Raw genomic sequence first — 144,179 nt, forward strand, 5'->3', positions numbered from 1 at the left:
TACTGCTGACTCAAAATCATTACTTAAGTTAACTTATTATAATAGTGTTCACTTTACTAAAGAAATATTAGGAAGTGATTAAACTGCCATTATGGTGATCAGTGTTTGCTTTAGTTGGGCTCTTGACTCTTGCCTTCTCTTGAATTAACTTCTCTGTCTGTGCTTGTGCCGTGCTTCAGAAATAACACTTGCGCATTGACTAAAAAGTGATCTTTAAAAGATCAGTTTGGAGTAGATTTTTATAATAGGTGTCAATTATTAATAAAGTACAAAAGCTGTTCTAAATAGGAATGAGTGTGATCCTTTTCTTACTGATGAAAATGTTTAAGTTTATAAACGCACAAGGATTGTGTCAAAATAAAGAACGTTTTACTGACACACTTAGACATCAACACTCATCACACAAACCTCAACAATGGTGACAATCATCAAACAAATTCAGATAAACAGATCAACTGCAATGCATGCTGGGAGTCATGAATGAGTTTTGTACTATGATGTTTCCCAGCATGCATTGTAACATGAAGTTTTATTTGTTGATTGTCACCATTGTTGAGTTTCATACACTGATTATTCATGTCTAATTTATATAGTTAAAAGGTTTGTTCGCATTATAATTTGTCTCTGAGGATATGACAGTCATAACACTAATCTTACTGTAAGATCAAAACACTTCACAAAGTAAAAACAAACACTGCTCCTAATCGGTGATTCACAATGATTCAATCACCAATTGAAAACAGCTACCAGATTTATTTTCTTTTTACCCCTAACAAATGGGTTTCATCACATTGTTTTAATGGTTGAAGCGATTCAAAGCAAATGTTCTAGTAGTGAAACACAAGAGTCAAGAGCCTAACTAAAGCAAACACTGATCACAATAATGGTAGTCTGGGAAAATTTGAACCTGTTTTTAAAATTAATTCAATGATTGCTTGCTATCTGGGACACTTTAAAGTTTTAAGTTAACGCAACTATTTCAATTTTGAGTACGGTTAACTCATTTTTAATGAGTAGGAATACAGTAGGAATACACTATTCGGGAATACAGTGTGCTCAAAAGAACATCTTGAACATTTTGAGTAATTTTACTTAGTTTTTGTTAGTTATATTAACTAAACATTTTAACATTTTAACAACAATTAACAACGTCTAGTAAAATCAACATTTTGGCCAAATTTAAGTAAACATACTAGCACTTTTCAAGTAAGGTATACTATTTGATTTTACAGTGGTTTCTCTCTCTCTCTCTCTCTCTCTGTGTGTGTGTGTGTGTGTGTGTGTGTGTGTGTGTATAATGTGCGTGTGTGTGTGTGTGTGTGAGAGAGAGACAGAGTGTTTGAGAGTGTGTGTGAGTTTTCTGTTTCTACCCCTGCCGTTACCGCAAATAATCGTGGAGCACTTCAATTCATAAATGTGATCTAACAAAAGTACAGGGCAAATATTAACCATATATGCTGTTTAGATTGCTTGTAATTGGGATGAAGTAAACATCTCTTTTTTTTTACTTATTTATTTTAACTGCAGTGGGTCCACTAGACCCACCAACACTGGCTGAGTAACAGAACAAATATATGAACACCACACAAGGGTTAAATCATACAGTAATCTAGATGTCTGTGTTTAAAAGCGATCATCTGGGGAATGCATGTAAACATCTTAATTTATTAAGTTCTGACGCTGGTTACATCTGGGGAATCATCTGTTGTTAACTTTCACTTTACTTAAATAAAGTAGTAAAACGTATATAAATCTTTTATTGTCACACAAATAACAAGGCAGTACATTCTTGCCCAACCTTTAGGCTATTGAAATTCTGTCTCTTTTTCTCTGTTATGCAGTATAACTGTCAGTAAGACAACAACCTGCAATAAACACAGATGTCCAAGTTTAAAAAAAGCTCTTAATAAAATGCAATAAAAAAGAATTCTGCAAAACATCAATCTTGGGTCATAAATTCAAAGCTCTCTTTAATTCCAGGAACAGTTATTTTGGTAACCTGTAACCATAATAGTTATTAGTGTTTGGTAACATTGTTAACCTTTGGTAACAGTTACTGTATGTTGTTAAAGTGTAACACCAGTTTTACAGTTCTAGACATGCATTTTCTTTTGATGGAAGCTCTGTCAGTAATAATCAGTTAGCTTTCAGTAAACATTTACATGAAAACACAAACAGAACATTTTAAGAAACCATTCCAGTTTTGCCTTTAATCTGCATTTATTAGAATATTATGGCAAGTCCAGTGTCTGTTTAATTTCAACATATATAATTCTTTTTTTTTATAAAGTCACCTAATAGCAATGTGAAACATGAAGAATACCAAGATGCATGAAACTTGAATCTGTGTTTATCCATCACAAACTTTTTTAATAGATCCTGACACACATAAAGCACTAGTATTGTGTTGTTTAAGCATAAATAGCGACTTTTTTTGCTGTATTCAAGATCTGAAAACATTGCATCTTTTTTTGTTAATTTGGTTCACAAACACACATATAAATAGTAAATACAGACAATTAAAAATGTTTTTTGAGTTGTCTTAATTTTTTTTAATTTTCCACGACTGCATATGTTCAGAGCATGGTTTGCTTTAATCCAGTATGTGTAAAACTAATAAATCTAGTATGGATATTATGTAAGGGGTGTCTGGTTATTATTTTTTGCAGGTTAAGCCATAAGTTTGCCATGAGGTCTATTCAGTACATTTTGTTTCTTTAAAAGACCATAATGTGACAAAGAAATATACATATGCTGCAGTACAAAGTTTGACTATACTTGCATTGCTATTAAACATTTTTAGTTTATGGTTTCCATGTGCTCACATAAATACCATATATATAATATATAATATGTTATCTTAGATCCTTGTATTGTGGTAAATGAATGACCAGAACCAACTGACACATATCTATATCAAGATGATCCTAAGAGAAGTGGGAGGCTACAAGACATCATTTATGTCATCTTTTCGCAGAAATCCCTCCTCCTAGATGCTGAAAAATTGCTCCAGTGTCTGTTTATGGGAGGAGATGAGGTCTAACGTGTAGTATAAATTAATCAACCATATGATATTGCAAGGAAAAACCAAGAAGACTAAGGAGATCTCATTTTTAATTGAGGAAGTTCCAAAGGACGAGGAGACTATCTACCATACATTCCAGTGCATAAGTTAAGTAAGAAGTATTTTTTTGTCTAAACATTGAATGAGAAATGTTATGATACAGTGGTGATCAAAAGTCTAACACAATTCATAAAAATATTATTTTACTTTTTTAAAAATTAAAAATGATATTGGATTAAAATTGAACTATAGTAATTACATGAACTATTCCTAGTGTATGTAATATTTTACCTTGCGTTTGCCCTCAAGCTGGTATATACGTAATGTTTAAAAGTTGTTAAAAATGTAAAAACAAAAAAATACTATATGTTATAGGTTTACATACTATCAATCATTTTCGTTTCATGCTGTGAACTAATAACATTCTGTCAAATTACCAATAAAAATGTTTTTGTTAACACTTTTAGTATAGGGACCAAATCTAACTATTAACTGAAAAGTTCAACGAAGCTAAAAATGGCTCTTTAGGTGCAGAGTTTCACACCTCTGTTAAAGCATTATCCTTCTTCACAGGGAAAGTGTTTTTCGGAACTTACTGACGTGCAAATGGGTCACCGCATCTCTAAACACAGACAGGGAGGCACAGGCATCTTTACATCAAGTAACTTTACAATGAGTGAAGACACGCTACCCCAGTATTCTACCTACAACACAAGACCTGAGTCAGGTATTACCATGGAAATGCCAGGTGATAGGATGCGAAGAACATCAGATGTCCAGGACTCAAGGCAGGACAGTAGACGACCTTCCATATACAGCACGCAGGATGCTATGCCTCATCTTGAGTTTTATGCCAATGCCACTGCCACAGGCCGCATCAGACGCAGCAGGCCATCACTGGAGACTCTTCGTAAGGCTTTTGATGTAAGATGATGTATTTTTTAGACATACCTTTGGATGACTTAGAACTGTATGTACCTACATCTTGTTAATACATTTGTATCAATTATCATTTGATTTAGAATAGAGAATGTGGCAGTAACATATGGGACTCAGGTGCAGACAGTCTTTCAGTGATGAACGAAATGGGAAATGGGTCAGATGAATGTGGATCTGAAGGAAAGAAATACCAACCAGTGCGCTTCGGCTGGGTCACTGGGGTTATGGTGAGACACATGAGCAAATAAGCATACCACGCAACCTGCATGCAGAAAGATGCAAACGTGAAGACATATGCTGCTTCTATGTTTTAGATTCGCTGTATGTTGAATATATGGGGAGTCATTTTGTTCCTACGATTGTCCTGGATTACATCTCAAGCAGGAATCAGTGAGTAGAAACATAAAAATGATAATGGTAACACTTTACAATAAGGTGCTATTTGTTAACAATTATTTAATGCATTAGCTAACATGAACTAACAACGAACAATACTTCTACAGAATTTATTCATATTACTACATGTTAATTTCAGCATTTATAAATACATTATTAAAATCAAACGTTGTCCTGTTAACATTAGTTAATGCACCATGAACTAACATTAACAAGGATTATAAATGCTGAAAAACGAAATTGTTCATTGTTAGCTAATGTTAGCTAATGCATTTACTAATGTTAACTTATAGCACCTTATTGTAAAGTGTTACCATGATAATGATATTTTTTTACTAATATACATTTAAAAATAAAAATTTAAACATTTTAATATTTTTTTCCCCACATGCTCATGTTAGTGGAAAATGTTGTCTTTGTCATGCAATAAACCACAGACTATAAGGTTTACATGTTAATGTTACTCAATTAATGATTATGTCAATTTTTTTACATTGACATTGATACATCTTTGAGGATTCTTTACATATAATGTCAATATGTTCTATTCTCTTTTCATTCCTTTTAGTTCTTACATGGGTAATAATTTTCATGTCGGTCCTTGTGACCTCAGTAACCGCATTGTCTGTGTCTGCCATTTCTACCAATGGGAGAGTATCCTCTGGTGAGTTACTTGGCAAAAGAATGTCATCAAGCTAATCAATTTGTCTTGCTTAAGATATTTAATCATTGTCACTATAAGGCCTGATTCTGACAATTTCTCTACAATGTGAAGGAGAACTTTTCAAAAGTCAAAAGAGTCCAAATCCTGTACATTCTGACCAGTAGGCCACTCAGAGAAACACAACAGCAAGTGCACAGCAATATTAATGAAAAATTCTCTCTTACATTGCACAGTTATACTTACATGTCGTGTTGCACTTGCACTTTCATATGCAGTATTCTATTTTTGTGTACTTTATACTGTGTTTTTATATTTATATTGTGTACTTTCTGTAATTACCTCTTAGTACATAATGTATTTGAATGTGAGACTTTGGCTGCTTGAATATGCACAGAATAAGAATTTCATTGTAGTGCAACCGAGTGTTCCCTGTACATGTGAAAATAAACTCTGGAATCTTGAATATATACCACTACAAAACAGTGTATCGCAATAAGCTGCTCGCACAAATGACCTATGGGGTTGTATTTTGGAGGAGGACAGGCTCTTTAAAACCCTAGCATGCTTGAATGGGCAAGCATGACTCCGATTTTTTTCTCAGAAAATATAAAAATCGATTGTATTTCCTTTACCGTTTTTATTATCTCTCTACCCATTAGGGGGAGCATATTTCATGATCTCTCGCACCCTGGGTCCCGAGTTGGGAGGTCCTATTGGTGTTGTGTTTTCTTTCGCCAATGCACTTGCTTGTGCACTCAACACAGTGGGATTTGCAGAGACTGTCAGAGATCTTCTAATTGTAAGGACGATTAAAATGAACAGTGGTTTGCTTGTTTTGTTGTGGAATTGCATGACATTTTTTTGTCTTTGTAATATGATGCAACAGGAAAATAATGCACAAATTGTGGATCCAGTCAATGATGTCCGAATCATAGGGTCCATTACAGCCACAGTACTTCTTCTCATCTCATTGGCTGGAATGGAATGGGAATCAAAGGTATATTTAGGAAAAAATCATGCATTTTACATCACTGTGACATTTACAAAATGTTTCTTATGCAACATAAACATGGATTTGGAAAGTTTTAGGATTTTTCTTTCTGACATTTAATGTCTTGTTTGTGACTTCTGTCTGACAGGCTCAAATCCTATTTTTCTTGGTGCTTATGGTATCCTTCACCAACTATGTTGTTGGCACTGTTATTCCAGCGACTCCCAAGAAACAGTCAATGGGTTTCTTTAGCTATCGCAGTGAGTGTAAACCATTTAAGTGTGCTTTGTAGCTTTCAGCATGTGTAACATTTCATTTGTATTTCTTAAAAGGTTTTGTAATGGTGTGAAACAAACTTATAATGAAACCAATCATTTTAAATTAGATATGTGTCTAGATGTTTAATTGTTTTTTAGAAATGCTTAACTTCTTTTAAATAATGTTAAACTAAACAATAGGATATGTTTTAAAACATACAATATCATTTAGTTTATGATATGATATGATAGATAAAATACAAATTTCTTTAAAGCTTTAACATGGAGGAGTTTTCTTTTCAGACGCAAACGTTATGGGAGGAGAGTACTTAAAGGAATCATGCAAGGCAATTTACTAACGTTTTTCAAGATGTTTTTCGATGTTCATACTCAAGCGATTTTCACTGGCGATGAGCTGAGTGAACATGCAAATTCACTCCCTAAAGATGGCGCTTGATGAAAAAAAGAAAAACCCGGGTACACAAGGTGGTGCTCCGCAGCTTTATGCTTCTGACACTCGCTTGTCACACAGAAGAACAATTCTGCTGTGTCTGAAACCGCTCCCTCCATCACTCCTTCACTATTCCCTATTTAGCGAATGACATTTGAGTCCACTATATGGGGAAGAAGTGAGTGAAAATGAGTTCGGACACTGGCGTAATATAACCTGCGTCTGACAGTGTACTGTCGCGGACATTCGACATAATGGTTATATTACATCTGTGTGGCTTCATAGATAGCTTAATAAAATGGTAAAGTTATTTTTCACGTTTTTGTATTAGTTTTTAATAAAGAGATCAAAACAACTGTTTGCCACTTTTATTTACTTTAACGTTTTTTTACGTTTAATAAAATAATTTAATATATTTAAAATAAAGCACCATTGTCTATAACATTAATTTAATCTGTTTATTCTCAAAAACATGAAAATAACTGTCAACAACAAGAACAAACACAAGGGGCCCTATTTTCACGATCTAAGCGCATGGTTTAAAGCGCACGGCGCAGGTGCACTCAGGGCGTGTCCGAATCCACTTTTGCTAATTTAATGACGGGAAAACGGTCGGTGTGCCTTTTGTGGGCCAAACATGCAGTAAACCAATCAGAGTCTCAATTCCCATTCCTTTTAAGAGCCAGTTGCGCTTGCGCTATGGCGGATTCGCTATTTACACGGCGGAATTCGGATGAGCAGACACTTTTCCAGAAAGGAAACGCGTCTACTCTTGCGAGAAGCGCGCAAGCAGACCGCATACAGGACAAGCCGGATTTTTATCTTTATGTCCACAATAATATTTTACATTGTAATCCATTTATTTGTAATATTTGGCATTATCGTGTGCTGCTGCGCGTCCCTCTGTGTGTAATAAGCAGAATGTAGGAGTGCTGCACCCGCCTATAGGCGCATATTCCTAATGCGCTCTTTACATTTACGCATTTGGCAGACGCTTTTATCCAAAGCGACTTACATTGCATTGTATTATACATTTGTTTCTGACTATATGCAATCCCCTCACTTTATTCCCGAATAGTACAATCTACTCATTAAAAATGAGTTAACAGTACTCAAAATTCAAATAGTTCTGTTAACTTGTCCCAGATAGCAAGCAACCATTGAATTAAGTTTTTAATCAGTAAGAAAAGAATCAAATTAATTCTTAATTACAACAGCTTTTGTGCTTTATTAATAATTGATACCTATAATGATATCTACGCTAAACCGACCTTTTAAAGATCTCTTTTTAATCAATGCGCAAGAGTTATTTCTGAAACATATACAAGCACTGACAGAGAAGTTAACTTAACAGAAGCCAAGAGTCAAGAGCCCAACTAAAGAAAACACTGATCACCATAATGGTAGTTTAATCACTTCCTAATATTTTTTTAGTAAACACTATTATAATAAGTTAACATAAGTAATGATTTTGAGTCAGCAGTACTTAATTATATTTGATCAGTAAGTTCAAAAAACAATTATTATTAAAATTAAAACACTACTTTACTTAAAACTATTGATGTAACCGGTTTCCTCATTTTTTTAAAGTAAAGTAAACTTATTACATTTCACAGTTCGACAGAGCAGTTGATGTTACTAATTATTTTAAGTTTAGTCTACTTAGAATTTAGTGCAATGCCCTTTTATATGTTGGATGAGCTGAACATTTTAAGTTCTCTTTACTCAAATATCAAATACACGTTACTTAACTTTTTTGAGGTAATCATTATCTCAGAATGTTTAAGTACTCTCAACTTGTCCAGGTTTACAGTGCTGGGATCGAACCCATGACCTTGGCATGGCTAGTGCCATGCTCTAACCACTGAGCCACAGGAAAGCTGTAAATAACTAAAAAACATATCACGCAGTCTATTTTCAGTTCCTCAAAATAGCAACGTGCCAACAATGCGCCTGAGCACACCTCTTTTTTAGATCAACACGCCCATGGGCGCACAAATGAGCGCAAATGCATTTGCTATTTAAACAACGCTGCGCAGGACGGGAAAATGAGAACTGCGTCGGGCGGAAACTAGCAAAAACGCGTTGCGCCGGGTGTACAATAGGGCCCAAGGTGTATAAACGCGCATTCGTGGCATTAACGGTCACTCTCCTCCAGCTGATTCTAATCAAGCGGTGGCCGCGTGTTGTATCATGGGAAATAGAGAGTCAGCGAACGTACATCGAATGTACACTCAAAATCAGAGTATATTGTGGGTAAAAAAGTGTGAATGAAAGTAAGGAATGAAGTAGTTCACTCAGGTTTTGAACACAAAATGGCGGACACTCAATATAGTGCACTATATAGGAGATAGGGAGCGGTTTCAGACACAGCCTTCATCTTGCCTCGATGCATCTTTCTTCTACTTACTTCCTTTTGTTTTACTGTAACTTCAGCAGCTCCAGGCACGTGAACAAAAGCGCCAATCTCATTGGTCGGTCAGTTTTTAATGCGGCGCATCAAACCAAAAAGACGAGCCCGAGGCGTTTAAAAAAAAAAGCTTTTCTGCCTGGCGTTTTGCGCTGTGGTGTGCACACTCACATTGGCGCCCTTTGTTTAGTCATGAGGTCTGAATCGTCGCAATAAGCGCACACGATTATCGTCCCGGTGTGGACAAGCCTTTATACTGGCGCTGCTCATAGTAGATTGTGTTGGTCATTATGAGAATGAGATGTTGCATCTGTGTCTTTTAATGTGTGCCTTGCTAGTAAATTTCCACTCCCATCTGCACTTCTTTGAAATTGCGCTCGCGTGCTATTTTGCCCTGTTTAGTAAATCTGGCCCAGTATCTTGTTTCACAAATAATCTTTTTTTATTCTAGGTGAGATTTTCTTGGAGAACCTGTTTCCAGACTGGAGAGGTCCAGATGGTAGCTTCTTTAGAATATTTGCTATCTTCTTTCCATCTGCCATTGGAATTCTTGCTGGAGCCAACATTTCAGGAGATCTGAAAGTAAAAATAACATAATATGTTTGTCAACTTCACTAATTTATATGTATACAAAAAATTTGGCATGCAAAATGAGTAGAAAGTCTAAACCAGTAGGTGATAAATACCTGCATGGTCTATTTGCATCAAACGGTTACTACCTCATGAAACCGCCTTAGCTAAGGGGCTGCCAAATCTAAAAAGTTATATAAATATATCGAAATTATTTAGTCCTTGTTGCATGTGATTCTCCCACCAAATAACAAATTTTACAAATAAAAATATGTTGTTAAACCCATAACAAACAACAATGTATTAATAAAATGCTGTATTTTTAGGAGCCAGAGGTTGCGATCCCAAAAGGAACATTAATGGCCATATTCTGCACCACTATAAGTTATTTAGCCATATCATCATCTGTGGGTGCGTATTTAATTCAAGCATTCAACATAATCTGATGGTTTTACCCAGAGCAGTTGAAAAATGTCACAAAGTAACGACACTTGCATAGACGTCCATTGGAAGAATGGAAGTAACTCGTATTATAGTTCCAAACTATGGATATAGTTCCAAACACTGAATTCCCCATTGAAACCCATTCATTTTCGTGTCTCCCAAAACGCATTTGCTGTACATTTGGTGAAATAACGACATGTTTATACATTTTACAGTTAACGGACATATCTTATATTCATAGATCTTATTACTCCCCAGACAAAATTCTGCTATAAATGTAGTCAATGTAGTATTCAGTGTACACAATGTGCTAATATACTGTATTTAGCTAAATTTATGCAAACATAGATGCTGTTATCAGTCCCGCTAAAATCCATTCATATAGGTGGACAGCACAGATTTGTTATAACTATTGAGCGCGCCATGGCAAGATCTAGTGTTGTAACTCTTTTTTTCAACGGCACTGGTTTTACCTATTTTCAATCATTTACATAAGCAGAAAACTTGTCAGTTTGTTATCATTTTTAGACATTAAGAGAAATAAAAAAAAAGTAAAAATAGTAAAAACTCTACCCTTTATACATGTAGTAAAATCACTGTAATTTGCCTAACAGCAGGCTGTTTTGCTTAAAAAGTAAAGTATGGCAACCTAGCAATATTGTGGAGCTACAGGTAACAAAGGCTTTGAATACTGCTCATCCAATCAGATTCCAGACCCAGAACAATATTATTCTTTTTTTTACTTACTACCTTTACATAACACATTTGGACCTTTTTCATTTTTCATTTGCCTTTCACCCTCTCCCTCATCACATGATATGTAATATTTAGTATCCATGATAAGTAAGATTCAGTTACATGCACATTCCACCTACTTTTTATTCCACAGGAGCATGCGTGGTGCGCGATGCATCTGGCAACATGAATGACAGCTTGCCGTTGAACTTTACTGAAGACTGTTATGGTCTGGGCTGCAGCCTTGGCTGGAACTTTACAAAATGTGAGCAAAGCCGTGACTGCTCCTATGGCCTGGCCAACAACTTCCAGGTAGGGCTCTTCAGTTTTAATAGATCTATTTCATTAGCTTTTTCACGAGTGGTGTTCTTTTATGTTTTATTTAATTATTAACCTTTGTTTCAGATGTTTCTCAAAGGTTTCTAAGGGTCTAAGAATTCTCACGTAAACACAAAGATAATTATTCACATTGAGTAAAAGTTTAAAGCAATTAAAATAAATGTGGATGGCATCAAATAAACAGCATTTTATTACAGCTTTGATGAAGCGTTGCACAACCAGAATTCATTTAAATTTTCATGTGATGTGCAGTAAATTTACTGCTAAAAGGAAAATAATGAATATAATCTCTCTAAATATAATAAAACATTTAGATTTATGTAGTTGTTGTGCTGTCATTCTATATATAGTTAATGCACTAATATAATGATGTGTAGCTGATGTAAAAACAGTTTAGTACTACTAATGTTAACATTGTAACTACTGTACTGTACTAGTTTCATTTTATTGTGGTTTTCTGCCAGGTGTTGATCCAAGTCTCTGGGTTTGGACCATTGATCTATGCTGGCATATTTGCAGCCACTTTGTCATCTGCCCTTGCATTCCTTGTCTCCGCTCCCAAAATTTTCCAGGTAAAATGCTACACCCACAGCAGATACTTGGTAATGTGTAACTTACTAAGTAAGATCAACAAATTTAAACTCATCCAATAACATACAAAGATAAAAACAGTTTCTCATCCATTCTTGGTGCAGTGTCTCTGTAAGGACAATATCTACCCGTTCATTGGCTTCTTTGCAAAGGGTTATGGAAAAAACAGTGAGCCCTTGCGTGCCTATGTATTATGTTACGTCATTGCCCTGTGCTTCATTTTGATTGGTAAGTCAAAGAAATTGAAACTGCCTTACTCAACCTTACCTATTATATCTGGTTACTTCTCAAAGTAAATATTAAATGTCACTTTTTGTATAAGCACATAGCCTAACATCTAAGCTGGCACAGTTGGTCTTTTCTGACAACATGCCCTACACTGTAAAAAATGAACAGTTGAACTTAAAAGTTTACTTCAATTGGTAAAACTTAAAAAAAAATGTCCCAGCTAACAAGTCACAATCATGGTGATCAGTGTTTCCTTGAGTCGGGCTCTTGACATTTAAATGTTACTGTAGATTATTTGCCGTGCTGTAACTGTGTGCTTTTACAGTACATCAGGGCCGGCCCAGCCTGTGTTGGTGCCCTAGGCAAGATTTTAGATTGTGCCCCTACTATACAAAATAAATAAATAAAAATATCTGAAAATTAACTTTTTTAAAAAGCAAAATTCATATTTATTTTAATATAACATGAATTGTGATCAACATAAATAGAAAGTAAATAAATAACAATTAAAAAATATTTGTAATAAAAATGTTTCTAATTACGTACTCATTGTTTGAAAATAACTCTGAAAATAAAATAAAACTTTTTCAATAATACTGTAGTTGAAAAATAGAGCTCATAAAACGAATATTTGATTATTATTATAATTTACATAAAGGTCAATGAGAAAGTTTTTTTTACATTTTGTAATGCTATGTGCAAATGCTGTAGGGATACAAATAAAAGGTTATTGTATTGTTTTGGATTTTCTTAAATAAATGGCATGGCCTAGTCACTGTGCCACACTTTTTGCAGCTGACTTAGTTGAAAGCAGTCAAAAACAGCACGCACTGTCAGTGTTACCAGTAAAATGGTTCTAAATAAGCAAGCTGCTCCGAGTGGGATTCGAACTTACAACAGTCATCGGGTTTCCATCACTCTGGTTTTATTCGCATTTTGAAGTTTCGCATCATAAACGAGTGATGGAAACGCCAAATTTCGAATTGAAAACCCTTAATTCGCAAAAAGTTTTTACGCTCCCTTGAGGTGGTTTTTCATTTTTGCGATAAAGGGTTAATGCGAATAATGGGAGATGGAAACGCATTTGCCGAATAAATTCCCCCAAAAAGCCACGTAACTGCACTATGAGACGCCGTAACCTGACTAACCAGAGTACTGATCTTGTTACACAGCATCAGAAATGTTGTTACGGTCATTCTTAAATGCCTGAGCAAAGTTGTCAAAGTATTCTGTAATTGCCTCTTAGAACTGTCACGACTGTTTCCCAAACAGCAGACATCCACAAAAGCACCGCATTTATTGTGTTTCGTAATCATCTGCTTGCGCAAGTATTATTCTATATGAAAATCATTATATTCAGTGGCTTCTCTTACTTTTCTTACTGATATTTAGTGGCAGTTTATTAGGAGGTGACGGTTGACTATTTGGATGGAAACGGTGCTTATTCGAAAATGTTTTATGCGATATTCCAGTTTTGCGCATAAGATAAATTCGCAACTTTGAATGGAAACCCGGCTAATGAGTCCAAAATGGGTAGCAGCCGCTTTAACCACTATGCCACAGTCCAACACCTGTTCCTGGGTTGCGTTTTTGCGCTCTCGTCTGGTGCCTATGTCGCCTATGCCACGGGCCGGCCCTGAGTACATTTGTTATGGCAATGAAATGAGAAATAAATCAAATGGTGTTGATTCTTGGTCATTGAAATCACCATCATCTTTTGTTTATGAACATTATATGAACATAACATTATATTTGATTGTATTAATCAATTGCTTTAAAAGTGTATAAAGTTTGTGCAGTTCTAATGTGGATAAGTAAAGTAAAAAAAAAAAAATAATAATAATAAGTAAACTGTTCCAGAGTTTAGGTGTGGATACTGCAAAATCCCCTGGATTTTAGTATTGACTTTGGAATAGTTAAAGACACCATGAAATCAATGAGGAAAATTCCAAAGTTTTACAAAGTGTTGCAGTGATTTTTATAAACGATTAATCCGTGCACACCATTATTTTTTTTATTAATTTGCACTTGTAATCTTTAATCAAATACACATTAGGCTCCGTTTCCCCATCTCAAACACAACTCTTCACCACATGACGTAAGCAACAAAAAAAAGGTAGGACTATTATTGCCTGTCCATTGGCCAGGCATTTTTAGCCCTCCCCTCCAGGCCCAACTTACAACAAACCAATCAAAAAGGGAAGGGCAAAATAAAGCCCCGCCCTACATTTTTTTCTCATTTCAGAAGCCGTTTCAATCGGATATACGTCACGTTACGGAAAAGAAGTCAATCGCAACTTCTGTTTCATGGTGACTTTAACAGTCTCTGATTTGCAGATCTAAGACTTCCCAAATGATGTTCACACAGCAGATCAGAAAGACAAGGGGGAGCAAGACCATTTAAACATTTAAAAACAAGCAAAATTCAGTGAATCAAACTACAGGATTATGGCCATTTCAATAGCCAACGCCACTTGTTTCGATTCGCATTTGCATTACCATAACAAATGTACTTTAAAAGTAAATTTTTTAAGTTGATCCAACTGATCATTTTTTACAGTCTTGTCAGCTGGGAAATTTAAGTTGGACCAACTTAACTTTTTTAGGTGTTACCATTTGGACTCATTTTTTTTAAGTTGATCCAACTGTTCAATTTTTACAGTGTGGTGGCCAACAGAACTGTATTTAACAAGTAAAAAGTCATAAAACATACAGTAGAATAAAACACTATCCTAACATGATTATACTATAATACTACTTACATTTTTTATTCTATTGAATTTCAATGTTGTATCTCTTCTCGGCAGCTGAACTGAACACCATTGCTCCTCTTATCTCCAACTTTTTCCTCTGTGCTTATGCTCTTATCAACTTTAGCTGCTTTCACGCTTCTATCACCAACTCCCCCGGTGAGTTATAAAATAATTCATGTGATAATCTGTTTAGTTACAACCCAACACAGTTTATCATTCATTGTACATTGCTGCGTAACATGCTTTTGTGTAAATAATTGTTATTTCCTACATTCTTTTATTTTTCAATATTACAGTCATTACAATATTACATTATATAATTACATAAACAATATTACATTATTTACTATTACCTCAACTTGACACATTTTTGGATGTTTAAAATGATTTTTTTGCCAAATAACTTTTATTTGAAAGACTAAGATTAAGGATGTATTGCAAGCGTACATAATTTGACTCAAAAATAAGTTTTACATGTAAGATTTTACATACATACCTATTGCATCAACATGTTTTGAATTGTCATATTTTACTTTTGGTTAAATATGTCTCGTCATGTATAATGTCTCGTTATATATTATGTTAAATACAAATTATGTTGCTCACTTTAGGATGGAGGCCATTATTTCGGTATTACAGTCTCTGGGTTGCTCTGTTTGGGGCTGTTATTTCGGTCATACTGATGTTCTTGCTCACCTGGTGGGCAGCTCTCATCACATTTGGTATAATCATCTTTTTGTTTGGCTATGTGGCTTACAAGAAACCAGGTAATGTTTTGTTCCATATTCCATCAAGCGTTAAGATTACTTTGAAAGTTATACAGGTATATGCTCTAGTGATGTTCTCTGGATGTTTTTGTTTCTCTAGAGGTAAACTGGGGTTCGTCTGTCCAGGCAGGCACCTACAACATGGCTCTGTCTTACTCATTGTCTCTCGCAGGGGTTGAAGACCATGTCAAAAATTATAGGTCAGATAGAAAAGATGTTAAAAACTGCTTCCAGATATCCACTATTTGCTTATCTGATCCTGCTCTGTTTGTTTTCTTTCATTAGGCCTCAGTGTTTGGTTCTGACTGGTCCCCCAACTACACGTCCAGCATTGGTGGACTTTGTGGGATCTTTCACTAAGAATGTCAGTCTGATGGTTTGTGGGAACATTCTTCGGGTGAGCACTGTATTTGATTTTGATAGTCCTTGTTCTTTTCTTGGATATGGCGTTTAATATTTTTTTTCAGGGGGAGGAAAAAACAGCTAATACAGCTAATATGATAAAATGGCTTAATCAGAGGAAAGTTCGAACTTTCTACACAGCACTCAAGGCAGCCAGTCTAAGAGAAGGAACACAACACCTTCTGCAGGTTTCTATTTATTTGTCTCTAAGAGTGTACCACATGTACAGTATAATAATCAAGTTACATTTGCAGTGATGATACCTTTCGATTTGTTTGGTTTTCAAAAAAAGTCTAAAATGAGTTTTGTGCCATTTGGACAACAAGACCGCTCGTGACACTTGACTTTTACTAACGGGTGCTGTGACGTTATGCAACAATTGTGTTGTCATTAATGTTTTCAAAGAATATAATTGAATATTACCAAATTAATTAAGATTTGGTAAATCATTTTAATTTATTTTTAACATCGCCTAAATTTTTCTTTCGCTCGACGTCAAAAGGTGCTGCAGCACCCTCAGTCCCCCTTCTTCCCACGGCTGTGCATTAGAGCAGTAGTTCTCAAACTGGGGGCCGTGGCCCCTGGGGGGGCCCCGAGATGGATCCAGGGGGCCACAGATTTTGTGGCATTTTATGAAATATAGAAATTGATTATAGATTTTATGCAATCAAACATCAGACAAATAAGACCACCAGACAAAAGAATTGATGTTTCAGCATTGTATAACCGAATATGTTTTTGTTTAAATAAAAATGTTAAATTTAAGATTATAAGTCTTTATTTTGGGGGGCCGCAATGCGATGCACTCTACACAAAGGGGGCCTTACAACGAAAAAGTTTGAGAACTACTGAATTAGAGTGCTGCGAATAAATGCAATATGTTGCATACAGTGGCATGCGTAAGTTTGGGAACCCCTTGCAGAATCTGTGAAAATGTGAATCATTTTAATAAAATAAGAGAGATCACACAAAAGGCATCATGCAAAGTGCATTTAGTACTGCCCTTCGGAAGCAACAGAAGATACTTCCCAGAAGACAAATAAAGTACAATTTACCTTGATCTCCAAATTCAAAACGTTTTCACCCCTGGCTCTTAATGTATTGTGTTTCCTTCTGGAGCATCAGTGAATGTTTGAACCTTTTTTAATAGTTGTGTTTGAGTCCCTCAATTGTCCTCAGTGTGAAAAGATGGATCTTTTGATGGAGTCACTGCTGGGAGGGGTTCAAATTTGCAAAAGATGCTGGAAAACTGAAGAATCTGCAGGACCTGAAGGATTTTTCTAAAGAACAGTGCTCAGTTTAACTGTTCAGAACAAACAAGAGACTCATGAGCAACCATCACAGCACAAAAAACAAGGGTTCCCAAACTTTTGAACGGGGTTATTTTAATAATTTCCACTATTCTTTGTCTTGTGAACTATATGTAAACATTTTTGTTATGTAAAATATCTTACTCAGGACAGTACTAAATAAAAGAGAACATGCATTTTGTATGATCTCTCTTATTTTATTAAATTTGTTCACATTTTCACAGATTTTGCATGAAGTTCCCAAACTTTTGCATGCCACTGTAGGCATAACACTGCATTCAGATTCGTATCCATTCATATATGCAAATTATGTTTTAATTTGTGGGTGTATTTTTACACTTCATGACGCTGTCAGCTTACATGTTTGTTACATATTTTTAAGTTTATTTGTAAGTCGCTTTGTATGAAAGCTTCTGCTGAATGACTAAATGTAAATATTTGTATACATATTTTGTATACCAGATTTTTTATTATTCTAATTTCCCCCTTAAAGGCCTGTGGCTTGGGAAAGTTAAAGCCTAATGTACTTGTGATGGGTTTCAAAACAAACTGGCAGGAGAGCTCGCCTCATGGAGTAGATGACTATATCAATGCCATATAGTAAGTGAATACCCTTCAAACTCCTCAAATTGAGCTTGTATAAACCTAAAGCTGTATTAATTCAGCTGATACGATTTGTTAAATTGTGGTCACAGTGATTCTTTTGACTCCAACCACGGTGTCTGTGTTCTACGCATGATGGACGGGCTGGACATGAGAGATGAGTTACAAACTGAGGGTATGTCAGCTATTACAAGTTACTACACTGAAGCATTTTAGGACTGTAAATTAAATATATAGGGTTGTGGTTATATAAAAAAATCTTTTAAACCTGCAGAGAATTTACTCAAAATCTATTAGGATATAAATAAGGATGACAGCATTAAATTAAACTTACATTTTATTAAAAAAAATACAAAGAGTACGGAAAAAACAAATCTATATGATTATGCCTGAAACTGCAGCATTAAACAAAACATTTTTGCTTTTAAAATGAAGACCCAGGGAGTGTTATGCATGAAATGATCAAATCATCACTGAGCAAATCAGTTGATTGAAATAATTAGACTGCTTAAGATAACACTACACTGAAACGTGAAAAGTGAATATTTGTTACTGAAAGTGTGACACTATTTTGGAAACAGCTTACATGAACAGCTATGAAATTAGTTTAGCTGATCCCCAGCAATGGCGTAAAGTATGGATTAAAAAATTAAAGTAATGCTTTTGTTGTTATCTGACAGTAAACCTGATTTTTGAGGGAGATGAAGCCATTGACTCCGAACAGCAAAAGTCAGATGCCTATTTAGGTAAATAAACCTTGGCTTTGTTCTTCACCCTGTCTGGATTGTATGCCATTTTATCGACTGTTCTCTTTTTCTTCTAATTCTGTATTTTCAGACATTGACAACACAAAGAACATTGCAAACGATCAAATAAAAACAGTGTTTCAAACCAAACAAGGGAAGAAGACTATTGATATATACTGGATCTCTGATGATGGAGGTCAGAAACTGAAAACTTTTTGCACATACTTTGTTGTAATCTGTGTCTTTATGATTTGAGTCACGGTTGGTATTAAGTACTCGACTAGAGTCCATCAAATATTTAACTTTGCTTTTCTCTCTCTCAGGTCTGACCCTTTTAGTACCATATCTGTTAACAAGAAGGAAACGCTGGAGACGCAGCAAAGTCAGAGTGTTCATCACTGGGCAACAGCAAACAATGGAGAAAGATCGCAAAGAGTGCGTTTATATTGAAAAGAGACTGAATTGAAAAAATTGTAAATTATTAGTAGCATAGAAATGGTTTGTGCAGAGTCCACTAACCCCTTTTTGTAACTAAAGCCTAAATACAAGTTACTTAGTACACTAAAGCCCAAGTATAGTGTACTTAGTAGAGAAACAATTTCAAAGCAATTGCAGAGAAGCAATTTCAGAATTGTTTTAAGCTTATACTTTTGTAGGTACTGTAATGCAGCCTTTGTAAAATATTGTAAATTGTAAAAGCCACATTTAAATGAAACATTTAAATTAAATTAAATCATACAATAATTGTGCAAAGTTATACAAATAATATTTACTTAAGGTCAAAATCCACACAACATTGAAGTTGAGTTACATTTGTTAATTTCCTCAGAATGATGACTCTGCTGCAGCATTTCCGTTTGGACGTTCACGACGTTATTGTTATGACAGACGGCGAACAACCACCACTTCCCAAAAAGTAAGTGATCACAAACATTTTTAAACCATGATTCACATAGCATTCAAGTGAATAAAGCGAGGCATTGTGATATCTGGTGACCAGGAAAAGATATGTTCAACGCACTTGGTTGTGTCTTGACCATGACATATTAACTAAAACGACATAGCATGTTGAAACAACAACATACTTTGTGGCCACAAGATCATGTTGTTGAGGGTACATAATTCTGACACAAAAAAATGCTGGGTTATTTTCAACCCACACTGAAAAAAATGTTTTTTTTTTGCTGCTTGTCCAGTTTGATTAATTTAAATAAGTTAAATAAACATAATTTTTGTACAATTTTGTCACAACATGTTCAGTTATGTAACTTAATCCATTCATATTGACACTACACAAATTATTTGTGTTTTGTTAACATGTAATTGTTACAACTAGGCAGAGGATTTATATTTCCCAGCATCCTTTGCATAAGACTATATTTTGAGAGTTATTTTCTTAATTAAGTGTTGTTTTATGTGTTTTTCAGTAAAGAGAAACACTTGTTAGGGTTTAATGTTCATTTATATTTGAGATTTAGAGGAGTTTGTTATATTTTTAAGTTTTGTGGTTACCATTGTTTACAAAAGCGTTGCCTTTGCTTATGTAGTGGGCGGTTACATGTTTTAATTTGAATTTCCATTAAAATTGGTTGACTTAAAATCTTGTTGGAGATAAAATAAAATGTTATGTCACATTAACTAAGAACACTTATGTTGAGAATGCTAAATGAAAATATGAAACGTTAACACATAACAATCATGTTTGTTTAACAAACATACATTTGGCAACTTGAGCATAATGAAATTACGCTGAGTAAACATAACTTTATTATGTGCAACGGATGTACATCATTTTTTTCATGTTAATCCAACAGATTTTTATTTCAGTGCAGTGTTGGGTTAAAAAAGAAAACAAACCCAATAGCTGGGTTAAATTAACCCAGAAAAATGTGTATATTTGAAGGGTTAAAACGCCACAATTTTTAGAGTGATATGTTGTGTCTACTCAAAGTGTAGTTTTGGCCTCGGTTTACAATTTTCTCACGGCCATGATTTCTTATGTTGTATGTGATGGAAGGTCCAAGTGATTTCTGCAAAGTGGGTCTTTCAAATAGTATGTTTTAAAGAATCTTTCAGAAATGTAGTGCTTCACGTCATCACACACAAAAAAAACATATGTGTATTGTCATGATGTCACACTGAAAACATTAAAAAAGTTAATGGTGTTTGTTGTCACAATTTGATGGGAAAAGGCAAACAACAGACATTGATACAAATCACGCTATTTTCTAGGAAATAAAGCATATAAAAAGAATAAACTATTTTTATCCATTATAGCTTAACAAAATACAATCTGCATGCACTATACTTATTGTAAGGTTTATCTTTTGACAGAAAGGTAATGGAATGTTAAATGTTATTTAATAATGCTCGTCATTATAAGCATATTTCTAGTTTATAGTTCATAAAAATGGGGAGGCTTACCATACTGACTCATTGAGCAGTAAAATAAGGTGCCTATCCAAATGATGCTTGTGAAAATTTCCGTCAAGAAAAGGATATTCTTTTCTCCACACAGGATCTCATGGCCAAGGTATAAGGATGTTGCACCCTTGACACTAACTAATTGAACTAACAAGTACCTTTCTGGCCACTCTACTTTAATTTCAAATGCACAACAGTTACAAATATAAACATTCCTTTTGTAGCATAAGACGCTTTGAGGATACTATCACCCCCTTCACTGTGAGGGAAGCACAGGTGGGTGAGGAGACAGAACAACAGCAGAGAAAGGCGTGTCCATGGAAAGTTACGGACAAAGAGAGAGAGGCTTTGAGACTCAAGGTGTGTGTTTGGCATTAAGGTCTCGGTACAGTTAAATCAAACATGACTTTACAAAGTGTTTACTTTTGTTATTTTTTTCTACTCGGATAGTCGGAGAGAAAAGTGAGGCTAAATGAGATCATAAGGAGGAATTCTAAGCACGCAGCGCTGGTTCTTGTGTGAGTATTGACTGTAACACCACAATCATTACCAGGCAATCTTTTAAAACAGGATGTCGGTCAATATGTAATTCATACACAAACAAAGCAAAATCGGATAATATTGGGGTCTTACAAATCATTTACGTTTGAAACGTAAGAATATAATTTGAAGGTAAACATTGCTGTTAATAATTAATGAATGTTTCTGTTTTATATAGGTCTCTCCCCGTTCCCCAGGCCGATTGTCCTAGCTCTCTCTATATGGCCTGGCTGGAAACACTAAGCTGGCGTCTACACTGTCCAGTCCTCCTCATAAGAGGAAACCAGCAAAATGTCATAACGTTTTACTGTCAATAAAACACCTATAGGTACTATCACATACCTATTTATTTACCTATTATTTGGACATATATGTCTCAAACATTTCAGAGCATCATTGAATTTGAAATAGAATATTGTTAACAGTACTAAGAAGTTGCTTGTGATGATTCTTATTTGGATAAAACTTGTTAAGCTTATTTAATAAATTTAAGTCAAACTAAGTCATCTGCGAGATGCTTTGCTCAGAACTTGAACTTTTCTGAGCCACTTTTTATGTTCAAAGAAGACGTGGTGGCTTTATGGCGTGAGTTCAGGGCCAGGCTATTTGTTTGGAAGATGGGAAGGGGAGTGTTTTAAAACAGTTATTTTTCAGCAATTTTATTTGGTGACACTATGGGTGCAAAGATTACACACTTAACCTTTAAGCAAGTGGTCTCTCAAGATGATTTTTACAAGATACTGTAGTTCCTATCCTAAGTTTACATTGAACTTTACAATGATTGTCCTTTCTGAGTAATGACTAACGTTTGAGAAGTATCTTATTTTTTTGCTATATAATTTAACCCTACACCACTATATTTTTTATTAAACCATAACAAGTTCTCACACATTTTGAAAGTGTGCCTTTTTAAATTACAAAAACCTTGATATTTTGTTACACTGTAAGACCTTACCAGCCATTTTTACAGTAGTGTATTGGTGCTATAGCTTTAGTAATTAAAAAAAAAGATTTAACTTCTGCATGAGTCAGACATACATATCAGCAATCCACATATGAATCTCAACAACGCAGTGAGAAGCAACTGAAATGCTTCAAACCACAATGCATGCTGGGTGCATATAGTACAAGACTCATTGAGTCTTTTCTACCATCCCGCAGAATCATTCTCGTTGCTTAATCGTTCCACTTAGTGCCGCTTCATGCCAGCCGGAACGTAAATGGTTTCATTTTCCACCGCAGGGCTGATAACGGAAATCTTGGGAAATCTGTCTTGGTAACACAAGAGACTGAGCTATAACATCTCTCCACACATTCTATTAGCAGATTTAGCACAATTAGACAACCGTGCCGAAAATTTCGAGCCGAGAACAGTTTGTAATTGTGCCATGTCGTACCAGATTCGCGTGGAAACATAACTGTAACCTTTTCAGACCGTGCTTAGAACGGTTCGGCGCCATGGTGGAAAAGCGCTCATTGTTTGTCACCATTGATTAGGTTTGTATGTCAAGTGTCCAAGTGTGTCTCAATAGCCAAGAAATCTTTTTTTTTTTACTGTGATCTTTTCTATTATAGCAGCTGTAATTACTTTACCAAAAACCTTTTCAATTGTAAGTGCCACATTATCGTTTAAATCAACCACTTTCTAATGTAACTTCTGTCGTCAGAAGAGCATAAAGCTGCGTTTCCATAACTCCCTTTCAATTTCATTGTATAAGTGTACATCACAAAACACTAATGCAATTGGTGTAAGAGTGAAAAAGGCAAGAAAACATTTATCACCATAATGGTGACTTAAAACATAATAAAATGAACTATGAACCATGAGCTAGACAGATGACTGATATAAAGTGAAAGTGGTGTCTGTAATAAGTGAAAATGTTAATGATGTTTGTGTTTAATTCTCCACTGGTGACATCTTGACAGATTTAATGTGTTCATCTGTCATTTACAGTTGATGTTGTGACTTCAGTGAGTTAATAGATTCTTCAACTGTCATTGCAGTATAGTTTACTATGTTACTGTAAAAATGGCTGGTAAGGTCTAACAATATAGCCATTGTAAATTTAGCCAGTGTAAAGCTAAACTGAGACTTTAGAATTTTAAGAGAATGTATATGGTAAAGGATTGAAGTTGCATGTAAATTGATCATGTAAAATAAATGTAAATTCTCAATTTTAATAATCATTTTAAGTTTTTAAGGTGGCCAATGATCACTAACACACATAAAACCACACGCTAAGATGTAATGCCTTTTTTGTATTTATTTCACATTTATTACATTCTATACATTTTGGTTCTTTATTTTTTGATATTGTTTGTATATTTTATGCTTGCTGTACCTAATAAGAATCAATAAAACATAAACATTCTTCATTGCATTTAATTGCTTTTCACATTGAAAAGCAGATCAACAAAACCTGTTATTAATCAACATAATAACATAATATAGTATTTATTCACAGTTACAGTTCCTAAAAGTAAAGCATGTTTAAAGTAAATCATTTTTATTAACAAACAAAAACACTTTATAAAGTGTATGAAGTTTTTACCCTGAAATTAAGATCCTGAGATAATATGTATTCCTCCACCATCCTTAGTCCAGAAATTGTCATATCCAATCACACTAGTTTTAACATGGATGACCTTAAGAGCCCAGAATAGATGGTGAGACCTTAAGAAGCTGGTGGATTTTTTTTACAAATTTTAGGCAAAGGGGACTACAGTACATTGAACATGCAAAGACATGAAAATATGATTTAGGATTTTTTTATAATATAATTCTTATAGTTCCATTTGTTTTCCATAATGAATAAGTGACCCTAAACTATTGAATGGTATGTGTGTGATTACCATCCACAAGCACAGACAAAACCAGTCCAGAGTTTAAAGAAGTGTGTCAGCTTTATATTGTTTCTACACATTTTCTTTCAAGAGTGAGAGCAACTTTTAGTGCAGTTTGTGTGTGTTTTACTGACAGTAGAATGTCATGACGTTTTCTTGATTTCCTCGAACAAGCAGGACAGGACAGTGAATGCCGAAGCTCAACGCGTCCAACCAAGCCATATAGAGAGAACTGGGGCAATTAACATCAGGGACTGGCATAGAACTGTAAAAAAACATTAATTAGAAATAACTAACACAGTAGTAACATAAAAATACTACATAAGTGTTTCCTGAATACAAAGTGTCATAGCAAAAGTGCAAAACAATAGGAAAAACATTGTATCACAATTGCTTAAAGGACCAGTGTGTAAGATTAAGAAGGATCTATTCATAGAAATGCAATATAATATGCATAACTATGTCTTCAGAGGTGTATAAAGACCTTACATACATAATAAACCATTATATTTTTATTACCTTAGAATGAGCTATTTCTTTCCACATACAGTGAGGGAAATAAGTATTTGATCCCCTGCTGATTTTGTAAGTTTGCCTACTTACAAACAAATGAAGGGTCTATAATTTTTATGGTGGGTTTATTTTAACTGATAGACACAGAATATAAAAAAAATCAGGGGAAAAAAATGTTATATAAAGGTTATAAATTGATTTGCATTTCAGTCAGTGAAATAAGTATTTGATCCCCAAGCAAAACATAACTTTGTACTTTGTGGAGAAACCCTTGTTGGCAAGCACAGAGGTCAGACATTTCTGATAGTTGGTCACCAGGTTTGCACATGTGTCCGGATACATTTAGTCCACTCCTCTGTCAATCTTTAAGGTTTCTTGGCTGTCGCTCAGCAAATTGGAGTTTTAGCCTCCTTCACAGAGGTTCTATAGGACTAGGGTCTAGAGACTGGCTAGGACATTTAATGTGCTTCTCCTTAAGCCACTCTTTGGTTGTCTTGGCAATATGTTTTGCGTCTTTGTCATGTTAAAGGCTCATCCATGACCCATCTTCAGTGACCTAGTTAAGGGGAGGAGGTTCTCGTCCAAGATTTTACGGTACATGGGCCCGTCCCTCAGCCCCTCAATGCGGTGAAGTCATCCTGTATACCTGTAGCAGAGAAAAAGCCCTAAAGCAGAATGTTTCCAACACTGTGCTTCTCTGTAGACATGATGTTCTTGGGCTCATAGTCAGCATTTCTCTCCCTCCAAACACAGGAGTCCATTTTGGTCTCACAGCAGTGCCAGCACTTTCGCCAAAGCCTTTTCTGAATCATTTTTATGTTCATTGTCAAACTTAAGACGAGCCAGGCGGGCCTTCTTGGGCAGGAGGACCTTGCGGGTGCTTCAGGATTTCAGTCTACTGTGGCATAGCGTGTTACCAATGTGTTACCAATGTTTTTCTTGCTAACTGTGTTCCCAACTGTCTTGAAATCATTAACAGGCTTCTTCCGTGTAGTTCTGGGCTGATCTTTAACATTTCTCATGATCATCTTTACCCCATTGGGGAAATATTGCAGGGAGCTCCAGAACAAGGGCATTTGATAGTTATTTTGTATATCTTCTATTTCCAAATAATCACACCAACAGTCGTCTCCTTCTCACCAAGCTTCTGTCTGTAGCCTATTCAAGGTTTGTGCAGGTCTCCAATCTTGTCGCTGACATCCTTTAAAACCTATTTGGTCTGGACCATGGTGTTGGAGAGGTTGAACTGGAAGATACAGATTCTGTTGGCAGGCATCTTTTATATACATAACAAGCTGATTTAGGAGTACTTTCTTAAAGTGACAGGACTAATCTGTGGTCCATATAGGCACATAACCAATCTGTGGAGCCAGAATTCTTGCTAGTTGGTAGGGGATCAAATACTTATTTCACTGACTGAAATGCAAATCAATTTATAACCTTTATATAACGTTTTTTTCCCCTGATTTTTTTTAATATTCTGTGTCTATCAGTTAAAATAAACCCACCATAAAAATTATAGACCCTTCATTTGTTTGTAAGTAGGCAAACTTACAAAATCAGCAGGGGATCAAATACTTATTTCCCTCACTGTATATGCGGGTCTATTTACATAGAATTCACTACGTTGCTCCACCACTATTCTAAAGTAGCCCTAAACGAACAAACTGCTACAGAATGCGTTTCACAAATGCGCTATCTTCTTCGGCAGAGAAGCAAAATCGTGATGACATCTTTGTCCTTGTGTCAGCCACCGTATGCTTCAAAAGGGAGTTGTGGAGTGAGCTGCTGGTTGCAATTTGCAACCTCACCCCTAGATGCCGCTATATTTTAATGACTGGTCCTTTAATAAGCTAAGATAAAGTAAATGGAAAGACCCCTCTCTTTTTGTGAGAAACAGACCAAAGCATGCAGTACGAGGATATTTCATTTGATGAGATCTCAACATTGGTGTCTAAAAAAGTTGAGAACAGTTTGTGACAAAGTCATCTATCATGTCAAGGATTTCAATATGAACTTTATATTTCAAAATTATCTGATTCATGCTATGTACACTGTATTCCGGAATAGTACAATCTACTCATTAAAAATGTACTCAAAACTGAAATAGTTCCGTTAACTTAAAACTTTGAAGTGTCCCAGATAGCAAGCAACCATTGAATTAATTTTAAAAAATGTTACAATTTTCCCAGACTACCATTATTGTGATCAGTGTTTGCTTTAGTTGAGCTCTTGACTCTTGTGTTTCACTACTAGAACATTTGCTTTGGATCTCTTTAACTGCTGAAACAGTGAATTAAAACCCGTTTGTTCGGGCTAAAAAGCAAAGAAATCCGGTATCTCATTTCAATTGGTGATTTAATCTGTATGAATCACTGATTAAGACAGTGTTTGTTATTACTTTGTGAAGTGCTTTGATATTACAGATTAGTGTTATGGCTGTCATATCCTGAGAGAGAAATTAAATATGCGAACAAACCTTTTAACTAATAAATCAATTAGACATGAATAATCAGTGTATGAAACTCAACAATGGTGACAATCAACAAAATAAAACTTCATGCTGCAATGCATGCTGGGTAACATCATAGTTCAAACTCATTCCCAGCATGCTTTTGCAGTTGATCTGTTTATCTGAATTGTTTGATGAATGTCACCATTGTTGAGGTTAGTATGATTGAGTGTTGATGTCTAAGTGTCTTTAATTTGACACAACACTTGTGCTTTTACAAACTGAAACATTCGCATCAGTAAGAAAAGTATCAAACTGGTTCTTATTTACAACAGCTTTTGTACTTTATTAATAATTGACAACAATTATGAAATCTACTCCAAACTGACCTTTTAAAGATCTCTTTCTAATCAATGCGCAAGTGTTATTTCTGAAACACATACAAGCACTGACAGAGAAGTTAACTTAAACGAAGCCAAGAGTCAAGAGCCCAACTAAAGCAAACACTGATCACCATAATGGTAGTTTAATCACTTGCTAATATTTTTTTAGTAAAGTGAACACTATTATAATAAGTTAACTTAAGTAATGATTTTGAGTCAGCAGTACTTTTATTATACTTGATCAGTAAGTTCAGACAGCAATTATTATTGAATTCTACTAACTTAAAATTAAAACACTTCTTTACTTAAAAATATTTGTGCAATCGGTTTCCTCATTTTTTTAGTAAAGTCAACTTATTACATTTCACAGTTTGACAAAGCAGTTGATGTTACTAATTATTTTAAGTTCAGTCTACTGAGAATTTAGTGCAATGCCCTTTTTTGTTGGATGAGCTGAACATTTTAAGTTCTCTTTACTTAAATATCATAACTTTTTTAAGGCAATCGGTTTCCTCAAACTTTTGAAGTACACTCAACTTATCCGGGTTTACAGTTGGAGTGCTATAAAATGACTTATGGCTATAAAAGTCCTATAAAAGGACTTAAAAAGTTTCAGGGTTTCTACTGTAAACATAAAACATTTTTCTTAATTTGGATCAATATCCTCACAGTCAAAAAGCCACCCTGCCTCCGCTCTCAATTTATTTAAACAATTATCTTTTCAATTGAAAAAAAAACTACATTTAGACAAAGGTGAGACTTAATCATATCTAAAAATATATTTAGAGTGACATTTTGTTATAAATAAAGGGTGCCCAATCCTGCTCCTGGTGATCTACTGTGCTGCAGAGTTCAGTTCTAACCCTAATCAAACACAGCTAATTAAGAACCAGCTAATCAAGATATCCAGGATTACTAGAAGAATAACAGACAGGTGTTTTTAAAAAGAGTTGGAGATTAACTGCGCAGGGCGGTAGATCTCCAGGAGCAGGATTGGGCAACCCTGGTCTAAAATGATTTATTTTCACTTTTCAGAAGTACTATTTGTGTGCATCTATACTCACATCACAACCAACGCAGCATTTACAGAGTTCTTCTTGATGATTTCATTTAGGCGCACAGTCCTCTCAATCTAAAAATGGAATCAAGTTAAACATATGAACTATAGAAGCACGTGCACCAGAGATGTTCAATCTGGTACAGAACAGCTTGGCCAGGGTTATTCCAGGGTTATGGTTTCAAGACCCACATACTGGAAAAATATATATACTTTGATTGCTTTGAAAGTCACTTTTGAACTATGCGTACATTTGAATAAGTACACTTGCATTTAACACCTACAAGAAAGCCAAACAGACACAAACAAACACACACCTTGGGTTCAATGGATTTAATGTCTTTGTTTGAAACTTTCCACGGACTTATTCTTTTGAGTTCCTGAATGTCCCCTGAAGTCTGTTCTTCATTCAGCCTGAAGGGGGAAATGCTGTCCTCATATCGCTGCAAACTACAGTAATAGAGAGAAAACAAGTGTAAACCTTTAAGATTTCGTGCGTGTTTGTTTCTACGTGTAAGTATCGTGTTTATGCAAGTTTCTTACTTTTTAGCAAGTGGCGTTTTTTCCAAATCTGTTATCACAATAATATCCTTAATTTGCAGACGGAATCTCTTTAACAGCATCTTCATGCTGTAATAGTAAGGAAAAATCAGTTTCTGCATATCAAAACAAGAAACGAATACCAGATACAATCAAACAGATGATGATGATCTAAAGGTTAACTCACTCTTTTCGGTCTTCCTCAATTGTCTCCTGGTCTCCAAGGAGGAACACTCTGATTTTGCTCTTCTTCCAGCGGTTTCTTCTTGTCAACAAATATGGCAATAAAAGGGTCAGGCCTGAAGGAAAGAATTATTAAAGTAATACATCCATACCCAGCAACATCTTAATGCCTGACAGTGATTGGGGAATTAGAATGATGTTTGTTTGCACATGCTCAGGAAATAATACAGGTTTGGTACTAAGTGTGTGCCTCCCAGCCAAGTTAAGGATTCCCAAGTAAATTGTCCAAATGAAGTCCTTAGCAAAGCATATTACTAATGAAGGGAAATAAATGAATGCTCTCTATTGCTGTAATGACGTTGTGGAGAGTAGATGAACCTGAGAGCAGAAGCTTTACATGGATACCAAACTTGAGTGGGTAATTCTTAGAGCGGGCAGAAGCGAGCAAAGTGTGTGACTGTATGAGTGAGGTAAGTGGTGGTGATTGACATTTGTGACCACCAATCAGCAAAGAGTGCTCCCTATTTTCAGAGGTGTAAAAAGTACCTGAAAACCATACTTAAAGAGTACATTCCTCGAGATCATAAAAAATACATTTCATGAAGTGTTTAATTTTGCCGTGTTTGAATGTAAGCAATCTGCCAAGTTGTAAATCCGAAGGTGAACGAATAACAAAGTTATTTGCTTATAAAAAAGGTAATCGACTCTGAATCACGCGAACAAGTCATGACCTGTCCGAATCTTTAACCACAATGTATCTACGTCACTAGAAATAATCCCCCCCTAGGACTGCGAAAACTTAACTCTCTCCTCCCCAAACACTGTACTAGCTCGTTCGTGACGTGTGCATCATGTCTAAGAGAAGCTGTGTTCTATGTAGTGAAACTAAGTCAGTCTTATTTTCACTACCAAAGGAAGAACTTCTGAGGAAAAAATGGTTACTATTTATTTTTCAAACGACACCAAAGGAGTATAAACCGAACGTTTTACTTTGCGCGCGTCATTTTAAGATTGCTTCATCAATCTTGGTGCCTTTACTGCAGGATACATTAAGCGTCTTTCCTTAAAAGATGTTGCAATACCAACTTTATTTGGACCTGTAAGCTCCACCGAATCACAACCTGTAAGTGTGACTCTTTATTTTTGTCTTTACTTCAAATTAAATTTGTGTGACGTTATCTCATGTCTGTGTTTAGCTAACGTTACCGTTATTTTTGGGGTTGTTACTGTTTGTTTACCTAACGTTAGCTATAAAGTGTATAAAGCGCTAATGTAAGTGTTCAACCATATTAACTCACAAAGTCTTTATTTCAAGAACTGCGTGGTGTACTATAGTTATAATAACATCTGAAGATACGAACACCGTACACTGTATGCCGTGATAACTAACTGTTACAAGAGAAGTGTCTAAAACAGTCCTTTTTCTTACTGGCATCTGTATAAGGATTAAAGATTGATTCGTCAGACTTGGGCTCGAACTGGTAAGGTAAAATCGACGCCATCTCTCTCTATACACTGTTAATATCCAACCACCTGCAAACCGTAATACAGTAGTAATGATAGGTGGTCCATTTGCAACACATGCTGAACGCGTTTGACCAATCACAGCAGACTAGACCATTTGACCAATCACAGCAGACTAGACCATTTGACCAATCACAGCAGACTAGACCATCTGACCAATCACAGCAGACTACACTATCTGACCAATCAGATCAGACTACGCTGGCGGAAAGGCGGAGATTACACAGATGAATCGCGGAACGAATCATTTGAGAGTCAGTCAAGAAGTAAGGTAATAAAAACTGCTTATTATTACGAAATAATAGTATTTTTACATCATGTATGTACATAAACTTGTTGTCGGACACTCCATAAACCAAAATAAGCCCTTAAAAATATTGAGGAATGTACTCTTTAAGTAAAAGTACAGATACCTTGCAGCGAAAATCACTCCGTTACAAGTTATCAATTCGACTTCAGTAAAAGTCTTAGAGTATATGATTTTAACAGTACTTGAGCATCTTACTCATACTAAATGTAGGCTCAAAGAAGCACGAGTCCTCAACACTTAAGAGACATGTCAGTGAAAAACAAGAAACTGTTGATTCGTGAAGAGAGCAATCACATTTTTTTTCTGAAATCATAATAAGACTGAACACCTCAAAATTGCAACAAATCATGGCCGACACCATAACCTACCTCTATTACAAACACCCAAGTCTCATTTCAGCTCAAGTGCTCATAAGTAAGCCAAACTCCTTCAACAAGGTATCTTCAATATAACGGATAAATAAAATAAAGTTAAGTAAAATTAAAAAGTCAAAGCCTTTTTGCACTAGACATGCTGGTTTTGGCCTCATCGCCAGCTGCAGTCATGTCCTCATTTCACATTTAAACCGCCAGCGATTGACAACTACCTGATACTGCACTCAAATTCACATAAAGAAGCCATGTTGACAAGTTTTAGTAAGTTCCACAAGATATAGTACCTTCAATGCCCTGTAAATGGCAATATTAGTTCTTCTGTAGCCAAAATAAACTGCTGCAAAAAAGATAGGTGCCACTTACTGATCAAGTATAATTAAGTACTGCTAAATCAAAATCATTACTTAAGTTAATTTATTATAATAATGTTCACTTCACTAAAGAAATATTAGGAAGTGATTAAACTACCATTATTATGGTGATCAGTGTTTGCTTTAGTAATAACACAACACACTCTTAACCAGTGATTCATAAAGATTAAATCACCCATCGAAATCAGCAATCAGATTTCTTTGCTTTTTACCCCAAACAAACAGAATTTAACTCAGTGTTTCAGCGGTTAAAGAGAACCTAAGCAAATGTTCTAGTACTAAAACACAAGAGTCAAGAGCCCAACCAAAGCAAACACTTATCACAATAATGGTAGTCTGGTTAAATTTGAAGCGTTTTAAAAACTTAATTCAATGGTTGCTTGCTATCTGGGACACTTTAAAGTTTTAAGTTAACGGAACTATTTCAGTTTTTAGTACTGTTAACTCATTTTTAATGAGTAGATTGTACTATTCGGGAGTACAGTGTATGTGCAATAGCACAGATAAATGTAATAAAGCAAACATACAAATAATCAGTGCATTTCAGGTGTTTAAGGTTGGTCTAATAATAGTATTTATCAGGTACAGAAATTAAATAATGTAAACACTGTATAGTCTTCACTGTATTTAAATATAAATATTGAGCGCATGCCTCAAACAGCACGTGAGAACCGAATCCAGTCCTCTTTTGCATCTGCTTGGGAATATTTAAATAGGCAAGTCTTAAAAACGTGCAGATTATAAATTTCCATGACGATAGAGCACTGGCCGATCGGGCAAGTGACAGTTCTCTCAACTGGCCCGAGGATCTCCCATGCTGGCCCGGGCCATCTGGCAGTCCTTTATGTCGAGCCCTGAGCGTAGTCGAATTTTCTTTTCTTTTTTGCAAATGGGCTTGTGTCAAAAACCTGTAATGCCCTACGCTACATTCTTGTGTGTTAAAAACCTGCAATGCCCCCGACTACACTGTAAAAATGGAACAGTTGGATTAACTTAAATAAATGAGTCCAAATGGTAAAACCTAAAAAAGTCAAGTTGTTTCAGCTTAAATTTCCCAGCTAACAAAACTGTAAAAAATGATCAGTTGGATCAACTTAAAAAAAAAGATTTTATTTGCGTCCTGTTTTCATGATTCATTTAGATGTCAAAATGCAATCAATTCCCTTCCTCTATAATGTTCTTTCAACAACACAGCATGCAATCTAGATGAGATCAGAGATCATTTTAACAACCAACACCAAGCAATAAAATTCTTATCTGCATTTCCTTAACGTATGTGTTTAAAATACACACAGACTTTAAAGTAACAAACGTACTTTAAACACACAGTGGCAAACAAATGTATATATGATAGTCAAGGGTCAAGAGCTCAACTCAAGGAAACACTGATCACCATAATGGTGACTTTTCGTAGATAAGGAAATTTAAATTGGACCAACTTAATTTTTCTAAGTGTTACCAATTGAAGTAGTTTTTTAAGTTGATCCAACTGATCGTTTTTTACACTTTTGTTAGCTGCGAAATTTAAATTGGACCAACTTCACTTTTTTAGGTTTCACCATTTGGAATCATTTTTTTTAAGTTGATCCAACTGATCATTTTTTACACTTTTGTTAGCTAGGAAATTTAAGCTGAAACAACTTAACTTTTTTAGGTTTTACCATTTGGACTCATTTTTTTAAGTTGATCCAACTGTTCAATTTTTACAGTGTATGCAATAACGTAGCATAAATCAGAAATAGCATTCATTGAAATTCAAGGTTGTCTTTTATGTATTTTTATTCAGGCATCTGTTTCTTACCTCCATCATCAGAGATCCAGTAGACGTCTATGGTCTTCCTCCCCTGTTTTGTCTGAAAAACTGTCCTAACTTGCTCATTGGGATAATCATCAGAAATATCTGTGAAGGAGACAAAAACGAAATGACACAATCAAAACACATTTAAAATAGAAAATGTGTCGTGATCTGTAACTTATTCTCTTATAATCAAATGGCAACATTTATGTATATGGTGTGGGAACGTGAGAAGAAGGTTTAGGGAGGTTTGGAAAAGACATCATCTAAATTGTCTGATATGACAGATAAATTAATGCCACCACAACCAGGGGTTTTAATCCTAATCATAAATAAAATCTAGAATTTACAGAAAGAAAAGGATAATTGCGCAAATGCATGCAACATTGGCTATTGTTGTTTTGTGATATAATGATGTTAGAACAATTAACAGCCAGAAAAAATAAAGCTTGATCCTAAATTCCTAAAGCATGAATAGCTGCTGCAGTCGAATTAACCAAAAGGCTTTAGGATGGTAGAAATTTACGTGGACAAATAAATTACAACAAAATCAACAACCTACCTGCAATGCCAATGCCCTACCTGCAGTCAAATTCTGTTTCACAAATAAACTAAGTGCAAAGAAATGTGAAAGAGATGTTTCACTCACCTGAATTTCGGTCAGTGTCATCATTTTCTGTTTGCGTTGCTTCTTCTGCATCAAATGCCGGATTCACAACTGAGTGAGGTCCACCTGCAACTCCACAACAGATTAATGTCAAACTTTATCTTCCGATCAAAACTGCATCAAATAATGTTCTAGACACTGAATAAACCCACACTCACCTGCACTCTTCAAATCATCTATTACATCCAACCCATCCATCATTCTTAGAATAGCAAGTCCATAGCTGTTGTCAAATGCAATACTAAAAAGAAAATTTTATAAAATGTTATAAAATTGTATTGTAATAAATGAAAATTGTGGGGGAAAAGAACAACTGCACTTACTAGATTGTGTTGACATAGTCGTGTAAGCTCTCAGGTTTGCATTCCTGCCATTTTGTCTTATATCCCAAAACAAGGGTATTCGGCTTCAATTTACCAAGACCTGATGCCTAGAAAAACATTTGATAAATAAGAAGAGCAAAAACTTTGAAATAGACTTTTATTATAGACATAATGAAGAGAGAGAAGGAATTGGATGCTGATATCAAGAACAGATAGTAATGTTACCTGCATGAGATTAGTTGCCCCTTCCTTCAGACTGTCAGCAGTAAAGGATGTGTAGAAAGCACAGAGTTTCCTCTGATTCAGCCAATCAACCAGCATATCTGTACTGTGCCGGGGCAATGTTGACTTTTCATCCTCCTGTAAGCACAAGAGAGTCATCTACCATCACACCTTCCAGAACGGCCAGAAACCTGGGAGTGGTAATCGATGATCAGCTAAACTTTACGGATCATGTTGCCAGCACCACCCGGTCCTGTATATTCATCCTCTTCACAACATTAGGAAAATTAGAACTTTCCTGTTTGTGCATGCTACGCAAGTCCTAGCCCAGGTTCTTGTTCTGTCCAGACTGGACTATTGCAATGCGCTACTGGCTGGGCTCTGCTTGCACAACCAAACCTCTACCGATGATCCAGAATGCAGCGGTAAGAGTGATCTTAAATGAACTGAAGAGAGCGCACGTCACTCCTCTCTTCATTAGGTTACATCCCAAGTAGCAAAGTTCTTCTGGCTCACTTGTGGGCCACAACATGTTAGTTTATGGCTCAGTAGCGGCTGGGTCCCCGGCCCAGATCTGGCCCACACACTGGTTTTTATCTAGTTTATATTTTATTGAAAACATGTTGGTTTGACGTCTCCATTATGGTGATCAGTGTTTATCTCAGTAGGGCTCTTGACTTTCATTATATAACTTTCGTCTTTTAACAGGAGCAGTTATGTATTACTCAGAACACTTGTGCATCTGTGAAACATTGGTCCTAAAAGAGGTTTTACCGTTTCGACTGATATGATTATGTCATGTTTTAAAGCTGTGGTGTTGAGATGAAAACAGCTTGTGAAAGCTTTTTTTGTGTGTGTGAAACAAATGTTAAAATTCATATGACATATCATGCACTGTATTAACACTCAGAGCAGGTGAACAGATTCATTTCTCAAGGAAGAGAGACATCAGCACTCATCATACAAACCTCAACTATGGTGACAATAGTAAAGTTCTGTTGCAAAATGTATACATGCTGCAGTGCAGTGCACTGCAGCATGATGTTATTTTCTTACCATTCTTGAGATTAGTGGAACGTCTAACATATATTTATGGTTCGCTTTTTGAGCATATGTGGATTTAAAAAATGTTTGTGAAACTCTCTATATTTATTTGCGGATCATAGTTTATTTATTCAGAATATTGCAACAATTCTGATCCTATAGCTTTGGCACTGCTCTGCACAGATGAATCCGAGGTCTGTGCTAAATGACTGACTGCTCACATCGTATCAGAGCACATCTGTACATCAACGTGACAGTAACATGTGACCGTGTCTATACCAGATACAATGCGAAACGTTTAAAGGTGCCGTTCCCCGTAATGCCAATTTTCATACTTTAGTTAGTTTGTAATGTTGCTGTTAGAGCATAAATAGTTTAATGCCAAGTGAGATACTGTCTTTAAAAGAATTAGCTTTTCAAGGACTACAGAGAACGGCTGGAATCGGACTACAGGTACAGGTACATGTTGTCACTATTCCCAGTTTTTGAAAAACCTCCGCCCACAGGAATATGCAAAAAAGGGGAGAGGCCTTCCTTAGAGAGGCTGGAGTAGTGTTTGGCTATCAGAGATTGTAAAGATTTGACTGAGCTGCGCGCTCAATTACTTTCACTTTCATCACAGTCCTACAGCTGGTAATAAGAATTCAGCTACACACATTCTAAGATAACCAACGGTTATGTTTTTGGGGTGTTTAACAATGGATGATCATGTTTCTAGTTTCAAAAAATATATTTCTTGAAACTAAAATATATTTCAGATATTTCACTGCTGTCCCTCTTCTAACAAAACGGTTTCTATAAAGTCCCTCCTTCCGAAATGCTCTGATTGGTTGTTTGGTTCCCCACTTACAGCATGTGTCTGAGATGTCCCACAGTCCGTGTATCATCTGATCATTTGATTATTCCATTCAATATAACAAACGGAAAAAGGAAAAAACAGTCGATATTTCGTTTTTCTGTATGCACAAAAATAAAAAAACGATGTTTTTCTTCTTATTTCACCTTGAAACGGGAAATCCAATAAATAAATAAACCAAAACGAAATAACGACCCTAATTACTGTTTTTCTCATTTTTTTGGTGATGTTGCACGGATTTCGCGCCTAGAGCTCTTCACGAATCTCGCGATCGATCAGTTATCATTTACAATGGCTTCACTCGAGCTGTACATGTTTCATATTCATCAAATGTTTTTAAATAATATGACATATCACGAGATATCGGAAAAGAGGTTCTCTGGAGAACACTGCAACATTATTACCCAGCCAGCAAAGACACATGGGGCCCAGATGGGTTTGTCCGCGGGTTCCATGTAGGCCCCACATGGGTTAGCCCAGATGAAATGAACACTGCTTAGTGTGCATACTACAGGCTGCTAAATGTAACACTGAATGTTGTAGTTAATGAGATAATGAAGTGATAACAAGCAGAATCACTGATGAACACAGAAACAACAAGAATAGAAAGAAATAAAAAACAACAACTACAACTGACTTCAGCCACAATCCCACAAACACCACTAACATCTTTACTTATTTATATATTGAGAATAAACAGAGTTTTTTTCTGTTCATGTTTTACTGAAAATAACTGGTTTGATGTCACCATTATGGTGATCAGTGTTTGTTTTAGTTGGGCAGTTTGACTCTAAAACAAGCAGATTGACCAGGAGACATTTGCAAGCAGGACTTCAAAGGACGTTTCTTAGAAGTGTTTTAGAGGTATGCTCTCTCACACACACATGCACAATATCAGTGTATTACACAAAACAGCTGTCACAGCCGATGTTAAAGTCATGGAAGCTGTTATTTGACCGGTTATCTTAGAATGTGTGTAGTGGAATTCTTATTACCAGCTGTAGGACTGTGATGAAAGTGAAAGTAATGAAGCGCGTATCTCAGTTAAATGTTTACAATCTCTGATAACCACCCAGCTAACACAATTATGTTGTGACGACGTACCTGGACCGGACCATATTCGTTGCCTCGACGTACCATAATAACGCTCCAGCGACGTACCTTTGTGATTCCCATATTCGTCGTGACGACGTAACATTGAACATTGTTGGGACATAGTGATTACCTCCTGAAAACATACCTGGGACTTACCATATTCATTGCAGCAACGTACCAAAAACGTTTAAGGGACGTAATGAGCATGTCCTAACGACCAAACAGTTATGTTTACAATTTAAATCGTTTTTTTATTTAATTTAAACAATTAACATCCCTCACATGGAGGATTAAATTCATTTGTGATTTAATCTGTGTTAAAGATTCCATTTTATGCACAATTGGAGTAATTATCTATTCAAATATGTATAAAGCACAGTATAACGATTATAAAAATCAACACAGCACTGTACATCACAATCAGATATTGTATTTATAGTGTTAAAATTGAATTAAACCACCATTATTGTGACCTGCAGCCTTAGCGCTGCACTGGAAAGCGTTTTCTTCGCAGCCTATACAGAACATTTAGATAGGGCTGTAGTCAAGTCCACCATTGTCGAGTCCAAGACAAGTCCAAGACCAGGACTAGTCGAGACCGAGTCATGTCCGAGTCCAAAGAGGTTCGAGTCCAGAGAGGTTCGAGTCCAAGTCAAGACCGAGTCCAATTGACAAAAAAATCATGACTACAAGACCACATACTTAACTATTGATAATTTATGTGATGCAAGAGACAGCATATCTTCTATTCTAAGATAATCATTTTCATTATTGTTTGTAATGATCAAAAAGCAGATAAAATAAGGTCATTTTATTTTTACTATATATGTATAGCACTAAAGTCACAAAGCCAAAGTGTAGCTGTTTATTACTTTAAGGAACTTTTTATCAGCCCTCCTAACAGCAAGGTTGTGCAGCAATGAACACTTTTGTGCGTGTGTGTGCGTGCGTGTGCGCGCCTGCCCGTGCACGTATGGAATTCCAAAAGTCACAATATTAAAAATAAATAAATACAAAAATAAATCCATGAAGAAATGTAAAAAAGCAAAAATAAATGAGTATTTATACTTTTATTTCCTTATTTATGGGTAATAATATATGTTTTCAGGCTTATTTATTTTTTCATTTATTTATTTATACATTTATTTATTTCCACTTTTATTTATTTCCACATTTATTCATGTATATATGTATTTATTCCTACATTTATTTATTTATACATTTATTTATTTCCACTTTTATTTATTTCCACATTTATTCATGTATATATGTATTTATTCCTACATTTATTTATTTTTACATTTATTTATTTCTACATTTATTTATTTATGTATTTCTTTGTCTGTATGCTAATGAGTGGGGGCGTGTTTCACCTCAGACATTAGCAATCGATCTCAGAGCGGCGCTGCTGAAGCTTTGAGGCCACAGGGACACCTTGTGGTGTGACCAAACGAAACGAGGTTGACGAAGTTGCATAGAGAAGGCAATCTAGTCATTTAATATCACCCTAACTGTATGAGGATAGGGTTACCACACATAGCCTACATACTCTTTATTAGGGACATTGCCGTAAAACATTATTCGGTCGAGATTTCTAAAATGTCTTTGCACACATGAACAGAAACTGCACAACAACAGGTCTGCTATGAGACACTTGGAAGAATACACTTGAACATGGAAGCGCGTGAAATTATCCACTAGTGATCACATTTATTGTAAATGCGCTGGATGGAGCTGATAAGAGCTTGAGTTGTTTGTCGATGAGACTCGCACAAACCAGCTCAGAACGCTGAGAGAAACCAGCGCATTTCACTCAAGTCTACGCAAGCATTATGATCAATGCGTTTGAAACGCGTCTGCAAATACAGTTTACATTCGCGTTTCCTAACTTTGCAATGCATAACACGTGGCATTTCGAATGCTTAAATTATAATGCATATTTCCATAGGCGTAATTTGCGGGTGGACGGGTGGGTCATGTCCCCACCACTTTTTGCCAAAGTCAATTTTGTTGCTTTGTAAGCAGAGGCTATTTCCAACAACTCCGCCCATCAGTTTCAGACTGGAATAGACAAAGTGTAAGAAACGCACATGAACATCAACTTCTCCAGTGGCGTAGAGCGTAAAGCATGTGTTACCTACTTCATGTCGTCGTGGGTTCGGTACTGCTGTCCGCTGAACTTTTTCCCTGTCACTTATCAGATTGTAAAGGTATTTATTTGTAATAAATGATGAAAATATTTGAAAATGGCTGTTCAAGTCATACATGTACCAAACATTTTGCGCTTAATTGCACTTTGATGCTATATATTCGTCCTTATTTTTCTCGACATGCCGTTGCTATCTCTATTGCAAGATTAATTACATTTTGATACTTGATAGAAAACTCAAATAAATGGAAAAGTCACAACTTTGTAGTTTCATGAGTTCAAAACAAAATTTAGAAAGTTTGTTGTATATTTGTAGCCTATCTGGCAATGCCCGTATAATAAGTGAAAATAAGATTTTTTTAAAGATATTATTTTTCCATCTGTTTCCCCTGTATAACTTTCTTCAATGTTTGTCCTTATTAGCAGGGGGTTCCCAAACGTCTCAATCCTTGACCCAGCAACAGGTAATCTGTGTCAAACACACATTTTTAACATGGTGAAAACACATTCGTTTCAGTAGTTTTTATTTTATCACAAATTAATACTTTTAATTACGTACGGCAACAGCCATCCTTATAATAAAGCACAACATGCTTTAAATGATCTATTAATGAAAACATGATATAGTTTAAAAACAAATGGAAGCAGATCTGATATGTGGAAATTTAGAATAGTGAGTTTAGCGGATTCGTATGGTGGCGTATTGCTGCCACGTATTTTTCCATTTAATTATGTCGTTAAAACGAAATAATATGTCGTTTTAACGAGATAATATGTCGTTAAAACGACATATCTCATTTTGACTACATATTATTTCGTTTTAACGACATAATTGAGTGGAAAAAATAAAATGTAAGTTGCAGCAATACGCCACCATAGTAAAGCGATAATATGATGTCTCATAATAATTACACATTAATCTATTACGTGAAAGTGACATGTTTTCTAGCTGGACATAGGTAAAATGTCATGTTTTCGAACCACGGCCCGCTGTACGGTACACTAAAAAAATCCATAAAAATAGGGCACAATATACTGTATAAATATATCATTTTTACAGTTGTTTTACCTGTATTTTACATTTTGCACTGCATTAAATTGCATTTTAGCATTAATGGAAATGTCCATAAAATAAAGGAAAATGTACTGGTAATTTTCTGCAACTACTTTATCCTTTTTTTTACGGGATTTCTTTTTTACAGTGTAGCCAAAATCAAGAGAGCGATTTCTCTTCTGAGTTGTGCTTACGGATACAGAATATTTAATAAATGTTTGACTGACAACAAATCCAGCCTGAATACATTTCAGATGTAGTAGTTTATATCCACGGAGCTTCCCATAACGGTCTAGTTCATCAACGAAGAATAATGCCACTTCCAATGGGTCCGCTCAGCTACCACAGTGACGACCGGACCATATTCGTTGCCACGACGTACCAAATAACGTTTATGGGACGTGACGAGTACATCCCAACAACCAAACAGTTAAAATCGTTTTTATAATTGTATTTAAACACATCGTCCCTCGCATGGAGGATTAAATTAATTTGTGATTTAATCTATGCATTAAAGATTCAATTTTATGCATAATTTAAATAATTTTCTAGTTAAATATGTATTATACAAAATATGACGATTAATAAAACTTAACACAGCACTGTACATCAGCATCAGACACTTTATTCAGATAGGCTACTGAAGTAAATGACATAAATAACCAAAGACTTCAACTCAATGTAGAGGATTCAAAGCAGATATTTATTAACAAAGATTAATAAATATTATCTTTAAGCTTAATATTTCATTCTTGTTTTACCACAAGTTTAGCAGGATGTCCGTTTTTTAGATACAACTATCAAAAGCTTCTTCAGTCACACTCGCAAACATCAGGGTCCGTTCATTTAAACGTGCCAAATCGATCGAAAATGTGTTTACTCTCACATCTGTGAGGTATAAAGAAAAAAAGTTAAATAACCATTAATGTTTTAATGATGCCAGAGTGTGGCTCTTTGCAGAACAGAGAACACGCGTGCTGGACAAGAATTCGGTAAATTAATTCAGTTTTTTGACGAGATGGTTCATTAACTGAACTGGTGCTATTAACTGAGCTATTAAACTGGAGTTTAATAAGATAAAACAATTAAAACTGTTCCTATTTATTTAATGCGTGCGCTTGCAATTCCGTTTGAATTGTCTATTAATGAAACCAGTGAGAAAAATATGTTGTTTAAAATGATATACTATCTCGTTAAAACGGGAAAAATATGACGTTTACACAAGAAAATTATTTCGTTTAAACGACATATTATCTTGTTTTAATGACATAATTGAGTGGAAAAATACGTGGCAGCAATACGCCACCGTACGAATCCGCTAAACTCTCTATTCTAAATTTCCACATATCAGATCTGCTTCCATTTGTTTTTAAACTATATCATGTTTTCATTAATAGATCATTTAAAGCATGTTGTGCTTTATTATAAGGATGGCTGTTGCCGTACGTAATTAAACGTATTAATTTGTGATCAAATAAAAACTACTGAAACGAATGTGTTTTCCCCATGTTAAAAATGTGTGTTTGACACAGATTACCTGTTGCTGGGTCAAGGATCGAGACGTTTGGGAACCCCCTGCTAATAAGGACAAACATTCAAGTAAGTTATACAGGGGATAACCCTATCCTCATACAGTTAGGGTGATATTAAATGACTAGATTGCCTTCTCTATGCAACTTCGTCAACCTCGTTTCGTTTGGTCACACCACAAGGTGTCCCTGTGGCCTCAAAGCTTCAGCACCGCCGCTCTGAGATCGATTGCTAATGTCTGAGGTGAAACACGCCCCCACTCATTAGCATACAGACAAAGAAATACATAAATAAATAAATGTAGAAATAAATAAATGTAAAAATAAATAAATGTAGGAATAAATAAATGAAAAAAATAAGCCTGAAAAAATATATAATTACCCATAAATAAGGAAATAAAAGTATAAATACTCATTTATTTTTGCTTTTTTACATTTCTTCATGGATTTATTTTTGTATCTATTTATTTTTAATATTGTCACTTTTGGAATTCCATATGCACGTGCGTGTTCGATAGAGTAGCCTAGAAAGAGCAGAGGCTCCACGGGTCGTTTATAAGCACGTTCATAAGCACGTCGGTGCCCATCCTTAAATAACATGTTCATCACAATGACAATAAAAATACGACCAATCTAATCTTTAAGCCCTACTTTCCAAACTTTCTAAAATACTCACATGCAATGCTAACTCTGAAACATGGCATTAACTTACCTCTCTTTGTGATGCCTTTGCAGGTGTCTTACGAAATTGGATGTTGTCCCACATGTTTCGGGGAATTGTTTTGTTGCAAAAAGTTTCCTTTTAAGCGCACTGTCGATACATTTATTATGGTTTGTAAAACCAATCTGTATTATGCCGCTGCTCGCTGAAATCGTGCCTGATGAATGATTGATGCTGGTTCGCGCCGCGGACGAATCATTCATTCGAACCGCTATGGAAGTATTTCAATGCCATTAGTCTTTGAAGCAAAAAAGCATGTTGAATTACCACTAATCAAAAATAAATCTGTTGCATTACCAGTGCTTGCATTTTTAGAGTCTGCAATTCAATATGGTTGTATATTTAAGCTGTGAATATTTAAAATTGAAACATTTCACGCACAATTTCACCGTTAAAAAGTTCAATAATCAAAATTCGCCTTTTAAATTTCACTAAAAAATCAACTTGTTATAAAATACAACCTTCAATTTTCGACAGGCAATTTTCAGTCCATATTATTTCGGTTTAAAAATTCGCTTCCACAAATTCAGTGGTTCAAATTCGACTTGAAATTCAAAGTTTTAACATCCGGGAATCCCAGGAGAAGCAATAGAGCGCCGATGCATGATCTCTACCTGCTGCCTGACCGCTTCACCAGCAGGTGGTGCAAGTCGCTTCTGACGAAGACCAAAGCAGAAATGCAAATACTTTTTATATGTTTGCAGCACAGTCCATTCATCTGCTCGATTAAGTGAATTTATTTGATCTCATAGATCTCTTCTAATGCATCATCAACATCAGAAATTTTAGGTTTCTTGCTCTGGCTCGAAGGAATTATGTTATTTTTTATTTCAGCACATCGTGTTCACATAAATACTATGCATCATCAGCATTTACAGGACATGTATTGTGTTTGAAGCGGTCAAATAACTGAGATCTCAACTAGGGGCTTATTGACAAATGCTCTGATTTTAACGCGTACTCTCCCATGTGCTTCTGTTTATATGACGTAGCTGCAATCTCAATAAACATTCTTTTTATTTTCCTCGCATGATCTTGTTTTAATTTGAGACTCTCAGAACATGCTGGATGTTGTTGAATTGTGGAAACGTTCGTTTGTTAATACGAGACAGAAAAACTGATATTTTAGCCAAGCGAACTTCTTGAGCAGGCTAGATCAAATAGACCAGATAAAAATAGTCAGCACTTTCTTTAGAACCCGACTGGACCCGAAACGTCTTGTGCAGCCTGCAGCCAAGCAAGATACCTCACGGCGTTATGGATCTATACGCGCAAAGATAAAAACTTTTGTTGCATGCTGTGTGCGTTTCCCAATAATGTGACACACACGAACATGCGAGTATGACTACACGCTAATTGCTTGAGTTGCTGTCTGTTCATTAAATGCTAAATTGTCAATCACTCACGGTATATTAACCTAATTATGTCTTGTAAAGTTTGGCGTAACAAATATTTGTTGTTTACCTAACCATAAAATGTAATTAATTTGTGTCTTTCGGGGGCGATTGGTAAAAGCACATTCATTATAAATTACCAGAGACCCCATGCCATATCGGACACGACCTGTTCCCAAGGCATATTTTGTCAACGTTTTAGGCCCGAAGCCGCTGGGACACACGAGGATCTCTCTAACATACACCTCAACGCAAGTCAGTTTGCATGGCTGAGCATTGAAAAATATATTTAATTACTGTTCAGAAAACAATATGAGTGCTCCATGGCAATATACACAACTATCTGTAGATGTTGCTGTTTGGGGCATTGTATTTCGTATACTTTTATATTAGCCTTTCTTTTTAATTAGCTTACCCAATACTAATATAACATATCAAAACGAAATTACGATTTGGTATAATAATTTTTAATCTATATGCTCACATAATAAGTCAACATATTGTTAAATTTATGCATTTTAAATGACAGAAATACACTGAAACCACGTTGGAGAAACACGTAATGTACGTGTCTAAAATGTATGTGTACAGTTCAGTTAAATTATCAAATTTACCCTCTTTAAACTTACGCTAAACATTTAGCTGAATATCCACAACATGTATGGTGGCATGGTGGAACAAAAACGTTATAAGCTTGCAAGATTTGCTAAGTGCCTTTAGCCTACTCTGTCCCTTTAGCGTCCACGGACCACGCCATCACAGCGATGTACCGTGCTAAAACGCTTAATGTTGCTTAATCTTCAGACCAGATGATTAGTATAGCCTACACCTTTTTAATAACCGTAGGCTATAGAAATGCGGAAGAGCCCTAAGTATGAATGCAAAAAGCACAAAATGACACAATAAGAATTTTAGCATGTGCCGCCGTATTTCTCACATAATACCAGAACTAATAGGTATAGGTGTCTTTATTGTTGCGGTATTTCAGTTTGTTTTTTTATTCATTCGTTCATACAATAGGTTATAATTGGCTTTATTTTGTTTGCGTTCTGAGATTTCAGATGAAAAGTATAGGCATAATTATTTCCATTGATATTTCTCTTTTAAGTGGTGTAGTTATTCGTTTGTTTAAGTTACATTTATATCCTACATTTACTAAATATTTTACAATTACATTTTTAAGAAAAGACTGTTATTTATATTGTAGATTATTTTACGTTCTGATGAAAAATTGTTCATGGCTTGTTCTTACATCTGTTTTCATTACTATTTCAGTTAGCCTACTACTATTTTGTCTGTTTAAAATGTATAATTATTGCTATTTTTCCTATTTAGTTTTAAACCGAAATAAAATGTTTTATTTGAATTTAAATGTTAAGTTTATTGTGATGGTGTTATGTAACTAATGTAATGATTTAAAAACTTGTTGTCTTGTTTTCTGGCACATTTAATCAGATACCATTGCATGTGTCATTCAAATAGCTTCATGCAAGTAAGCTTATTTTATTCAAACACAGTATGATTCAGTAATTCACTGTAACATACAATTTTCTCATCCTCGAAACTCAAACCATTATTTGATGATGTAAGATCGTGCTTATCAAAAGCACGATTTTATGTTTGCATTTGGCGAGCTACAGAAATTATATTTTGCGTGCATATGATACGCATGTGTTTTGCGTGCACTTTTTATGTACATACCGACTTAACCCACACCATCTTAAAGAAGGGGGTAATCATGCACATAAAAAGTAATGAATGCGTATAAATAGCAAGCCAAATACAAACATAAACTCTTACTATAGATAGGCAGTACTAGTAGATCGGGTAGGATATTTAAATAATTAAATTAATATTATAAATGTATGAATAGTCCACTGATTCCAGGCCACCTGGAATTGTCGCCGTGCTCCATGTCCGTTCCAGCGCTGATAGTGGTGAGCTAAGCTGCCAGTACAAGAAACAATTATTTTTTTCTTGATGATGCATAAGAGATCTATGAGATCAAATAAATTCACTTAATCGAGCAGATGAGTGGACTGTGCTGCAAACATATAAAAAGTATCTGCATTTCTTGCTTTGGTCTTCGTCAGAAGCGACTTGCACCACCTGCTGGTGAAGCGGTGAGGCAGCAGGTAGAGATCATGCATTGGCATCGGTGCTCTATTGCTTCTCCTGGGATTCCCGGATGTGAAACTTTGAATTTCAAGTCGAATTTGTGGATTCAAATTTTTAAACCGAAATTATATGGACTGAAAATTGTCTGTCGAATATTAAAGCTTTATTTTATAACAAGTTTAATTTTTTAAATAAAATTTAAAAGGTGAATTTTTATTATTGAATTTTTAAACGGTGAAACTGTGTGAAATTTTTACATTTGAAAAAATCACAGCTTAAATATGCAACCATGTTGAATTGCAGAACCTTAAAATGCGAGCACTGTTAATACAATGCATTTTTTTCAGTTAGTGCTATTCAGCACATTTTTTTGCTTCAAACTCATTTGTCTCTATTTTACTTCCATAAACCGGTTCTTACTTTTTAGTGAACCGGTCGAACCAGTTCAGCTGAATCGTTCCCGTTTAGCGTCTCCCGTAAACACTTAATATTATCCATAAATTAATTCAGTTATTCACTTTCTGGCGTGCATGACAGTCCCGCGGACTTGAACCAATATACCGGAGTTATTTAATTACAACAACAGCACACACTGAACTGAACTGCTGTGTGAAAAGAGAACTTATGAGCACGCGCAGCTCTCGTTCTAGAGTCGAGAGTCGGCAACAGTTTTCGGATCATTCGTTTTCGGATCACAAGAATATGGCTCTATCAATGTTTTGTTTTGAAGGAGAAAATAAAACATATATCGCTGGACTCGGACGAGACCGACTAGAACATTTGCGAGACCAATGACCAAGTCCGAGACAAGTCCGAGTTCAAATACCAACGAGTCCAAGACAAGTCCGAGACCATAAAAAAACGTCTCGAGTCCGGACTCGAGTCCGGTCAGCACTACATTTAGATACGAATTTTACTCTACAAAGCATGTGAGACAATATAAACATGCTATGATCTCTACATTATTATCTGCAGTCTGCATTTACTCAACCTCTGCACATGCTCCATTAAGAAACTTGAGATATAATGATTGTTGTAGGTACAGCACGTGCATAATACAGTTCTCAGTTTAGGCGCTACATGTGGTCAGTTAGAATGAGTAAAATGCGGATACGCATTTGTTAAAGGATGAAGGGAGTGGGCTCCCGTCCAAAGCCCCGCTCCAGTCCAAAATACACCAGAGTAACCGACCGCTACTGTCTTTTATACAAATATTTAATCGTGCGGAACAAAAATTCTTTCTGGGTCCCGCTGTTCCCAGTTGCGGGAATGCAGACTCTTTCTGAAAGACTTCAAAAACCGCAACACGGCTATTTGATTTGAACTCATTTCATTCATAAAGTTTACATTAATTCACTTCACACATGTATCATTATGTAGTGATTTTAGAGGTGTATAATGTATGCAGTTTTAAAACTACATGTGATTATGTGTGCTGAATATTTTTTTCTGTTATTCTGATTAATTCTTTATTCGTTTTAAAGCCATCATCCATGCCTTTCCGAATAAGGTTTTCAGCTTTTTGAATAAGGTTTTCTTACCATGATAATGTTTCCACAGATCATCAGGCTGACTCTATTAGTAAAAGTGCCCACAAAGTCCACCAGAGCGGGACGAGCGTTTGGTGGACCAGTCAAAACAAGACACTGTGGCCTAGAAGAGAATTTGTGTGAGTATTACACAAATATTAGCAAGCAGTTCAGACATGTTATTTGGCTACACTGTAAAAAAGGATTCTGTGTCATAGTAGATTTCATGAAATTAATTGAGTAAACTTGACTTAATACAATTGTGTCCTTGTTTTTTAACCAAAATTTAAGTTAAAATGATAGAAATATCTTGGAATTCTAAATGCACAAATAATTGAGTGAATTCAACTTAATTTTATCATGTTCAACCCACTTAAAATTGGATAAAGGATCTTTATTTAATTATTTTGTGGTGGAACTACATGAATTATTTAAGTTAATTTCCCTAACTGAGCAGTGCATTTAGAGTTCCCAGCATGCTCTGCATGCGACAGCATTAGGAGAGTCATTTTTGTGAAAAAGTGTTATTTTATGTGCTATAGAATAAAATGAAAGACTTGATAGTGTTTATTGTTCAGTTGTCTTTAAGATTTAGAAGATATTCTGTTTGTATTTCTGAGTTTCGTGGTTACCATCTTTCAGAAGAGTGGTGCTTGTGCTTAGGTTGTGGGAGAGCTCAAGCTGTTTGTTTTTTCACTCAGTGAACAGTAATGCTACTAATGTCAGTACTGAGTCAACTCTCAGCTTACTTGTACATCATATATGTTATAAACAATAATAAATGTTAAACTGAAGTTAAAAAAATCAAGAAGTTATCTCCAATGCTCAAATTAGTATTTCTTCTTGATTTTTTAAAGTTTATCATGTAATTTTATTTGATTTATTCGTGGACTATTGCGTTAAAAATATGCTTTAAAGTACTTAAAAATATTTTGTGTAATACTGTTACCTTAATTTTTTTAAGTAAATAGCTGTGTCATTTTTTACAGTGTAGCTTTAAACCTTCAGATCTCACCTGTAATTTTTAATATGATCATCCAAATTTGCCAAAGACGCAGAGAAAGACAAAGCCATGTTGTAGATACCGGCTTGGTAAGATGAACCCCAGTTCACATCTAGAGACATAATTACACAGGAAAACAAGGAGTATTTTCAAACAATATGGTTATGTGAAATTATTTTGATTATTATACAGAATATACTTTTTTAATTTGAATTTGAATAAATATGAATTTATTTTGCAATCTTACAAACTCATCAGATGAAGCAGACTACAAGATTTTAAGGATACAACAGCATTGTCTATTTTGCATCTATTTTCACGGTTTTTCATTAACTATATTATTTTACATAAGCCAGTTAACATAAGTCTTGGGATCATCTTTGGTGCGAAAATAAATAAATGAAAACACTGATATATATGATATGACCTAATTTGTTGTATCTACTGATGTTTATAAAAAATATAGTGTTAACAATTATGAGAATTTCATTTAAGACTACAGATTATCATCGAGAGAGAATGAGACCACTTACGAGGTTTATTATATGTAACATAGCCTAAGAGGCAGAATACTATAGAAAAAGTCACGAGAGCGGCCCACCACGTGAACAGAAACATGAGGAGAAAAGACAAAAAAGAACCAAACAGAGAAATCCAAGCATTGTAGTAACGGTATGCTGGTCTCCAGCCTGTAAGAAATCGGAGAATAAACATGTCATTCTGCTTAATCATGCCAGAGATACAATGTGAAACAAATTGAACAGAAAGCTCCAGATGTACAGTAAATTTCATATAATATAAAGTGTGTGTAAAAGCCTCAATGTTTTGTTCCCCCAATTTATCTAATTAAAACATTTCCAAGAAAACCAAGTTTTCTGTCTGTTGGTCCAGTTCAAGGGGCATGAAGAGATTGGCAGGGGAGCGCAAATCAGAGGCATCACTAGGCCCTTTAGGAGGGCTTTAGTCATGACTTTTTAGAAAGGCATAAAATTCCAGGCTTAAAAATGAACTACAAATATGTTTTTAACTACTTAAAGAGGCACCAGGCATAACATAAAGGGTTAATCTGTCATTATTGTGATACTGCAGTTCTCACCAGGAGACTTTACAACAGTTGCATGGAAGCAGCTGAAGTTAATAAGACCATAGGAGCAGAGGAAGAAATTGGAGATCAGAGGAGCAATGGTGTTCAGCTCACCTAAAAAGCCCAATATATGTAACATTAATAAGGCACAAAGACAAAAAGGAGTAGATGACCTTGGCAAATGATCTGCTATAAATTATCTGAAACTCACCAATAAGGATGAAAGCCAATGCAATAAAAAACATCAGCACGTACCCACGTAGGGGCTCATTGTTTTTCCCATAACCTTTCGCAAAGAATCCAATGTAGGGGTAGACGTTGTCTTTACACAAACACTGTGACATTAGAGTCAGAAAACAACAGTTACAACAGTTGTTGAATGAACTCATTTAACCATTGTTATACAGCTACACTGTTTACCTGAAAGATTTTGGGGGCAGAAACCAAAAAACCCAGTGCTGATGACAAAGTGGCTGCAAAGATTCCAATCGTGATCAAATGCCCAGATCCTGAAATCAAGCTAAGTATCTAGAGACGCAAGAGAATTTTAGTGTCTGACGTTAATAATGCAAAATAAAACAAGACATCTTATATAGGTAAGACTTCACACTAAGGTTCTATTTGCATCTGTTCAAGTACAATAAGCATGTGTTTCATCTGTGCTCTAAACGTGCCGGTTGCGCGTCGATGAAATCACAATGAACATGTATTAAACAAGCTGGTCTTGCATCTGTTAAAGCACCAGGGCTGATTTTCGATGTATAATAAATGACAAATAATTCATCCAAATGTAAACATCTTCGCAACAGTAAAATCCATACAGCTTTTAAAATTGTTGGGAGATTTTGCCTTTTAGATCCACTAATGGCAAAATGTGGTTTAAAAAAAACATAGTTAAACATTCATCAACATTGGTATTGATATATGATACAAGATTAATCTTATTCACATGTAATATCTTCAAAATTAAATACAACTAAAAGTCTAGTGTGACCAACCCTAGCCAATTATATGTTTTAGCAGCAATCACCTGAAAGTTGTTTGCAAATCCAAAGCGACAGGTGCGGTTCTGTTCACACCTGTCAAAATCCCAGCCAAGTTTACAGCCGAAACCGCTGCACTGGATTGAAGAATTGATTGCTAAACTATCGTTTAGAATGCCAGAAGCATCCCTCACAACAGTTGAAGCTGAAGAAGATAGCAAGACACGAGATGATCCACATTTTTTAAAATAAAAAAGGCAGTTTATGAATTGTAACAAACAATAATCTGGTCTCACCGACTGTGATGGAAATTAACAAATAGCTCACGGTTGTCCAGAATATGGCCAGCAGTGTGCCTTTAGGAATGCCACCTGTTGGGTCCTGAAATAACATGTAAGATTGAGATACAAAGTGTTTCCCTGATAACAAACAACCATTGAATTAAAAAAAATGTTGATTTGCCAATGTTAACCCAGACAGCACACGTACGTCTGGCCAGTCTAAAAGCGGAACTTCGGCCCCCATACCTATAGCATCTAATAAGTATCGGCCAGGCATAGGTGGATAATTCACTCAGTCAGTGCTTTTAAACTTCTTCAGAGACTAAACTTCTACGGAAGATTTCGTGATATATGTATATATATGAAAACATATGCGAATATAACTAGCTAGAATACAGTAGATCATACCATTACACTGTCTATCTTAAACAACCACGTGCATTGTTTATTTTCAATTCACAAAAAGTTTCGTGTATTAAGACCCACAGTGAATATCTACATATATTTTATTGCAAAGTGCAGATCACTGTCTATCTTATATCTTAGAGTAGTGTTAATATTTAAATTCACAAAATCACTTAATAAGTCAGCAACAACAGGGGCGTAGAACTGCTTGGGGCGGAGATCTGCTTGCTCCAGGTCTGCAGCCTCCCCATATAGGATGCGTGAGACTTCCCAGCCAGCAAAGACACATGGGGCCCAGATGGGTTTGATGTGGGCTGTCTTCTGGGCCTCAACTGGTTTTTGTCAGCGGGTTCCATGTAGGCCCCACATGAGTTAGCCCAGATGAAATCAACACTGCTTAGTGTGCATACTACAGGCTGCTAAATATTACACTGAATGTTGTAGTTAATGAGATAATGAAGTGATAAGCAGAATCACTGATGGACACAGAAACAACAAGAATAGAAAGAAATAAAACACAACAACTACAACTGACTTCAGCCACAACTCCACAAACATCATTAACATATTTACTTATTTATATTATTGAGAATAAACAGTTTTTTTCCGTTCATGTTTTACTGAAAATAACTGGTTTGATGTCACCATTATGGTGATCAGTGTTTGTTTTAGTGGGCAGTTTGACTCTTGAGTTTTTAAGGTTATAGTTTCTCTCTGACTGCTGTAGCTCATTTTATTATGGGGAGTTATGGTTATCAGGAAAGACCATGAATGATGATTTTGGCTGTCTTTGTGCCAGGTTCATAATCATTATGTTGTGATGAATTTACAAAATGTGTTGAAGAAATTTATGTGAGAGTGAATGTATAATAATTTCTATTATCTTATATGAGAAAATTTGAGGTTAAAAAACTTTGAACACTTTCAACTCCTGCAAAATTTATTCACACTCAAATATCAAGATTCATGAAATTAATCTCAACAATGGTAACATGTTTCATGCTGTAATGCATCATACAAAACGCATTTGTGACTCCCAGAATGCATTGCAGCATGAAGTATTTCACCGTTGTTGAGGTTCATATGTGGATTCTTGATGTCTGTGTGAGTGCCAGTAAAAAATGTTTTTAATGTGCTTGGTCTACTTTAACCTGTTCAATTGTCTCAAATGAAGCTGCACTGCTTATTCTAAATGACTTGCATTATATATCATGCAAAAGATCAATAATCAACCAACTAAATGTTGATTGTGTACTTATTAAGCAATGAACATCGTAAAATAAAAATTTCTCCTGACTTTCATGCCATAACAAACTCAATTACAGCAGTCAGAAAAAAATAATTTTAATAAATTTCAAGAGTCAAACTGCCCAACTAAAACAAACACTGATCACCATAATGGTGACATCAAACCAGTTATTTTCATTTCATTTTCATCATATCATTTTTATATTTCTAACCCATGTGGGGCCTACATGGAACCCGTGGACAAAACCAGTTGAGGCCCAGAAAACAGCCCACATCAAACCCATCTGGGCCCCATGTGTCTTTGCTGGCTGGGTTGAGAGGCCTGTTAATGAGCTTAACCCTCTGGGTCATCCTTGGCTCCTTCGCGGTCAAAAGTAACCAAAGCCTTAAAAATGTAACTTTTTTATCAGGAAAATTAATATAATACAACTTTGTTCAATAATGTTTTTTCTTTTTTATTTCACATTTTTAGATAATTTGATGGTACTAGTTAATATTTATGCAATAATTATTAACAATTTTTACCCTCTGAAAACAATAAACAATTTTTTAAATATATATATTTTTAAATATTTTTTCAATAAATGCATTATTTTAGGTTAAAACTGAGACCAGGCTCTTAGAATTCTTTTTTATTAGAACCTTCTGGTTGTAAAAAAAGAAAAAAACATGTGTAGTGGCATGGGTAATGTCATGATTCTGTCCTTCTTGTCATGAGTTTTCTAGTTCTGTGGACAGAGTCGTCATGTCTTTTGTGCTTGTTTTGTTATGTGTGGAAAACACGTGGCCATTGTGGTTACTTTGCGCCACGTGTTTCTGCTGTTGTGTGCCTTGGCCCCGCCATCTCGTTTCTCGATAATCTCCCCATCAGTGTTTGATTCCCGTCACCTTCAATTTGTCATTATTCCTTGTTAGTGTTCCCTTCATAAGCCCCTTGTAGTCATTGTCCTATGTCGGTTCGTTTTCCTTATGACTACTCATATGAGAACCCTCCTTCGTGTCTTCGTGTGTGGATTACCTTGTTCTTGTTTTGCTGTACCCAGTCGTGTTGGGGAATTATTATTTATATTTCTTGGACGTTGTTTATTTTGCCCCCCTCGTGGGAAGTTTTTTGAATTCTTGTTTCGTTTATCGTGTTTCCCCATCGTGAGTTTTTGTTTTATTAATAAAAGTTTTGTGTTAACCCTTTCACTGCCTGCCCCTGGGTTCTGACTACATTCCCTGACAGAGTAATGGATAGGGGTGTAACAATATATCGATATGGCGATATATCGTCGTCCTTCTCCGTGCGATTCAAGAATCGATACGCTGCGCCAAATATCGATATTTTAATTAATTAATAAAACAAGACGCTCTAAATATATTTCCAAGCGTTATTACATCCTGAGTGGCACTTAACACACAAATGAGAGAAATGTGAACAAAATTAGTCTGAGAAAGTTTACACTCACCTAAAGGATTATTAGGAACACCTGTTCAATTTCTCATTAATGCAATTATCTAATCAACCAATCACATGGCAGTTGCTTCAATGCATTTAGGGGTGTGGTCCTGGTCAAGACAATCTCCTGAACTCCAAACTGAATGTCAGAATGGGAAAGAAAGGTGATTTAAGCAATTTTGAGCGTGGCATGGTTGTTGGTGCCAGACGGGCCGGTCTGAGTATTTCACAATCTGCTCAGTTACTGGGATTTTCACGCACAACCATTTCTAGGGTTTACAAAGAATGGTGTGAAAAGGGAAAAACATCCAGTATGCGGCAGTCCTGTGGGCGAAAATGCCTTGTTGATGCTAGAGGTCAGAGGAGAATGGGCCGACTGATTCAAGCTGATAGAAGAGCAACTTTGACTGAAATAACCACTCGTTACAACCGAGGTATGCAGCAAAGCATTTGTGAAGCCACAACACGCACAACCTTGAGGCAGATGGGCTACAACAGCAGAAGACCCCACCGGGTACCACTCATCTCCACTACAAATAGGAAAAAGAGGCTACAATTTGCACGAGCTCACCAAAATTGGACAGTTGAAGACTGGAAAAATGTTGCCTGGTCTGATGAGTCTCGATTTCTGTTGAGACATTCAAATGGTAGAGTCAGAATTTGGCGTAAACAGAATGAGAACATGGATCCATCATGCCTTGTTACCACTGTGCAGGCTGGTGGTGGTGGTGTAATGGTGTGGGGGATGTTTTCTTGGCACACTTTAGGCCCCTTAGTGCCAATTGGGCATCGTTTAAATGCCACGGCCTACCTGAGCATTGTTTCTGACCATGTCCATCCCTTTATGACCACCATGTACCCATCCTCTAATGGCTACTTCCAGCAGGATAATGCACCATGTCACAAAGCTCGAATCATTTCAAATTGGTTTCTTGAACATGACAATGAGTTCACTGTACTAGAATGGCCCCCACAGTCACCAGATCTCAACCCGATAGAACATCTTTGGGATGTGGTGGAACGGGAGCTTCGTGCCCTGGATGTGCATCCCACAAATCTCCATCAACTGCAAGATGCTATCCTATCAATATGGGCCAACATTTCTAAAGAATGCTTTCAGCACCTTGTTGAATCAATGCCACGTAGAATTAAGGCAGTTCTGAAGGCGAAAGGGGGTCAAACACCGTATTAGTATGGTGTTCCTAATAATCCATTAGGTGAGTGTAGGATTGCGTGTAAAATAAAATATGCTCCATGCATATTTGTGAATGAACGTTAATGTGCTTAGATTTAATGCAAGTTGCTGCACTGAAATGTTTTTTAGGTTTATTTTATGTAAGCTGGTTAATACTAAGATGTTCCCAGGTTTAAATGAGTGGCTGTAAAATTTAGAAATGTGCCAGTATAAACATTTTTAAATGTGTTAAATGTGCCAGTTTACAAAGATAAGCTTTTAATTTAAGCATAAAATGTTCAATTTAATTGAAATGTTACTCATGTTGGTAATATGTTATTAATTTACCTATACTGAAAAAAAGTTTTGTGGACTTGAATAAAGAGACAAATGTTGCACTTAACCTTTTCATGGGCATTTTGATTTCATAGTTAGGCAGATATCGTGATGTATCGTTACAGAATTGCCAAACGATATATCGATTACCGTAGTACTGCCACATCATAACATTATCAGTACCGTGAGCCATGTATCGTGGTCCGTATAGTATCGTGAGGTACCCTGTGATTTCCACCCCAAAAAATGGAGTAACCGCTAGGTATATAGAGTAGTTTGTGAATTCCCTAGCTGTTCAGATATGACTTAAGATTTTAATGTATACATTTAGACCAGTGTTTCTCAAACTTTTTCTGCGATTCCCCACATTGGAGGTAGGGAAGGGTTCCAAGCCCCACTTGTCCCCAATCGCCCCAACAAAATGGTAATAAACTTTGTCCACTGTCTATCTTGGTTTTGTCTGCTGGTGCAGAATTTCTGGTTTTCTTTTCATTCCATGTCAAACATATCCATTGTAGGGTTGGGCCGATAGACGATGCCATCGTCCATCGCCGATGGCTGATAGACATGATGATGTTGAGCTGGCATCGTGATTCCAACAAATGTTTCACTTTCGTCACGTGACTCTTGCTGCTCTGTGCTGCGGGCTACGCGTTGTAAACAAATATGAACAAGGCTGAGAGGCATAAAACTGTACAGATCAGACTAGCCTGACTTTATAACTGTGTAGCTCACGCTGTATAAAGAAGACGCGCCTCACTTTATAACTGTGTAGCTCACGCTGTATAAAGAAGACGCGCCTCACTTTATAACTGTGTAGCTCACGCTGTATAAAGAAGACGCGCCTCACTTTATAACTGTGTAGCTCACGCTGTATAAAGAAGACGCGCCTCACTTTATAACTGTGTAGCTCACGCTGTATAAAGAAGACGCGCCTCACTTTATAACTGTGTAGCTCACGCTGTATAAAGAAGACGCGCCTCACTTTATAACTGTGTAGCTCACGCTGTATAAAGAAGACGCGCCTCACTTTATAACTGTGTAGCTCACGCTGTATAAAGAAGACGCGCCTCACTTTATAACTGTGTAGCTCACGCTGTATAAAGAAGACGCGCCTCACTTTATAACTGTGTAGCTCACGCTGTATAAAGAAGACGCGCCTCACTTTATAACTGTGTAGCTCACGCTGTATAAAGAAGACGCGCCTCACTTTATAACTGTGTAGCTCACGCTGTATAAAGAAGACGCGCCTCACTTTATAACTGTGTAGCTCACGCTGTATAAAGAAGACGCGCCTCACTTTATAACTGTGTAGCTCACGCTGTATAAAGAAGACGCGCCTATGGCAAGCGCTTATGGAAAGCGCTTTTGTCATATAAAACTGTGGTTTGACTATCCATTAAATATGTTTTAGATCGCTATAATTGTTTTTCGACTAGTCATAATTTGACTAGGCAAATTGATAATTAGAGATATCTGCAATTGCGCTAGTACGAAATCTGATTCAAGATATCAGTTTTGACTAGTCAAAACTCTATTTAAGATATCTGCAACTAATTAGAGATATCTAAAATTAACGCGTCTCACATATACGCAAAAGTATTTACAGATATCTCTAATTCAGTTTCGACTAGTCACAATTATATTTTAAGATATCTGAATTGTGCCTACTCCTAGTCGAATCTGCTGTTGTGTGACGTGAGACCTAATTTACTCAGCTCCTCTCCCACACCAGATCCAAAGCCACTAAGGGAAGCCGGTGCAAGCTTTAGCCAAAAAAGCGCAACGGCTAATGCTATCACATTGGCTTCATCGGAACACAGCAAAGGAGACAACAGGCTAGTTTGTTAAATGGATGTCAATGGGTACTTTAAAGTACTTTAAAAACACACCGATTTTAAATTATATTTGTTGTGGCAATGCAAATGAGGATTTTATTGACTAATGTTGGTTGTTAAAATGTATATCATTCAGTAGTTTGATTCACTGATCTCATCCAGATCGCATGCTGTGCTGCTGAAAGAACATTATAGTGGAAGGGAATTTGCTTGCATTTTAACATCTAAATTGATTCGTGTAAACTGGATGCAAATAAAATCTTAAACTCCAGAAGAGTTTAGATTCACACAGACATCAAGAATCAGTGTATGAATCTCAACAATGGTGACAATCAACAAACGAAAGCTTCATGCTGCAATGCATGCTGGGTAACATCATAGTACAAAACTTATTGATGATTCCCAGCATGAATTTCAGTTGATCTATTATCTGAATTAGTCTGTTGATTGTCACCATTGTTAAGATTTATACACCGATTCCTGATGTCTGTATGCATCTTAACTCCCTAAAATTTTATTTTTGATTAAATTTGCATCCAGTTTTCGCGAATCATTTTAAACATCAAAATGCATAATTACTTCCACTATAATGTTCTTTTAGCAACACAGAATGCAATCTAGATGAGATCAGTGAATCAAACTACAGGATGATGGCTATTTTAACTACCAAAACCAGTCAACACGAAAGTCAGGGGTCAAGAGCTCAACTTAAGGAAACACTGATCACCATGATGGTGAGTTTTGTTAGCTAGGAAATTTAAGTTGGACCAACTTAATTTTTCTACGTGTTACCAATTGAAGTAATTTTTTAAGTTGATCCAACTGATCATTTTTTACACTTCTGTCAGCTGTGAAATTTAAATTGAACCAACTTTACATTTTTAGGTTTTACCATTTGGAATATTTTTTTTAAGTTGATCCAACTCATAATTTTTTTTAATTTTTTACATGGGAAATTTAAATTGGTCCAACTTAACATTTTTAGGTTTTACCATTTGTACTCATTTTTTTAAGTTGATCCAACTGTTCAATTTTTACAGTGTAGGAAGAATTACAATTGAAGATATCTCTAATTACGTTTTGCCTAGACAAAACCCCAATTCAAGATATCTTCAATTGTAATTTGACTAGTATTTCAGATATCTACAAATGTACTTTATAACTGTGTAGCTCGTGCTGTATAAAGAGGACGCGCAGTTTGTGCAGACCCGCCTGACTTTATAACTGTTAAAGAAAACGCGTGTTTGCGCAGCTCGAGTTGTATAAAGAAGATGCGCCTTACTTTATAACTGTTTTAATGAATATAGCATCAGAATAAGAATAGCATACAATCAAGCTTCACTTAATAACTGCCCAGCTCGCGCTGTATAAAGATGTGTCTCTGCACAGCTCGTGTCAGACGCACCTCACTTTAAAACGCCGCAAGGCGATGTCATCATCCATTGCGATGTTTCACTAACCCGGACAAGTTCAGTGTACTTAAACATTTTGAGGTAACCGATTACATCAATATTTTTAAGTAAAGAAGTGTTTTAATTTTAAGCTAGTTGAACTCAATAATATTAGCAAGTGATTAAACTACCATTATGGTGATCAGTGTTTGCTTTAGTTGGGCTCTTGACTCTTGTGTTTCACTACTAGAACATTTGCTTACGCTCTCTTTAACTGCTGAAACAGTGAGTTAAAGCCCGTTTGTTTGGGGTAAAAAGCAAAGAAATCCGGTAGCTGATTTCGATTGGTGCTCATTATGAATCACTGATAAAGTGTGTGTTGTGTTATCACATTGTAAACTGATTTATATTACAGATTAGTGTTTACTGCAATATCCTCATATCCTTAAAAAACTTTATCTAATAAATAAATTAGACATAAATAATCAGGGTATGAATCTCAACAATGGTGACAATCAACAAAAGAAAACTTCATGCTGCAATGCATGCTGGGTAACATCATAGTACAAAACTCATTCATGACTCCCAGCATGCATTGCAGTTGATCTGTTTATCTGAATTAGTTTGATGATTGTCACCATTGTTGAGGTTTGTATGATGAGTGTTGATGTCTAAGTGTGTCAGTAAAACGAGCATATTTTAAAATGAAGGAACGCAGGAACGTCACGCAATGTAAGTTATGTAATGAAGTAAAAGTACAGATTTACTATTAGAAATTTACTGAAGTAAGAGTAAAAGTACACACTTTTAATTTGACTTAAAAAGTACATATTTTCCTAAATGTTACTCAAGTAAATGTAACGAAGTAAATGTAGTGCGTTACTCCCCACCTCTGTTAACAGCAGATGTTCATCACTAATGACTCAATCATCACTATAATAATAAGATTTAGATTTAGATTTAGATTCAATTTATTGTCATTGCACATGTACGAAGGTACAAGGCAACGAAATGTGACCTCTGCATTTAACCCATCCAGAGAGTAGTGAACACACGTACCCCCGGAGCAGTGGGCAGCTATCACTGCAGCGCCCGGGGAGCAAGTAGGGGTAAGGTGCCTTGCTCAAGGGCACCTCAGTTGTTACGCGCCGGCCCTGGGAATCGAACCGGCAACCTTCTGGTCACGAGTCCGACTCTCTAACCATTAGGCCACAACTGCCCCAAGTGAAATGAAACTCAATACAAATTCTGTCAAACAGGAGCACAGAAAGGTGTTGGTTTTAGGATAAATCTGGGCCAGAATTGAAATGAACTGTTGTTTAAATTTGGGTCAGTTCTGTTTTATTTGTTTTGTTTTTGGCTGACATGCGGCATTGCTTTGGCTTGCTTGTGGTCCAAACCTGGCAAACAGGAGCGGACCACCCAAGTGCCATCATTCCATGCCATATGTGGGCCAGATGAGGGGGTAAGGTGTGGGCCAGATTTGTGCCGCAAATATTTACAATTTGGGTTGTTACAGCTGATACCCATCTTAAAAACACTTTTTTTCTTTATTAATGCACAAGTATTCTTGGAACAGTATTGTAAACACTTAAACTGGGATGTGGAAAGAGAGGAAACTTAGTAAAAATACAAGTCAAGAGCCCAACTTAAGCAAACACTGAATATATATATATATACAGTATGTGTGTGTGCGTGCGTGCGTGCGTGTGTGTGTTTTCCTGTTAACATATTACTTTTAATACAAAAAATACCTTGAGATCTCCGCAGATGTTGACCCCAGACAGAATTCCTGTGGCAGCTGGGAAGAAAATGGCAAACATCCTGAAGAAATAACCATCTTTTCCTCGAAATGAAGGCAGCAGATTCTCAATGAAGATCTCAGCTGGAAAATCAAAACTGTGGTCATTTTGGCTGTTACAAATGTTATGGCTGTTAATAATCAACCTGCAATATGGTCACAAATTTAGAATAATGTATGAGAGGGATGGAATACAAGAAGACCGTTTATTGGACAAGTCTTACATTAGACAAGTCTACATGCTTATGCTGGTCCACACTGTAAAAAAATTAGACGTGAGATAATAGTGAAATGCATGGCAGCACAGGGTGCCAAAGGTTTACCATTAACAGAAATAACGGTACACCCTGAACTGAGGTCACGTGTTTAAACTGTGAACATAAGAAAACGTGTGTCTACCATATAATAAAATAACATGTTTTCACTGTAGTACGAAATGATTTGTCTGTTAAATAAAAAATGACTTCAATTAAAATGGTTGAATTTAAAAAAAGGTCAAATGAAAAAGCAACAGTATTCAAACTTTAAAAGTACACTAATAAAACTTTATGTGTGTTTTATTACTTTTAAACAAGTACTTTATAATTGAGTTGTTTACACAACTTCTATTATTAATATGTATTTAATTGTGTACATAGTAAGCAAAGACTATGAGGTGATAGACTGCACAACCACATGAAGACTTAAACTCCACCAAAAGTGGACAAACCATAGAATTTCAGCTCTCCCAACATGGAGATGTGCTCTGTGTCATATACACAAATACAAAACACCATCAGGGTAACACGTTACGTGAAAATGTTAGTATAAACATTAACTAAACAACTTATAATGTTAAAAAACACTCAAATGTACACAGCTGCTAAAACAAATATATAAAGAAACTAAGTGATGAATGAAATATGACATGTTGTGCAGAGTTAAACAGGGAATTGTGGGAAAGTCCTTTACAGTTTTTCACAGTATATGTGAAGGTTATTTACAGTTTAATTCTACAGAGATGTCAGTGTAAAGAAATAGTGAACTGCACGGCAGCACAGGGTGCCAAACATTGACCATCAACAGAAATAAGGTCTGTACACTGTGAACTGAAGTGACGTGATCTGAACAAACTGACTGTGAAATTAACAGAGAAATTCTGTAGTTCTAACACAAGTGTTCTGACAACCAGTGTTTTCTGTGAGAAATCACCATTAAACTACTCTACACACTTATTACTACACCACCTTCACTTTATTTCTGTTGTGCGTTTACAAAAGATCTTATTGACAATTAACAAGTTTAGATGTTGACGGTTGTTGTTTAGTCACCATTATGTTGATCAGTGTTTGCTTTACTTGGGCTGTTGACTCTACTTTGACCTTCAGGTTTGCTTGAGCTTCAATGGCTGATAAAAGCTGAGAGAAAGTGATTTCATGTTATTTCTGATGGTGAGAGTCGTCATCTACTGGCCTGTCTCCATTCATGTATTCACTGGTTATAAGTGCTTTTGTGATGCTCCCAGACATTACAGCGTTAAGTGATATGATGAAGGACTTTAAAACACATCATGCACATCAAAAATGGCTAAAACATGAGATATGCACATTACGCAGACATCAAGATTCAACCTGATCATCTCAACAATGGTGATAACTAACAAACTATTCAGATAAACGCAATGCATTCTGGGTTGCAATCATAGCGCACAACTCATCTATGATTCCCAGCATGCATTGCAACATGAAGCTTTTCATTTAATGTCACCAACTGTTGAGATTCATACATTGATTATTCATGTCTATGTGTGAAAAACCATCTCCTGTATTTGAATGTACATTATGTTTTCAAAATTTGTTCATATGAATGTTATCGCAAGAAATCTGTGCTTTCAGCCAAAACTCATTCACACAGATATAACCAAAACCCAACAAAAATATGAATAACATAATACCAACATTCAACTAGATGACGATACACGTCATGATCAACCAGACAAACAAATCTGATCACTTTTTCTTTTGAGTGTCTTTCATTTCCCAGAGAAAAGAGAAAGCACAGTATATTAAATCAAGGGCGAAGATCCCAACTAAAGTAAACACTGAGCACATTAATGGTGACTTTAAATAACTGAAACATCAAGTCATTCATGTTCTGCAGCATGTTGAGTTGTTAAAGTCCCTGTGAAGCAGAAGTGGTGATTGTCTTCAGTTTTCTGACATATTTCACAATGAAACTGAATATTGAATGAGGAAGAATAGTGGGTGTGGTTCATGTTTTCTACTGTGATTGATTGGATGAATAAAAACAACATGTTCTGCTCAGGCTGTCAAACTCACTTCATCAGAGAAAGATCACCACTAGGACAGAAGTGCATTTTCAGATTTCATGATAATTACTTTTGTTTAAAAGAAAACATCGTTTTTTTCAGTAACATGGAAAAATGTCAATTTGGTGTAAATGTATGCCGTTTTATGGAATTTTACTGTTTTAATAAAAAAATGTGAAAATACTGTTACGTTATCCTGCATTTTCCCTGTAAAAATACATGTATTTTTTACAGTGCAGGCTTGTTTGTGTTGTTAGTGCTGGTAATGTAAGTTGTAAGTTTTCTTATCATTAGTGGTCAAGCCACGAAGTGGCGTAGACACCTATTGCATCCGTTAGTGTTATTATTATTATTCTGCTTCTTCTGCTATGGAAGTCTATGGAAGGCAGTGTTGGGAGTAACGCATTACAAAAGTAACGATATTACAGTAATATATTAGTTTTTGCTGTAACACAGTAATATAACATATTAAGAATCAAATTTGGTTAATATTATACCCGTTACAATCTCAGTAACGCGCGCTACAACAACGTATTTCCCCCCAGAAATTCTTTTTTTTATAATTTACTAACACATTCCATTCCATTCCAACGTCGCCAGTTCGTCTTCATTTGGTCACCGTGACATTACTTTGTGACCACATTCTGAGGACGTCTTGGCAACGTTCCATTTCTTAGAATTTTTGCTTACGTTCCAGAAACGTCCTAGCCACGTCCTCAAATAACATCGTGAATTAATCCCATGGAGAACGTTGTAGCAACGTGATGTACTGGTCTTCAGATGACCTGGACATTGTGTTGAAGTCTTTGATTGTTTATGTCATGTACTACAGTATAAATAAAATATCTGATTGTGATGTACAGTGCTGTGTTGAGTTTTATAATCGTTATACTGCGCTTTATACATATTTGAATAGAAAATTACTCCAGATATGCATAAAATGTAATCTTTAACGCACATATTAAATCACAAATTAATTGAATCCTCCATGTGAGGGATGATAATTGTTTAAATTAAATAAATAAAAAAGATTTTAACAACGTGACTGTTTGGTTGTTAGGACGTGCTCATCACGTCCCAGAAACGTTATTTGGTACGTCGCTGCGACGAATGTGGTACGTTCCAGGTATGTCTTCAGGAGGTAATCACCATGTCCCAACAACGTCCAATGTTACGTCGTCAGGACGAATATGGGAATCACAAAGTTACGTCGCTGGAACGTTATTATGGTACATCGTGGCAACGAATATGGTCCGGTCCAGGTACGTCGTCACAACGTAACTGTGTTAGCTGGGTTTAATTAAAATTTTTGAATATTGTGGTAGTCCAGGGATATTACCTGATACAGACTTTGACACTCGAATCCTAAAGTATTAATTCCTGCCTTTTTTATTAGGCATTGTAGACAGACATACGGTTGTAGCCTACAGGTATTTGACGATTGGTTGATGCGGTATTTGTCCCACCCCTCCTGCACTGTGATTGGATGGCCGAGTAAAAAGTGACATTGATGAGCACAATCATTACGTATTAACACATCTCCCTCCAATGGATGTACAATTAGCAGCAATAAACTATATTTTAGCATTTTAGAATGCATACACTGCTGAAAAAGCGATAGAAAGCATCACATCAATTCTACTAGATTTAATGGTTATGATGCAAATTTTATTGGTTGTAATGGAAACAAAAGTCTCTACCGGTATGTGTTGGGTTCTGTTGATGAGACCATTAAATCAAACTAAAAAAAATTTGAAAACACACTACAAAAAATGTATTTAAAGGAGCCATTCTTTTGCTGTTTTTGAGGCTTTGATTATGTTTTTTGGGTGTTTAACAATGGATGTTCATGTTTCTAATAAAAAAACACATTATATTTCAAGTCTATTGTTCACCGCTGTGCTTTTTCTAAAAAAACGACTGGATTTCTTCCAGTATATATAAAGTCCCTCCTTCCGAAACGCTCTGATTGGTAAAGCTGACCAGGTCTGTCGTGATTGGTTCCCCGCTTAGAGTGTGTGTGAAGATGTCCCACACATACCATATCAGCGAGCTTCCTCTTCTCAGGCTGTTGTGATCGGTCGGTCCCCCTCTCAGTGCACGTGTATTCATAAGCTTTGGCTTTTAGCAATAAACAGTAACAATGGCATCAACTTCAATTCATCAGTTAAAAACATGCGGATCGATCGAAGTGTAACGGAGGTCTGCTAGTGCATGTGCAAACGTCAATCTTTTTTAGAGATCACATTTTTTCCTACTATGGTGAGGGAAATGACAGTTATATTAATTAACACTAATAACAGAAGCGTTAGTTTTGCCTTTTTATATTGGACCCGAGTTGGATTAAAATGAGCAGATTGACTAGGAGACATTTGCAAGCAGGACTTCAAAGGACGTTTCATAGAAGTGCAATGCCAAGTGAGACATTGAGATATTGAAGTTTTAAGAATATTACCATCATGGTGAGTTGGGATCTTGACCCTTGACTATTACTTTCTTTGATCTGCTGAAACTTCGTGCTTTTGAAGTACACTTGTAATGGCAGAGAATCTAACCAAATGGTGTTGGTATGGAACTACTGACACCACTGTGGTGTTGTAATTCGATTCAGTGCTTGCGTTTGGATTGAGTGCTATGCTGTTGATCCTGAAAGAACAGTATTAGATCAGGGAGTTTCATTGTATTTTGATGGCTAGAAAGATTTGTGAAAAATGGATGTATGCGTATCAGAACACACTTTAGAATCACTCAGATATCAAGAATCAGTGTATGAATCTCAGCAATGGTGAGAATCAACCAACTAATTTAGATAAACGGCTCAACTGCAATGCATGCTGGGAATTATGAATGTTTCTATGAAGTTTTGTGCTATGATGTTACCCAGCATGCATTGCAACATGAAGTTTTCGTTTGCTGATTGTCACCATTGTTGAGATTCATACACAGATTCTTGATGACTGTGTCTAAATTCATTTTCTTGTTTAAATAATAATTCGTTTAAATTTTCACAAATCTTTCTAGACAGCAAAATGCAATGAAAATCACAGATATAATAATGTTCTTTCAGGATCAGCAGCAGAGCAATATATTCATATTTAAACATTATCGTAATCTCAATGACCACCAACCAACAACATTTCATTAGATTATCATTTGCATTACTAAAACAAATGTACTTCAAAAGTACATAGTTACAACGAATCTAAAGAGTAAATGTCAAGGGTCAAGAGCCCATCATTGTCATGTTGGAGAATGAACCTTCTGCCCTGTCCGAGGTTCTGAATGTTCTGGGCTAGGTTTTCATGATCATTATCTCCATATTTTGTGTACAGTCCCTGAAGCTGAAAAACACCCCTACATCATGATGCTGTTTCCACTAAACTTTACTGTTAAGACGGTATTGTACAGGTGTGAGCAGTGCTTGGTTTTCTCCAGACATGATGCATGAATCTGAGATTCATCAGACCAGAATATCTTGTTTCTGACAGTTTGAAAGATTCGTTGAAGTACGTTTTTGCATATTTCAAGTTTCCATGTGTCTTCACTGAGCAAAGGCTTGAGTCTGACCACTAAGCCATAAAGCCCAGATTGGTGGAGTGTTGCAGTGATGTTTGTCCTTCTGTAAGTTTCTCCAATCTCCATATATGATCATGGAGCTCAACCAGAGTAATCATTAGCTTCTTGGTCACCGCTCTAATCAAGACCCTTCTCCATCGATGGCTCAGTTTGGACAGGAGGTCAGCTCAAGTAAGAGATCTGGTGGTTCCAAACCTCTTTCATTGAGGATAAATGGAGGCTACATGCTTCTGTGAACCTTCAATACAGCAGATTGTTTTCAGAAGTCTTCCACAGATCTGTGCCTTGATACAATCCTGTCTCAGAGCTCTACTGGCAGTTCTTTTGACCTCATGTCTTGGTTTTTACTTTGATATGCATTTTCAGCTGTTGCACCCTTTATAGAGCGGTATGTGCCGCTCCAAATCATACTTATTCAATTGAATTTGGCACAGGTTCACTCCACTCGAAGTGTATAAACATCAACAAGCAAAACTAATGCTTCTGAGCTAAATTTCAAGTGTCCCAGAAAAGGGTATGAATACTAATGCAATGTACTTATTGATGTTTTTTTATATTTAATAAATTTGCAAAGCTGTCAAAAATCAGTTTTTGTTTTGTCATTATTGTGCATGGAGTGTAGATTAATGTAAAAAAAATAAATAATTTAAAGTAGTTTAAGATAAGGCAGCAGCATAACTAAATGTGAATAAAACGAAGGGGGATGAATACTTTTGCAAGGCACTCTATATATATATATATATATATATATATATACAGTATATATACTGTATATAAGCAGAGGTTAGTATGTTCCTGTCAGGTGTTGCTGGAAAAGATGGGTCTTAGTTGTTTCTTGAAGGATGTGAGGCATGTAGCAGATTGGATCGAATTGGGAAGACTGTTCCACCAGCCAGGGATAGCAAAGGAGAATGAGCGGGAGATTGATTTTGTTCCCCTCTGCGAAGGGACTACTATGCGCTGCTCATTTGCTGATCGCAGGGTTCTGGTCAGGCAATATGTGTGAAGGAGGTAATGAAAGTATGCAGGTAAGGAGTCGGTGATGGTTTTGAAGGCCAGCATTAGAGAATTAAATTTAATGCGGGCTGCTAGGTGTAACCAGTGGAGGGAAATGAGAAGGGGTGTGACATGGGCTCTCTTGGGCTCTTGGAAGACAAGCCCTGCTGCAGCGTTCTGAACCATTTGGAGTGGTTTGATGGCTCGTGTTGGAAGACTGGAAATAAGAGTGTTGCAATAGTCTAGCCTAGAATGTACAAAGGCCTGGACAAGCAGTTGTGCTGCATGCTCCGTTAGGTAAGGCCTGATCTTCCGGATATTGTAGAGGGCAAATCAGCATGACCACGATGTCTTGGCAATGTGTTCCGTGAAGGACAGCTGATGGTCAAAGACAACACCAAGGTTTCTGGCAGATGAGGAGGGGGTAATAGTTGTGGTGCCAATTTGAATGGAGAGGTTATGATGCACCGCCGGACGAGCTGGGAAGGCGAGCAGTTCAGTTTTAGCCAGGTTGAGCTGGAGGTGGTGATTTTTCATCCAGGTGGAAATATCTTCCAGACAGGCTTCAATGCGTGTAGCTACTGAGGTATTCTCTGGATGGAAAGAAAAGAAGATCTGGGTGTCTTCAGCATAGCAGTGATCAGGCAATGATAGGACCTAGGGAGGTCGTGTATATAGAGAATAGAAGAGGCCCTTGCAACGATCCCTGAGAGACCCCTGTGATCAAATGATGAGCCTTGGATAGCTCGCCCCTCCAGGACACCCTGAAGATTCTGTCTTAAAAGTAGGATTTGAACCAACATAACGGAGTGCCGGTGATCCCTAGCAATGAAAGGATGTCTAGTAAGATCTGGTGATTTACCATATCGAAGGCAGCCGATAGATCGAGCAGGAGAAGAACGGAAGATTTGGATTTGGCCTTCGCCAGTCATAGCGTCTCAGTCACAGAAAGCAGAGCGGTCTCGGTAGAGTGGTTGCTTTTGGAGACAGACTGTTTGCTGTCCAACAGGTTGTACTGTGAAAGGAAGTAAAAAACCTGGTTGAATACAGCTCGTTCCAGTGTCTTTGCAATAAAAGGGAGGAGCGATATGGGTCTGTAGCTGTCACGGGTGTAGAATTTAGAGAAGGTTTCTTGAGCAGTGGAGTGATCTGGGCCTGCTTAAATGAGGTTGGGAAAATGCCAGTGAGGAGTGACGAGTTGATGATATGTGTTAGTGATGGTGTGAGAGTGGTGGAAATGGCCTGTAGGAGGTGGAAAGGGATAGGGTCGAGGGGATAGGTGGTGGGGTGACTGGAGAGAAATTTAGCCACATCCATTTCACTCAGCACAGAAAACAATGAGAGGAGAGGACTGGACGCGGCAGGTGTGTGTATGGAGGTGACAGGAGCAGGGAACTGGCTGCTAATCAATGAGGTTTTCTTTGTGAAGAAGTCAGCAAAATCATCAGCTGTCAATGAGGAGGTCGGTGGTGAAGGTGGTGGGCAGAGGAGGGAGTTAAATGTTCTAAATAGTTTGCGTGTATCTGATGATGTCTTGGCTGTGTGGATGCTCGCTGAGAAAGATGAGAGTAAGGACTGGTACTCACAGAGGTCCATCGGGTTCATAGTCTTTTGTCATTTTCTCTCAGCGCCCCAGAGCTTAGTTCGTTTTTCACAAATGATGTCTGTCAGCCAGGGGCAGGATGGAGTGGTGCGAGCTGGCCTAGATGACAGAGGGCAGAGTTTGTCAAGGCAGTATGTTAGTGTTGAGCACAAGGTGTTGGCAGCCTTGTATTTGCATCTAATGATGAGAAGAGGGGAGGAAGAGAGGTCGCAACAGCAGAGGAGAGAGTGTCTGGTGAGAGAGAGCGTAAATTATGTCTAAAAGAGATTGGTGGAGGAGTGGTTGTGCTGCATGTAGGCAGATGCAAACTGAAGGTGATGAAGAAGTGGTCCGAGATGTGGAGCGGTTGAACCTTAATATTACTGGGAGTGCAGTTACGGGTGAAGATGAGGTCCAGTTGGTTTCCAGACTTGTGGGTGGCAGAGGTGCCGAGGAGGGAGAGGTCGAATGAGGAGAGAAGGGTGAGAAGGTCATAGCGTAGGACTTCTCCAAGTGGATGTTAAAGTCTCCAAACAGTACGAAGAAATCCTCTGGAAATGAGGAAAGAAGCACGTCTAGTTCATCGGCAAAGTCATGAAGCAGACCTGGTGGATGGTAAACTATTACAACATGGAGGCGGGTAGGAAAAGTAACGGTAACAGCATGATATTCGAATGAGGTGTTGGTGCATAGTGAGGACAGATATGTTTAATTCCAGTTGTTAGAGAGAAGCAAACCTGTTCCACCACCCCTCCCGGACAGACAGGTAGAGTAGGAGAATGAGTGTGTAGCGGACAGAGCTGCAGGAGTTGCAGAGTCATCAGGATGAATCCAAGTCTCAGTGAGGCCTAGAATGTTGATGTCGGACTGTGTGGCAAAGGCAGGGATGAAGTTGGCCTTATTCACAAAAACTTGGTATATGTCATGCAGGTCTGGATCTGAGGTGACGCATCAAGTTTAATCAAGATATTACAATATTGCTATTTTTGGTTAAAACTTCTAAACTCTGTCATCTAAAATTATGAGAGTGGTCTCGTTTGATTCCTTGAGTCATGACGCCATTGAGGCGCCACTCATTTAAAATTTGGTTTAAAATGCAGTATTTTCCAAAGGCAATGGCGTATTGTAACAACAACTTTCTGTGGGTCATCATGACCATATTCTGAGAGTACCTGTAGTAAGTTTTAAGCCAGCGCCCCCCAGTAGTCAAAAGATATAACACAATTTGTTTAAATGCTTATAGCATATGAAAATATAAACATAATGTAATATGATTTACATTAGTATATTTGTTGGCTCAAGCTGAGTTCTTCGATATCAAACTTGTCATATTACACCATACTTCTTGTGCACCATATTGAATTATATAAAAAGCATACTTTTTCGATCTCCTCCTTCAAAATTGTCAGATTTGCACAACATTTGTATACAGCCTGACAAAAAGTAATTAAAAGCTTTTTGATTAATCGAATAGTTCTCATATACCTCGTCAATGAATCTGTAGGTGAGCTTGCCAAAGGTTCATATGGCTGTATGTTCGCAATACTTTGGAATATTGACACAAAACTTTTTTAAACAACATCAGTAGCACTCTTGTTCACTTGATATAAATTTTACAACAAAAATAAATAAAATGCAGTATTTCATAAACGCAATTGCGTATCACTACGATACTTGACATGGTTCATTGTGACTGTATTGTGAGATGACCTGTAGAGTTTTAGGCCAGCGCCTCCTAGTGATCAAGATCAAGAAACTGCTTACAACATATTAAATATTTAGCATAATGTGATTTTATTCACATTGCTAGAAATTCGATACCAAACTCGTAATTTTCCACTATGCTTCCCGTCTGCCATATTGAATGTTATTAAAAACATACTTTTTCGAACTTGTCCTTAAATGTTTGTCCGATTGGCACAAAATATGGTACATGGCATGTAGAGACACTCCTGACAAAAAGTTATTAAAAGATTTTTGATTGATCAAATGGTTCCATATACAGCCTCAACACATTCTTAGGCGAGCATGCCAAGGGTCATGTGGCTGTTTCTTCATGACACTTTTGTGTATTGACACAAATCTCTGTATGTATCACCACTGGCACATGTGTAGCTCACAAAAATTTGGTGTCAGCGCCAGCTAGTGGTCAAACGATATGAGCAGTTTTTTGTGTACTAAGGGCCTACTCACACTGTCCCAATCGAACAGCGCCCGGGTGTGTTTGACCCCTAAAGCCTGGTTCGATTGACTAGTGTGAATGCTCGCAACCACGCTCGGGCGCGGTTCACTTACTGCACCCTGGCCTGGTTGGAAGAGGTATCTGGAGCGTGGTTTGGTTTGGAAAGGGGGCAGTGTGAGCGCAAACCACGTTGGAGTGCGGAACATGATGCATGACGTCATTTATGCGACAGACGGAAGTCGACAAAAACAAGAAGCGCACGTCAGTTATTGAAACAACATGGTGACGAAAAGTTGTCTATGTAAAAATCTTCTGAGACGTGCAGCACGATGGCGTGAACATTGAGAAACATAAATGACAGACCGAGGGACCAATATTCTACGCATGTGAGAGCGTTGGGTATCATCGTTCAAAAATCTAATTAGAAAAACAAGCCACAAACGTAACATTCGGATGAACTCCAATTGTGCTGCGAGAGAGCATGTTTCTTCCGGTTCTCTTCCAAACAGTCGCACTGTAATGACGAAAGCGTGCTCGGGTCTGGATCGTAAAGTACAGTGTGTGTGCAGGCCAGCGGGGGAGTGGGAACAATCACGCTCGGGCGCTATTGAGAGCAACCGGGCAAATGTGTGTACACCCTAAGTGCCTTTCCCTGTGTTTTTCAAAATCGTTTTCCTTTGTGCCACTAGGCTTGACCCCGTAATTGCTGCTTGCAGCTATATTTCTTCTTCCGCCATGGAAGTCTATGGCAGCCCATAGAACCATATGGCAGCCCATAGAACCGTACGTAGGAAAGTTATGAAATTTGGTTCATATGTTATTGTTTTTCAAATTTGGAGTCTCTAACTAAAACCCTCTAGCACCACCAACAGTCCAAATTTTCAAATACATTTTTGCCCATAACTTCTGAACCGTATTCGTAAAATTCCCTTTTTTCTCTAAATCCTGAGCTCATGCCGATTTGAATGCACCCAATGACATCATATTCCGTCATGAAAATCTATAGATATTAAAAATGGCTATTTTTGCCTATAACTTTTGAAACTTTTGCTATAAAATCATGAGAGTGGCCTCATTTGATTCCTCACGTCATGGTGAGTCAAACAATACCCAGTGTTCAAAGCAAACACTGATCAACATAATGGTACTTTTTTTTAAATTGTTGACTGGGAAGCCAACTGGTTTAGCTGGTCAGCAAACTGGTCTTTTAGCCGTTTGGCAATGACGTGGCAATTGGCAATGGCAGCATGGTTAAAGGCAGCATTACTTTAGGATTGCATGTTAGCATCAGCATACTCACATCGGTAGCTAAAGAATCCCACAGCCTGCTTTTCTTTGGTTGGAGGAATAGCTGTCCCGACAAAATAATTAGCTAAGGATAGTATGAGTGCAATGAAGAATAGAATCTGGGCCTGTGATCCGACAAAAACAAAGAGGAAAACATCACATGCATTGGCAATAAAAGTGACATTATTGGGAAGTTAAAGGTGCAGTGTTGACAGCAAGATACAGTAACAGAGTATGGAATACCTTAGCCTCCCAACTCATGCCAGCAAGTGTGATGAGGAGGAGAATAACAACAGTAATTGTCCCTACAATTCTCACATCATTGACAGGGTCCACCATCTCAGCATTGTTGTCCTGAGAGAAATAAAGTATAACAAGAGTAAGAGTAAGCCATTCTTGTTAGTGTCTAAATATAGCAGTTAACATAATAGCATATAACATAATAGCAGTTATGTGAAATGTCTTTGTTTTCTGGTGCCTGTTCTTTGGAATCATCTTTTTCAAGTGAGTTTTATGTAGTATTAATTCCTGTGTAAAGTGTATACTTTTATATTAAATTAACACACCAGCAACAAGTCATTAAAGCAGATTCATGTCTCCCTCTCTAACCACATTTTATAACCCATTTAAAAGTTTAATTTTTTATTTGAGCAGCTCTCCGAGTTTGCAAATATGCAACAATAAATAAAACACAATAAAACATTCATTAACCGTATGTAATCATGCATGTCTCACTTTGAGAACAGTTCTGACAGTCTCTGAAAACCCCACTGTATTGAGTGAGCAGGCAAGAGCATTGGCAAAGGCAAAGAGCAGACCAATAGGTGCTCCCAGCTCAGGACCCAGACTTCGAGAAATCATAAAGTAGGTGCCACCTGGATAAATATAGGAACATATGAGTTGCAAAAATTGTTAAATGGCAACTTAATTAAATTTACATTTGTCATAAGTAATGTTTGGTGCCAAATATACTTTCATGATGTGCCACCATATTTAAATTTGAATATGTAGGTTTACACGAATACACAACATATTAATCACTAAATAAATTAAAAATATTATTTGATTTCCCTCACAAGTGTTTCGTTTCACATCAGGAACATATATTAAACCACTGGACTACTTTCGGATTACATTAATGATGAATGTATGTGCTTTTTTGGAGCTTTGCCATTTTGAGCCCTGACGATAATAAGCAGTTATTTGTTTGTGGTCAACTAAAGTGTGGGATGGCATGAGGATAAGTAAAATATAAATATGAATCCAACCAACCTAGTAGGTTAATTATATTGTTTTAAACAATAACCTATATAGAAATATAATATATATAAAACAGGTTCATGTATTTACCACAGATATAACAATATATGTCGAATACTTGTACATATATGCTATATATATTTCAAAATATTACAAAAATGGACCTTGTCGTATGTCACAAATATTTTCCCAAATACATAAATATATGAGTCCTATATAGCTAATGAATACATGGCCATATTGTATATGGATAGAGCATATTTAGCATTACTATAAGGGTGATCCGCGTCTCCTTTAGTTGGGCTGTTGACTCTTAATTTTAACTTGTCTTTATTTCATTGCTGTAGTGTTTTAATGAACACCTGTGCTTTGATATGCAAAAACAAAGATGTGCCAGAAGTGTTTTGGGCTCTTCGGGTGGATGTTAACTCAAGAAATGATGAAATAATGTGGTGTTAATTTGTAGAAATGTTGGGGAAGCAAATGCTGTTGTTTTGATGTAAACTTTTTTCATGAACATTGAGAAACACTTAGAGATTCCACATGAAAACCTCATCAATAGTGACAATCAACCTAAACGCTTCATGCTGCAATGCATGCTGGATACCAGCAGTTCAAAACTGTTCCATGATTGTTTGCACCATCAATGACATTTCAATGTAAGATTTTAGACTGTTTCTCAATGGCCCTGAAAGACAGATTTTATCCATTAAAACACCTATAGTCACTCAAACACAACGTAACTACAAATGAATGCCACATTTATTTCTGATTTTTGTTTATTTAACAACATCCATATAAGAAAAACTGCAGGTCTGCCTTTGCCTATCAATATCTTAACAAAGGTGTTTTTTATAAAACACCACAACAATGAAAGAAAACAAGTTAACGTCACGACTCAACAGCCCAACTAAAGTAGACACTGATCATCCTGATGGTAATGCTTGGTTATGCTAATGATTTGCTTTATCCATAGTCCCATATATTTCTTTAAAATATTTGTGACATATAAAAATGGCCATTTTTGTAATATTTTTAAATATATATATATACAAGTATTTGACATATATTTTTTGTATCTATGGAAACTATACATGAACATGTATGTTATGTTTTTATCTATTTTATATATCCTGCCAAATTAGACATATATTTTTATATATAATTTTTCTTTATACGAGTTGCATCAAATTATTTTATGAAGCGGTCTATGAACTATCCCTTTCAGGGTGATTTGATAATTGTCTGGAGAACAAGACAAAAATACTGACCATAAAATTTTTGCAATGCAGTTGATGACCAGCTGTTGTTACTCACCAGAGTAGACCTTTCCATTGGTGGAGATCGCAGACACTGACGTTGCCGTTATAGTTGTGACAGTAACAGACATGCCGATAATGACGTAGGTGAGAACTGTAAGTAAAATATGTCATTTTAAAGAATGATTACTTTGACTTTAAAGTTTGTTTGAAAGACAATGTTTCAATAAGAATAATGTCTGATTATTTACTTACTGATTCCGGCTTGAGATGTGATCCATGGAAGTCGTAGAAACATTATGACTCCCCAGATGTTCAACATACAGCGAATCTGAAACACAACAGCAGCAAACTCATTGCAGTCAGTGTTTAAATTGAGCCCCGCCAGTTTACGACTCCCCTCATTGATACTGCTGCAAGATTACACTGTTAAGCCTTACCAGCTATTTTTACAGTAATATATTGGCAACACTGTTGCCAGCTAGTTACTGTAGGTCATAGATCTACAAAAGCTCTTACTGAGATTTAAATGTTGAATTTTTATAAGTCACCATTAGTGTGATCAGTGTTTCTTTCAGTTGGGCTGCTGGCTCTTATTATTTTTAGGGTTAGTAGTTCCTGAATGTGTGCTTTAAACATCTTTGCTTCTGAGATGGTTGCTATACCCCAAAGGCTCATACAGTGGGAAAATTGTTGTGAAATGGGGTGAATCAGGCAAAAAGATGTAACATTATAATTTACACCAGTGCTGCCACAATATGTAGACAAAAGATTAAATTACTGCATCAGACAAAGTAAAATCCAAACCCTAATGTTAGTGGGAAATGGGGCAGTCATAATTAGGCAGGAGTCTATAAGGATTTTTGGGCATCACACTGGCACATGGTCTCCCTCTGCTCCACGCAATGTTTGCGCCTCGTCTGGTTAGCAGCAGTCTGTCGTGCCCCAGTATAAATCTCAAGTTTAATTGAACAATTTACCCTTTTTGTCAGTGTATTCATTTACATTGATATTTGTTGAGCTGCACGATTAATCGTTAACAGATTGTGATCTTGATTCAAACACCCATCCCACAGCAAAATGACCGGTGTTAAATCAACACTGCTTAGAGTACATATGGTCCCACTCCCTAGAGTGTTAAAGTAACACTGGTGTAGTGTTGAATATAATGAGGCAATTAAGTGATTCATTAAGAGATGATTAAGCATTAAAGACAAACACCTGTTAACAAGCAGAATCACATGAGAAACAAAAGAACTACAACTGACATCCATCACAACATTAGACGAAATCAACTGAAGATAAAAGAAGACATTAAATCTCTCAAGATCTGATTCTCTACAAACAGCTTTACCAGCTGAATTTACTACTAACCAGATTATTCCGGTCCGACGTCCACAGAAGTTACTATTGAGAATTAATATTGATGTTTCATTGTTTCAAAAAATGCTGTCACCGTTATGGTGGTCAGTGTTTGCTTTAGTTGGGCTCTTAGCACATTTACCTTTTAAAGCAATGTTTTAATCAAATGTAATGATATTTCATGATAAATACATGAGCATAATTAAAGAAATGCACTCAAAAAATAGGCAGTGCTTTCTGCTTGTTAGTTTCAAGAATTAACATCTGGGATTTTGTACTATGGCGTTACCCAGCATGCATTGCAGCATGAAACTTTCTGTTTATTGTCACCATTGTTGAGATTCATACGCTGATTCTTGATGTCTGTGTGCATCCAAATAAAAGAGTGGATCAGTTTTAAATTTATGTCTGACAAATTAATTTCTCATGTTTAGTTTTACGGAATTGTTAACAATAAACTGTGTTGAACTATCAACGACATGTTTAATAGCAACTTCAAATTCATCTAGTACAAGCCACAAGGACTCAGTCATTACATAAAAAACACTAGCAACTGCTAGCTCTACTACTCTACATATATAGATATATATTGTTGCTGAGAAAATCTAGCGAAAGTAGTTCAGGGTCAAGAGCCCGCAGCTAAAGCAAACACTGACCACCATAATGGTGACATCTTATTTTGACCAATAAAATTTCAACATCTAAACCTTTGACAGAAATAAAAACATTGTTTAGTAAATTAAGCTGTTATTCCTGTTTGTTGTTTACTCAGATCTTGAGAGATTTAATGTCTTATTTACCTTCAGTTGATTTCATCTACTGTAATGATTGGACATCAGTTGTAGTTCTTGTGTTTCTCATTCCTTCAGTGATTCTGCTTGTTAACAGCAGGTGTTCATCATTAAAGCTTAATCATCACTAATGAATCACTTAATTACCTCATTATATTCAACGCTACATCAGTGTTACTTTAACACTCTGTGGAGTGGGCCCATATGTACTCTGAGCAGTGTTGATTTAATACTGGGGATTTTGCTGTGCACTTACAATATCAAGGGAATGATATAAACAAGTATGCCATTATTGAGCAGCCCTAAAATGAGGTATTTTGATATTGAAATTAATTCAATCATGACAAGAAAAATAAAAAGTAAAGGGAGTGAATGTGTGTTGTTTCCCTATTTTCTATTTAAAAGGTGTGCCATGAGATAGCCTACCTTTGATTGTATCTGTGTTTGGGAACCCCTTATTTATATTATATATTATCATATATGTTGCTATAGTGTCATTATTTACTCAACAAAAGTGCAGAGCCCGGAACATATAATCAACAGCTATAGCAGGAAAAAAGAGCTGAATTTAGGGGCTTTGTATTTGACAAAGTTAGACCAACACGATCCAAAAGCTATTTGCTGCCATGACAGGTTAACTTTTCTATCATTATAATTGCAGCATAAATTGTATCCAGGTTTTCACGGTTTAAATGCACTAAAATAATAAGTAATAATAAATAAGCTTTTTCCACAGTGGCCACTAGCGGGATAAACTCTTAACGGTGATAAGGTATAGCTAAGAGTGCTCCAGGCCAACCTTTCGAACATATAACTTACACATAAAAAACAAATAAACACATATTAACGATAAGGTACAACTTAAGGTATAACTTAAGAACGACGTAGCGTTAAGAAGGTTTCGGGAAACGCGGCCCACTATAATAATAATGAAATTCAATACAAATTCTGTCAAACAGGAGCACAGAAAGGTGTTGGTTTTAGGATAAATCTGGGCCAGAATTGAAATTAACTGTTGTTTAAATCTGGGTCAGTTCTGCTTTGTTTGTTTTGTTTTTGGCTGATATGCGGCATTGCTTTGGCTTGCTTGTGGCCCAAACCTGGCAAACAGGAGTGGACCACCCAAGTGCCATCATTCCATGCCACACTGTAAACCCGGACAAGTTGAGTGTACTTAAAAATATTGATGTAATCGGTTACCTCAAAATGTTTAAGTAAAGAAATGTTTTAATTTTAAGTTAGTTGAACTCAATAATAAAATAATTTTAGCAAGTGATTAAACTACCATTATGGTGATCAGTGTTTGCTTTAGTTGGGCTATTGACTCTTGTGTTTCACTACTAAAACATTTGCTTAAGTCCTGTTTAACTGTTGAAACAGTGAGTTAAAACCTGTTTGTTTGGGGTAAAAAGCAAAGAAATCTGCTAGCTGATTTCAATTGGTGCTCATTATGAATCACTGATAAAGAATGTGTTGTGTTATTTCTTTGTAAACTGATTTATATTACAGATTAGTATTATGATTGTTTTCAAAAACATTAAAACTCTCTAAGGAACGTTCTTATAACAAACTTCTGTTATCTGGGCAATTTCTTTTGCTATATTTAAGCTTTGGTTTAAACAATAAATTGTAATTTTATAATAATCCAAATGTTTGGTCCAAAGTTTCCACCGAAGTAACCGCTGAAACAGTGCAACAACAAAGCAAAGAAATTACATTTCACCGTTTGATAGAGCAGTTGATGTTACTGATTATTTTAAGTTCAGTCTACTTACAATTTAGTGCAATGCCCTTTTTTGTTGGATGAGCTGAACATTTTAAGTTCACTTTACTCAAATATCAAAAACACATTACTTAACTGTTTTAAGGCAATCAGTTTCCTCAAAATGTTGAAGTACACTCAACTTATCCGGGTTTACAGTGTGGCCGGCAGAGCTTACATAAAAATTGGTTTTAATTAAAGACTTGAGCATCTTGGTTAGTACAAGACATTATTGATATGTATTCTAAAACTCACAACACAAACTTTAAAAACAAAGACCACTCTTTTAGTCATTTGCTTTCTATTTATTCAATCAATACGAAAGATCAAATTGATGCTTTTTCTTTCCTGTTGTTATATTTATGTACATGTATATCTCTTACCAGAACCCCCAGAACCCATCCAAAGCGAACAAGTTTGACTTTTGGTCTGCCATCATCTTCCAGTGGGGGGTTGAGATCGTCGTCACCTTGCTGTGTTTTCAAAAATATATGGGTATTCATTTTACAAGGTGTAAAATAAAAAGTAACAAGCTGTCATTGGTGCACAGTAAAATTGCCAGTGTAAAAAAAGGTCAAATTAACACTCACGGTGTATATATAATCCACACTCTCAAAGTGTGGATTATATAAACACTGTGAGAGTTGATTTTTTATTATACCCAAAAAGGATTTAAATGCACAATAGTATTACAATAATACTATTGTGCATTTAAATCCTTTTTGGGTATAATAAAAAATCAGTTCATTTGATTCAATGTCAATAAAATTAATAAAATATCTTTTTTCATTAAACAAAGGCTTTACTTACTGGCTTGCGCAAAACATCTAGAGATGGCCTGGTATTTTTCACACGTCCCGTCCACGTGTCCTTGGCGTAAAATTCATACTTTGGCACCGGGTCCAGTGGGTTGAAAAAAGACATTTTTTTCTTGTCCTCCTTCCCATAATCGCCCTCTCCTGTCTCCACAGTAACACCCTGAGGTGGCCCAGAGTTGGCTGAGTCACGCTTGCGTGTAATTATATTTTTTAAACGTGCAAAATAAGCGGACATTTTTTTTTTCGATTCAGTCCTTTAGATCGCTGACAGTATAATGGACAGACACTGAAAACCTCCCTTAATATTCAATAAATTTAGTGTTGCCAAGCCAATAACTGGAGTAGATATGAAGTGACTGTCCTTTGTTTTCAGGAAATGAGCAGCCTTTTATTTATACTTTAATTGAGCCTACTCAAACACACCCACACATACAGTACACACAACTGTACATATACACATCTATGCAGAAGCACCCATTATTAGGCGTACACATTTTTCCAGAACCATGACTAGCAATTCTTTGTATTGTGTTCTTAAGCTATCTTAGAAATCTTGTTTGGAAATACTCGGACTGGTTTTTCAGATCATTCTGTGGGATTTTAAAGAAGTCACATTACGTAGAGACATAGATTCCATTCAAAGGAGATTCACACACTACCAAAAACACAACACTTAGTCATTCAGGAAAACTGAATCTTTTTGAAACTGAATCCCAAAATGTATTATATTATTTAACATAGTGTTGATGTACTTTGTATTAAAGATACTTCCCAAGTAAAGTGCAGTTGTGGCCCGCCTAGGTCCCTGGTCCAGATCCACACGCCACTGTTTGATTGTGAGTATAAAAATGTATGTGGCCCGGATTGGGCCCAAAGATTATTGAATGAAGGGCTGTGGCCCAGATGTGACCCACTTTGTTAGAGTTAAAGGAGAAACTGAACTGTGAAAAAGATTTGTTCACTCAACTTGACTCATTTAAATAGTCAAAGCATCAAGATGACGCTTTTCAGATTGAGTTAAGTTACAGAGTAAATAAACAATGCTCAGTGTTCTACATCTACAACTGACTAATTCACACATCTTTAGATGAACATAAAAGTGTAAATAACAGATGAACACATTAAATCTGTCACGATTACACACAAACACCATTAACATCTTCACTTATTACAGACACCACTTTCACTTTATGTCATATGAGTACAAAAGATCTTGTTGAGATATAACTGGTTTATATTTTATAAAAAATGTTTTGTTGATGTAACCATTATGGTTTCAGTGCGTCATTTAGTTGGGTTCTTTACTCTAACATTTTTCATCTAAGACACAAATTGCTTATCATAAATCAATGGTCTCCAACGTGGTAGCCAGGCACCTGGTAGTGTGAACTTTATGAGGTGCAAGCAGGGCCATTTCTAGCTGTTTGGGGGTCCTATTCGAGATACTATTTGGGGGCCCCTATTTTTTCAAACTCTGAGGTAGAGATTCCTAACTTTTTCATATATTCTGTGATGATGCAGCAGTCTGTAAAATTTTAAGAGGAAAGCAGGCTAGAGTACATGAATAAATGCAACAGATACAGTGTGTTGTTGAAGGTAAATGAGTGATGAGCACCATATGATATGAAGGGAATATGTTTGCATATATCTTGCAGTGCATTACAAAGTGAACAACTAGCAGTCCTATGCAGGACACTTTAAATGTACAGGTTTGTTCAAATTAGTAAACTACATTGTCACAATATATATTCTAATAAATTTGGCAAGGGGAATTCAACTAACGCAGCAGATTTGTCCAGTAACCAAACCACAGTAAATAAAAATACAATAGAGCAAAGAATTGGATAATATTTCATAGCACAGTGATCATTTAAAATGCATAGTGCTATATGAATAATCCACTGCTATACTGCTACTACTACTACTACTACTACTAAAAGTAAGAATAATCAGTCTGATAATAATTGGTTTTATTTATAAAATAGTAGCACAGGTCTATGCTTGAGACACATTTATTTGAGCCTTTTTGTAAAGCAAACTCTGGATAAAGCTGACTTTATTTACATACAAACAAACAATCATAGCCCATTAGTAGCTCACATTTATCTGAGGCTAGCTGAGCTAGCCAGCATGACAAAAGTAGCAAACTAACTTGTTCAAAAGTTGGCATTATGTGTCCCCCTCCACCCACATAAAGACAAATAAAGACAGGTACTTTTAATTCTCCAAAATATAATAAAATATGAGGCTGAACTTGCAGTTTGGGGGTCCCCTGGTGGCTGCGGGGCCCTATGCAGCCGCATTGTCCGCATATAGCAAGAAACGGCTCTGGGTGCAAGCACAGGGCTCAACAAATAAAAGCATCACATGAATGATGCTCGGGACTATACCGATCGGGCGAGTGCTGCATCATCATAAAAGATTATCATTTGCATGTTTTTAAGATTTGCCAATGTAAATATATTTAAGTGCAAAAATAAGTAAAAGAGAAATCAATTTGATCCCTGTAAATTTGATGTGCGTTCTGTGCGCAGACATATTACATAAAATGCAAAGACACATATAAATTCTAAAAAAGCACATAAAAACGTATGCACTTAATTGAGTCAGATTAATTTTAATCCGACAAGAAGATATGCGCAATTAAATATGATAGAACCACATTTACTGAAAAAAATCCTCAATGCTCATCCAAGAGTTAATGTGCCTTTCCTCAATTGACGGCATAACTGGACTAACCAATGGTCCGGTCTTGTTGTACACCATCTCGAATGCTGTTCTAAAATGCTTTAGCAAAAGACTGACATGAAAGTGGTTTGGTATTGCCTCCTATAACTTATACAACTGCGTTCCTAAAGAGCATGTTTTCACCTCTGAAAGCCACATGTTTATTGTGTTCCATCTGTGCACTCTGAGCAGCAAATAATGTATGATATATAGTCTATTTAGAATCAGAATCAGAAAGAGCTTTATTGCCAAGTGTGCTTGGACACACAAGGAATTTGTCTTAGTGACAGAAGCTTCCATTGCACATACAGGTAAAAAAAAGTGACAAGACAGGTAACAAACCGTAAAAAATAAATATGTGAGAGACAGTTGGGGCTAAACGCAGCAGGAAAATGGATCTCGCGGGCCAGAGTTGAGACCCTCTGCAATACACATTTGACAAAAAGGACGATATTAGACAAAAGGACAATAGACAGTATATGGTATGTACAGATGTGCTATATACAAATTATACTGTGTTATATACAAGTTATGCAGGGGAATGTGGATAGCTGAATATTATATCAACAACATATTGTCGCTGTCGGGCGGAATCCTCATATCTCCAAAACCATTATTTTTCAGGAAGTTAAAAAAACAGCATATTTTTTGAGTTATTAAACATTGTATCATTAAAGTTGGTATTATACCTTATATTGCTATCATATACTGTTGTGTACCAACATTAACACAACATTTCCCCAAAACCATCTTTAATCGGAGATACAAGGTTTATAACTTGGGAGCAGGGAGATACGAGATTACGCTGTCATTGATAAGAATGGTACGGACACAGACATCGTTGCTGCCAGCAGTGTTCATCAAAGTCTGTGGTCGCGTTGAGCCTTTTGACAAGAGACGAGGCTTTAAGAGCTAATGAAAGCTAATGATTGTGGTTACATACATCTTCCTAAACTCTATTTTAAACGTTAGAGCTATGAGTGATGCAATACCAAAATAAAATGTTAAACAGGCTGTCTAATATAGGCGGAAATTAATCTGCACGCAAATAAAGTCGGCGGTCGCGTTGAGCCTCTTGACAAGAGAAAAGGCTTCAATTGTTAACCAAAGCTAACGACTGTGGTTACATACATCTTCCTAAACTCTATTTTAAAGGTTTAAGAACTATAAGTGATGTAATACAAAAAACGATGAGCTGACTAGGCTGTCTAATAGGCGGAAATTAGTCGAATCTGCTCGCAAACTTACCTTCGTGGCTCACGGGCTTCCTTCTGCACTGAAGCATTACAGCTATCGATTTTTAACAAAACAGACCTACTCAAATGTATCTAACCTAACTATTTTCACTCGTTATTGTCTAAAAAACTTTCAATCAGGAGACGTAATGCCGAGAAGCTCCCGCGGAGTGAAGAAGAGGTGGAGTTACGAGACTTCTCAGACAGTTGAAGCGTCCAATGGAGTTAAGAGATTTGCTCTCAAGCTATGTTCAACACTTTAGATTGGTTAATAATTTGTAAAAATAACAGACCCACATGGGGACTGACCAATAGCATCGATTTGTGAAAAAATATGAAATTGACCAAATTTGGACATAGGAGGTTTCCGCCCGACAGCGACGATATGTATAATAAATATGAGTATATAGTTGTGTATTGCACATGTTTTTATTGCACAGTAGAACATTTAACTGTTAATGAGGTAGATGGCCTGAGGGAAGAAACTTTTCCTATGTCTGGCTGTTTTGGTGCTCAGTGCTCTGCAGCAGTTCAAAGAGAAAGTGTGCGGGGTCCAGAGTGATTTTGTGAGTTATTTTACAGTTCTTGTAGATTGGGGAGGGTTGTGCCAGTGTTTCGCTCAGCTGTCCGGACTATCCGTTGTACACTGTAAAAAAATCCCTGTTAAATTACAGTAAGCAACTGGCAGCTATATTTGCCAGCACATAGCTGTAATTTTACAGCATACCTACTGTAATCTGCAACAACAGTTTATTACTGTAAAAGACATTATAATTTGCACAATATAATACTGTTATTTTAATGTTCCTGCTGTGATTTCCATTAATTGTTTATTACCAGAGGTGGGACCAAGTCATTGTTCCAAGTCCAAGTCAGGTTGCAAGTCCTGAATGTTAATGGAACTGAATCAATATCACATTTGTACCCACAAAAATCACCATTATTGTGATCAGTGTTTGCTTTAGTTGGGCTTTTGACTCTTTTATTTCAATGTTAATGAAATGTTTCAATGAATTAGTTTTCTTCGGCTGTTGTAGCTGTATTAAAATACAATCATTGGGTCAAAGCAAGCTTAGACAGAGACTCACTTCTGTTTAATGATGAACTCATTTTAAAGTTTGTCTTCTTTTGTTCACTGTCAATGTCAGTACTCTGCTACTGGAGAGATACTATGAGCTTATAAAACACAGTGAATTTATTTAGAAATGAACAAATAAAATCACAAACTGTTTAAACAGCTTAACTACTCAGACACACAAACACATCAAGAATCAGTGTATGAATCTCAACAATGGTAACAATCAACAAAAGAAAAATTCATGCTGCAATGCATGCTGGGTAACATCATAGTACAAACTCATTCATGACTCCCAGCATGCATTGCAGTTGATCTGTATTACTTTGATAATGGTCACCATTGTTGAGGTTTGTGTGATGAGTGTTGATGTCTAAGTGTGTCAGTAATATGTTCAGGTTTATTTTGTGAAAGTTCATGTGCATTTACAATTCAGAGCACTCAAACTAGTCATCAATTAATCAGTATTATTACGTTTTCATGATAAACATCATAAATGTAACTGTCATGGAACTTGTTTTTGAGCACTTCTGTCTTAGTGCACAAGTGTTCTTTCTGAAACGCTATTATACCACTGAATAAGTAACTTTACTAAAGCTGAGGATCAGGAGCCAAACTAAAGCAAACACTGATCACAATAATGGTGATTTTTGTGGGCACAAAAGTGATATTGATTCAGTTCCATTAACATTCAGGACTTGCAACCTGACTTGGATTCCCCTCTCTTGACTTGGCAACAATGACTTGGTCCCACCTCTGGTAGAAAACAATTAATGGAAATCACAGAAGGAACACTAAAATAACAGTATTATATTGTGCAAATTATAATGTCTTTTACAGTAATAAACTGTTGTTGCAGATTACAGTAGGTGTGCAATATATGTGCTGGCAAATATAGCTGCCAGTTGTTTACTGTAATTTAACAGGGAATTTTTTTACAGTGTAGTCTTTGGAGGTCAGTTTTTGCAGCTGATCCGAACCAGACAGTTATGGATGTGCAGGGGACAGATTCAATGACAGCTGAGTAGAACTGTAAGAGCAGCTCCTGTGGCAGGTTGAACTTCCTCAGCTGGCGAAGGAAGTACAGCCTCTACTGGGCCTTTTTGACAATAGAGTCAATGTGAATGTCCCACTTTAGGTCCTGTGAGATGGTGGTGCCCAGGAACCTGAATGATTCTACTGCGGCCACCAGTGTTGTGCAAATTACTTCCAAACTGTAATACAATACAGATTACTTGTTACTGTTATTTAAAAGTAATCCTTTACCTTGCAATATTACTGTCTCAGAATTTTAAAGTGAAAAAGTGAAAGTGATCTATTAGTCAGATATGGTGACCCATACCCGAAATGTGACCTCTGCTTTTAACCCATCCAGAGAGTAGTGAACACACGCACAGCAAGTGTGTACACGTACACCCGGAGCAGTGGGCAGCTATCACTGCAGCGCCCGGGGAGCAAGTAGGGGTAAGGTGCCTTGCTCAAGGGCACCTCAGTCGTTACCCGCTGGCCCTGGGAATCGAATACATAGAATACATAGAAATAACTACAGAAGTAGAACTTAACATTCTAAACTGACAAAATATTGTTGTATTTTCAAAATACAAAATACTTTTTGCCAATCAACCTCTTTATTAGACTGCCTAGGCTATACAAAAATAAATACAAAACAATACTAAGATTAAATGCATTTAAATACAAAATACTATTACAAAATAATAGTATTTTGTATTTCAAATGGATGTATTTGAAACACTGCCCATTCATGCAGTCTAATAAAAAGGTTGATTGGCAAAAAGTATTTTAGTTTGAAAATACAAAAATACTAAGATTGTGGTTAAGGTTATATTTATTGCTATATTTACTTATCTGAATGGTTTCCTATGTATTGTATATATGTTTTGTTCTGTTGAACTCAAAAGATGTATTGGGGGATTTATTAAAGAAAACTATTCTGGGTCACCTTTGATTACCATTATATTTTTTTCTGCTATGGTAGTCAATGATGCCAAAGAATTTTCAGTTGCTAACATTCTACCAAATACCTTTGTGTTCAACCGAACAAATAAATTTATACAGGTTTGGAACAACTAGAGGGTGAGTAATCCATAAAACCCTCGTCGTCAGTAAAGAATCTTGGCGTTCTATTCGATAGTAATCTGTCATTTGAGAGCCACGTCGCCAACACCTGTAAAATTGCGTTTTTCCATTTTAAGAATATATCTAAACTACGTCATATGCTGTCAATCTCAGATGCAGAGAAGTTAATTCATGCATTCATGACATCAAGACTAGATTACTGTAATGCACTGTTAGGTGGTTGCCCTGCAGGCTTATTACAAAAACTCCAATTGGTCCAAAACGCGGCAGCTCGAGTTCTTACACGTACAAAAAAGTATGAACATATTAGCCCGGTTCTGTCAACCTTGCACTGGTTACCTATAAAGCATCGCGTTAACTTTAAAATCTTGCTTATTACCTATAAAGCCTTACATGGTTTAGCTCCTCAGTACTTGAATGAACTCCTTTTGTATTACAGTCCTTCACGTGCATTACGCTCTCAGGCGTCCTGTCAGTTGGTAATACCTAGAATTTCAAAATCAAGTGCAGGTGGTAGATCCTTTTCCTATCTAGCGCCTAAACTTTGGAATAGTCTTCCCTGCACTGTCCGGGAGGCAGACACACTCTGTCAGTTTAAATCTAGACTAAAGACGCATCTTTTTAATCTTGCATACACTACTCTTCCATAATATAAATCTTCAGAGGGTTTAGGCTGCATTAGTTAGATCAACCGGAACCAAAAACACAACTGATGTACTTGTTGCATCAAAGAGTACAGAACAGTACTCTACTCTCAGCCAGTCTTGTCTCATTGTTCCAAGGTTACCACAGCGAGCAGGATGCAGTTCATGGCCTGACCTGATGGTAGAGCGGAGAATGGGAAGTGGGGACCTGACAAGAGCTGAGATGATAGAGCTGGATAAAGAAGGACGCGGTCTCTTGACACGTCTTCACCACAAAATTTCAAATGCTATTAGATTATTAATGATAATCTTAAACTATAATTTATTTTATTATTAAGTTTATTTATTTTATTTAGCCTTGTTGTGCAAGCTCTCTGGAGCTTGTGCAGAGGCAGCAGCTTTTGCCAGAGGGGAACTGGAATCCCCTGGTTGGGCCTGGGTTCTCCTGAGGTTTTTTTTCTCGATTAGAGTTTTGGGTTCCTCGCCACCGTTTGCATACTGTTTTTGCACTATCTGCCTGACCGGGGGGGCTGCTTTAGAATCTTAAAGTTTTACTTAATTAATATTGCATATAGGAATTTATTATCTGTTATATTTGACCTGTGCTTCTCTCTCCTTTATCCTAAATGTGTGCTCTCACTGAGCGTGTGTGTGTGTGCGTACTTGTCTGTGTATGTGCGTGTGTGTGTGTGTGTGTGTGTGTCTCTGTGTCTGTGTGTGTTGGTGCGTGTGCGTGTTGTGTGTGTGGAGTGTTTTGTGTGTGGGTGTGTCTGTCTTCTGTGTTTTCAACCTTTTCTTGTTTTTGCAGGTACAACTTTGATTGTTTTGCTTGTAGTCAATGTGTCTCATGTACAGCTGCTTTGTAACAATGAAAATTGTAAAAGCGCTATATAAAATAAAAAAATAAAGTTGAGTTGAGTAATCCATAACAGACTTTTCGTTTTTGGGTGGAGTGTCCCTTTAAAAAAGATCCCATGTGTGCTCGAGGCCATGCACGGAAATGGATGAGAAACGTGTTTTCTCTTCGTAAGACATGCAAAAACTTGCTTAAGAAATAAGCATGGTTAAATGTATTGCATATGTATAATGTGTACAAGCACGTCAATGTTTTACTTGTTCTATAGGCCTACTGCGTATAGCCAGTGGCAGTTCTACATTGAATTACACCCTGGGCGAGACCCCCTTCGAGCGTCCCCCCCAAAAAATACCACAAAATTCTGCACAAACAGTTATATTTTATTATAACAACACAAGTGAAAATAAAATTACATGAAATTATATGTATAGGCAAAAACAATGGAATTTTTTTTTCAATCACCAATAACTTTTTGGGTTTCAGGATTTTTTTTTACCAAAATTTGTATAAAGATGATTCTCAACTATGTACAGTTTTGTAGCAAAGCACAATATTATGGTGAAATTAGATCTCGTGTTTGTTGAGTTAAAACCGAATTATTGTTGTATAAGCATAGCAAGCATCATAGCAAAAAGGCTAACAAACTTAAGAGTTATACCCACCAATTAACACTAGCCCTTCATTCATGACATGGATACCGTAATAATCATACAGAGAGAACATAGTTGCATACATTTATCTTTTGCTCGTTTCTCCTCTTCTTTTCTTTTTTTTTGTAAATTGGGCACCTGATGGCTTTGACCTTTTCCTGTCCATCTCTGTGTTTATTTGGCACTCGACAATCAACAGATTTCCCATCCCCCAACACAAGCAGAAGTCAAGACTAAACCAATAGAGTGTTTTCAGGACACGCGTCATCAATCCGGAAGTCGGCCATGTTGGAGGCATTGAAAGTAAGCACTAATATTGAACCTAATGGAAATCGCAGAATTTGCTGGAGGAAAAATGATTCTTCTTTAGAAATAACTGTGAAAATAAAGCTCTTTAATGCAAGTCGACCACACCCCAGAATCGCTATAGCCATGTGCTGTAACATCATGTGCAGTATAATGAATTATTTTCTACTCTGAACTTCACTCACGAGTCAGCAGTATTGATTGATGACGCGTCCTGAAAACACTCTAATGGTGACCACATAATCGTTTTGTATTACCTATTTTTATTAGTCATTTCACACAGCTTCTGTGCACGGCACATTCTCAGCAAGCAGGGGCGCCAATTTGCCAATTCCCCACACAGTGAAAGGATAGATAATAGAAAACCGCTTCGCAGTGGCGGCGCAGAAGTTTTTTTTTTTTTTTTAACTGCTCGTGCCGCCCCCCATGTATCATGAAAAAATGCCGCCCCGGGCGGCTGCCCGCTTCGCCCGTGCCAAAAACCGCTACTGCGTATAGCGCTGCTCCAGTGTTGGGTGTAACTAGTTACTAAGTAATTAGTTACTGTAATTTAATTACTTTTCCCTTGAAAAGGTAAAGTAAGGGATTACTCTTAATTTTTCTATAATTTAATTACAGTTACTTTTGATGTAATTAAACTAAATACTTTGTGTAATATATGTGTGTGTAATAGTGGAATTGACATCAAAATTCAGAGTCTAACTTTAAAATCTGTGCTTTAATGTATAATTTTCACATTTGTAATACTTTGGTCAGTTAATAATACTACCTATCCTTGAATCACTTAACTAATCAAGGTTGATATAGGATATAGAAAGTAATTAGTAATAAGTAACTAAATACTTTTTGGAGAGAGTAATTTGTACAGTAATCTAATTACACTATTGAATATGTAATTAGTAACTAGTAATTAATTACTTTTTCAGAGTAACTTACCCAACACTGCGCTGCTCAAACGATGCGAGACCGGTGCAACGCGCAGCTGACACTCATTATCACTCGTGTCACTGGCCTCGCACCATTCCCTCACGGCTCTCGTCCCGCCTTCCTTGTTACATACCCCCATCGCCCCTCACAGGCCGGGGGGTACCCATGAGACTGTGCTCTACTTCCCCGGGGGCCAGTCTCGGCGGCCGCAGCACCTGGGGGTATGGACAGACGAGACGAGAGAAAAGGAGACGGAAGCACAAGGAGCCGGTTCCCCGACATACTGTCGCTCGGTCCTCAGCCAGCCGAGAGGCTCTTCCTCGTGATGCCATGTGGTGGTACTGGACACTCGGTGGACGGCTCGATCCTCCTCTGCCCCCTCACGGCCAGCGATGGCTCCTCAGGCTGAGGGCAGCCGGCAGCGAGTCCCCCGTTTCCTGCTCCTCCCCTTCACGGCGGACGGCAGCAGGCTCCGGCCCACAGCAAACGGCGACGACTCTTCCACTCCCTCCCGGATGGCCGCCACCCCACCTTGGTCCAGGAGCACGGCAGCGAGCTCTCCGTCCCACCCGAATACTCGCTACAGCACCACCGCCTCGGGCAGCCACTCGCGGAATTCCCTCGTCCGCACTGCCCGAACTCCTCAGCACCACGATCCGCCTCAGCAGCGAGGGCTCTCCGACAGCATGTCTCTCCATCCTCCCGGGTTTCAGCACCAATGTAATACAGTTCAAAGTAAGGAAGGAAGGAGGTGGGAACCGGTGAACGTTCAAACTTTTAATAAAATAAACCACAAAACGAAAGTAAAGGGCTGACAGCTACCTCATGGTCAACTGCCGGCCACACAAACAAAAATAAAACTTAACACAATGTCCAGGCCTGGTCCTCTCTCGTCCTACACTCCTGTCGCTCATCCTTTTATGCTTCCATAGCTCCTCCGTGAGAGATGAGAGACCGGTGCAACGCTCAGCTGACACTCATTATCACTCGCGTCACCGGCTTCGCACCGTTCCCTCACGGCTCTCGTCCTGCCTTCCTCGTTACAAAATGTATGCCGTTTTATGGAATATTACTACTTTAATAAAAAAATGTGAAAATACTGTTACGTTACACTGCATTTTCCCTGTAAAATTACACTTATTTTTTACAGTGTGGGCAAGTTAATGCATTATTGTCGTGTTAACTAATTAATTAACGCTTACAATTATTTAATCGTGCACTTTTACACAAGTGTAATATAAGTCATAGGGTGCAAAGATAGTGTCTGTGAAGTTTCAGCTCAAAATACACCAAATTATTTTTAATTATGCCATGCTTTAATTGCCCAGTTTTGCATGTGAGGAGAAACGTGCTGTGTTGGTGTGTCTCTTTAAGTGCAAATGAGCTGCTAGTCTCCGCCCCCTTTTCAACAGGTAACGCAGTACCTTCCCAGCCAGCAAAGACACATAGGGCCCAGATGGGTTTGATGTGGGCTGTCTTCTGGGCCTCAACCGGTTTTGTCCGCGGGTTCCATGTAGGCCCCACATGGGTTAGCCCACATGAAATCAACACTGCATAGTGTGCATACTACAGGCTGCTAAATGTAACACTGAATGTTGTAGTTAATGAGATAATGAAGTGATAACAAGCAGAATCACTGATGGACACATAAACAACAACAACACAAAGAAATAAAACACAACAACTACAACTGACTTCAGCCACAACTCCACAAACTACAGTAACATCTTAACTCATTTATATTATTGAGAATAAACAGTTTTTTTCTGTTCATGTTTTACCGAAAATAACTGGTTTGATGTCATCATTATGGTGATCAGTGTTTGTTTTAGTGGGCAGTTTGACTCTTGAGTTTTTAAGGTTAGTTTCTCTCTGACTGCTGTAGCTCATTTTATTATGGGGAGTTATGGTTATCACAAAAGCATGTGCACATTGATGATTTTAGCTGTTTTTGTGCGAGTGTAACCAGTCCTACTCGCCCCGCTCTACGCGGGCCTCGAACAGGAGACGGTCCGGATGAAAGACGGGCACTCTAACGAGGAGGCTAAAGACCGCAGTCTCTAGCATCTGTCGCTAGAGCGTCTCTGTTGGTCGGGAAGTGAGGTTTACACACTGCACAGCTCTTCACTAGCTGGCCTCCGTACGAGGTTCAAATTTATTAAGTTTTGATGAATTTACTAAATGTGTTGAAGAAATTTATGTGAGAGTGAATGTATAATGATTTCTTTTATTATACACAACTTACATGAGAAAATTTAACGTTAAATATTCACACTCAAATATCAAGATTCATGAAATTAATCTCAACAATGGTAACATGTTTTATGCTGTAATGCATCATACAAAACTCATTCGTGACTCCCAGAATGCATTGCAGCATGAAGCATTTCACCGTTGTTGAGGTTCATATGTCAATATATATATATATATCAAATATTTGCATTACCCATATATCATATAAAAGTTCAATAATCAATCAACTAAATGTTGATTGTGTACTTATTAAGCAAAGATAAAATATAAATTTCTCCTTACTTTCATGCCATAACAAACTCGGTTACAGCAGTCAGAAAAAATTAACGTTAAGAAAACTCAAGAGTCAAACTGCACAACTAAAACAAACACGGATCACCATAATGGTGACATCAAACCAGTTATTTTTATTAAAACATGAACAGAAAAAAACTCAGTTTATTCTCAATAATATAAACAAGTAAAGATGTTAATGGTGTTTGTGGGATTGTGGCTGAAGTTAGTTGTTGTGTTTTATTTCTTTCTGTTCTTGTTGTTTCTGTGTCCATCAGTGATTCTGCTCATCACTTCATTATCTCATTAACTCCAACATTCAGTGTTACATTTAGCAGCCTGTAGTATGCACACTAAGCGGTGTTGATTTCATCTGGGCTAACCCATGTGGGGCCTACATGGAACCCGCGAACAAAACCAGCTGAGGCCCAGAAGACAGCCCACATCAAACCCATCTGGGCCCCATGTGTCTTTGCTGGATGGGTAGTGATGAACATCTGCTGTTAACAAACAGAATCACTGCAGAAAAGACCAATAAAAACTACAAAAATTTTATTTACCCACAGAAACACAACAACTACAACCTGAAATACACTCCAGCTAACAAACGTTTGATATAAGAATGTTCCTTAAAGGTTTTTCATGTGTTTGAATACGTTTTAAAAACATCTTTTAATGTTTCAAGAATATTACCATCATGGTGATCAGTGTTTCCTTGAGTTGGGATCTTGACCCTTGACTGTTACTTTATTTGATCTGAAACTGCATGCTTTTAAAGTGCATTTATTATAGCAGAGAATCTAACCAGATGGTGTTGGTATGGAACTGTTGACACCACTGTGATGTTGTAATTTGATTCAGTGCTCTCGTTTGGATTGAGTGCTATGCTGTTGATCCTCAAAGAACATAAGAGCAGGGAGTTTGATTGTATTTTGATGTCTAGAAAGATTTGTGAAAAATGTATGTTTATCAGAACACATTTTAGAATCACACAGACATCAAGAATCAGTGTATGAATCTCAGCAATGGTGAGAATCAACCAACTAATTTAGTTAAACGGCTCAACTGCAATGCATGCTGGGAATTATGAATGAGTTTTGTGCTATGATGTTACCCAGCATGCATTGCAACATGAAGTTTTCGTTTGCTGATTGTTACCATTGTTGAGATTCATACGCGGATTCTTGATGTCTGTGTGTCTAAATTCATTTTATTGTTTAAATATTTATTTGTTTCAATTTTCATAAATCTTTCTAGACAGCAAAATGCAATCAAACTCCCAGATGTAATAATGTTCTTTCAGGATCAGCAGCTCAGCAATTTATTCAAATTTAAACATGATAGTAATCTCAATGACCACCAACCAACAACATTTGATTAAATTATCATTTGCATTACTAATACAAATGTACTTTAAAAGTACATAGTTAGTTCTTAAAACATAAAAAACTGACATTTTGAATATTTTAAAACATGAAAAACCTCTAAGGAACGTTCTTATCACAAACTTTTGTTAGCTGGGTTGTGTTTCTCTGAGTAAATAATTTTTTTGTAGTTTTTGTTGATATTTTCTGCAGTGATTCCTTTGTTAACAGCAGATGTTCATCACTAATGACTCAATCATCACTATAATATTAATGAAACTCAATACAAATTCTGTCAAACAGGAGCACAGAAAGGTGTTGGTTTTAGGATAAATCTGGGCCAGAATTGAAATGAACTCTTGTTTAAATTTGGGTCAGTTCTGCTTTATTTGTTTTGTTTTTGGCTGACATGCGGCATTGCTTTGGCTTGCTTGTGGCCCAAACCTGGCAAACAGGAGCGGACCACCCAAGTGCCATCATTCCATGCCATATGTGGGCCAGATGAGGGGGTATGGGGTGTAAGGTGTGGGCCAGATTTGGGCCGCAAATATTTGCTATCTGGGTCAATACAGACATACTTTCTATTATTGAACATGCGGTGTTAGGCCTGATGGAAACACAACCTCTGTTTCCAGAATATTCTCTTTTTTCCCAAACCATAATTAGCATTAAGATGAACACATTCCCTGTCCCCAGCTTGCAATGCTTATCTCAAAGTTTATGACTCCTTCCTGTCCCACCCACTATGGAGGACGAAACCTGCAAAAACAATAAATAAATGCGGTAATAATTACATAAATATGTGTATAAATCATTTAAAATACATATACATATAATTGAATGTTTGGTGAGATAAACAAATAATTTAAATAAATAAAATAAATGGTCAGGGAATTGAAAAACATAACATAAACACAAAATGTAATAACTATTACAAAACTCATAATAACTATTTTTGCTTAATCGTTTAGTTATTTTTCCCTAGCGCAACAGGCTAGTACAAGGGTGTTGATCATGCATCAGTAGGCGGGTCTTGCGTGTTTTACTGCGCATGACCATTAACTTGAGTTTGATGAATGTGTATTCTTCGTTTAGAGTAAATGCATTTTTAAACAAATTAGGACAGTGAACACCCTGTCGGTACACGATCCGGGATGCCTGCACGATCCGTTCTGCGCATGCGCATAATGACGTAGTAAACAACGTCACGGTTTCCCTACACTATTGGTATCAAGCATGAGATGAAACACTTGACGGCCAGACGGCACAACTGGCGGCATATTTTTGTAGGCTACATTGTGTTTTTCATTTAACAGTTCATGGCGGGTCTATTTTGATGTTTTAAAATGTAGCTTACGCTATCCATTACGATGTGTTTACGTGGTTGCCAATCCAAAATAATAAAGGAGTTGTTACATGAACATACACGATTTTGGTTACATGTGGAATAAAGTCTGAGTCTTGAGAGTCTGTCACTGCAAACCTTCAGTTTCCTCCATACTCCCCTTTGCGATTCATTGCTGCATGGCATTAGGCCTACTTAACTTGCTGTGTTTCGATCTGAGGTCAGTAGTATTGTCAAAGACGGTTTTTATTAAAAGCTGCTAATATTAGTTAACTTTAAATCGACTCATTTTGTATTAGTATGGGTCTATACTGTATATAGGCTAATATATCTATCTATATAATCTAAATGAGGAATAATCCCTTCAATGGTGTTTACAGAACACAATAAGGAACATAATATGCATTTCTGCCTAGACTATCTGCACTTACATGAAGAAAGAACTACAAACAAGTCTGGGGAAACGTTACAGAGTATTTCAACGCATAGTGTGCACACAGAAGTGACATGAGACCAGAGGTGGACAGTAGTGAAAGTCGCGGTACAAAGGTGCTCAAGCGTGGAACAGATCGTGCAGTGTCGTCGCTAAACAGAATTATCTACTACGTCATTATGCGCATGCGCGGACGGATCGTGCAGGCATCCCGGATCGTGTACCGACATGCAACATTACCAGAAACAGTAATGAAGTTCGTCTCTCGAGTCATTGGGTCCGAGTCCTTTCGTTCTTTTATACCGTAAAGAGAGATGATTAGTTCGTCTCTCGGGTCATCGGGTCTGAGTCCTTATACCGGAAACAGAAATGATTAGTTCGTCTCTCGAGTCATCGGGTCTGAGTCCTTATACCGGAAACAGAAATGATTAGCTCGTCTCTCGAGTCATCGGGTCCGAGTCCTTATACCGGAAAATGAAATGATTAGGTCGTCTCTCGAGTCATCGGGTCCGAGTCCTTATACCGGAAAATGAAATGATTAGGTCGTCTCTCGAGTCATCGGGTCCGAGTCCTTATACCGGAAAGAGAGATGATCGTCTCTCGAGTCATCGGGTCTGAGTCCTTATACCGGAAACAGAAATGATTAGTTCGTCTCTCGAGTCATCGGGTCTGAGTCCTTATACCGGAAACAGAAATTATTAGTTCGTCTCTCGAGTCATCGGGTCCGAGTCCTTATGTTCTTTTGTCAAATGGTAGCTCCGCAGGCAAACCTGCAGCCTGTACCGGAGTCTTCGAGTCCGAGTCTTTAACGTTACGTGACCACTTCCCGGATCATCAGTCAAATGCATGATGTACGTGTTATATGTTGTATTATAGTAAGAAATATAAAATGATCAAAAGATATGTGCAATAAACATCTTCTCTAAAACGTACCGAGTCTTTAACGTTACGTGACCACTTCCCGGATCATCAGTCAAATGCATGATGTACGTGTTATATGTTGTATTATAGGAAGAAATATTATAAAATGATCAAAAGATATGTGCAATGAACATCTTCTTTAAAACGTACCGTTCTGTTCTTTTTTCTGTCAGTATATTCATAAATGTTTCTTGTGGATTTCTGCATGTGTTTTTAATTTATCTTAATAACTAACTATTTTGCATAAGAACTGTGCTGGCAAAATATAAACATAAGCAACACTAGTAAAGTCTGTGTTTATGTCTAATGCATATATTACACAAGTGATCTCTTATTAAATAATTGCACATTTAAATGATTTCAATAGCCTATTATTATATACTTTGCAAACTGCACGAGACGTTTTAGTAAAAAACACAAGTGATCTCTTATTAAATAATTGCACATTTAAATGATTTCAATAGCCTATTATTATATACTTTACGAACTGCATGAGACTTTTTAGTAAAAAACAACAACCTGTAAACCTTATTGCATAGTCCTACCTGAGTGACCCAAAATTATTAATGAATTATAAATACATAACTTTACAAAAACGCTGTCAAGAAATAATTAAATAACTGTTTCTCATAACGTGTCCCTAACTACAATGCAAGTTATTTCTTATTATATATCTGATCAAAACTAGCATAAATAAACGTCATGGGGTAATTTGGCTATTAACATGCAACACTAATTTAACTCTGCTCAGATGAACGAAATAACTCGGAAAAAAGATTCCTTCATTTTGCTGAACGAAAGTCAAACATCAGAATCGCAAAAATGACTCGAACTTCCCATCACTATTGGACAGATAAAATGTTTGGAATGATTTCTTTATATGCTATAATAAGAGAAACACGCAGACATCAACAACCAGCATATTAAACTCAACGACGGTGACAATCAGCAGGATGAAAACGTCTTGCTGCAATGCATGCTGGGTAACATCATAGTTCAAAACTCATTCATGACTCCCAGCATGCATTGCAGCATGAAGCTTCTCAGTTTAGTCTTACCATTGTTGAGGTTCATATACTAAGTCTTCATGTATTTGATTGTATATGTACAATCATTTAGAAGACCTTTATAATATTTGTTTGTCTCAAAACAGCTGAATCTCACCTCTACTATAACACTAATTGACAGTTTCTTCATCACGGTTTACCCATAATTATATTACCATCCTAGACTCCTTTGGCATTACTCAATATAATAAGTGTGTGCTCTGTACAGTAAACACACAGTTACAGCAGCCAGAGGAAGAAAAGTCAAACATAAAAGTGACTTCAAATGACAAACCAGTCACATCTAAACCTGTAAGCTCACAGTACAATAGAAAGATCACAGTTTGAGCACACAGTGAGTTTGCTGTGAGGTTACATTTTGACCTCATCGTGAGTATTCTGAAAGCTGATGGTGACATCGCTGTGAGATCACCGTGACATCAACGTGTTGACTGGGCAGCTACGTTTGACATTAAGGGTGCGTTTACACTTGGCATTAACATGCGACCTGTATCTGGATGTTGTCCACATACACATTGAAAAGACAAGTGTAAACGCGCTTCTGATCGGAATGTCATCCGATCAGCGTGTCCTGATCCAGAGGTAGTCGAGGACGCATTGTGATCGGTTCTCAGTGTAATGTAAACGCAATCCAGTCAGTTTATCTACATTTACCGGTACAATTTCACAGAAAACCCTGCCCACTATCATTATTCTCTCGTCTGTCCGAAACCTGTCAGACTGCGGAGCAGCTGATAAATGCAGCGGAAAGTTTACTCTTGCTCCCGAACGTTGCACAGTCGTTCATTTTCCCACGAAATTATCATGGATACTTTAACCTACAGTCGAGTCTGACGTCATCACCCTAACATGTTTTTTCATCAATTTTAACAATCATATGTAGTTTAGATGGTTAGAGTAAGGTTAGGGTTAGGGTAAAGGTTTCGTAAGACTTGAAACACCAAAGATTTAGTCAAAACCAACAAGCCACGCCCACGGATCTGACTCGAAAGTACCGTCCCCGGAAGACAGATTAAGCGGCAGACGGGCAGCTTGAAACGGAGCTCTGAATACACCGTATATCATTTACACACAGAAACAAGATTGTATAGTGTTGCTAATAGCTGATGTCAGTAAGCACGCTATTTAGGGCGCAGACCAAAGAAACGACGCGCTGTCACTTTCAGCCGAACCAACCCAAATAGACGAGAACGATGTAAGTCGTCGCTTTTGATCATAGGAACTTCGGCCTATTTATGTGATTATTTTATGTGTCTGTGACATGAATAAACAAATGATGTGTTTAAAAACACCGTTAGAGTCTGTGTGTGTGTGCGCGCTAGTGAAACCCGCCACAGCTCAAGTACAAAAGCTTGTGTCATTTTACAAACGTCCTCTGCTTATACTTTCACATATATGATCATTAATCGTTTTAACCGCGGTTTACTTCCCACCGCTGCCTCGAGTTCAACATGGCTGCGTATCAAATCTTTAACATGCTCATCCTCCCCGTTATACGTGTTGTGTGAAATCTCCCCGCACCGGGGCTATTTTTAAATTGCAGGCTTATTAAAATAATGGGCGGGAAACTATAGAGATCTTATCAGTTTTCCAGATGTGGAAGCCACTTGTTGACAAGTGTAAACGCGCTGTGTCCTGATTGTCTGAAGATCCGATCTGCTTGTTCGGATCACCGAGATCGCATGTTAATGCCAAGTGTAAACGCACCCTAAGTTAATGTGCACGCGCAGGCAAGACCCGCCCACCGATGCATGATCGACGTCCTCTCATTAGCATATTGTGCTAAGGTAACATAAATACGGAACTAAATTAAGTAAGTAAACGATTAAGGGAAAATGTTTACTTTTAGTTTAGCTTCTTACACATTTAATAATTTGTATACATATTTTAACAGCAGTATGTGTATTTATACACATTGTTTCCGCATTTATTTATTTATTGTTTTCGCAGGTTTCATCCTCCATAACCCACAGCCAGCTCAGTCTGTTTAACCCCCATTTATACAAACTGACAAACTGTAAAAAGATTTTAAGTTGAGTGAACAAATTTAGATTGTGCAAGTTGTCAACTTTAATGTTTGGGACTTTTTGTCTGATCTTATTAAGTTGTGAGTGCATGGTTAACATTAAATGATTTGTTGACAGGAGTGTTCTGTGTGTAAATGCACTTGCTTTTCTTTCTATTGTTCCAAGTACCCATATACAGGGGTGTTTTGTCAACACACCCACATCAACCTTTTAACCAATCCGATCTACAGTATGCAGGTCATGTTTACTGGTACCATAATACATTTGAGAAGGGCAAAACATGGGTGGCCGAAGGGCATGTAATTTAAAAGGGGATTAGTCAATCAGTGTTTCTGTCCGTTCTTAGAATTGAGATTTCAAAGAGAACTTGAATCAACAATTAAAACAGGCCAAAAGAACACAATAAACTTTTCCCACAGTTTATGCAACAAGTTTCAAGGAACTCTCTGCCATAAAAAACATAAACCTTTTCTTACTGTGGCTTTATTTTTCATTCATGTATTGGCGTGTCTTTCAACACTTAACAAGTTCGGATGAGCTTGTTCTTGGGACCTCTCGAAGTAATTAAAAGCAACAACAATATAAAGACATAGATAAGACATGCATAAAGTGTTTTAGTGTTTTATGTTCACAAGTAAAGAACTTTTTGGTCAAACAGGTCAAACGCAGATACCTGATTCCGAAAAATCACTTTAAATTTAATTAAAACATTAATTATAGCAATACATTTTTAAGCAACAAACATTTACTTATACTTTTTGTTAAAACATTAAATTAGTGTTGTAACAATGTGTTGACGTGTAAAAAAAGTTACATTTACATGCTTTTATGACATTTATTTAATATTTTAGGACGCATAACTTTTTGTTCAAGTTAAGCATAAAAGGCAGTAATGTTTCATCTATAGCAGGGGTATTCACTTAAAAGTTCCAATAGGTCCGGTCTTTATATTTTCTTCCAAACGGAGGATATAGAGGCAAAACATAAATTACATAATTGTTCCGTGTGATGTGATTCTCTGTTCTGTAGACACGAGGCTCAATTTAAACAACCAAAATAGTCAAAAGTTTTAAATGGTTTATTAGGCTATGTCTCGCAGTCCGGATGGAACGAAGCAAAGGTCCGGATCCGGACCGCGGTCCGCCAATTGAGGATGACTGGTTTAGACAGAAATCTGTAATCCGACCTATACTTTTTTCCACAGAAGGTAAGAGAGGTAAAATTAGTCTCTAGACATGAGCTGGGCTCCAGACAAAAAAATAAATTAAGGAGCCATTGGCTCCTATAGAGGAAAAACAGGTGCCAATTTTTTTTTTAAGAGCCACATAACATAAACTTACATTTTTAAATGACGTACTTTTAGTTATCCTGCATGTATATCGTCCCTCTCATACACAGCAAAATTACCAGAGTTAAATCAACACTGCTCAGAGTACATATGGTCCCACTCCCTAGAGTGTTAAAATGATGTAGGGTTGAAGATAATGTGGCAATTAAGTGATTAATTAAGAGATGATTCAGCATTAAAGAGAAACACCTGCTCTTAACAAGCAGAATCACTGAAGGAATGAGAAACACAAGAACTACAACTGAAATCCAATCACAACATTAGACGAAATCAACTGAAGATAAAAGAAGACATTAAGTCTCTCAAGAGCTGATTAAACTCTACAAACAGCTTTACCAGCTGAACTTACTACTATCCAGATTATTCCCGTCAGACGTCCACAGAAGTTATTCTTGAGAATTAATATTGATGTTTCTTTGGTCAAAAAATGCTGTCACCATTATGGTGGTCAGTGTTTTCTTTAGTTGGGCTGTTAGCACATTTACCTTTTAAAACGTTGTTTTATTCAAATTTAATGATGTTTCATAATAAACCCATGTGCATAATTAAAGAAATGCACTCACAAGGAAGTCAGTGCTTTCAGCTTGTAAGATTTAAGAATGAACATGGAAATATAGAATCATCATTTCTTTTGAATTATTATTTAAGGTACAGGCGTTACAAAAGTATAAAAAGAAAAAAATCTACTAAACCGAAAAAGGTCAATATTTTTTGTCGCTAATTTCAGAAAGTGAAAACCATATATTATATAGATTTATTACACATAGAGAGACAAATATTTTGAGTCTTTATTTCTTGAAATTTTGCTGATTATGATAATGATAACCCAAAATTCAGTGTCTCAGAAAATTTTAATATTACATAAAATCAATAAAAATAAGGATATTTTAAACAGAGATGTCAGGCTTCTGAAAAGTATGTTAATTTCTATGCACTAAATATTTGGTTGGTCCTCCTTTTGCATGAATTACAGCATCAATGTGGTGTGGCATGGAGGCAATCAACCTGTGGCACTGCTCAGGTGTAATGGAAGCCCAGGTTGAAAGCAGCTTCAGGTCATCTGCATTGTTGGGTCTGGTGTCTCACATCTTCCTCTTGACAATACCCCATAGATTCTCTATGGGGTTCAGGTCAGGCGGGTTTGCTGGCCAATCAAGCACAGTACCACCATGGTCATTGAACCAGCTTTTGGTACTATTGGCAGTGTGGGCAGGTGCCAAGTCCTGCTGGAAAATGAAATCAGCATCTCCATAAAGTTTGTCAGCAGGAGGAAGCATGAAGTTCTATAAAATTTCCTGGTAGATGGCTGCGTTGACTGTGGACTTCAGAAAACACAGTGGACACAGCCCCTGGCACTGAGTGTGGAAAAAACAGAGAGCAGAGCACTGGCGCTCCTGCAACGAGGCATGAGAGTCAGGCACTTTTACGAGGAAAGACCGCAGCCTCTAGTGTCTGTTGCTAGAGCACCTCTTGGGGTCGAGAAGTGAGGTTTACCTGCACAGCTCTCTCTCTCCCGTTGGCATTCGGTACACTGGCTTTTTTTTAAGTGTGGCGCGTCCGTTGGAAACAATTTAAAAACTAGAAATTTGCATGGTCGCCAGTGGCGATCGCTGCAAAAATATCACTCGCAAAATATTTTAGTCGCAAATGCGACCATTTTAGTCGCAGTCTGGAGCCCTGCATGAGTATGGCTGAAATAACATGATAATGTTTATTGTTGTAATTAAGACTGTTGACATTGTTAACTATTTGACGTTTAGGGCTTTATATTGTAAAATGTAAGGCATTAATCGCATTATGGGGGTTCCTGTAAACATAGGAATTAGGAAGCTAGCGCTGCTGGCTACCCAGTCAACACGTGAGGTCATGCAATGATCACAGTGATGTCACACCATTCTCATACTGTGACAGTGTGAGTAATATGTGAGCTCAATGTGAATTTATTTTATTCAGTCACCATTATGGTGATCAGTGTTTGCTTTAGCTGGACTCTTCAACTCTAAAGACAGAAGTGATGGGAAGTTCGAGTCATTTTTGCGATTCGGCTGTTTGAATCTCGTTCAGCAAAATGAACGAATCTTTTTTCGAGTCATTTCGTTCATCTGAGCAGAGTTAAATTAATGTTGTATGTTAATAGCCAAATTACCCCATAACGTTTATTTATGCTAGTTTTGATCAGTTATATAATAAGAAATAACTTATATTGTAGTTAGGAACAAGTTATGAGAAACAGTTATTTATTTCCTGACAGCATTTCTGTAAAGTTATGTATTTATAATTCATTAATAATTTTGGATCACTCAGGTATGCAATAAGGTTTACAGGTTGTTGTTTTTTACTAAAAAGTCTCATGCAATTTGCAAAGTATATAATAATAGGCTATTGAAATCATTTAAATGTGCAATTATTTAATAAGAGATCACTTGTGTTTTTTACTAAAACGTCTCGTGCAGTTTGCAAAGTATATAATAATAGGCTATTGAAATCATTTAAATGTGCAATTATTTAATAAGAGATCACTTGTGTAATATATGCATTAGACATAAACACAGACTTTACTAGTGTTGCTTATGTTTATATTTTGCCAGCACAGTTCTTATGCAAAATAGTTAGTTATTAAGATAAATTAAAAACACATGCAGAAATCCACAAGAAACATTTATGAATATACTGACAGAAAAAAGAACAGAACGGTACGTTTTTGAGAAGATGTTTATTGCACATATCTTTTGATCATTTTATAATACTTCTTCCTATAATACAACATATAACACGTACATCATGCATTTGACTGATGATCCGGGAAGTGGTCACGTAACGTTAAAGACTCGGACTCGAAGACTCCGGTACAGGCTGCAGGTTTGCCTGCGGAGCTACCATTTGACAAAAGAACATAAGGACTCGGACCCGATGACTCGAGAGACGAACTAATCATTTCTCTTTCCGGTATAAGGACTCGGAACCGATGACTCGAGAGACGAACTAATCATTTCTCTTTCCGGTATTAAAAAACGAAATGACTCGGACCCGATGACTTGAGAGACGAACTTCATTACTGTTTCTGGTAATGTTGCACATGCGCGGTCAACACAAAATGAACGAATCACTCGCTGAGACACTCGTTACTCACGAGTCATTTTAAAGATTCGTTCATGAACGACCCATCACTAAAAGACAGGATAGGTGATCCTGTCTAGAAACATTTTTTGTTATGCTGGTTGAAATCTCGTTACATCCTGATAGCAATTAAGAAGTATAGTGGTCAAATAATATTTTTATTAATATACAGTATATAGTCTGTGAAAGGTGTAGGACCAAAAAACATTCACCTAATCGAAACGTCCTTGCTGAATGCTGTGACTGGTCATGTGTACATTATCAGCCAACATATTTTTCATACGTCATCAGCGCGGTCACGACCGCTGTGTCAATGTAGGGAGAATGGCTGACAATCAGCAACAATAAAACTTTCCTGCGGAACCGACAACAAGTAAATATACAAAACGAAAGTCCATTTTGGAAAAAGCAGTGACGAAAAAACATCTTGATCATGAAAGAGGAAAAACTCCAATTAACATCAGCAATTTTTACACGATGGAAACAGCTCCGGCAGGCAAAAGGTCTGAAAGACGATACCATGGTTGCTCTCTTTCTTTTGGATAGGTACATACGCGCTTCGAGAAAAATTTAATGGATTTAGTTTGTAATTCAATACATGGATTTAAGAAATACATTCATGTGTTTGGAGAAGGCGTGGTTTTGGACAGCAAATCGCATAGAGGGTGGGATTATAATTTCAGCGCTAACAGGCTAAAGTTAGCACCTTTCCAAATAAACCACCCCACCGTTAACGTTTATATGATAGATTTACTTTGCCCGGTGTCATTGTTGCTTAATGAATCACAATTGCTTTGGAAAAGAAAATTAAGTAAATCTGATTTGAGAATACACTATGATGATTGTGATTCATTGATCTCATGTTGTATTTTTTGTCTGGTTATCATTTTACAGTTTAAGGCTGAGAAGTGTTGGGTCAGATGTTTGGAAGTATTTCTTAAACCATTATATGCTATAAAGTTTTTAAAAGATTGTTAATTAACACACATACATCAAGAATCATTAACCGAAGCATGTACAAAGCGGCTGCTGGATAAGCTCCAGGAGAACATTAGTTGGGCACAAATGGAGGTCTAACCAAGCAAATCCCGCAGCATTTCTATTGTCAAGGGCAGGCTTACCAATGACAGGTTCTGTATAAAGGGTGAGCCCATACCAACGGTCACGGAAAAGCCCATCAAAAGCATTGGATGGTGGTACACTGCAGACCTTAAAGATGCCGAACAGGTGGAACAACTCAGGCAAGAGACAGCCAGTGGACTCAAGAAAATCAATAATACAGCTCTTCCTGGTAAGCTGAAACTCTGGTGCTTCCAATTTGGCTTGTTGCCACGCCTGATGTGGCCAATTTCAATGTATGAGCTCACGGTGTCTCACGCCAACAACCTGGAGAGATTGGTGAATACACAAGTGAGGAGATGGATTGGGCTACCAAGATGCTTATGCAACATAGGGCTGTACAGGAATGGAGCTCTCTCTCTTCCCATTTCAAGCCTTGTGGAGGAATATAAATGGACCAAACAAGTGTAACCCAGGGTCGAGTTTCTTCCTGGTTTTGATTCAGTTAAATGCATGTTTAATATGTTTGTTTATATTGGGTTAAAAGTTTCATTTTCACGAATGTGCAATATTGAATGTATACTTTCTTTTGTATCCGCAAGTTTGAGCAATGTTATTGGTTAAATGAGGGTTAAGTCCTGCCTCAGGTGAGTTAGGCTCTGTGATTGGTCTAAAAGAGAAAGAAGTAGGAAGTAATGGCGGAGAAGACGAGAGGGGCGATGGTATCGTTGTGAGCCCATTTTAACAGGCGTTTCTTTGTTTTCTACGGATTGCAGTATAAGTGTGTTGAGCAAGTGGTAAACAGTATGTTCCTGTCTTTCTGTAAAGTCAAAACGACTGCACAAGAAAAGTCAACAAGACGTGTGACGAACGAACTGTTGTTTTCAGCACGTGAGCACTACTGCGAGTGATTCAGACTGTTCATGCGGCTCACCGAGGACTTTATCTGCGGATACCTGGTGCGTTAGCCAGGAGGACGATATCTATAGGCAATCTAACAGATTGCGGCGGACTGTTAAATCGTCAAAGTCGCGTGTGGCAGAGCTGCAAAGAGGTTTCCAGATGGTTATGCTAAGATGCTAATGTTTCGCCGACACCGGGACAGCATGGATATAGCTGACTGATCGTCGCCGCACGTGGTCGGGCGCTATCGGGTAATGAGAGGCTCTTGCTAACATCAGGATCTCTGAGGTACAGTCTGTTTAATTTGTGCTTTACAAAGCGAAGCGGCCAGTTTGTATTTTGTTCGGCCTCTACGTTCATAAGCAACACTTCAGGCCTGCAACGAGGGGGGTTTGTGGACTATGTGTGTGTGTGTGTTGTGGGCCCACAAACTGGTTGTGTTTCATTTGATGGTTGCTTTAACTGTTTACATGCTATATTGGTGTTCAGTGTGAAACCATAGTCTGTTATTACACTGTGTTCTGATTTGAATTACAGATTTCTCATTTTGCTGTGTCATCATGCTAAAGGTTTGCGCATACGGTATTACGTTTGGTTTGGGTGAATGTTACTGTAATATATTTGTTTGTGCTTACGGAAGTAAGTGTGTGTCAAGAGTTCAAAGCTCATTTTTTTGGGGCTATATTCGAGGTGAACAAAAGACTCAAACAACAGCCATAGTGTACGATATCCCTTTATTCAAGGTTTAAGTGGATTGACTTTATTCCTTTTCATTGAATTTATTTAATTACTATTATTGCCACAATTTCTTTGTTTCTCTATTCTGTTAATAAATACTTTGTGTTATGTCACCTGTATAATGGTTTCACGTGTATTAGTTGAATAACAAGTTCTAACATTTACTGGTCATTTCTAATGTTCAAATAGCACACAGTCTTAAGGAAAGAGCCGAGAACCAGTGTACAGTTAAGGGGTCATCCTATTGTAATCATAAAATAACGTCGAGAGACACAAGGGAAAGAATCTGGGATCTAGCGCCCTTTGTTCCAAATAGGTTGGTACACCTGAGACCAGAGGGGGGCGCTACATAAAGTGGGGGCTCGTCCGGGATCGATTCCTTCCTGCTACACTGTTCAGAAGAGTGCTGGGGAAAAAAATCTGTTTACGTGAAGACTAAAGTGTTGAAGACTGAACAATTATGGAAGTTGATAATTCTTTCCTTCAAGCTGAACTTAGCAGTTGGTGCCAAAAAGAAGCACTTGATCCGAAACATGCAGTGTTACTGGTGGGTGTGCATGCAGATGTGGGCGTGGCTCGTATTGAAGAAACCATCCAAACAATCAAAGCTCTGGGGAGAGTACGAGTTCGAGATCAAAAAGAAGGAATAACGCCAGATTTCCTGTTGGTGCTATGTGAGTGCAAAGAAGAGGTTAATCCGTCTCGCTTACCTGTGGAACTGAGGCCCGAGGGGAGTGAGAAGCCTTGGAAAATCATTGTAGCCAGTACTGCTGAAGCACCGCCAGCTGGATTTGCTGTGAAACTATCAGATTTGCTGGCACAAGAAGGAAAGTCTCTTGCTGATCTTCGAGCTATGTTCGCACCGGCCGGTTCTGATGCAGGGTCTCCAGAAGCCATAATTCGAGCAGTGAGCGACCTGTTGGAAAAGACCTCAAAACCAGTAAGTGATGGCAGTGTGTACCGACGCTTAAGAACCTTTTCAGGAACTATTCCTACTCCGGGAGGAGAAGAAGCCTTGGAGAGCTGGATGGATCAGGCCAGAATGATGGTTGTGGAGTGTGACTGCTCAGAAAAAGAAAAGCGCAGACGTGTCATCGAAAGCTTGAGGGGTTCCGCATTAGATATTGTGAAGGCTGTCAGATTCTCCAACCCGGATGCAACTTCCCTTAAGTACCTTGAAGCCTTGGAGGGTGCGTTTGGAACTTCTGAGTCAGCTGAAGATCGGTACTTCGCGTTCAGGCTGTTGAGGCAGGATCCTGGGGAAGCTCTCTCTGATTTCCTGATGAGACTAGAGAAATTGCTAACCAGGGTGGTGGAAAAGGGCGGGCTGTCATCAAGAGGAAGTGCGGACAAAGCAAGAGTTGAGCAGTTGATCCGAGGAGCTGTGGAATCGGACCTGCTACTGCTGCAGCTGAGATTGAGAGAGAGGCGAGAGGATCCACCCACTTTCCTAACTCTGTTAAACGAAATAAGGGAAGCGGAAGAGAGCGAAGCTGCCCGACATAGTCTGAGTGTGACTGTGAAGCCTATTCCCAGACCACGACAGAAGCTGACTAACTTGGCTGTGAGAGAGTTATAGGCTGAGATCCAGGAGTTGCGGACGCAGGTAGCTGAGAGTCCTTTGAAAGCGCCAGTGGTGGAGAGAGAGTCAAAAGCCGTGACGAACAAGAGGGAGAGCGAGATCACACCAAAAGTACTCGCCTTAAAGAAACAGGTTCAGAGATTAGAGGAGCAGCTAACTTCACTGAGTGTCAGACAATCGCCGCAAATGACAAAGAACACCCAATTGCAAGAACACATTGAATCCTATGTGAAACCCCGAGATGGAAAATCTAAAAAAGACTACTTCTGTTACAGATGTGGAGAGGATGGACACATCGCACCAAGATGCCAAGCTCCTGAGAACTTCAGTCTGGTGATACAGAAACTTGTGCATTCATTGCGAAAGGCTAGAGCTGAAAAACCAGATCAGAACAGTGGAAAGCCCACTGGTGGCAAGGCCAGTTTTTCCCGGAAAAGTCAGACAACCATGGTTGAAAAGAGTAACATTCCCAGAGGGTTAGTGGGTCCAGCTCTGACAATCCCTGTGAAGATCAATGGACAGTCCAGTAAAGCCTTGCTAGATAGTGGATCTCAGGTCACTATCATCTTTGAGTCCTGGTATTCCGAGAACCTGTTTTCTGTACCAATTCAGCCTCTTTCTGGTTTGTCCATCTGGGGCCTCAGCACAGCCAGTTACCCTTACACAGGATATGTGCTAGTAGATGTCTCCTTTCCTGCTTCTGTTATGGGTGTAGAGGAAACTGTGCCAATCCTTGCTTTGGTGTGTCCTGAACCTGAGGGTCCCGAACAAGTGCCTGTGATCATAGGGACAAATGCAAGATTTTTTCAGCGGCTGCTTGGATTTAGTACAACTGGTCATGAGACGGAGGTAGCGCATGCGCTAAGAATCCAGTTTCATAATTCTGAGTTAAAGACACCTAAAAGGTCTGCGGATGAAAAGACTGTTGACATACCTACTGGAGATGTAAAGTGGACGGGTCCAGGTCCATGCAAGATCCCATCAAAAAGTGTGCAATCTGTGCCGTGGAGACAGAAAAACCGCTAGAGAAAGACATTTTTGTTCTAGAAACAGTTTCAGATGACACGCTTCCTGCAGGATTGTTCATTCCTCCTGTTGTATTTCCCCTTTCGGCTGTGGAGGAGAACAAATGCAAAGTGCTGATTAAGAACGAAACGGGCAAAGAGATCGCTATACCTGCTGGAACAGTTATAGCTCATGTGTTTCCTACAGATATTGTGACTGCAGCAACTGATATACCAACAAAGCCCAAGAGCGTTGACCCACAGTTGTTTGACTTCAGCAAGTCAGCCATTCCAAAAGAGTGGGAGGATCGTCTTCGCCAAAAGCTTTCTGAGAAAGGCAATGTGTTTTCCCTTGAAGAATGGGATGTGGGACTGGCCAAGGACGTTAAGCATCCCATCCGTCTGAGTGACTCCAGACCGTTTCGGGAGAGATCGCGGCGGATTGCGCCAGCTGACATCGATGATGTCCGTCGCCACCTCAAAGACCTGTTAGCTGCAGGGATTATTAAGGAGTCACGCAGTCCCTACGCTTCTCCAATTGTGATTGTTCGGAAAAGGAGCGGAGCCATACGCATGTGTAACGATTATCGTACACTCAACAGCCGAACTCTTGCAGATCAGTACACTACCCCACGTATAGATGATGCCCTGGATTGCCTGGCTGGCAGCAAGTGGTTTTCCGTCCTAGATCTTAGAAGTGGCTACTACCAAATTGCCATGGCTGATGAGGATAAGGAGAAGACTGCTTTCATATGTCCCTTGGGATTCTATGAGTTTGAAAGGATGCCACAAGGAGTCAGTGGAGCGCCTGCGACATTCCAAAGACTCATGGAGCGTGCAATGGGGGACATGCATCTGCTAGAGGTGATTGTGTACCTGGATGATATTATTGTCTTTGGCTCCACGCTTGAAGAACATGAACGAAGGCTTCTGAAAGTTCTGGATCGGCTGGAGGAGTATGGATTGAAAATCTCAGTGGACAAGTGCCAGCTCTGTATGTCGAAAGTCAAGTATGTGGGGCATATTGTCTCTGCCAGTGGTGTTGCCCCTGAGCCCGATAAAATAAAGGCTGTTACTGAGTGGAAGATGCCTACGGATGTGAAATCCCTAAGATCATTCCTAGGGTTTTGCGGGTTTTACAGAAGGTTTGTCAAGAACTACTCTGCGATAGTACGACCTCTGACAGAACTCACTAAAGGGTATCCACCAGCCAAAAGAGATACAAAGGGCCACACAGAAGGCACGTACTACAAAGTGAAGGAGCCGTTTGGTGAGCGATGGAGTAAAGAATGCACTGATGCTTTTAAGTCCATTATCCATTGCCTTACTCATGCCCCTGTCCTCGCATTTGCTGATCCCAGCAAGGCTTATGTCCTACACATAGATGCAAGTAAAAATGGTTTGGGTGCAGTGTTGAACCAGGAGTATCCAGAAGGACTCAGGCCAGTTGCATACGCTAGTAGAAAACTGAGCGCAACGGAGGAAAGATATCCAACTCACCAACTAGAATTCTTGGCGTTAAAGTGGGGGGTGGTGGATAAATTTCACGACTACCTCTACGGTGTGAAATTTGTCGTAAGAACTGACAACAACCCGCTCACGTATGTCCTCACAACAGCTAAGTTGAATGCAACAGGACATCGTTGGTTGGCGGCATTAGCTACTTATGACTTCAGTCTGCAGTACAAGCCTGGACGTCACAATGTAGATGCCGATGTGTTGTCTCGTTACCCACTCGATACTGAACCACACTATGAATGGACAGAAATACCCCAGCCAGGCGTGAAAGCAATCTGTCAGATGGTGATGAGTCACAAGACTACAGAACCTCCTACCAGACTTATTGATCAGTTGGGCACTGGGTCAGCGAGTGTTCCACCTGCTTATACTCGTCTTGCGCAGCTTGATCTGGGACATTTGAAACAACTTACGCATACTGAGCTGAAGATGGCCCAAGATAAAGATCCAGTTGTGGGACCAGTAAAGTTTGCTTTAGAACGTGGAAAGATACTTGCGTTGAGTCACTCTTCAAACACTCAGCTGGGTCTATTGAAAAGACAAAGTCCGAAGCTGGTCATTCAGAATGAGTTGCTGTACAGAGTATCCAATGGTCCTGGTGGTGAGCAGAAAAAACAACTTGTTTTACCTGAACAGTTCCATCAACAAGTAATGCAGTCCTTACATGATGATAATGGGCATCTGGGCATTGAGCGGACCACCGAGTTGGTGAAGGACAGGTTTTACTGGCCTCGGATGACATCTGTGATCGAAACGTATGTCAAGACCTGTGGCAGATGTATTGCTAGGAAGACATCACCTCAGAAACATGCACCTCTGAACAACATCACTAGCAGTGGACCGTTGGAATTAGTGTGCATTGATTTCTTGTCGATAGAGCCAGATTCCAGAGGAGTTGCTAATGTCCTGGTTGTCACTGATCATTTCACACGCTACGCCCAAGCCTACGCAACTAAAGATCAAAAAGCCTTGACTGTCGCGAAGATCCTCTGGGAGAAGTTTTTTGTGTATTACGGGTTGCCAGCCCGTATACATTCGGACCAAGGGAGAGACTTTGAGAGTAAGCTGATAAAAGAACTGTTGGGTATGCTGGGAATAAAAAAATCGAGAACGACACCTTACCACCCGCAAGGAGACCCGCAGCCTGAACGTTTTAACAGGACACTACTCTCCATGTTGGGAACTCTGGAAGCTGCAGAAAAGCACAAGTGGAGTCAGCACATCAGCGGGCTAGTGCATGCGTACAACTGCACTAAAAATGAGGCTACAGGATACTCGCCTTACTTCCTCTTGTTTGGAAGAGAAGCACGTCTGCCAATTGATGTGCGGTTTGGGACTGTTTTAGAAGGGGAAAATGCTCGGACATACCAAAAGTACGTTGAGACCCTGAAAACTGACCTTCAAAAAGCTTACCAACTTGCCTCCGAGAATGCACTGAAGAATCACCAGAGAAACAAGCATCGCTATGACAAAAAGGTGACCTGTCAAGGCGTTGAGCCGGGAGACCGTGTCTTAATTCGAAATCTCGCCTTCTCTGGAAAACACAAATTGGAGGACAAATGGAATTCATCTCCGTTCGTTGTGCTAGAGAAGCTTGCCCATCTACCTGTGTACAAACTAAAATCTGAGGATGGAAAAGGGAAGATCAAGACATTGCACCGGGATCATCTCTTACCAATTGGAGAAGTGGTTCGGATGTCTAAACCAGACAAGAGCCAAGAAGTTGGACAACTTTCAATGGCCAAGCCTAGAGCTGCAAGAAAGCGCAAAGAGCTGTCAAGGGAAGGAAGAGCACAGGATGCCGAAGACACAGTGGAATATTTCTCGGAGAGTGAGGAAGAGAGCTGCATACACCATTCATCAAACTGGTCTAGGAGATGGACTCAGTTAATTCCTGATCCACAGAGCGCACTAAGGGCTGAAGAGAATGAAGTAACTGTTTACACAGACAGTGAATCTCAATGTGCTGGAGAAGAGGAAGTGGAATCCTTTGAACAAGAAGATTCCAGAGAGAACTTGAACCAGATGGTGGACTCTGCAGAAGTTTCAGAAAGGGAAGAGAATAGCTCTGAAAGTGTGTCAGACTCTGAGATTGAGGCCGAGGAACCTCGTCCGAAAAGGCAGCCAAAACCTGTGTCTAGACTAAGCTATGATGAGCTAGGTCAACCAAGTGACAGACTAATCACTGTTGTACATAGAGGGATAGTCATTCACTTACCACATTCCTCAAAGATTGAACTTTGCCCTTCTAGTCAGTATCCCCCTTTGTGTGTCAGGTGTACTAAGATATGTGTGGACTCTGAAAATAGAGTTATTATCCATTTTTAAATTGAGTATACTCATGGGGACATGAGTGTTTCAGAAGGGGAAGAGTGTAACCCAGGGTCGAGTTTCTTCCTGGTTTTGATTCAGTTAAATGCATGTTTAATATGTTTGTTTATATTGGGTTAAAAGTTTCTTTTTCACGAATGTGCAATATTGAATGTATACTTTCTTTTGTATCCGCAAGTTTGAGCAATGTTATTGGTTAAATGAGGGTTAAGTCCTGCCTCTGGTGAGTTAGGCTCTGTGATTGGTCTAAAAGAGAAAGAAGTAGGAAGTAATGGCGGAGAAGATGAGAGGGGCGATGGTATCGTTGTGAGCCCGTTTTTAGCAGGCGTTTCTTTGTTTTCGCCCGGTTGCAGTATAAGTGTGTTGAGCAAGTGGTAAACAGTATGTTCCTGTCTTTCTGTAAAGTCAAAACGACTGCACAAGAAAAGTCAACAAGACGTGTGACGTACGAACTGTTGTTTTCAGCACGTGAGCACTACTGCGAGTGATTCAGACTGTTCATGCGGCTCACCGAGGACTTTATCTGCGGATACCTGGTGCGTTAGCCAGGAGGACGATATCTATAGGCAATCTAACAGATTGCGGCGGACTGTTAAATCGTCAAAGTCGCGTGTGGCAGAGCTGCAAAGAGGTTTCCAGATGGTTATGCTAAGATGCTAATGTTTCGCCGACACCGGGACAGCATGGATATGGCTGACTGATCGTCGCCGCACGTGGTCGGGTGCTATCGGGTAACGAGAGGCTCTTGCTAACATCAGGATCTCTGAGGTACAGTCTGTTTAATTTGTGCTTTACAAAGCGAAGCGGCCAGTTTGTATTTTGTTCGGCCTCTACGTGCACAAGCAACGCTTCAGGCCTGCAACGAGGGGGGTTTGTGGACTACGTGTGTGTGTGTGTGTGTTGTGGGCCCACAAACTGGTTGTGTTTCATTTGATGGTTGCTTTAACTGTTTACATGCTATATTGGTGTTCAGTGTGAAACCATAGTCTGTTAATACACCGTGTTCTGATTTGAATTACAGATTTCTCATTTTGCTGTGTCGTCATGCTAAAGGTTTGCGCATACGGTATTACGTTTGGTTTGGGTGAATGTTACTGTAATATATTTGTTTGTGCTTACGGAAGTAAGTGAGTGTCAAGAGTTCAAAGCTCATTTTTTGGGGGGCTATATTCGAGGTGAACAAAAGACTCAAACAACAGCCATAGTGTACGATATCCCTTTATTCAAGGTTTAAGTGGATTGACTTTATTCCTTTTCATTGAATTTATTTAATTACTATTATTGCCACAATTTCTTTGTTTCTCTATTCTGTTAATAAATACTTTGTGTTATGTCACCTGTATAATGGTTTCACGTGTATTAGTTGAATAACAAGTTCTAACATTTACTGGTCATTTCTAATGTTCAAATAGCACTCAGTCTTAAGGAAAGAGCCGAGAACCAGTGTACAGTTAAGGGGTCATCCTATTTTAATCATAAAATAACGTCGAGAGACACAAGGGAAAGAATCTGGGATCTAGCGCCCTTTGGTCCAAGTCGGTTGGTACACCTGAGACCAGAGGGGGGCGCTACACAAGGTTAAAGATGACGCTCAAAGAATCCTGTGATCCCTGTGTAAGAGATGCTGCTCCAACAGTAGCGACAGGAAGAAAATGGAACCCAACATGGCAGAGGGGGACTTGGTTTGGCATCAACCACACCCACGTAGTGAAAAGCGACACCAAAGGAACAGCGTCACCTGGTAGTGGAGGAGGTTCGGCGTCAAGAGGAAGCTAGTAGAAGCGCCAGAGCGGTCTCTCAAGCCGAGTAAGGCCGTTGGATGAGGTGGGAAGGCATTGATTGGCACAAAATCACTTGGAGTGAGCTGTGGAGTATGGAAACAAACAGGCTAAGTTTATCATAAGAGCTACATATGATGTTCCCTCACCAACAAATCTGCATGTTTGGTGTAGACAGGATCCAGCCTGCCACCTATGTGCAGCTCCAGCAAACGTCAAACATATTCTTGTGGGTTGTAAGAAGAGCTTGACACAGGGGATATACACATAGCGCCACAATCAAGTACTAAAGTGCTTGGCTGCAGCAGTAGAGACCAAGAGAGTGGCAGTAAATGCCATCCCCAAAACGCTAAGGCTAACTCGCTAAAAAGGCTACCCTTTATTCAGGAAGGGCAGAAACCGCAGGCCAAGCCCTTAACCCCAGATTCAGGTCTGCTGAGTACAGCCAGGGATCGGGAAATGCGAGTTGATTTAAACCACAGATTTACTTTCTCCTTGGAAATCGCAGCGAACCTGCGGCCGGACATGGTTCTGTGGTCCAGCTCTAGTAGGACAGTCCTCGTAGTTGAGTTGATTTTACCTTGGGAAGAGGCCATTAACAAAGCACATTCAAGAAAGAATCTCCGGTATGCCAATTTGGCAGCGGAGGCTGAAGATCGGGGATGGACAGCGAAAGTGTTCCCGGTGGAAGTAGGCTGCAGGGGCTTTGTTTCCAATTCCACTACAAGGCTGCTTAAGAAAGTGGGGATCAGAGGACAGGCCCAACGGACAGCAGTCAAAGAACTTACCACTGTCGCTGAGAGAAGCAGCCACTGGCTGTGGTTGAAACGGAAGGACGCAATATGGGCTCCCAAGTGACCACGTAATAAAATGGTGTTGTATGTTGTATTGTTATGCCATACGGGACCAGGGGCTCTGAGCTTGCATTAACGGTATAGCACAGTTGGGCTATAACAGCCTTAGCCAACGGGTTGGCGCGTATGATTGCGTTGATTTTGGAGATGTGTTGTAATGCTATGTTATTACGGGGGCACTGAGTGCGCATTAATGGTTTGGGTAGTGGCGCCTAATGGTTAGAGAGTCAGACTCGTGACCAGAAGGTTGCCGGTTCGACTCTCAGGACCGGCGGGCAACGACTGTGGTGCCTTTGAGCTGCAGTAATAGCTGCCCACTGCTTCTGGTGTATATGTGTTCACGACTTGCAATGCGTGAGTTCACTACTCACTGGACGGGTTAAATGCAGAGGTCACCATAGCTGACAAATAGGTCACTCTCAGAGGACAGGACAAGTGGCCAGTGGTGCAGAAATAAGAAGCCAATGGCTGTGGTTTAGGCAGATGGACACAGCATGGGCTGCCAAATGACCATGTAACAATACGACACACACCCAGGTCTGATCAACCTGCGGTGGGACTGTCTTAGCTAAGGATGTTTTGTGATAAAAGGCCAAAACACCCAATAAGGCTAAGGTGCACAACTGAGGATATGTCGAATTGATGGGAACCATACAAAGGGCATTATCAGCAGCACCTCACCAAAAGGCATTTTTCACTCAGGGTAATGTGATGAAATTGGGACACACAACTCATGAGCTGTCTCTCTGATAATGGCAAGGAAAGGTAAGTATGCTATGTATTTCTATAATCAATTATCCCCCAAACACAGAGGATGTCTACACTGTATTCCTGAATAGTACAATAGTACAGAATAGTTCATCTACTCAATAAAAATGAGTTAACCGTACTCAAAACTGAAATAGTTCCGTTATGTTAAAACTTTAAAGTGTCGCAGATAGCATGTAACCATTTAATTGAAATTTATAAAAGCTTCGAATTAAATTTTTTAAAAGCTTCAAATTTTTTTTTTTAAAAGCTTCAAATTTAACCAGACTACCATTATTGTGATAAGTGTTTGCTTTAGTTGGGCTCTTGACTCTTGTGTTTTACTTTAAGACCATTGGTTTAGATTCTCTTTAACTGCTGAAACAGTGAGTTAAAACCTGTTTGTTTTGGCTAAAATGTAAAGAAATCTGGTAGCTGGTTTCAATCTGTGATTTAATCTTTATGAATCACTGATTAAGAGTGTGTTGTGTTATTATTTTGCGAAGTGCTTTGATATTACAGATTAATGTTATGACTGACATATCCTCAGAGACAAAAGCTTAAATAAGCTTTTAAGCTAAATAAGAGAGGAAACAGTCTGAAAACCCACGGTGTAGAGCTTTTTACAATTGGCATTATTTCAAACCAGCTTCCACAGATGGAAATCACAAAAGTTTGGAACAAAATGGCAATAAGGAAATGATAAGAGAATTAGAGTTTATACAGAGTACAAACATATTGTTTTTGTTTTGTTTTTCTGGCAAATGTTTGCCAAAAATGTATAATAATAATAAAAATGTTTATAGTAGAAAATAATAATAGTTAAATTAAAAAAATAAATAAAATAACAAATAATAATGGGGACAAATAACTAACACTCTGAAACAGTTCTCACCATTGGTTAAACTGCTCCGAAGAAAATCTCTCTCATGTTCCACATCTTTGCATTTTTCTTCTAGTAACTTAACTTTAGACTTCAAAAAAGAGTTTTCTTCTTTGAGTTTATTGATGGTCACCTGTTGGGTTGGTGCTTGTGCTGGAATATAAAATAAACAAATAATCTATCAAACATCATTCAGAATGTGTATAACACATGAAACACACATTGTTTAAAAACTATAAAGTTTACATAAATTGTCTCCAAGTTTAACAGCAACTCACTTTCATGTCTTTCAGGAGATAAGGATGATTTATTTTTAATCTGACAGCCTGTTATTATATAATCATCTAACATGATCATTACACTATAAATATATTTAAACATTGTATGTGAGATTCGCAAAAAAGTATGTACTTAATTTATAAGATTAAGCTTTTTTAAATGAACAGAAAAATAAAACACAATTAGTCATAAACATTAACAAGTCTCATGTGCCAGCCTTTATGCATCGCTGCAAATAACGTTAAATAAATAAAATCCACCAAGATTCAGCTAGGATACCTCGCGAGAAAGGGAAATCAAGTTTTTGTAATAATGACATAATGGTATTGACATATTTAGTTTTGGGGTAAAGTTACCGGACGTGCAATTATGTGCTTATAATATTATAAATGATGACAATAATGTTTGGCCTTGAACTTAAATTAGTTACCTAACGTTAGATACCAACCTAGATAGCTAACGTTAGCTTGCTAACAAATTGTCAACGGCTGCTTATAACCAAAAAGATTATTCAACAATCTCAACTCTGGTCCTTGAAATCCACTTTCAGCCTTAATCAAACACACCTGAACAAGCTAATCAAGGTCCCCAGGATTACTAGAAAGATACGGTGAGACAGATCAAAGTTTGAACTAAACTCTGCAGGAAAGTGGATCTCGAGTGCCACAGTCGCGAACACTGGACACGATACTATGCCGACTCAAATGATCAAATGAAATATAAATGTTATAAGACGACACTGATTCCAATTAAAGGAGAAAATATAAAAATAAATAACATAACTAAAGTTTTGGAAGACTTAAAACTGAGTGGAATAATGCCTACGGTAAACCACATATCGTATTGGGACAATACACTCGAAGAATCGTTTCCCCTATGGAAGTATTTCAATGCCATTAGTCTTTGAAGCAAAAAAGCATGTTGAATTACCACTAATCAAAAATAAATCTGTTGCATTACCAGTGCTTGCATTTTTAGAGTCTGCAATTCAATATGGTTGTATATTTAAGCTGTGAATATTTAAAATTGAAACATTTCACGCACAATTTCACCGTTACAAAGTTCAATAATCAAAATTTGCCTTTTAAATTTAACTTAAAATATTCAACTTGTTTTAGAATACAACCTTTAATTTTCGAAAGACAATTTTCAGTCCATATTATTTCGGTTTAAAAATTCGCTTCCACAAATTCAATGGTTCAAATTCGGCTTGAATTTCAAAGTTTCACATCCGGGAATCCCAGGAGATGCAATAGAGAGCCGATTCCGCCAATGCATGATCTCTATCTGCTGCCTGACCGCTTCACCAGCAGGTGGTGCAAGTCGCTTCTGACGAAGACCAAAGCAAGAAATGCAGATACTTTTTATGTTTGCAGCACAGTCCATTCATCTGCTCGATTAAGTGAATTTATTTGATCTCATAGATCTCTTCTTATGCATCATCAACATCAGAAATTTTAGGTTTCCTGCTCTGGCTCGAAGGAATTAAGTTATTTTTTACTTCAGCACATCGTGTTCAATTAAATACTATGCATCATCAGCATTTACAGGACATGTATTGTGTTTGAAGCGGTCAAATAACTGAGATCTCAACTAGGAGCTTATTGACAAATGCTCTGATTTTAACGAGTACTCTCCCATGTGCTTCTGTTTATATGACGCTGCAATCTCAATAAACATTCTTTTTATTTTCCTCGCATGATCTTGTTTTAATTTGAGACTCTCAGAAAATGCTGAATGTTGTGGAATTGTGGAAACGTTCGTTTGTTAATACGAGAGAGAAAAACTGATATTTTAGCCAAGCGAACTTCTTGAGCATGCCAGATAAAATAGACCAGATAAAATTAGTCAGCACTTTCTTTAGAACCCGACTAGACCAGAAAGGTCTTGTGCAGGCTGTGTGACCGGTCCCACTTGCACCGCTCTGCGCGGGCCTCGAACCGGCAACGGTCCGAATGGGAGACGGGCGCTCTAACGAGGAGGTTAAAGACCGCAGTGTCTAGCATCTGTCGCTAGAGCGTCTCTGTTGGTCGGGGAGTGAGGTTTACACACTGCACAGCTCTTCACTAGCTGGCCTCCGTTACACCTGCAGCCAAGCAAGATACCTCACGGCGTTATGGATCTATACGCGCAAAGATAAAAACTTTTGTTGCATGCTGTGTGCATTTCCCAATAATGTGCCACACACGAACATGCGACTGCGAGTATGACTACACGCTAATTGCTTGAGTTGCTGTCTGTTCATTAAATGCTAAAATGTCAATCACTCATGGTATATTAACCTAATTATGTCTTGTAAAGTTTGGCGTAACATATATTTGTTGTTTACCTAACCATAAAATGTATTTAATTTGTGTCTTTCGGGGCGATTGGTAAAAGCACATTCATTATAAATTACCAGAGACCCGATGCCATATCGGACACGACCTGTGCCCAGGGCATACTTTGTCAACGTTTTAGATCCGAAGCCACTGGGACACATGAGGATCTCTCTAACATACACCTCAATGCAAGTCAGTTTGCATGGCTGAGCAGTGAAAAATATATTTAATTACTGTTCATAAAACAATATGAGTGCTCCATGGCAATATACACAACTATCTGTAGATGTTGCTGTTTGGCACATTGTATTTCGTATACTTTTATATTAGGCTATAGCCTTTCTTTTTAATTAGCTTACCCAATACTATAACATATCAAAACGAAATTACGATTTTGTGTAATAATTTTTAATCTATATGCTCACATAATAAGTTAACATATTGTTAAATTTATGCATTTTAAATGACAGAAATACACTGAAACCACGTTGGAGAAAGCACGTAATGTACGTGTCTCATGTGTACAGTTCAGTTAAATGATCAAATTTACCCTCTTTGAACTTATGCTAAACATTTAGCTGAATATCCACAACATGTATGGTGGCATGGTGGAACAAAAACGTTATAAGCTTGCAAGATTTGCTAAGTGCCTTCAGCCTACTCTGTCCCTTTAGCGTCCACGGACCACGCCATCACAGCGATGTACCGTGCTAAAACGCTTAATGTTGCTTAATCTTCAGACCAGATGACTAAAATTAGTATAGCCTACACCTTTTTAATAACCGTAGGCTACAGAAATGCGGAAGAGCCCTAAATATGAATGCAAAAAGCACAAAATGACACAATAAGAATTTTAGCATGTCCCACCGTATTTCTCACATAATACCAGAACTAATAGGTATAGGTGTCTTTATTGTTGCAGTATTTCAGTTTGTTTTTTATTCATTCGTTCATACAATAGGTCATAATTGGCTTTATTTTGTTTGCGTTCTGAGATTTCAGATGAAAAGTATAGGCATAATTATTTCCATTGATATTTCTCTTTTAAGTGGTGTAGTTATTCGTTTGTTTAAGTTACATTTATATCCTACATTTTCTAAATATTTTACAATTATTTTTTTAAGAAAAGACTGTTATTTATATTGTAGATTATTTTACGTTCTGGTGAAAAATTGTTCATGGCTTGTTCTTACATCTGTTTTCACTACTATTTCAGTTAGCCTACTATTGTCTGTTTAAAATGTATAATTATTGCTATTTTTCCTATTTAGTTTTAAACTGAAATAAAATGTTTTGTTTGAATTTAAATGTTAAGTTTATTGTGATGGTGTTATGTAACTAATGTAATGATTTAAAATCTTGTTGTCTTGTTTTCTTGCACAGTTAATCAGATACCATTGCATGTGTCATTCAAATAGCTTCATGCAATTAGCTTATTTTATTCAAACAAAGTATGATTCACTAATTCACTGTAACATATACAATTTTGTCATCCTCGAAACTCAAACCATTATTTGATGACTTAAGATCGTGCTTATCAAAAGCACGATTTTATGTTTGTATTTGGCCAGCTACAGAAATTATATTTTGCGTGCATATGATACGCATGTGTTTTGCGTGCACTTTTTATGTACATACCGACTTAACCCACACCATCTTAACCAAGGGGGTAATCATATGCACGTAAAAAGTAATGAATGCTTATAAATAGCAAGCCAAATACAAACATAAACTCTTACTATAGATAGGCAGTACTAGTAGATCTGGTAGGATATTTAAATAATTAAATTAATATTATAAATGTATGAATAGTCCACTGATTCCAGGCCACCTGGAATTGTCCCCGTGCTCCATGTCCGTTCCAGGGCTGATAGTGGTGAGCTAAGATGCCAGTACAAGAAACAATTATTTTTTTCTTGATGATGCATAAGAGATCTATGAAATCAATAAATTCACTTAATCTAGCAGATGAGTGGACTGTGCTGCAAACATATAAAAAGTATTTGCATTTCTTGTTTTGGTCTTCGTCAGAACCGACTTGCACCACCTGCTGGTGAAGCGGACAGGCAGCAGGAAGATATCATGCATTGGCGGAATCGGCGCTCTATTGCTTCTCCTGGGATTCCCGGATGTGAAACTTTGAATTTCAAGTCGAATTTGAACCACTGAATTTGTGGAAGCGAATTTTTAAACCGAAATTATATGGACTGAAAATTGTCTTTCGAATATTAAAGCTTGTATTTTATAACAAGTTGAATTTTTTAAATAAAATTTAGAAGGTGAATTTTGATTATTGAAATTTTAAACGGTGAAATTGTGCGTGAAATGTTTCAATTTTAAATATTCACAGCTTAAATATACAACCATATTGAATTGCAGACTCTAAAAATGCAAGCACTGGTAATGCAACAGATTTATTTTTGATTAGTGGTAATTCAACATGCTTTTTTGCTTCAAAGACTAATGGCATTGAAATACTTCCATAGGGGAAACGATTCTTCGAGTGTATTGTCCCAATACGATATGTGGTTTACCGTAGGCATTATTCCACTCAGTTTTAAGTCTTCCAAAACTTTAGTTATGTTATTTATTTTTATATTTTCTCCTTTAATTGGAATCAGTGTCGTCTTATAACATTTATATTTCATTTGATCATTTGAGTCGGATGATGTAACTCTATGAACCAGGATAATAGTAAAACCATAGATGTATGTCTATGAGTAAAACAACTTGATTAAAATAGTTATGAGGATGTAAACGTTTAACTTAGATACAAAATACAAATTATTATTTTTATTCAAATTTTTATTAAGTGTTTTAGTGCAATTTAAATTTAAATTTTTCTTTTTTTTTTCGTTTTGCAATATGTGCACAGTGTAGCTCAGTTGGTAGAGCACTTGCGCAAACAACGCTATATCGTGGGTTTGATCCCAGGGAACGCACATACTGGTTAAAAGACATGTACAGACTAAATGCACTGTAAGTCGCTTTGGATAAAAGCAACTTACGAATGTAAATTCGATATATTGCCCCAGAAATACTTGCAATAAGTGATATTTTTGTCATTTTAAAGACAATTTTATGCCACAGAATATATAATCATAATGTAACAGTATAATAATGCAAGAAGGCCTACACACATCCAAATGACAACAAACTTTTAATTTTTGTATTTAGTGTTGCTGATATTGTTTTATTGAACAAGTCATTTAAATTCACCATATGGTGATCAGTGTTTTATTTGGTTGGGTACTTGGAATAAAGTCCAGCATGGCAGTTTTCCCTGCTTGTGTAAAGCAGTGTTCTAAACATACATTATGTTAAAGCGAGCAGGACATATATTAAAGCAATGCACAGTCCTGTCTATTTACTGAGTAGAGGCATTAGTATCAAGTAAGGCTTAGGGTACAAGACAAATGAAAAATAGTGTTGTTTGATATAATAATGTAGAGCTAGAGTGGTAAAATGCAATTTTAAAGATTTGATCAGAGGTTGCAAAAACATTTCTTACACATGCTAAGACTTCGACGCTCATCCTACAAAACTCAACAGTGGTGGTAAAAATAACCAAATGCATGCTGGGTGTCATTGTTAAGTTTGATGCTATTCTATTACCCAGCATGCACTGCAGGATTTACGTTTTATTGATTGTAACCGTTATTGAGATTTGTATGCTGAGTTTTGATGTCTGTGTGTAACAGTTCAAAACATCTTATTTACTACTCTGAAGGAGTAAGTGCCTCACCAGCCATGAACCACACCACACCACATCGCACGTCACTGCTTTTGACTACCATTGTATTTTTTTCTACTATGGTAGTCAATGGAGCTTGAGATCTGTTTGTTTATAAGCATTCTATAAAAAATCTTTCCCTGTGTTCATCAGAACAAATGCATTTATAAAGATTTGGAACAACTCGAATGTGAATAGATGACATAATTTTAATTTTTGGGTGAAGTAGCCCTTTAATAAAAACACTTTTGTTTTGCTAAAGGAGAAGAAAATTTGCGAAGAGTTAGATGTAGTTGTTTGCTTTAAATGACAAGTGTCGATCAATAATACAGTTAAGACTTTTTTTAAGTATTGATGCAATGTTATGGTTCACTAATGTAAGTGTACAAATGTACACATATATTCTTAACACAGAATATTTAACTCAACCTTTAAAACAGTCTTAAATGTTAAATTCATTAAAAATAGTTTGATAGATTTCAGATTAGAAAGGGTACTTTAAACTCAACTGAACAAAAAATATTTTGAATGAAAACTGCTGACAGTCTGATGTTTTGTGCCAGACTGCATTAAGGGCTCTTTTTCCACCCCTGTCTTGTGCTCCGGTGGTTTCAGTCCACATCTGTAACAGAAGAACACAAATACAGTTATTTGATATGTCTAGCATCACATAGTTTACAGCACAAATGAGTGCTCTACGTGCTATCAATTTAATGTCAAACAATTTAAAAATGCATCACCTCACAATAACAGATTTATTAGTTGACAAGTACAGTATATACTATATACTCTTATGAACAATCTGTTATGTGTAGTCTGCATAATGAAGGCAAAGATGCTGCATCTATGTGCAGATCAATCATTTAACCCCCTGGGGTCCGAGTGGGTTTTAAATCCTGGAGAAATTTTGTCATGTCCTGAGATTTGTGCTTTTTAGTAATGCACCCATATTTTAATACATTGTTATAAGTGGTGGGACATTATCACGTCGTGCTGTCAATCACTCTCTGGTAACGTTACGCTGAGAACCCTCAAAGGCTTTTCATTTGTAATTAGCACTACACGAACCAGAAATATCACGCAAACAAAGCAAATACAACAAATCCGTGTTATATGATGTACATTGTCAGTAAAAAAACAAGGTTCTTGAAGAACACATTAACGTATTTAAAATGTAATGGGAACTATAGCATTCTAGCACTACACAGGCTGCAGACAACGATAGCGCGGGCTGCATAAATCTGGTCTCAGAACAGATTGCAATTTATGTCCTAACGTTACATCGTTTCTGACATCAGCCTTTTGAGCTTTAGACGTCTGAGTGAGGAATTAAAAAGAATGGCATTAAATATCGCAAAGTAGTGTCACTCGTCATAGGCTGTGGTAAAGCCAATTCAATTTTACCTCAGGTGGAAAAATGGCAGGTACACGCAGGCTTACAGAATGCAAAGGAAAATAACGGTCAAAACAGGGTTCCCGGTGCTTGATAACACGGATAACAAAAACATGCTTAAGAAAATATGAATTTTACCTTCTTATTTTTGATTATTTCCAGTCCCGACTCGATAAACTTGCTGCTCGGTGGAGTTGCCAGCGCGCCACTGCACTGCCAAAGATATCCTTCCGCCGATAAAGAAACTCCTCTGTAGTTTGAGTTATTTGTTTATTTGATTTTAATCACAGCTGTCATTTAAACATTAAATATTTTCAACAAAATAATATTTAATTATGTGATATAAGAAAAATCTACCAAAACTCAGGAGAACTACTTTGTCAAGCGGATCAAAGTGTTCTCGGTCAGGGGTGTGCTCGACTCCATGCATCACCTGCGCAAAGCAATCAGGTTATGACATCAAGATACCGCGACATCGTTTTTAGGCAAGTGCTTCCTAATCGATCTCGCGGTAGTGTGACGTAGGCCGGTCGGTCTGCACAGCTAAGTACGAAGTCGAAAGTATCTATCACATTGAGCAAGAACGTCGCTTGTGAGACTCATGTAAATTGACCTGGATTTCTGCATTTATCTATCGTGGTTGATTTTCATATGTTAGGACAGTGAAAGGAAGAAAATACTGATACAGGCCTATTGAATGAATTAACAAAAATATTCCAGAAACTCCATTTGCATTAAATACATAACAAAATCAGCCTAAATATCTGAGATATTTGTATGTTTAAAAGGATTATCAACCAAATATAAGAACTTTAAAAAGTTCAAATGCATAATGTATTTTAAGCATGAAATCATATGCCGACTTGGAGCCCATGAACGTCTCATATGGGCAAAGCTATGTGGGACCCATATTGGTATCCCACACGGGGCCCATATGTTTTGCCCATCTTAAACCTATGCCCATGTGGAGCCCATATCGCCCAGATAAAACCCATATGGGGCCCACATACAAATGTTCAAATGTACGCATTTAAAGGAGTTTAAAGGCATAACATGCATTTTAATCATAAAATCTGTGTGCCCACATGCAGCCCATAAAGGTCCCATAAGGGCAAACCTATATGGGACCCACATTTGTAATCCCACATGGGGCCCATGTATTTTGCCCTTTTTTATCCCATGCCCATGTGGAGCCCATGTCGCCCAGATATAACCCACATGGGGCCCACATACCAATGTTGGCTGGGGTCCCCAGCTTGCAATGCTTATCTCGAAGTTTATAAACTTCTGCCCTACCCACAGCCAGCTCTGACTTACCATCAGCCTGTTTAACCTCCATTTATACAGACTGACAAACTGTAAAAAGATTTTAAGTGGAATTAACAGATTTAGATTGTGCAAGTTGTGTCAACATAAATGTTTGGGACTTTTTGTCTGATGAGTTATTTTTGTATAATGTTCTTATCAATTTGTGAGTGTATGGTTAACATTAAAAGATTTGTTGACATGAGTGTTCTGTGTAAATACACCTGCTTTTCTTTCAATTGTTCCAAGTACCCCTCTACAGGGGTATTTTGTAAACACACCCACATCAACCTTTTAACCAATCCGATCTACAGTATGCAGGTCGTGTTTACTGGTACCATAATACATTTGATAAGGGCAAAACACGGGTGGCCGAAAGGCACATATGTTTCTATCCGTTCTCAGAATTGAGATTTCAAAGAGAACTTGAATCAACAATTAAAACAGGCCAAAAGAACACAATAAACTTTTCCCACAGTTTATGCAACAAGTTTCAAGGAACTCTCTGCCATAAAAAACATAAACCTTTTCTTACTGTGGCTTTATTTTTCATTCATGTATTGGATGTGTCTTTCAACACGTAACAAGTTTAGATGAGCTTGTCCTTGGGACCTCTCAAAGTAATACAAAAAAAACAATATATAGACATACACTGTAAAAAAATTGACGTAAAATAATAGTGAAATGCATTGCAGCACGGGGTGCCAAAGGTTTACCATTAACAGAAATAACGGTACACCCTGAACTGAGGTAATGTGTTTAAACTGTGAACATAAGAAAACATGTGTCTACCATACAATAAAATAACATGTTTTCACTGTGTTTTACTACTTTTAAACAAGTACTTTGTTAATTGAGTTGTTTACACAACTTCTATTATTATTCTATTTTGTTTAATTGTATACAAAGAAAGCAAAGACTATGAAGTGATAGACTGCACAACCACATGAAGACTTAAACTCCACCAAAAGTGGACAAACCATAGAACTTTAGCTCTCCAAACATGGAGATGTGCTCTGTGACATATACACAAATACAAAACACCGTCACGGTAACACACGTTACGTGAAAATGATAGTATAAACATTAACTAAACAACTTATAATGTTACAAAACACTCAAATGAAATGTACTCAGCTGCTAATACAAATATATAAAGAAACTAAGTGATTAATGAAATATGACATGTTGTGCAGAGTTAAACAGGGAACTGTGGAAAAGTCCTTTACAGTTTTTCACAGTATATGTGAAGGTTATTTACAGTTTAATTCTACAGAGATGTCAGTGTAAAGAAATAGTGAAGTGCACGGCAGCACAGGGTGCCAAACATTGACCATCAACAGAAATAAGGTCTGTACACTGTGAACTGAAGTGACGTGATCTGAACAAACTGACTGTGAAATTAACAGAGAAATTCTGTAGTTGTGACAGAAGTGTTCTGGCAACCAGCCTTTTCTGTAAGAAATCACCATTAAATTACTCTACAAACACCATCACCACCTTCACTTTATTTCTGTTGTGCGTTTACAAACGATCTTATTGACAATTAACACAAGTTTAGACGTTGACGGTTGTTGTTTAGTCACCATTATGCTGATTAGTGTTTGCTTTACTTGGGCTCTTGACTCTTTGCTTTGACCTTCAAGTTTTCTTTAGCTTTTATGGCTGAAAAAAGCTGAAAGAAAGTGATTTCATGTTATTTCTGATGGTGAGAGTCATCATCTACTGGTCTGTCTCCATTCATGTATTCACTGGTTATAAGTGCTTTTGTGATGCTCCCAGACATTACAGTGTTAAGTGATATCATGAAGGACTTTAAACACATCATGCTCATTAAAATGGCTAAAACATGAGATACGCAGACATCAAGATTCAACCTGATCATCTCAACAATGGTGATAACTAACAAACTATTCAGATAAACGCAATGCATTCTGGGTTCCAATCATAGCACACAACTCATCCATGATTCCCAGCATGCATTGCAACATGAAGCTTTTCATTTAATGTCACCACTGTTGAGATTCATACATTGATTATTCATGTCTATGTGTGAAAACCTGTAAAAATGTGTAAATAAATGTAAATTATGTTTTCAAAATCTGTTCATATGAAAGTTATCACAAGAAATCTGTGCTTTCAGCCAAAGCTCATTCACACAGATATAACCAAAACCGAACAAAAATATGAATCACATAATACCAACATTCAACTGGACGACGATCATCATCGTCGTCATCAACCAGACAAATAAATCTGATCACTTTTTCTTTTGAGTGTCCTTCATTTTCCAGCCAGAATTGGTGATTGTCTTCAGTTTTCTGACATATTTCACAATGAAAGTAAATATTGAATGAGGAAGAATAGTGGGTGTGGTTCATGTTTTTTACTGTGATTGATTGGATGAATAAAAACAATATGTTCTGCTCAGGCCATCAAACTCACTGCATCAGAGAAAGATCACCACTAGAGGACAGAAGTGCATTTTCAGATTTCATGATAATTACTTTTGTTTAAAAGAAAACATCGTTTTTTTCAGTAACATGGAAAAATGTCAATTTGGTGTAAATGTATGGCGTTTTATGGAATTTTACTATTTTAATTTAAAAAAGTGAAAATACTGTTACGTTATACTGCATTTTCCCTGTAAAAATACATTTATTTTTGTACAGTGTAGATAAGAGACACACATAAATGCCCGGCTTCACAGACAAGGATTTAGGCTAGTGCCATACTAAAATGAATGTTTGAGCTGTCTTAACTGAAAATAACTTGCCCTGCAAATATCATTAAATATGTCAGTGACATTGTTATGTCTCAAGATGCACAGGGGAAAGTGTTTTAGGGCTGGTTTCCCGGAAAGGGATTAGTCTAGTCCTAGACTAAAATAAATGTAAGAGCTGTCCAAACTGAAAACAACTTTTACTGACATCTTAAAATTAGTGCAGGGCAACAATTTTTATTAATCGCATGACTTTTCTGTGATTAATCGCGATTAATTGCATTGCTAAGCATAAAATTCAATAATGGATTCAAAAGTGGTGTATTGTGCACTTTTATTTTAAAAGTACTGCTATATGAACAAAAGTGCAATAAGATTTGGTTTGCAAACACTTTAAACAAATAATGTGCTTTTTTACAACAGTATTTCCTTTACATAGTAGCATTAACAATTTTAACTTAAAATATTTCTTGTAAACCTCAACTTAATCATTAATGTAATCAAATTAAATATAAAACCAAAGCTATCTGTCACTGACAGGGCATTAACGTTCTGTCCAGTTTGATATAAAAAACAAGTTATAATGATTATTGATTTTATTGCTTATACATAAACTCTCTTTAAACACTCTTTCAACACAAAGTGTAAAGTGTACTGTATTTAAAGTGTTTAAACTAAATTATTGAATGCTACTTTTTTCTTTGTCTCAATGTATTGAATGATGATGATAACACAGATGTGTAAAAAAAAGTGTTTCCCTATCAAACGCTACCCAAGTAGCAAAGTTCTTCTGGCTCACTTGTGGGCCACAACATGTTAGTTTCTGGCTCAGTAGCAGCTGGGTCCCCGGCCCAGATCTGGCCCACACACTTGATAAACTGAAAAAGAATCATTCACTCAACTTGACTCGGAGTCATCTGAACAGATTCATCTTGTTGATGTCAAGATCTCACCAGAGGAAAATTAAACACAACCACTATTAACATCTTCACTTATTACAGACACCGCTTTCACTTTATCTCATATGTGTATAAAATATCTTAGTGAGAATGAACAGGGTTTTGATCTAGTTTATATGTTATTGAAAACATGTTGGTTTGACGTCAGCATTATGCTGATCAGTGTTTATCTCAGTAAGGCTCTTGACTTTCATTATACAACTTCTTTCTTCTAACAGGTGCAGTTATGTTTTACTCAGAACACTTGTACATCTGTGAAACAATGGTCCTAAAAGAGGTTTTACATTTTCAACTGATATGATTATGTCATGTTGTAAAGCTGTGGTGTTGAGATGAAAATGGCTTGTGAAAGCATTTTTTGTGTGTGTGAAACAAACGTAGTTCATATAATATTTCATGCACTGTATTAACACTCAGAGCAGGTGAGCAGTTTCATTTCTCAAGGAAGAGTTTAATAATTTATTTCCATATTCACTTGTTGTGTCTCCCAAAATGCCTGATAAACATGATTTAAGTCCTGATGTCCTCCCCTGTTCTGTAGCAGAAAGTCATTTTTTGCTTTGAAACCCCATAACGTTTCGACATAACATCTGAGATGTTGGTTTATGAAATACAATTTGAAGTAGTCCGATTTAAATTATAATTACACAGATTTGAAAATTCCATTGGCTAATTACAGGGCCTAACGTTAACCCAACTGATGGAAATAAATAATAACTGAACTTGTAACAGTTTTGCTGCAAAGCACAATATTATGGTGAAATTAGATCTCGTGTTTGAGTTAAAACCAAATTATTGTTGTATAAGCATAGCAAGCATCATAGCTAAAAGGCTAACAAATTTAAGAGTTATACCCACCAATTAACACTAGCCCTTCATTCATGACATGGATACCGTAATAATCATACCGAGAGAACATAGTTGCATACCTTTATCTTTTGCTCGTTTCTCTTCTTCTTTTCTTTTTTTTCTAAATTGGGCACCTGATGGCTTTGACCTTTTCCTGTCCATCTCTGTGTTTATTTGGCACTCGACAATCAACAGATTTCCCATCCCCCAACACAAGCAGAAGTCAAGACTAAACCAATAGAGTGTTTTCACGACGCGTCATCAATCCGGAAGTCGGCCATGTTGGAGGCATTGAAAGTAAGCACTAATATTGAACCTAATGGAAATCGCAGAATTTGCTGGAGGAAAAATGATTCTTCTTTAGAAATAACTGTGAAAATAAAGCTCTTTAATGCAAGTCGACCACACCCCAGAATCGCTATAGCCATGTGCTGTAACATCATGTGAAGTATAATGAATTATTTTCTACTCTGAACTTCACTCACGAGTCAGCAGTATTGATTGATGACGCGTCGTGAAAACACGCTAATGGTGACCACATTATCGTTTTGTATTACTGTTAGATTTAATTTCCGCATAAATTAATACAAGCCCACAAAATAAAGAATTGTGAAGTTGTTAAGCTCACTGAATACATTGCTAACTATATAGGAGCAAGGGATTCCTTCTGGCTATTCCTGGGAGGAGGGGATTCCTTCTAAGCTAAACGTGCTAAACTGCTATACCTTATTTGGTCATTCTGTGAATCCCTGGACATATGAAACCTGCCAGATGTCTTTTGGCACCGTATAAAGACTTGTAGTTTCTAAAATAAATGAGTTCAAAAGCTTGATGCCTCTCTGTGTCTTGCTTTTGTGCTCCCAGATCTGCAGAAGAATTCTCAAACGAAATCCAACCTATTTATGATTTGATTTTACTGGTGATCCAAAACACAGAAAGAAATTTAGTGTTCGTAAGGAACAAGAAATTTAACAATTACCTATTTTTATTAGCCATTTCACACAGCTTCTGTGCATGGCACTTTCTCAGCAAGCAGGGGCCCCAATTTGCCAATTCCCCACACAGTTAAATGATAGATAATAGAAAACCGCTTCGCGGTGGCGGCGCAGAGGATTTTTTTATTTTTTTTAACTGCTCGTGCCGCCCCCCATGTATCATGAAAATATGCCGCCCCAGGCGGCTGCCCGCTTCGCCCGTGCCAAAAACCGCTACTGCCGGATGGTCATATGTCCCGTTTATCATATGTCCCGTTTAGATGTACAACTTTTTATGTTATGCAGATAATATGGTTAAAATGCTTAATTTTGCATGTGGATTTAAAAAATCACTTTCTCATGGCCACATGGCAATGTTTTTGCTGTGTAGCTTACGTGGATGACACTAATCGATAGGCCTAATAAATTGAATCGAACACATTTCTCATGTTTTGTTTGTTTTTGGCATTTATTTTCAAGCTAAACTTGGTCCTAGTTGCTGTTGTTTTTTCTTTTCATAACTTTCATTGACTGCAACTACACTCAGATGTGGTTCCATGCATGTTCAAATAAAGATTTGTTTAAATGTTCTCTGGTGTTATTTTGTGTTGACTCTTGTCAGTATTTTTGTTCAGAACCTTACAACAATTCAAAAGAACAATGAGCAGGCGAAAGGTGTTTATTGGTGTTTTCCCTGTGAGCTAAAAGACCATTTATGAGAGAACAAACGACAAAATGGATATTTTGAAATTATTGCCCATAAAAGGCTTTCGTTCTAGTATTTACACATGCACGCACGCACACACACACACACACACAGAGAGACAGAGAGAGAGAGAGTGAACTTTTCCCATTTTATTCATAAACACATGCAACAAAGCATTACACGTTGTAGGCATTGCCAAAATTCATGTTCTCTCTGGAGGCACAATCACAAGAAATTACAAAGTTAAATAAATAAACATAATTAACCCAAATTGTTTTGAAGCACAGCAGCCAATATTGACATATTTCGCAAAGAAATGGACCTGTGTCTGCTACAAGAGAGTGTATGTATATACGCAGGCACACACACACTGAAAAAAGTTCAACTGGCACATTTGTTTCATCAATATTAATTGCATAATGTTGATGCTTTTATTTCCACAGATGACCTGTCCGACTTATGCTTGACATGTGGGGACAAATATCCTTTCACACAAGATTACACAGAACTCTTGGGTCTGTTAATCAGCAATTACTCTTTGAATGTTCTTTGAGTGTTGCTTTAAAACATGGTGTAATGTCACTGTCTTGCTTAGATTCAGTGCGACTGCTGTAATGGGTGGTTTCACTGGGAATGTGTGAACCGACCCAATTTAAAGGATGTTTTTGTTTGTCCTGGATGCCAAGGTCCTGTTTAATTTTGGAATAGGATTTCTACATACCATTTGACTAGTAATCACCTAAATCTAAATTAAATACATCTCTTTAGCCAGAATTTACAGAATGCATCCTGTGTCTACAGTGTAATGGTAAAATATTAAATGTGCAGTGAACTAGGACCACAATTTTAACCCGAGCTTTTGTTATATAAGAGGGAATCATATTCAAGCAAACATCCTGTAAGTGTCAGACCTGAAAATGCCCTTGTTACTGAAATAACAACTGTTATTGACATGAGGCTCAGCGAACGGCAGGTCCTGGAATGCACTTATCTATGATGGGTTGAACACCGCCCCCACAGAAGAATATCAACGCCTACTTCTCGAGCCCTGCCCACTGGTTTGCGCATGACAGTACTGAACACAAGCTGCACGGAACCAGATAGAGCGAGTGTAAGCATTATGCCGTTAAAGATCGCAAAATATTGTGCAGTGCCTGGTTGTGGAAGAACACAGTCGCTGCATAACCTTCCTTCGGATTCCGACAGTAGGAATGCGTGGTTGAAGTTCATTTTTAAAGATGTTCCAGCTCACGTGGGGAAACATTGAGCGTTTGTTCGCTCGAAGGGGGTCTCGCTCAGGGTGTAATTCAATGTGGGAACTGCAACTGCCATCCGGCTTTATTATCTTAACGAAATAATTCACAAAACTAGGGAAGAACAGACAACACACTCCTTTCCAGTCGCTTGTGCGCAGTTCAAAAGGCCACGCCCACCTCGGAACGAGAAATGAATATTCACACTAACCCTGCCCACTGGAACAGTTTTTCACGGGAACTGAATATTACACAACAGACGGCCTCAAAACCAGGGTAGAAAATAGCCTATTACTTATTGATTTTGATGTTTTCGAATGTAAAAACCACGCGAACGTCATAACTAGACATCAGCCAATAGTATAAAACAATAAAAACGGCCAGTTCACTGCACCTTTACATTCAAATAACAGTAATGATTATGTGCTGTTAGAAATTCATAAACTGCAGTTAACTACTCTTTGTCTGCCCTTCCACCTTACCTCAAGATCATCATATCATTTCCAGCTCCAGTCTAACAGCATTAGAGAGATGATGCCAATCCCTGTGATCGACAGACTCACTCGTTCTTGCTGTGCTGTGAATGTACTCTCATCTTAATTCTTTCCTAGTTTTTTTGTCATGTAAAGTTGCTTTAAAACTCAAAAAATAGAATGGATTTTTGGGAAATAGGAAAAGTTGACTCTGTGTGTGTGTGTGTGTGTGTGTGTGTGTGTGTGTACTAGAAGCAACGCCATTTAGGGGCAATACGTTTAAAATGTCCATATTGTCGTTTGTTCTCCCTTCTCCTAAATGGTCTTTTAGCTCACAGGGAAAACACCCATAAACACATATCGCCTGCCTATTGTTCTTTTGAATCGTTGTAAGGCTCTTGATAAAATTTTTTTTATAAGAGTCAACACAAACCAACACCAGAGAACAAATCTTTATTTGAACATGCATGGAACCACATCTGAGAGTAATTTCAGTCAATGAAAGTTATGAAAAGAAAAAAAACACAGCAACTAGCACCCAGTTTAGCTTGAAAATAAATGCCAAAAACAAACAAAACAAGAGAAATGTGTTCGATTCAATTTAGTAGGCCTATCGTTTAGTACACAGCAAAATCCCCAGAGTTAAATCAACACTGCTCCGAGTTCATATTGTCCCAATCTACGGAGAGTTGAAGTAACACTGAAGCAGAGTTAAAGTTAATGAGATGCTGAAGGTGATTAATTATGTGCTGATTGAGTCATTAATGATGTTAACAAACACAATCACTGAAGAAAACATCAACAATAAGAAGTCACCATAATGGTGTTTAGTGTTTCCTTTAGTGGGGCTCTCACCCTTGATTTCTTCTTTTAAGTTCTGTTGGCATCGACTATGATAGTGTGTTACTGAAGCACATGTTAAACAACCAATCAAAAGCTAAATTCCCCTTCTGTCTATTGGTGAAAGTAGTGGAAGTTTTAGCTATGTATAGGTGTGATTGGTCATTCACAAACTTAATATTGCACTTTTGACTCTTTCTGAATATAGTGTAAAGAACAACATTTTTTTATCGAAAAAAATGTTATTTAAGAGAAATCACAACTGACCCTTTAAGGCATCAAGAATCAGTGTGTGAATCTCAACAATGGTGACAATCAACAAAAGAAAGCTTCATGCTGCAATGCATGCTGGGTAACATCATAGAACAGAACTCATCCATGACTCCCAGCATGCACTGCAGCATGAGTAAATGATACAACTGAACTTTGCTTTTGTAACCATTGTTGTGATTGATGAGCTGATTCTTGATGTCTGACTGAATGGAAATGTGATATTTTCCACATATTTGGCACAAGATTAAATTAAGAATGTAAAGATACGCAAAGAATTTAAAAAAGACCTAAATATAGCACAAAATAGTTAAAGAATCACCATCTTCAGCAGAAGATAATTTAGCTTTTGCTTGGCTGTTTTACATGTGCTTCAGAAATACACTATTACAGCCAACCCCCCCAAAAATAATTCAAGAGTTAAGAGCTCAACTAAAGGAAACACTAAACACCTTAATGGTGACTTCTTATTGTTGATGGTTTTTTCAGTGATTGTGTTTGTTAACAGCAGGTGTTCATCATTAATGACTCAATCAGCACATAATTAATCACCTTCAGCATCTCATTAACTTTAACTCTGCTTCAGTGTTACATCAACTCTCTGTAGATTGGGACAATATGAACTCTGAGCAGTGTTGATTTAACACTGGGGATTTTGCTGTGTATCATCCACGTAAGCTACACAGTAAAAACATTGCCATATGGCCATGAGAAAGCGTTTTTATAAATCCACATGCAAAACTAAGCATTTTAACCATATTAGGCGCCATTCCTGTCGGATCCAATATTGACTGCACAACACTGCTTTTTAATTTTAGTCTCTCCGCAAACCCAGCGCCTTGTTCACAAAGGAATCCATGGTGATATGACGCGAACAAATGCTCAATGTTTCAACTACGTGAGCAGGAACGTACTTAAAAATAAACTTCAAGCATGCATTCCTAATATCAGAATCCGAAGGAAGCGACTAGCTGTGTTCTTCCACAACCAGGCGCTGCACAATGTTGCATGTTTGTTGCTTGGTCGCTCTAAATAAAAATAACACTGAAACAAGTCCTCACTTTTGCACATATAACATGGGGCTAGCCGCCCTCGAGAGCCCTTCGCTAAAGTGACAGGGTTGCCAGATATTCACAGAAAAAATAAGCAAATAAAGACAAGACAAAAACAAACCCTAAATGCAAATTGTTTATATATTTTATAAGACCAAAATTTCTTAAAAACTGCAATAGACCATTTATTAAGACCTAAGTGCTGAGGCTTTTGGATCTAAGACCAAACGACAAGCATAAAAACGCTTATTAACAACAAACATGGCAACACAACAAAAGAGCGCTGTGTGATGGAGCCTTTCGAGCATAAACACAACACAGCACATATCAGCAGTTTAGTTTAAACTGACTGACAAAACGAATCTTTAGCCGAAAAATATGTCGCTATGGTTACCAGTTTGTCGATCATCACAAATGCGGGAGCGTGTACTATGTGTGGCTAAAGTCGTTCGCAAACCAGTGGGCGGGGCTAGAGAAGTAGTCGTTGATATTTTTCTGTGGAGACGGTGTTCAACCTATCTATAGATAGGTGCATTCCAGGACCTGGCGTTCGCTGAGCCTAGTGTCAATAACAGTTGTAATTTCACTAACATGGGCGTTTTCAGTTCTGACACTTACAGGATGTTCGTTTGAATACGATTCCCTCTTATACAACAAAATCTCAGGTTAAAATTGTCGTTTTAATTCATGGCTCCTTTAATATGTGTAAATTTGCTAGCCAGTTGTAAAAACTTCAATCTACTTCCACTCAATCTATCGTTAACTAGATCTGACGTAGAAAAGCGGAGCCAGCCCACTGAGCAAAAGTACGTCAACATGACGTCTTTTCAACGAGTTTTCATGACGTCTTTTTCTGACGTCTTCGCGACGTCCAATATTGACGTCCATATGACGTCTATAGAAAGTTCAAATTTCGTTAAAATGTGGTCATTACGGACTTATTTTCAATGTTTTATAATGTCAACTGCAGATTCATTTTAGACATTATTTAGACTGTTTCCTGGCCAAATAAAGAGTCACACTAATTTGCATTAAATTAAAACTTTATTTAATTCAATGTGAAGTCTCTATGTGGTTGTGTTTGTGCATGTAATGAATTGCTTCCGAGACATGAAGCGTTGTGGACATTCATGGATGAAATCACAGGCAATGGTTAGGACAGGCAGCAGAGGTTCAAAAGACAAAAAATACAATCCAAGGTATTACACGATAATCCAATAGGTAACAATACTCAGAAATGCAGTGTAACACTAAACAAGACTTCGCCAATAATGAATGAAATTAAGGGGTTTAAATAAACCAGGGGCCCGTTTCAGTAAGGAAGTTTAGTGAAAACTCTGAGTATATTAACTCTGAAATGAGGGAAACTCTGGGTTTTCCATTTCAGAATGTGAGGTATGTCAAACCTGAGAAAGCGGTGTAACTCAAGCCCATTTCTAAAGTAGAGGTAACTTATACTCAACAGTCAGTAACCATAGTAACTTACTCTGTGAACCTAACCTGGTCGGTAGCAGGTTTTCTTTGTTAAACCCAGAGTTTATTTCGATCTCCTCCCCCTTTTAAAACGCAAGTGGTGTAACTCATTCATTCATTCATTAATACAGTCATTCATGGCACACATTTTGATCACACAGAGACGATCTCAGTGACTTATATGTCATACGTGCTTTTATAGAGGATTCATGAAGAGGCTGCATTAATTCATTGGAATGTACTTTGATTTCAGGAGAGCAATTTAGGACCCCAGTGGAATTTTGTCATTTCCCTGTGCATTTTTATTAAAACTGTACCATTTTTCTTTACAGTGAATTAGATATATCAAAATATATCTCATCCATCCTTACATCAATAACATCAGCCACCGTCCGTGTATTACATCAGAGCATAATTTTCTATGGATGATGAGAAATGACTAAATAAAGTGCATGAATAAAGAAATTAATAAATACAGACATACATGCAGAAATGAAGCGATAAAAGTAATACACAAGTAATTTTGACATGCAGCCATTCTGGCTGAAATCTGCTCAGAGCAGGGTTCGAACCGGCGATCGGTCTAACTTTGCACAACAGTCGCCCTACAGGTGCAGTGGCGGTTCTACATTGAATTACACCCTGGGCGAGACCCCCTTCGACCGCCCCCCCAAAAAAAATACCACAAAATTCTGCACAAACAGTTATATTTTATTATAACAACATAAGTGAAAATTGTATTTCTCAATTAGTTTTTTTTCATGTCATCACATTGTTTAGAGCATAAGAAACAAATAGTAAAAAAAAACATTTTTTGAAAAATTATATTTTATTCATATGTTATGCTATGTCCTCTGTAGTGGACACTAGGACTCAGTTGTTTAAAAAATAAAATTACATGAAATTATATGTATAGGCAAAAACAATGGGATTTTTTGGGTTTCAGGATTTTTTTTAACCAAAATTTGTATAAAGATGATTCAACTATGTTATGAAAGATATAATGGATTGAGGGTAAAATGGCCATAAATTAATATTCCCATTAAATGCAATGTATCTACACACTGTATCTAATTTGCATATTAATGTGTTCTTGGAGCAACATTTAATGAAAAAAATAAGTGTAATACTTGGAGTAATAATTGGCAACATTTTAATAATAATATATAATATTTCATAGGAATATAGATGTATAATTTATTTCCATATTCACTTGTTGTGTCTCCCAAAATGCCTGATAAACATGATTTAAGTCCTGATGTCCTCTACAGTGGACATGTATGAAATCAATGCCCTGTTCTGTAACAGAAAGTCATTTTTTGCTTTGAAACCCCATAAAGTTTTGACATAACGTCTGAGATGTTGGTTTATGAAATACAATTTGAAAAGTAGTCCGATTTAAATTATAATTACACAGATTTGAAAATTCCGTTGGCTAATTACAGGGCCTAACGTTAACCCAACTGATGGAAATAAATAATAACTGAACTTGTAACAGTTTTGCTGCAAAGCACAATATTATGGTGAAATTAGATCTCGTGTTTGAGTTAAAACCAAATTATTGTTGTATAAGCATAGCAAGCATCATAGCTAAAAGGCTAACAAACTCAAGAGTTATACCCACCAATTAACACTAGCCCTTCATTCATGACATGGATACCGTAATAATCATACAGAGAGAACATACAGTGGCTTGCAAAAGTATTCAACCCCCTTCATTTTATTCATTTATGTATTACATACGTTGTGGTCGCTGCGGGCTGTGGTGCTTACCTGGTTGTTTAGTGTCTGTGTTTGCCCGTGTTCCTGTTGCTTTGCCCTGTCTGTGGATTTTAGTTTTATTTTGATCCTGTCTGTACGTTTTGCCCCCTCGTGGGAAGTTTTTATTTGTATTTATCCTTAGTTGATTTTCCCCCATCGTGGGTTTTTGTTTTGTCTTGATATTTATATTAAAGTCTTTGTTAACCCCTTCATTGCCTGCCTGCAATTGGGTTCTTCCACACGATCGTGACAGAATACACGAGCCACTATTGAACCCAGCAGGCAAAATGGAGGCAAGGCGATCCAGGCAGGCTCATCTCCTCTGCGGTCTGTGACAGGGCTACTCCGACGTCTTGGAGTTTACCGATCGATTCTTCAAGACCACAGGGGAGATGGTCCATGATGAGAAGGAACAGATGGCTATGTTCAACGGCGGTCTGAACGTACCGCTGTCACGGGCAGAAATGAGGATGCTGAGACCGCTGGGCTTCACGGACATGATCAGGTATGCCATGAATCGGCCGGAGCCCAGGGTCTCAGTCAAGCCCTGTCTTTCTTCCCCACTGGTCACGATCCCTGAGGGTGGTTCCCTGCGGATCGGGGTTGTGGGCATCGCCACGCCATCCTCCTCACCCTCGGCAGCTCCTCCACCGTCCACCAGCCTCGTTGGCAAGCGGGGGAGGCGAGCGTCCTGGGGATCCACCTCCGAGGAGTCCCAGCCGGAGCCAGCCATGCCTTATACCTCCTTCTATCACCCGACCACCAGCCGGGTGGCTCGGCGGAAGAAGAGGCAGCGGCGGGCAGCGTGGACTCCAACCCAGCCGGCGTCCAGTCCGGTGTCCAATCTTGTGTCCAGTCCTGTGTCCAGTCCTGCGTCCAGTCCGGTGCAGCCGGCGTCCAGTCCGGTGTCCAATCTTGTGTCCAGTCCTGTGTCCAGTCCTGCGTCTAGTCCGGTGCAGCCGACGTCCAGTCCGGTGTCCAATCTTGTGTCCAGTCCTGTGTCCAGTCCTGCGTCCAGTCCGGTGCAGCCGGCGTCCAGTCCGGTGATCCAGCCGGCATCCAGTCCGGTGATCCAGCCGGCGTCCAGTCCGGTGCAGCCGGCATCCCAGCCGGCATCCCAGCCGGTACAGCAGCCGGCCTTCCAGCCGGCGTCAAGCCCTGTCCAGCCGGCCTTCCAGCCGGTCCCCAGTCCGGCAGCCAAGCCGGCCCCTGGGAAACTCCCAGGGCCAAAGACTGTCCCCCCCAGGACTCCCCCTAAGTCCCCCAGGACTCCGCGCCCTCAAGCGCAGCCGGGGACTGGGACTATTCCCCCCAACCCTTTTGGACTGCCCCCTATGGGCCCTTGTTTGGCCCCACCCCCTCCCATGTTTGTTGTTTTTGTTGGCTCACCCTAGTCCTGTTGTTATTTTGTCTTGTCTACCGTTGATTTTGTTTTCTTTGTTTTGCCTTGTTCTGTCTGTCACCCAGTCGGTCTTGTCTCGTCCGTCTACCCCTTGGTGAGCACCTGGAGGTGCTCATTAAAAGGGGGGTGCTTCTGTCATGGCTCTGCTTCATTTAGTCATGTCCTCTAGCAGAGCCATGACAAAGTCTTTGGTTATGTGTGGAGAGAAACATATATTATTGTCCTTTTGACAATAATATGCGTTCTCTCCAGTGTCTCGTCATTGGCCCCGCCCCTCTCATTTCCTGTATTGTCTCCCTGCCGTGTCTTATGTTTCACACCTGCCCTCGCTCGTTATCCTTCGTTTGTCTTATCTATAAATGCCCTCATGTTTCTTTGTCCTGTGCTCGTGTATTACACACGTTGTGGTCATTGTGTTTGCTGCGTCCTGTGTAAGTGAACTTATGTGCTTACCTGGTTGTTTAGTGTCTGTGTTTGCCCGTGTTCCTGTTGCTTTGCCCTGTCTGTGGATTTTAGTTTTATTTTGATCCTGTCTGTACATTTTGCCCCCTCGTGGGAAGTTTTTATTTGTATTTATCCTTAGTTGATTTTCCCCCATCGTGGGTTTTTGTTTTGTCTTGATATTTATATTAAAGTCTTTGTTAACCCCTTCATTGCCTGCCTGCAATTGGGTTCTTCTTCCACACGATCGTGACACCATGCACAATAATGACAAAACAAAAAACTGATTTTTGACAGCTTTGCAAATTTATTAAAAATAAGTACATTGCATAAGTATTCACACCCTTAACTCAGAAAATGGTTAAAGCGCCTTTACAGACTCAAATCTTTTTGGGTATGATGTGAAAAGCTTTACACATCTGCATTTGGCAATTTTCTGCCATTCTTCTCCTCAGATCCTCTCAAACTCTGTCAGGTTGGATGGAGATCATCAGTAGACAAACATTTTCAGGTTTCTACAGAGAATGTTCAGTTGGGTTCAAGCACTAGCTGGGCCACTCAAGGACATAGACAGAGTTGTCCATAAGCCACTCTTGCATTGTTTTAGTTGTGTGCTTAGGATCATTGTCATGTTGGAGAATGAACCTTCTGCCCTGTCCGAGGTCCTGAATGTTCTGGGCTAGGTTTTCATGATCATTATCTCCGTATTTTGTGTACAGTCCCTGAAGCTGAGAAACACCCCCACATCATGATGCTGTTTCCACTACACTTTACTGTTAAGACGGTATTGTACAGGTGTTGAGCAGTGCTTGGTTTTCTCCAGACATGATGCATGAATCTGAGATTCATCAGACCAGAATATCTTGTTTCTGACAGTTTGAAAGATTCGTTGAAGTATGTTTTTGCATATTTCAAGTTTCCATGTGTCTTCACTGAGCAAAGGCTTGAGTCTGGCCACTAAGCCATAAAGCCCAGATTGGTGGAGTGTTGCAGTGATGTTTGTCCTTCTGTAAGTTTCTCCCATCTCCATATATGATCATGTAGCTCAACCAGAGTAATCATCAGCTTCTTG

The 144,179-nt window shown here is 37.6% G+C and overlaps 2 protein-coding genes across 2 annotated transcripts; one reads left to right on the forward strand and one right to left on the reverse strand.

The window, feature by feature from the left end:
* The first annotated feature begins 3,670 nt into the window (after window positions 1–3,670).
* On the forward strand, window positions 3,671–21,941 carry slc12a10.1 (solute carrier family 12 member 10, tandem duplicate 1). The gene is made up of 26 exons (XM_057348072.1): window positions 3,671–3,988; window positions 4,087–4,230; window positions 4,318–4,393; window positions 4,968–5,063; window positions 5,723–5,862; window positions 5,950–6,060; window positions 6,203–6,314; window positions 9,624–9,754; window positions 10,069–10,153; window positions 11,076–11,233; window positions 11,725–11,832; window positions 11,956–12,079; window positions 14,887–14,988; window positions 15,444–15,599; window positions 15,700–15,799; window positions 15,885–15,996; window positions 16,067–16,189; window positions 17,805–17,911; window positions 18,007–18,089; window positions 18,595–18,660; window positions 18,752–18,856; window positions 18,984–19,095; window positions 19,490–19,576; window positions 21,309–21,444; window positions 21,535–21,602; window positions 21,803–21,941. Exons 1-26 carry the CDS (start codon window positions 3,671–3,673, stop codon window positions 21,939–21,941), a joined length of 3,099 nt encoding a protein of 1,032 aa, XP_057204055.1.
* Window positions 21,942–23,876: 1,935 nt separating this feature from the next.
* slc12a10.3 (solute carrier family 12 member 10, tandem duplicate 3) lies at window positions 23,877–81,191 on the reverse strand. The gene is made up of 26 exons (XM_057332652.1): window positions 80,832–81,191; window positions 80,405–80,494; window positions 76,362–76,437; window positions 76,165–76,260; window positions 74,323–74,462; window positions 73,831–73,941; window positions 73,601–73,712; window positions 61,610–61,740; window positions 52,038–52,122; window positions 51,789–51,946; window positions 51,179–51,286; window positions 50,970–51,093; window positions 50,771–50,872; window positions 50,208–50,363; window positions 49,687–49,786; window positions 48,684–48,795; window positions 35,186–35,320; window positions 34,961–35,067; window positions 34,796–34,878; window positions 34,620–34,703; window positions 33,977–34,075; window positions 29,601–29,712; window positions 29,417–29,503; window positions 29,191–29,323; window positions 28,881–28,948; window positions 23,877–24,733 (listed from the first exon to the last, which is right to left on the reverse strand). The coding sequence occupies exons 1-26, from the start codon at window positions 81,072–81,074 to the stop codon at window positions 24,595–24,597; spliced, it is 2,991 nt and encodes a 996-aa protein (XP_057188635.1). The 5' UTR covers window positions 81,075–81,191; the 3' UTR covers window positions 23,877–24,594.
* Window positions 81,192–144,179: the final 62,988 nt, after the last annotated feature.

This window comes from Triplophysa rosa, linkage group LG1, assembly GCF_024868665.1.
Source record: "Triplophysa rosa linkage group LG1, Trosa_1v2, whole genome shotgun sequence".
NCBI lineage: Eukaryota > Metazoa > Chordata > Actinopteri > Cypriniformes > Nemacheilidae > Triplophysa > Triplophysa rosa.

Bases quoted from the DNA above. Each gene is read 5' to 3' on its own strand.
- slc12a10.1 (XM_057348072.1), top strand. From the start codon at position 3,671: ATGGGTCACCGCATCTCTAAACACAGACAGGGAGGCACAGGCATCTTT. The intron at 17,912-18,006 runs GTAAGTGAATAC...TTGTGGTCACAG, and splicing joins GACTATATCAATGCCATATA to TGATTCTTTTGACTCCAACC. The intron at 19,577-21,308 runs GTAAGTGATCAC...TTCCTTTTGTAG, and splicing joins CAACCACCACTTCCCAAAAA to CATAAGACGCTTTGAGGATA.
- slc12a10.3 (XM_057332652.1), bottom strand. From the start codon at position 81,074: ATGTCCGCTTATTTTGCACGTTTAAAAAATATAATTACACGCAAGCGT. The intron at 76,438-80,404 runs GTAAGAGATATA...GTTGTGTTTCAG, and splicing joins GATGGGTTCTGGGGGTTCTG to ATTCGCTGTATGTTGAACAT. The intron at 50,364-50,770 runs GTGAGAACTGCA...GATTTCTTACAG, and splicing joins AACTGTTGTAAAGTCTCCTG to GCTGGAGACCAGCATACCGT.